The sequence below is a fragment of the Oncorhynchus gorbuscha genome, linkage group LG17 (genome assembly GCF_021184085.1).
Source record: "Oncorhynchus gorbuscha isolate QuinsamMale2020 ecotype Even-year linkage group LG17, OgorEven_v1.0, whole genome shotgun sequence".
NCBI lineage: Eukaryota > Metazoa > Chordata > Actinopteri > Salmoniformes > Salmonidae > Oncorhynchus > Oncorhynchus gorbuscha.
In genome coordinates, this window is record NC_060189.1 from 475,378 (window position 1) to 619,556 (window position 144,179).

Here is a 144,179-nt window from a genome sequence, read left to right on the forward strand (position 1 = left end):
TGACTGACCACCTGTCCTCTCAGGTGACTGACCACCTGTCCTCTCAGGTGACTGACCTCCTCTCCTCTCAGGTGACTGACCTCCTCTCCTCTCAGGTGGCTGACCTCCTCTCCTCTCAGGTGGCTGACCTCCTCTCCTCTCAGGTGGCTGACCTCCTGTCCTCTCAGGTGGCTGACCTCCTGTCCTCTCAGGTGGCTGACCTCCTGTCCTCTCAGGTGGCTGACCTCCTGTCCTCTCAGGTGGCTGACCTCCTGTCCTCTCAGGTGGCTGACCTCCTCTCCTCTCAGGTGGCTGACCTCCTGTCCTCTCAGGTGGCTGACCTCCTGTCCTCTCAGGTGGCTGACCTCCTGTCCTCTCCTCTCAGGTTACTGACCTCCTCTCCTCTCAGGTGACTGACCTCCTCTCCTCTCAGGTGACTGACCTCCTCTCCTCTCAGGTGACTGACCTCCTCTCCTCTCAGGTGGCTGACCTCCTCTCCTCTCAGGTGGCTGACCTCCTCTCCTCTCAGGTGGCTGATCTCCTGTCCTCTCAGGTGGCTGACCTCCTGTCCTCTCAGGTGGCTGGCCTCCTGTCCTCTCAGGTGGCTGACCTCCTGTCCTCTCAGGTGGCTGGCCTCCTGTCCTCTCAGGTGGCTGGCCTCCTGTCCTCTCAGGTGGCTGACCTCCTGTCCTCTCAGGTGGCTGACCTCCTCTCCTCTCAGGTGGCTGACCTCCTCTCCTCTCAGGTGGCTGACCTCCTGTCCTCTCCTCTCAGGTTACTGACCTCCTCTCCTCTCAGGTGACTGACCTCCTGTCCTCTCAGGTGACTGACCTCCTCTCCTCTCAGGTGACTGACCTCCTCTCCTCTCAGGTGACTGACCTCCTCTCCTCTCAGGTGGCTGACCTCCTGTCCTCTCAGGTGGCTGATCTCCTGTCCTCTCAGGTGGCTGACCTCCTGTCCTCTCAGGTGGCTGACCTCCTGTCCTCTCAGGTGGCTGACCTCCTGTCCTCTCAGGTGGCTGACCTCCTGTCCTCTCAGGTGGCTGGCCTCCTGTCCTCTCAGGTGGCTGACCTCCTGTCCTCTCAGGTGGCTGGCCTCCTGTCCTCTCAGGTGGCTGACCTCCTGTCCTCTCAGGTGGCTGACCTCCTCTCCTCTCAGGTGGCTGACCTCCTCTCCTCTCAGGTGACTGACCTCCTCTCCTCTCAGGTGGCTGACCTCCTCTCCTCTCAGGTGGCTGACCTCCTGTCCTCTCAGGTGGCTGACCTCCTCTCCTCTCTGGTGACTGGCCTCCTGTCCTCTCAGGTGGCTGACCTCCTGTCCTCTCAGGTGTCTGGCCTCCTCTCCTCTCAGGTGGCTGACCTCCTGTCCTCTCAGGTGGCTGACCTCCTGTCCTCTCCTCTCAGGTGGCTGACCTCCTCTCCTCTCAGGTGGCTGACCTCCTGTCCTCTCCTCTCAGGTGGCTGACCTCCTGTCCTCTCCTCTCAGGTGGCTGACCTCCTGTCCTCTCCTCTCAGGTGGCTGACCTCCTGTCCTCTCAGGTGGCTGACCTCCTGTCCTCTCAGGTGGCTGACCTCCTGTCCTCTCCTCTCAGGTGGCTGGCCTCCTGTCCCTCTCAGGTGGCTGGCCTCCTGTCCTCTCCTCTCAGGTGGCTGGCCTCCTGTCCTCTCCTCTCAGGTGGCTGGCCTCCTGTCCTCTCCTCTCAGGTGGCTGGCCTCCTGTCCTCTCCTCTCAGGTGGCTGGCCTCCTGTCCTCTCCTCTCAGGTGGCTGGCCTCCTCTCCTCTCAGGTGGCTGACCTCCTGTCCTGTCCTCTCAGGTGACTGACCTCCTCTCCTCTCAGGTGGCTGACCTCCTCTCCTCTCAGGTGGCTGACCTCCTCTCCTCTCAGGTGGCTGGCCTCCTGTCCTCTCCTCTCAGGTGACTGACCTCCTCTCCTCTCAGGTGGCTGACCTCCTCTCCTCTCAGGTGGCTGACCTCCTCTCCTCTCAGGTGGCTGACCTCCTCTCCTCTCAGGTGGCTGACCTCCTCTCCTCTCAGGTGACTGACCTCCTCTCCTCTCAGGTGGCTGACCTCCTCTCCTCTCAGGTGTCTGGCCTCCTGTCCTCTCAGGTGGCTGAACTCCTGTCCTCTCAGGTGTCTGGCCTCCTCCTCTCAGGTGGCTGGCCTCCTGTCCTCTCCTCTCAGGTGGCTGGCCTCCTGTCCTCTCCTCTGATGGGTTACTGGGAACAAGTAAGGTTTATGTAGGGTTAGTAGTTACTGGGACCAGGTAAGGACTGGTATAGTAGTTAGTAGTTACTGGGACCAGGTAAGGACTAGGTAGGGTTAGTAGCCTAGTCCTCTCCAGGTCTCAGGTGGGTGGCCTCTGTCCTCTCCTCTCAGGTGGCTGGCCTAGTCCTTCCTCTCAGGTGGCTGGCCTCCTGTCCTCTCCTCTCAGGTGTCAGTTGTTACTGGGACCTCCTAGGGTCCTAGTTAGTAGTTACTCCAGGTGGCTGGCCTTTAGTAGTCTAGTCCTCTCAGGTCTCAGGTGGGTGTTAGCCTTACTGGGACCTCTCCTCTCAGGTGTGTTAGTGGGACCAGGTAAGGACTAGCTAGAGTTAGTCTTAGTAGTTAGTGGGACCTCTCAGGTAGGGTGGTTAGTAGTTACTGGGACCAGGTGGACTAGGTAGGGTTGGTAGTTAGTAGTTACTGGGACCAGGTAAGGGCTAGGTGGGGTTAATAATTAGTAGTTACTGGGACCAGGTAAGGACAAGGTTGGTTTAATAGTTAGTAGTTACTGGGACCAGGTAAGGACTCAGGTGGGTTAATAGTTAGTCCTGGGACCAGGTAAGGACTGTTAGGGCTAGTAGTTAGGTGACTACTGGGACCAGGTCCTCTCAGGTTGGTGTTACCTACTCAGATGAGGACTCTCAGGTTAGGCTGACCCCTAAGGACTCTCAGGTTATTAGTTACTGGGACCAGGTAAGGACTAGGTAGGGTTAGTAGTTACTCTCCTAAGGACAGGTGGGTGTAGTTACTGGGACCTCTCAGGTTAGTGAGTTGCTGGGACCTCTCAGGTGGTGACCTTAGTAGTTAGTAGTTACTGGGAGCAGATAAGGACTAGGTGGGTTAGTAGTTAGTAGTTACCTCTCAGGTGGGTTAGTAGTTAGTAGTTACTCTCAGGTGGGTTAGTAGTTAGTAGTTACTCTCAGGTGGGTTATTGTAAGTAGTTACTGGGACCTCTCAGGTTAGTAGTTAGTAGTTAGTAGTTACTCCAGGTCTCTAGGTGGGTTAGTAGTCAGTAGTTACTCTCAGGTGGACTGATAGGGTTAGTAGTTAGTCTCAGGTGGACTGGTAGAGTTAGTAGTTAGTAGTTACTGGGACCAGGTCTCAGGTAGGGTTAATGAGTAGTTACTGGGACCAGGTAAGGACTAGGTGGGTTGGTAGTCTCCTACTGGGACCAGATAAGGACTAGGTAGGGTTAGTAGTCTCCTCCAGGTAAGGACTAGGTAGGGTATTAGTTAGTCCAGTAGGTAATGACTAGGTAGGGTTTATAGTGGTATTTACTGGGACCAGGTAAGGACTAGTCTCAGGTAGTTAGTAGTTACTGGGAAGAGGTAAGGACTAGTTAGGGTTAGGTTAGTAGTTACTGGGACCAGGTAAGGACTAGGCAGGGTTCTCAGTTAGTAGTTACTGGGACCAGGTAAGGACTAGGTAGGGTTAGTAGTTAGTAGTTACTGGGAGCTAAGGACTGGTAGGGTTAGTAGTTAGTATTTACTGGGACCAGGTAGGGACTATGTCCTTATCCTGGGACCAGCTAAGGACTAGGTAGTTTAGTGTTACTTGGACCAGGTAAGGACTAGGTAGGGTTAGTAGTTACTGGGACCAGGTAAGGACTAGGTAGGGTTAGTAGTTGCTGGGACCAGATAAGGACTAGGTAGGGTTAGTAGTTAGTAGTTACTGGGAGCAGATAAGGACTAGGTAGGATTAATAGTTAGTAGTTACTGGGACCAGGTAAGGACTAGGTAGGGTTAGTAGTTAGTAGTTACTGGGACCAGGTAAGGACTAGGTAGGGTTGGTAGTTAGTAGTTACTGGGACCAGGTAAGGACTAGGTAGGGTTAGTAGTTAGTAGTTACTGGGACCAGGTAAGGACTAGGTAGGGTTAATAGTTAGTAGTTACTGGGACCAGGTAAGGACTAGGTAGGGTTAGTAGTTACTGGGACCAGGTAAGGACTAGGTAGGTTAGTAGTTACTGGGACCAGGTAAGGACTAGGTAGGGTTAATAGTTAGTAGTTACTGGGACCAGGTAAGGACTAGGTAGGGTTAGTAGTTAGTAGTTACTGGGACCAGGTAAGGACTAGGCAGGGTTGGTAGTTAGTAGTTACTGGGACCAGGTAAGGACTAGGTAGGGTTAGTAGTTAGTAGTTACTGGGAGCAGATAAGGACTAGGTAGGGTTAGTAGTTACTGGGACCAGGTAAGGACTATGTAGGGTTATTAGTTACTGGGACCAGGTAAGGACTAGGTAGGTTTAGGTTACTGGGACCAGGTAAGGACTAGGTAGGGTTAGTAGTTACTGGGACCAGATAAGGACTAGGTAGGGTTAGTAGTGGGAGCAGTAGTTACTGGGACCAGGTAAGGACTAGGTAGGGTTAGTAGTTAGTAGTTACTGGGACCAGGTAAGGACTAGGTTATTAGTTAATAGTTAGTAGTTAGGGTTAGTAGTTACTGGGACCAGGTAAGGACTAGGTAGGGTTAGTAGTCAGTAGTTACTGGGACCAGGTAAGGACTAGGTAGGGTTAGTAGTTAGTAGTTACTGGGACCAGGTAAGGACTAGGTAGGGTTAGTAGTTAGTAGTTACTGGGACCAGGTAAGGACTAGGTAGGGTTAATAGTTAGTAGTTACTGGGACCAGGTAAGGAATAGGTAGGGTTAGTAGTTAGTAGTTACTGGGAGCAGATAAGGACTAGGTAGGGTTATTAGTTACTGGGACCAGGTAAGGACTAGGTAGGGTTAGTAGTTACTTGGACCAGGTAAGGACTAGGTAGGGTTAGTAGTTACTGGGACCAGGTAAGGAATAGGTAGGGTTAGTAGTTGCTGGGACCAGGTAAGGACTAGGTAGGGTTAGTAGTTAGTAGTTACTGGGAGCAGATAAGGACTGGGTAGGGTTAGTAGTTAGTAGTTACTGGGACCAGGTAAGGACTAGGTAGGGTTAGTAGTTAGTAGTTACTGGGAGCAGATAAGGACTAGGTAGGGTTAGTAGTTACTAGTTACTGGACCAGGTAAGGACTAGGTAGGGTTAGTAGTTACTGAGACATGGACTAGGTAGGGTTAGTAGTTAGTAGTTACTGGGACCAGGTAAGGACTAGGTAGGGTTAGTATGCACACAGTGTTACTGGGACTGTAAGGACTATAAAAGGGTTAGTAGTTAGTGGGACCATATATTAGGGTTAGTATACTGGGACCAGGTAAGGACTATATAGGGTTAGTAGTTAGTGGGACCAGGTAAGGACTAGGTAGAGTTAGTAGTTAGTATTTACTGGGACCAGGTAAGGACTAGGTAGGGTTAGTAGTTAGTAGTTACTGGGAGCAGATAAGGACTAGGTAGGGTTAGTAGTTAGTATTTACTGGGACCAGGTAGGGACTATGTAGGGTTATTAGTTACTGGGACCAGCTAAGGACTAGGTAGTGTTAGTAGTTACTTGGACCAGGTAAGGACTAGGTAGGGTTAGTAGTTACTGGGACCAGGTAAGGACTAGGTAGGGTTAGTAGTTCCTGGGACCAGATAAGGACTAGGTAGGGTTAGTAGTTAGTAGTTACCGGGAGCAGATAAGGACTAGGTAGGATTAATAGTTAGTAGTTACTGGGACCAGGTAAGGACTAGGTAGGGTTAGTAGTTAGTAGTTACTGGGACCAGGTAAGGACTAGGTAGGGTTATTAGTTAGTAGTTACTGGGACCAGGTAAGGACTAGGTAGGGTTAGTAGTTAGTAGTTACTGGGACCAGGTAAGGACTAGGTAGGGTTAGTAGTTAGTAGTTACTGGGACCAGGTAATGACTAGGTAGGGTTATTAGTTAGTAGTTAATGGGACCAGGTAAGGACTAGGTAGGGTTAGTAGTTAGTAGTTACTGGGACCAGGTAAGGACTAGGTAGGGTTAGTAGTTAGTAGTTACTGGGACCAGGTAATGACTAGGTAGGGTTAATAGTTAGTAGTTACTGGGACCAGTTAAGGACTAGGTAGGGTTGGTAGTCAGTAGTTACTGGGACCAGATAAGGACTAGGTACCTCTCAGGTGGCTGACCTCCTGTCCTCTCCTCTCAGGTGGCTGACCTCCTGTCCTCTCAGGTGGCTGACCTCCTCTCTCCTCTCAGGTGGCTGACCTCCTCCTCTCTCTCAGGTGGCTGACCTCCTCTCCTCTCAGGTGGCTGACCTCCTCTCCTCTCAGGTGGCTGACCTCCTCTCCTCTCAGGTGGCTGACCTCCTCTCCTCTCAGGTGGCTGACCTCCTCTCCTCTCAGGTGGCTGACCTCCTCTCCTCTCAGGTGGCTGACCTCCTCTCCTCTCAGGTGGCTGACCTCCTCTCCTCTCAGGTGGCTGACCTCCTGTCCTCTCAGGTGGCTGACCTCCTGTCCTCTCAGGTGGCTGACCTCCTGTCCTCTCAGGTGGCTGACCTCCTCTCCTCTCAGGTGGCTGACCTCCTCTCCTCTCAGGTGGCTGACCTCCTCTCCTCTCAGGTGGCTGACCTCCTGTCCTCTCAGGTGGCTGACCTCCTGTCCTCTCAGGTGGCTGACCTCCTGTCCTCTCAGGTGGCTGACCTCCTGTCCTCTCAGGTGGCTGACCTCCTGTCCTCTCAGGTGGCTGACCTCCTGTCCTCTCAGGTGGCTGGCCTCCTGTCCTCTCAGGTGGCTGGCCTCCTGTCCTCTCAGGTGGCTGACCTCCTGTCCTCTCAGGTGGCTGACCTCCTGTCCTCTCAGGTGGCTGACCTCCTGTCCTCTCAGGTGGCTGACCTCCTGTCCTCTCAGGTGGCTGACCTCCTGTCCTCTCAGGTGGCTGACCTCCTGTCCTCTCAGGTGGCTGACCTCCTGTCCTCTCAGGTGGCTGACCTCCTGTCCTCTCAGGTGGCTGACCTCCTGTCCTCTCAGGTGGCTGGCCTCCTGTCCTCTCAGGTGGCTGGCCTCCTGTCCTCTCAGGTGGCTGGCCTCCTGTCCTCTCAGGTGGCTGGCCTCCTGTCCTCTCCTCTCAGGTGGCTGGCCTCCTGTCCTCTCAGGTGGCTGACCTCCTGTCCTCTCAGGTGGCTGACCTCCTGTCTTCTCCTCTCAGGTGGCTGACCTCCTGTCCTCTCCTCTCAGGTGGCTGACCTCCTGTCCTCTCCTCTCAGGTGACTGACCTCCTGTCCTCTCAGGTGGCTGGCCTCCTGTCCTCTCCTCTCAGGTGGCTGACCTCCTGTCCTCTCCTCTCAGGTGGCTGGCCTCCTGTCCTCTCTCAGGTGGCTGGCCTCCTGTCCTCTCCTCTCAGGTGGCTGGCCTCCTGTCCTCCTCCCTCTCAGGTGGCTGACCTCCTGTCCTCTCCTCTCAGGTGGCTGACCTCCTGTCCTCTCCTCTCAGGTGGCTGACCTCCTGTCCCTCCTCCTCCTCAGGTGGCTGACCTCCTGTCCTCTCAGGTGGCTGACCTCCTGTCCTCTCAGGTGGCTGACCTCCTCTCTCTCAGGTCCTCTCCTCTCAGGTGGCTGACCTCCTCTCCTCTCCTCTCAGGTGGCTGACCTCCTGTCCTCTCAGGTGGCTGACCTCCTGTCCTCTCCTCTCAGGTGGCTGGCCTCCTGTCCTCTCCTCTCAGGTGGCTGGCCTCCTGTCCTCTCCTCTCAGGTGGCTGGCCTCCTGTCCTCTCCTCTCAGGTGGCTGGCCTCCTGTCCTCTCCTCTCAGGTGGCTGGCCTCCTGTCCTCTCCTCTCAGGTGGCTGGCCTCCTCTCCTCTCCCTCTCAGGTGGCTGGCCTCCTGTCCTCTCCTCTCAGGTGGCTGGCCTCCTGTCCTCTCCTCTCAGGTGGCTGGCCTCCTGTCCTCTCCTCTCAGGTGGCTGGCCTCCTCCTCTCCTCAGGTGGCTGGCCTCCTCTCCTCTCAGGTGGCTGACCTCCTGTCCTGTCCTCTCAGGTGACTGACCTCCTCTCCTCTCAGGTGGCTGACCTCCTCTCCTCTCAGATGGCTGACCTCCTCTCCTCTCAGGTGGCTGACCTCCTCTCCTCTCAGGTGGCTGGCCTCCTGTCCTCTCCTCTCAGGTGACTGACCTCCTCTCCTCTCAGGTGGCTGACCTCCTCTCCTCTCAGGTGGCTGACCTCCTCTCCTCTCAGGTGGCTGACCTCCTCTCCTCTCAGGTGGCTGACCTCCTCTCCTCTCAGGTGTCTGGCCTCCTGTCCTCTCAGGTGGCTGAACTCCTGTCCTCTCAGGTGTCTGGCCTCCTGTCCTCTCAGGTGGCTGGCCTTCTGTCCTCTCAGGTGGCTGGCCTCCTGTCCTCTCCTCTGATGGGTTACTGGGAACAAGTAAGGTTTATGTAGGGTTAGTAGTTACTGGGACCAGGTAAGGACTAGGTAGGGATAGTAGTTAGTAGTTACTGGGACCAGGTAAGGACTAGGTAGGGTTAGTAGCCAGTAGTCATTGGGACCAGGTAAGGACTAGGTAGGGTTAGTAGTTACTGGGACCAGGTAAGGACTAGGTAGGGTTAGTAGCCAGTAGTCATTGGGACCAGGTAAGGACTAGGTAGGGTTAGTAGTTAGTAGTTACTGGGACCAGGTAACGACTAGGTAGGGTTAGTAGTCAGTTGTTACTGGGACCAGGTAAGGACAAGGTAGGGTTAGTAGTTAGTAGTTACTGGGACCAGGTAAGGACTAGGTAGGTTTAGTAGTCAGTAGTCACTAGGACCAGGTAAGGACTAGGTAGGGTTAATAGTTAGTAGTTACTGGGACCAAGTAAGGACTAGGTAGGGATAGTAGTTAGTGGGACCAGGTAAGGACTAGCTAGAGTTAGTAGTTAGTAGTTAGTGGGACCAGGTAAGGACTAGGTAGGGTTGATAGTTAGTAGTTACTGGGACCAGGTAAGGACTAGGTAGGGTTGGTAGTTAGTAGTTACTGGGACCAGGTAAGGGCTAGGTGGGGTTAATAATTAGTAGTTACTGGGACCAGGTAAGGACAAGGTTGGTTTAATAGTTAGTAGTTACTGGGACCAGGTAAGGACTAGGTAGGGTTAATAGTTAGTAGTTACTGGGACCAGGTAAGGACTAGTTAGGGCTAGTAGTTAGTAGTTACTGGGACCAGGTAAGGACTAGGCAGGGTTGGTAGTTAGTAGCTACTGGGAGCAGATAAGGACTAGGTAGGGTTAGTAGTTAGTAGGTACTGGGACCAGGTAAGGACTATGTAGGGTTATTAGTTACTGGGACCAGGTAAGGACTAGGTAGGGTTAGTAGTTACTTGGACCAGGTAAGGACTAGGTAGGGTTAGTACTTACTGGGACCAGGTAAGGAATAGGTAGGGTTAGTAGTTGCTGGGACCAGGTAAGGACTAGGTAAGGTTAGTAGTTAGTAGTTACTGGGAGCAGATAAGGACTAGGTAGGGTTAGTAGTTAGTAGTTACTGGGACCAGGTAAGGACTAGGTAGGGTTAGTAGTTAGTAGTTACTGGGAGCAGATAAGGACTAGGTAGGGTTAGTAGTTAGTAGTTACTGGGAGCAGATAAGGACTAGGTAGGGTTATTAGTAAGTAGTTACTGGGACCAGGTAAGGACTAGGTAGGGTTAGTAGTTAGTAGTTAGTAGTTACTGGGACCAGGTAAGGACTAGGTAGGGTTAGTAGTCAGTAGTTACTGGGACCAGGTAAGGACTAGATAGGGTTAGTAGTTAGTGGGACCAGGTAAGGACTAGGTAGAGTTAGTAGTTAGTAGTTACTGGGACCAGGTAAGGACTAGGTAGGGTTAATAGTTAGTAGTTACTGGGACCAGGTAAGGACTAGGTAGGGTTGGTAGTCAGTAGTTACTGGGACCAGATAAGGACTAGGTAGGGTTAGTAGTCAGTAGTCACTGGGACCAGGTAAGGACTAGGTAGGGTTATTAGTTAGTAGTCAGTAGGTAATGACTAGGTAGGGTTTATAGTTAGTATTTACTGGGACCAGGTAAGGACTAGTTTGGGTTAATAGTTAGTAGTTACTGGGAAGAGGTAAGGACTAGTTAGGGTTAGTAGTTAGTAGTTACTGGGACCAGGTAAGGACTAGGCAGGGTTGGTAGTTAGTAGTTACTGGGACCAGGTAAGGACTAGGTAGGGTTAGTAGTTAGTAGTTACTGGGAGCAGATAAGGACTAGGTAGGGTTAGTAGTTAGTATTTACTGGGACCAGGTAAGGACTAGGTAGGGTTAGTAGTTAGTAGTTACTGGGACCAGATAAGGACTAGGTAGGGTTAGTAGTTACTGGGACCAGGTAAGGACTAGGTAGGGTTAGTAGTTACTGGGACCAGATAAGGACTAGGTAGGGTTAGTAGTTAGTTGGACCAGCAGATAAGGACTAGGTAGGATTAATAGTTAGTAGTTACTGGGACCAGGTAAGGACTAGTTAGGGTTAGTAGTTAGTAGTTACTGGGACCAGATAAGGACTAGGCAGGGTTGGTAGTTAGTAGTTACTGGGACCAGGTAAGGACTAGGTAGGGTTAGTAGTTAGTAGTTACTGGGACCAGGTAAGGACTAGGTAGGGTTAGTAGTTAGTAGTTACTGGGACCAGGTAAGGACTAGGTTAGGGTTAGTAGTTACTGGGACCAGGTAAGGACTAGGTAGAGTTAGTAGTTACTGGGACCAGGTAAGGACTAGGTAGGGTTAATAGTTAGTAGTTACTGGGACCAGGTAAGGACTAGTTAAGGTTAGTAGTTAGTAGTTACTGGGAACAGGTAAGGACTAGGCAGGGTTGGAAGTTAGTAGTTACTGGGACCAGGTAAGGACTAGGTAGGGTTAGTAGTTAGTAGTTACTGGGAGCAGATAATGACTAGGTAGGGTTAGTTAGTTTACTGGGACCAGGTAAGGACTATGTAGGGTTATTAGTTACTGGGACCAGGTAAGGACTAGGTAGGGTTAGTAGTTACTGGGACCAGGTAAGGACTAGGTAGGGTTAGTAGTTACTGGGACCAGATAAGGACTAGGTAGGGTTAGTAGTTAGTAGTTACTGGGAGCAGATTAGGATTAATAGTTAGTAGTTACTGGGACCAGGTAAGGACTAGGTAGGGTTAGTAGTTAGTAGTTACTGGGACCAGGTAAGGACTAGGTAGGGTTATTAGTTAATAGTTACTGGGACCAGATAAGGACTAGTTAGGGTTAGTAGTTACTGGGACCAGGTAAGGACTAGGTAGGGTTAGTAGTCAGTAGTTACTGGGACCAGGTAAGGACTAGGTAGGGTTAGTAGTTAGTGGGACCAGGTAAGGACTAGGTAGAGTTAGTAGTTAGTAGTTACTGGGACCAGGTAAGGACTAGGTAGGATTAATAGTTAGTAGTTACTGGGACCAGGTAAGGACTAGTTAGGGTAAGTAGTTAGTAGTTACTGGGACCAGGTAAGGACTAGGCAGGGTTGGTAGTTAGTAGTTACTGGGACCAGGTAAGGACTAGGTAGGGTTAGTAGTTAGTAGTTACTGGGAGCAGATAAGGACTAGGTAGGGTTAGTAGTTAGTAGGTACTGGGACCAGGTAAGGACTATGTAGGGTTATTAGTTACTGGGACCAGGTAATGACTAGGTAGGGTTAGTAGTTACTTGGACCAGGTAAGGACTAGGTAGGGTTAGTAGTTACTGGGACCAGGTAAGGAATAGGTAGGGTTAGTAGTTGCTGGGACCAGGTAAGGACTAGGTAGGGTTAGTAGTTAGTAGTTACTGGGAGCAGATAAGGACTGGGTAGGGTTAGTAGTTAGTAGTTACTGGGACCAGGTAAGGACTAGGTAGGGTTAGTAGTTAGTAGTTACTGGGAGCAGATAAGGACTAGGTAGGGTTAGTAGTTAGTAGTTACTGGGAGCAGATAAGGACTAGGTAGGGTTATTAGTAAGTAGTTACTGGGACCAGGTAAGGACTAGGTAGGGTTAGTAGTTAGTAGTTACTGGGACCAGGTAAGGACTAGGTAGGGTTAGTAGTCAGTAGTTACTGGGACCAGGTAAGGACTATATAGGGTTAGTAGTTAGTGGGACCAGGTAAGGACTAGGTAGAGTTAGTAGTTAGTAGTTACTGGGACCAGGTAAGGACTAGGCATGGTTGGTAGTTAGTAGTTACTGGGACCAGGTAAGGACTAGGTAGGGTTAGTAGTTAGTAGTTACTGGGAGCAGATAAGGACTAGGTAGGGTTAGTAGTTAGTAGGTACTGGGACCAGGTAAGGACTATGTAGGGTTATTAGTTACTGGGACCAGGTAAGGACTAGGTAGGGTTAGTAGTTACTTGGACCAGGTAAGGACTAGGTAGGGTTAGTAGTTAGTAGTTACTGGGACCAGGTAAGGACTAGGCAGGGTTGGTAGTTAGTAGTTACTGGGACCAGGTAAGGACTAGGTAGGGTTAGTAGTTAGTAGTTACTGGGACCAGGTAAGGGCTAGGTAGGGTTAATAGTTAGTAGTTACTGGGACCAGGTAAGGACTAGGTAGGGTTAGTAGTTACTGGGACCAGGTAAGGACTAGGTAGAGTTAGTAGTTACTGGGACCAGGTAAGGACTAGGTAGGGTTAATAGTTAGTAGTTACTGGGACCAGGTAAGGACTAGTTAAGGTTAGTAGTTAGTAGTTACTGGGAACAGGTAAGGACTAGGCAGGGTTGGAAGTTAGTAGTTACTGGGACCAGGTAAGGACTAGGTAGGGTTAGTAGTTAGTAGTTACTGGGAGCAGATAAGGACTAGGTAGGGTTAGTAGTTACTGGGACCAGGTAAGGACTATGTAGGGTTATTAGTTACTGGGACCAGGTAAGGACTAGGTAGGGTTAGTAGTTACTGGGACCAGGTAAGGACTAGGTAGGGTTAGTAGTTACTGGGACCAGATAAGGACTAGGTAGGGTTAGTAGTTAGTAGTTACTGGGAGCAGATTAGGATTAATAGTTAGTAGTTACTGGGACCAGGTAAGGACTAGGTAGGGTTAGTAGTTAGTAGTTACTGGGACCAGGTAAGGACTAGGTAGGGTTATTAGTTAATAGTTACTGGGACCAGATAAGGACTAGTTAGGGTTAGTAGTTACTGGGACCAGGTAAGGACTAGGTAGGGTTCATAGTCAGTAGTTACTGGGACCAGGTAAGGACTAGGTAGGGTTAGTAGTTAGTGGGACCAGGTAAGGACTAGGTAGAGTTAGTAGTTAGTAGTTACTGGGACCAGGTAAGGACTAGGTAGGATTAATAGTTAGTAGTTACTGGGACCAGGTAAGGACTAGTTAGGGTAAGTAGTTAGTAGTTACTGGGACCAGGTAAGGACTAGGCAGGGTTGGTAGTTAGTAGTTACTGGGACCAGGTAAGGACTAGTTAGGGTAAGTAGTTAGTAGTTACTGGGACCAGGTAAGGACTAGGTAGGGTTAGTAGTTAGTAGGTACTGGGACCAGGTAAGGACTATGTAGGGTTATTAGTTACTGGGACCAGGTAAGGACTAGGTAGGGTTAGTAGTTACTTGGACCAGGTAAGGACTAGGTAGGGTTAGTAGTTACTGGGACCAGGTAAGGAATAGGTAGGGTTAGTAGTTGCTGGGACCAGGTAAGGACTAGGTAGGGTTATTAGTAAGTAGTTACTGGGACCAGGTAAGGACTAGGTAGGGTTAGTAGTTAGTAGTTACTGGGACCAGGTAAGGACTAGGTAGGGTTAGTAGTCAGTAGTTACTGGGACCAGGTAAGGACTATATAGGGTTAGTAGTTAGTGGGACCAGGTAAGGACTAGGTAGAGTTAGTAGTTAGTAGTTACTGGGACCAGGTAAGGACTAGGTAGGGTTAGTAGTTAGTAGTTACTGGGAGCAGATAAGGACTAGGTAGGGTTAGTAGTTAGTAGTTACTGGGACCAGGTAAGGACTAGGCAGGGTTGGTAGTTAGTAGTTACTGGGACCAGGTAAGGACTAGGTAGGGTTAGTAGTTAGTAGTTACTGGGAGTAGATAAGGACTAGGTAGGGTTAGTAGTTAGTAGGTACTGGGACCAGGTAAGGACTATGTAGGGTTATTAGTTACTGGGACCAGGTAAGGACTAGGTAGGGTTAGTAGTTACTTGGACCAGGTAAGGACTAGGTAGGGTTAGTAGTTACTGGGACCAGGTAAGGACTATATAGGGTTAGTAGTTAGTGGGACCAGGTAAGGACTAGGTAGAGTTAGTAGTTAGTATTTACTGGGACCAGGTAAGGACTAGGTAGGGTTAGTAGTTAGTAGTTACTGGGAGCAGATAAGGACTAGGTAGGGTTAGTAGTTAGTATTTACTGGGACCAGGTAGGGACTATGTAGGGTTATTAGTTACTGGGACCAGCTAAGGACTAGGTAGTGTTAGTAGTTACTTGGACCAGGTAAGGACTAGGTAGGGTTAGTAGTTACTGGGACCAGGTAAGGACTAGGTAGGGTTAGTAGTTCCTGGGACCAGATAAGGACTAGGTAGGGTTAGTAGTTAGTAGTTACCGGGAGCAGATAAGGACTAGGTAGGATTAATAGTTAGTAGTTACTGGGACCAGGTAAGGACTAGGTAGGGTTAGTAGTTAGTAGTTACTGGGACCAGGTAAGGACTAGGTAGGGTTATTAGTTAGTAGTTACTGGGACCAGGTAAGGACTAGGTAGGGTTAGTAGTTAGTAGTTACTGGGACCAGGTAAGGACTAGGTAGGGTTAGTAGTTAGTAGTTACTGGGACCAGGTAATGACTAGGTAGGGTTATTAGTTAGTAGTTAATGGGACCAGGTAAGGACTAGGTAGGGTTAGTAGTTAGTAGTTACTGGGACCAGGTAAGGACTAGGTAGGGTTAGTAGTTAGTAGTTACTGGGACCAGGTAATGACTAGGTAGGGTTAATAGTTAGTAGTTACTGGGACCAGTTAAGGACTAGGTAGGGTTGGTAGTCAGTAGTTACTGGGACCAGATAAGGACTAGGTAGGGTTAGTAGTCAGTAGTCACTGGGACCAGGTAAGGACTAGGTAGGGTTAGTAGTTACTGGGACCAGGTAAGGACTAGGTGGGGTTAATAATTAGTAGTTACTGGGACCAGGTAAGGACTAGGTAGGGTTAATAGTTAGTAGTTACTGGGACCAGGTAAGGACTAGGTAAGGTTAGTAGTTAGTAGTTACTGGGACCAGGTAAGGACTAGGTAGGGTTAATAGTTAGTAGTTACTGGGACCAGTTAAGGACTAGTAGGGTTGGTAGTCAGTAGTTACTGGGACCAGATAAGGACCAGGTATGGTTAGTAGTCAGTAATTACTGGGACCAAGTAAGGACTAGGTAGGGTTAATAGTTAGTAGTCACTGGGACCAGGTAAGGACTAGGTAGTGTTAGTAGTCAGTAGTTACTGGGACCAAGTAAGGACTAGGTAGGATTAATAGTTAGTAGTTACTGGGACCAGGTAAGGACTAGGTAGTGTTAGTAGTCAGTAGTCACTGGGACCAGGTAAGGACTAGGTAGTGTTAGTAGTCAGTAGTTACTGGGACCAAGTAAGGACTAGGTAGGGTTAATAGTTAGTAGTTACTGGGACCAGGTAAGGACTAGGTAGTGTTAGTAGTCAGTAGTCACTGGGACCAGGTAAGGACTAGGTAGGGTTAGTAGTTAGTAGTTACTGGGACCAGGTAAGGACTAGGTAGGGTTAGTAGTTACTGGGACCAGGTGAGGACTAGGTAGGGTTAATAGTTAGTAGTTACTGGGACCAGGTAAGGACTAGGTAGGGTTAATAGTTAGTAGTTACTGGGACCAAGTAAGGACTAGGTAGGGTTAATAGTTAGTAGTTACTGGGACCAGGTAAGGACTAGGTAGGGTTAGTAGTTACTGGGACCAGGTAAGGACTAGGTAGGGTTAATAGTTAGTAGTTACTGGGACCAGGTAAGGACTAGGTATGGTTAGTAGTTACTGGGACAGGATAAGGACTAGGTAGGGTTAATAGTTAGTAGTTACTTGGACCAGGTAAGGACTAGGTATGGTTAGTAGTTTCTGGGACCAGATATGGACTAGGTAGGGTTAATAGTTAGTAGTTACTGGGACCAGGTAAGGACTAGGTAGGGTTAGTAGTTAGTAGTTACTGGGACCAGGTAAGGACTAGGTAGGGTTAGTAGTTAGTAGTTACTGGGACCAGGTAAGTACAATGTAGGGTTAATAGTTAGTAGTTACTGGGACCAGGTAAGGACTAGGTAGGGTTAGTAGTTAGTAGTTACTGGGACCAGGTAAGGACAATGTAGGGTTAATAGTTAGTAGTTACTGGGACCAGGTAAGTACTAGGTAGGGTTAGTAGTTAGTAGTTACTGGGACCAGGTAAGGACTAGGTAGGGTTAGTAGTTAGTAGTTACTGGGACCAGGTAAGGACTAGGTAGGGTTAGTAGTTAGTAGTTACTGGGACCAGGTAAGGACTAGATAGGGTTAGTAGTTAGTAGTTACTGGGACCAGGTAACGACTAGGTAGGGTTTGTAGTCAGTAGTCACTGGGACCAGGTAAGGACTAGGTAGGGTTAATAGTTTTACATTTACATTACATTTAAGTCATTTAGCAGACGCTCTTATCCAGAGCGACTTACAAATTGGTGCATTCACCTTATGACATCCAGTGGGACAGTCACTTAACAATAGTGCATCTAAAACTTAGGGGGGGTGGGGTGAGAGGGATTACTTAACCTATCCTAGGTATTCCTTAAAGAGGTGGGGTTTCAGGTGTCTCCGGAAGGTGGTGATTGACTCCGCTGTCCTGGCGTCGTGAGGGAGTTTGTTCCACCATTGGGGGGCCAGGGCAGCGAACAGTTTTGACTGGGCTGAGCGGGAGCTGTACTTCCTCAGTGGTAGGGAGGCGAGCAGGCCAGAGGTGGATGAACGCAGTGCCCTTGTTTGGGTGTAGGGCCTGATCAGAGCCTGGAGGTACTGAGGTGCCGTTCCCCTCACAGCTCCGTAGGCAAGCACCATGGTCTTGTAGCGGATGCGAGCTTCAACTGGAAGCCAGTGGAGAGAACGGAGGAGCGGGGTGACGTGAGAGAACTTGGGAAGGTTGAACACCAGACGGGCTGCGGCGTTCTGGATGAGTTGAAGGGGTTTAATGGCACAGGCAGGGAGCCCAGCCAACAGCGAGTTGCAGTAATCCAGACGGGAGATGACAAGTGCCTGGATTAGGACCTGCGCCGCTTCCTGTGTGAGGCAGGGTCGTACTCTGCGGATGTTGTAGAGCATGAACCTACAGGAACGGGCCACCGCCTTGATGTTAGTTGAGAACGACAGGGTGTTGTCCAGGATCACGCCAAGGTTCTTGGCGCTCTGGGAGGAGGACACAATGGAGTTGTCAACCGTGATGGCGAGATCATGGAACGGGCAGTCCTTCCCCGGGAGGAAGAGCAGCTCCGTCTTGCCGAGGTTCAGCTTGAGGTGGTGATCCGTCATCCACACTGATATGTCTGCCAGACATGCAGAGATGCGATTCGCCACCTGGTCATCAGAAGGGGGAAAGGAGAAGATTAATTGTGTGTCGTCTGCATAGCAATGATAAGAGAGACCATGTGAGGTTATGACAGAGCCAAGTGACTTGGTGTATAGCGAGAATAGGAGAGGGCCAAGAACAGAGCCCTGGGGGACACCAGTGGTGAGAGCGCGTGGTGAGGAGACAGATTCTCGCCACGCCACCTGGTAGGAGCGACCTGTCAGGTAGGACGCAATCCAAGCGTGGGCCGCGCCGGAGATGCCCAACTCGGAGAGGGTGGAGAGGAGGATCTGATGGTTCACAGTATCGAAGGCAGCCGATAGATCTAGAAGGATGAGAGCAGAGGAGAGAGAGTTAGCTTTAGCAGTGCGGAGCGCCTCCGTGATACAGAGGAGAGCAGTCTCAGTTGAATGACTAGTCTTGAAACCTGACTGATTTGGATCAAGAAGGTCATTCAGAGAGAGATAGCGGGAGAGCTGGCCAAGGACAGCACGTTCAAGAGTTTTGGAGAGAAAAGAAAGAAGGGATACTGGTCTGTAATTGTTGACATCGGAGGGATCGAGTGTAGGTTTTTTCAGAAGGGGTGCAACTCTCGCTCTCTTGAAGACGGAAGGGACGTAGCCAACGGTCAGGGATGAGTTGATGAGCGAGGTGAGGTAAGGGAGAAGGTCTCCGGAAATGGTCTGGAGAAGAGAGGAGGGGATAGGGTCAAGCGAGCAGGTTGTTGGGCGGCCGGCCGTCACAAGACGCGAGATTTCATCTGGAGAGAGAGGGGAGAAAGAGGTCAGAGCACAGGGTAGGGCAGTGTGAGCAGAACCAGCAGTGTCGTTTGACTTAGCAAACGAGGATCGGATGTCGTCGACCTTCTTTTCAAAATGGTTGACGAAGTCATCTGCAGAGAGGGAGGAGGGGGGGGGAGGGGGCGGAGGATTCAGGAGGGAGGAGAAGGTGGCAAAGAGCTTCCTAGGGTTAGAGGCAGCAGCTTGGAATTTAGCGTGGTAGAAAGTGGCTTTAGCAGCAGAGACAGAGGAGGAAAATGTAGAGAGGAGGGAGTGAAAGGATGCCAGTAAGGACTAGGTAGGGTTAATAGTTAGTAGTTACTGGGACCAGGTAAGGACTAGGTAGGGTTAATAGTTAGTAGTTACTGGGACCAGGTAAGGACTAGGTATGGTTAGTAGTTACTGAGACCAGATAAGGACTAGGTAGGGTTAATAGTTAGTAGTTACTGGGACCAGGTAAGGACTAGGTATGGTTAGTAGTTACTGGGACCAGATAAGGACTAGGTAGGGTTAATAGTTAGTAGTTACTGGGACCAGGTAAGGACTAGGTAGGGTTAGTAGTTAGTAGTTACTGGGACCAGGTAAGGACTAGGTAGGGTTAGTAGTTAGTAGTTAGTGGGACCAGGTAAGGACTAGGTAGGGTTAGTCGTTAGTAGTTACTGGGACCAGGTAAGGACTAGGTAGGGTTAGTCGTTAGTAGTTACTGGGACCAGGTAAGGACTAGTTAGGGTTAGTATTGGGTTACTCAGATGGTCACTGTCCTCTGTTTCCTGAAGCACTCATTGTCATACCAAAGATATTTACTCTGAGATAAAAAAATATATATAATAATCCTGTTTCACAGTTAAGAGGGTTGTTAGCATGTAGGTCATGAAAACAAAAGCACTTCCCTGTCAGATGTTTATCTTTACGTGTTCATTGACTGGTTCTTGCTCTAGCCTGATGTCCAGAACCCGTTTTGTGCTAGCATTCCACTCCTTGTACTCACTCTATCATGACGAGGAGTGGAATGCTAGCTAAACAGACTGGTAACCCAGGCTAAGGTTGCTCTGCTACTCCCTCTTCTCTGTTTGTTGTCCCTGGTGGGTTCCCTGTCTGCCTGCCTGCCTGCCTGCCCTGAAAGAGACTCTTTGATTGAGTCTGGCACATGACTGCTCAGTCCCTGTCTGGTATAATGGGCCTCTGTGCTGTGTGCTTAGGGGCAGGAGGAGACAGGGAACTGTTCCACTGCTATAGTGTGTTGCCCCTGGACGCTGATCTCAAGTTAGATTTGTATTTTCCCCACTGGTTAAATGTAGGATTGGGGAGTGTAAGCTGATCCTAGATCTGTACTTAGGGAAACTTCACCCTGGAGCCTGTTCCACTAGGGGAGGGCATCTTATATTCAGAGGGGTGGGTGTTCTCTTAATCATGGTGCTACTGTCTGTCAAACATAGAGGAAGTTCCTGTAGAGCAGTGGTTCCCAACTCCACACCTCCAGGACACCCAACTGCCCAACTCCAGTCCTCCTGGACCCCGACAGGCCAACTCCAGTCTTCCTGGACCCCGACCGGCCAACTCCAGTCTTCCTGGACCCCGACCGGCCAACTCCAGTCCTCCTGGACCCCGACAGGCCAACTCCAGTCCTCCTGGACCCCCGACAGACCAACTCCAGTCCTCCTGGACCCCCGACAGGCCAACTCCAGTCCTCCTGGACCCCCGACAGGCCAACTCCAGTCCTCCTGGAACCCCGACAGGCCAACTCCAGGCCTCCTGGAACCCCGACAGGCCAACACCAGTCCTCCTGGACCCCCGACAGGCCAACTCCAGTCCTCCTGGAACCCCGACAGGCCAACTCCAGTCCTCCTGGAACCCCGACAGGCCAACTCCAGTCCTCCTGGACCCCCGACAGGCCAACTCCAGTCCTCCTGGACCCCCGACAGGCCAACTCCAGTCCTCCTGGACCCCCGACAGGCCAACTCCAGTCCTCCTGGAACCCCGACAGGCCAACTCCAGTCCTCCTGGAACCCCGACAGGCCAACTCCAGTCCCTCTGGACCCCAAACTGCACACGTTATTGTTGACCCGAACAAACACACCTGGTTCAACTAATCATCAAGTGCTCAATGAGTTGAATCAGGTATGTTGTCCAGGTCTACAGGAGTTAGACTAGTGTCCTGTCCAGGAGGTGTCCTGTACATCAAGCTGTCTCACTACAGAAACAGGAGATAGACTAGTGTCCTGTCCAGGAGGTGTCCTGTACATCAAGCTGTCTCACTACAGAAACAGGAGATAGACTAGTGTCCTGTCCAGGGGGTGTCCTGTACATCATCAAGCTGTCTCACTAAGGTAACAGGAGATAGACTAGTGTCCTGTCCAGGGGGTGTCCTGTACATCAAGCTGTCTCACTAAGGTAACAGGAGATAGACTAGTGTCCTGTCCAGGGGGTGTCCTGTACATCAAGCTGTCTCACTACAGAAACAGGAGATAGACTAGTGTCCTGTCCAGGGGGTGTACTGGACATCAAGCTGTCTCACTACAGAAACAGGAGATAGACTAGTGTCCTGTCCAGGGGGTGTACTGGACATCAAGCTGTCTCACTACAGAAACAGGAGATAGACAAGTGTCCTGTCCAGGGGGTGTACTGATATAATAATATATATATATATGCCATTTAGCAGACGCTTTTATCCAAAGCGACTTACAGTCATGTGTGCATACATTCTACGTATGGGTGGTCCCGGGAATCGAACCCACTACCCTGGCGTTACAAGCGCCATGCTCTACCAACTGAGCTACAGAAGGACCACAAGCTGTCTCACTACAGAAACAGGAGATAGACAAGCCTAACTAGACACACCCCTAATAATACACACTCCCAATAAATACAAACCCTAATACGAAATACAACATATAAACCCATGTCACACCCTGGCCTACCCAAACATATAACAAAAACACAAGATACAATGACCAAGGCGTGTGTTTGGCTGTTCATGGTGGTGTATGGCTGTTCAGGGTGGTATTTGGCTGTCCAGGGTGGTGTTTGGCTGCTCAGGGTGGTGCCTGGCTGTCCAGGGTGGTGCCGGGCTGTTCAGGGTGGTGTTTGGCTGTTCAGGGTGGTGTTTGGCTGTCCAGGGTGGTGGATTGGCTGTCCAGGGTGGTGTTTGGCTGCTCAGGGTGGTGCCTGGCTGTTCAGGGTGGTGTTTGGCTGTTCAGGGTGGTGCCTGGCTGTTCAGGGTGGTGTTTGGCTGTCCAGGGTGGTGATTGGTCTGTTCAGGGCGGCCCGAGAATTGAACCCTGTGGCACCCCCATAGAGACTTCCAGAGGACCGGACAGAGGACCGTACCCAAAGACCCCCTACCCAAAGACCCCTACCCAAAGACCCCCTACCCAAAGACCACCCTACACAAAGACCAGCCTACCCAAAGACTGCTCTCACCCAAAGCCCAGCCTACCCAAAGACCAGCCTACCCAAATACCCCCCTACCCAAAGACCCCCCTACCCAAAGACCCCTACCCAAAGACCAGCCTACCCAAAGACCAGCCTACCCAAAGACCCCTTGCCCAAAAATGACTGGAAGTTTACACTTCAGTGTAATTCCATCACCAATAGTCTGATGAAATCTGCATTAGCCTTTAACCGAACCATCCAGACAGAGGATTTGAGAAGTGTCTCTCTGCCACAGCTGATTATCCAGAGTCGCTTGCCCCCGTGTCCTCACCACAAACGCCTCGTTTGCTATATTGTACATTTCACTCCGTTCCTCTTTTTTAAACATTTTTAAATCAGCATTAGTACAGGATACATGATCCCAGTTCTAGCTCCTAGACGGAGTCCATTTGAGAAAAAAAAACTAAAAAGTAGACTGTGCTGATTGACTGGCACATTGAACCATGTGGCACGCCGTAGTTTAACCACTCTGTGGGCAGGGCTCAAAACGATGACATCATATCTTCATGCACCTTCACCATGAGGCTACTCCGGGCAGGGCTCAAAACGATGACATCATATCTTCATGCACCTTCACCATGAGGCTACTCCGGGTAGGGCTCAAAACGATGACATCACATCTTCATGCACCTTCACCATGAGGCTACTCCGGGTATTAGATCAAAGCACATCTGACTGGAATTATTGTAGGCGTTGACGGGCATGAGCGGTGTTTTAGATCAAAGCGAGCACATTCATGAAAAATCAGGTGTCATTGGTCACATACACATGGTTAGCAGATGTTATTGGTCACATACACATGGTTAGCAGATGTTATTGGTCACATACACATGGTTAGCAGATGTTATTGGTCACATACACATGGTTAGCAGATGTTATTGGTCACATGGTTAGCAGATGTTATTGGTCACATACACATGGTTAGCAGATGTTATTGGTCACATACACATGGTTAGCAGATGTTATTGGTCACATACACATGGTTAGCAGATGTTATTGGTCACATGGTTAGCAGATGTTATTGGTCACATACACATGGTTAGCAGATGTTAATGGTCACATACACATGGTTAGCAGATGTTAATGGTCACATACACATGGTTAGCAGATGTTAATGGTCACATACACATGGTTAGCAGATGTTAATGGTCACATACACATGGTTAGAAGATGTTATTGGTCACATACACATGGTTATCAGATGTTATTGGTCACATACACATGGTTAGCAGATGTTATTGGTCACATACACATGGTTATCAGATGTTAATGGTCACATACACATGGTTAGCAGATGTTAATGGTCACATACACATGGTTAGCAGATGTTAATGGTCACATACACATGGCTAGCAGATGTTATTGGTCACATACACATGGTTAGCAGATGTTATTGGTCACATACACATGGTTAGCAGATGTTATTGGTCACATACACATGGTTAGCAGATGTTATTGGTCACATGGTTAGCAGATGTTATTGGTCACATACACATGGTTAGCAGATGTTATTGGTCACATACACATGGTTAGCAGATGTTATTGGTCACATGGTTAGCAGATGTTATTGGTCACATACACATGGTTAGCAGATGTTAATGGTCACATACACATGGTTAGCAGATGTTATTGGTCACATACACATGGTTAGCAGATGTTATTGGTCACATACACATGGTTAGCAGATGTTATTGGTCACATACACATGGTTAGCAGATGTTATTGGTCACATACACATGGTTAGCAGATGTTATTGGTCACATGGTCAGCAGATGTTATTGGTCACATACACATGGTTAGCAGATGTTATTGGTCACATACACATGGTTAGCAGATGTTATTGGTCACATACACATGGTTAGCAGATGTTATTGGTCACATACACATGGTTAGCAGATGTTATTGGTCACATACACATGGTTAGCAGATGTTATTGGTCACATACACATGGTTAGCAGATGTTATTGGTCACATACACATGGTTAGCAGATGTTATTGGTCACATGGTTAGCAGATGTTATTGGTCACATACACATGGTTAGCAGATGTTAATGGTCACATACACATGGTTAGCAGATGTTAATGGTCACATACACATGGTTAGCAGATGTTAATGGTCACATACACATGGTTAGCAGATGTTATTGGTCACATACACATGGTTAGCAGATGTTAATGGTCACATACACATGGTTAGCAGATGTTAATGGTCACATACACATGGTTAGCAGATGTTAATGGTCACATACACATGGCTAGCAGATGTTATTGGTCACATACACATGGTTAGCAGATGTTATTGGTCACATACACATGGTTAGCAGATGTTATTGGTCACATACACATGGTTAGCAGATGTTATTGGTCACATACACATGGTTAGCAGATGTTATTGGTCACATGGTTAGCAGATGTTATTGGTCACATACACATGGTTAGCAGATGTTATTGGTCACATACACATGGTTAGCAGATGTTAATGGTCACATACACATGGTTAGCAGATGTGAATGGTCACATACACATGGTTAGCAGATGTTAATGGTCACATACACATGGTTAGCAGATGTTATTGGTCACATACACATGGTTAGCAGATGTTATTGGTCACATACACATGGTTAGCAGATGTTATTGGTCACATACACATGGTTAGCAGATGTTATTGGTCACATACACATGGTTAGCAGATGTTATTGGTCACATGGTTAGCAGATGTTATTGGTCACATACACATGGTTAGCAGATGTTATTGGTCACATATACACATGGTTAGCAGATGTTATTGGTCACATACACATGGTTAGCAGATGTTATTGGTCACATACACATGGTTAGCAGATGTTATTGGTCACATGGTTAGCAGATGTTATTGGTCACATACACATGGTTAGCAGATGTTATTGGTCACATACACATGGTTAGCAGATGTTATTGGTCACATACACATGGTTAGCAGATGTTATTGGTCACATGGTTAGCAGATGTTATTGGTCACATACACATGGTTAGCAGATGTTAATGGTCACATACACATGGTTAGCAGATGTTAATGGTCACATACACATGGTTAGCAGATGTTAATGGTCACATACACATGGTTAGCAGATGTTAATGGTCACATACACATGGTTAGAAGATGTTATTGGTCACATACACATGGTTATCAGATGTTATTGGTCACATACACATGGTTAGCAGATGTTATTGGTCACATACACATGGTTATCAGATGTTAATGGTCACATACACATGGTTAGCAGATGTTAATGGTCACATACACATGGTTAGCAGATGTTAATGGTCACATACACATGGCTAGCAGATGTTATTGGTCACATACACATGGTTAGCAGATGTTATTGGTCACATACACATGGTTAGCAGATGTTATTGGTCACATACACATGGTTAGCAGATGTTATTGGTCACATACACATGGTTAGCAGATGTTATTGGTCACATGGTTAGCAGATGTTATTGGTCACATACACATGGTTAGCAGATGTTATTGGTCACATACACATGGTTAGCAGATGTTATTGGTCACATGCAGATGTTATTGGTCACATGGTTAGCAGATGTTATTGGTCACATACACATGGTTAGCAGATGTTAATGGTCACATACACATGGTTAGCAGATGTTAATGGTCACATACACATGGTTAGCAGATGTTAATGGTCACATACACATGGTTAGCAGATGTTAATGGTCACATACACATGGTTAGCAGATGTTATTGGTCACATACACATGGTTATCAGATGTTATTGGTCACATACACATGGTTAGCAGATGTTATTGGTCACATACACATGGTTAGCAGATGTTAATGGTCACATACACATGGTTAGCAGATGTTAATGGTCACATACACATGGTTAGCAGATGTTAATGGTCACATACACATGGCTAGCAGATGTTATTGGTCACATACACATGGCTAGCAGATGTTATTGGTCACATACACATGGTTAGCAGATGTTATTGGTCACATACACATGGTTAGCAGATGTTATTGGTCACATACACATGGTTAGCAGATGTTATTGGTCACATACACATGGTTAGCAGATGTTATTGGTCACATGGTTAGCAGATGTTATTGGTCACATACACATGGTTAGCAGATGTTATTGGTCACATACACATGGTTAGCAGATGTTATTGGTCACATGGTTAGCAGATGTTATTGGTCACATACACATGGTTAGCAGATGTTAATGGTCACATACACATGGTTAGCAGATGTTATTGGTCACATACACATGGTTAGCAGATGTTATTGGTCACATACACATGGTTAGCAGATGTTATTGGTCACATACACATGGTTAGCAGATGTTATTGGTCACATACACATGGTTAGCAGATGTTATTGGTCACATGGTTAGCAGATGTTATTGGTCACATACACATGGTTAGCAGATGTTATTGGTCACATACACATGGTTAGCAGATGTTATTGGTCACATACACATGGTTATCAGATGTTATTGGTCACATACACATGGTTAGCAGATGTTATTGGTCACATACACATGGTTAGCAGATGTTATTGGTCACATACACATGGTTAGCAGATGTTATTGGTCACATGGTTAGCAGATGTTATTGGTCACATACACATGGTTAGCAGATGTTAATGGTCACATACACATGGTTAGCAGATGTTAATGGTCACATACACATGGTTAGCAGATGTTAATGGTCACATACACATGGTTAGCAGATGTTAATGGTCACATACACATGGTTAGCAGATGTTATTGGTCACATACACATGGTTATCAGATGTTATTGGTCACATACACATGGTTAGCAGATGTTATTGGTCACATACACACGGTTAGCAGATGTTATTGGTCACACACATGACTGTAAGTCGCTTTGGATAAAAGCGTCTGCTAAATGGCATATATTATTATTATTATATTACATACACATGGTTAGCAGATGTTAATGGTCACATACACATGGTTAGCAGATGTTAATGGTCACATACACATGGTTAGCAGATGTTAATGGTCACATACACATGGTTAGCAGATGTTAATGGTCACATACACATGGTTAGCAGATGTTAATGGTCACATACACATGGTTAGCAGATGTTAATGGTCACATACACATGGTTAGCAGATGTTAATGGTCACATACACATGGTTAGCAGATGTTAATGGTCACATACACATGGTTAGCAGATGTTATTGGTCACATACACATGGTTAGCAGATGTTATTGGTCACATACACATGGTTAGCAGATGTTAATGGTCACATAAACATGGTTAGCAGATGTTAATGGTCACATACACATGGTTAGCAGATGTTAATGGTCACATACACATGGTTAGCAGATGTGAATGGTCACATACACATGGTTAGCAGATGTTAATGGTCACATACACATGGTTAGCAGATGTTAATGGTCACATACACATGGTTAGCAGATGTTATTGGTCACATACACATGGTTAGCAGATGTTAATGGTCACATACACATGGTTAGCAGATGTTAATGGTCACATACACATGGTTAGCAGATGTTATTGGTCACATACACATGGTTAGCAGATGTTAATGGTCACATACACATGGTTAGCAGATGTTATTGGTCACATACACATGGTTATCAGATGTTATTGGTCACATACACATGGTTAGCAGATGTTATTGGTCACATACACATGGTTAGCAGATGTTAATGGTCACATACACATGGTTAGCAGATGTTAATGGTCACATACACATGGTTAGCAGATGTTAATGGTCACATACACATGGCTAGCAGATGTTATTGGTCACATACACATGGCTAGCAGATGTTATTGGTCACATACACATGGTTAGCAGATGTTATTGGTCACATACACATGGTTAGCAGATGTTATTGGTCACATACACATGGTTAGCAGATGTTATTGGTCACATACACATGGTTAGCAGATGTTATTGGTCACATGGTTAGCAGATGTTATTGGTCACATACACATGGTTAGCAGATGTTATTGGTCACATACACATGGTTAGCAGATGTTATTGGTCACATGGTTAGCAGATGTTATTGGTCACATACACATGGTTAGCAGATGTTAATGGTCACATACACATGGTTAGCAGATGTTATTGGTCACATACACATGGTTAGCAGATGTTATTGGTCACATACACATGGTTAGCAGATGTTATTGGTCACATACACATGGTTAGCAGATGTTATTGGTCACATACACATGGTTAGCAGATGTTATTGGTCACATGGTTAGCAGATGTTATTGGTCACATACACATGGTTAGCAGATGTTATTGGTCACATACACATGGTTAGCAGATGTTATTGGTCACATACACATGGTTATCAGATGTTATTGGTCACATACACATGGTTAGCAGATGTTATTGGTCACATACACATGGTTAGCAGATGTTATTGGTCACATACACATGGTTAGCAGATGTTATTGGTCACATGGTTAGCAGATGTTATTGGTCACATACACATGGTTAGCAGATGTTAATGGTCACATACACATGGTTAGCAGATGTTAATGGTCACATACACATGGTTAGCAGATGTTAATGGTCACATACACATGGTTAGCAGATGTTAATGGTCACATACACATGGTTAGCAGATGTTATTGGTCACATACACATGGTTATCAGATGTTATTGGTCACATACACATGGTTAGCAGATGTTATTGGTCACATACACATGGTTAGCAGATGTTATTGGTCACACACATGACTGTAAGTCGCTTTGGATAAAAGCGTCTGCTAAATGGCATATATTATTATTATTATATTACATACACATGGTTAGCAGATGTTAATGGTCACATACACATGGTTAGCAGATGTTAATGGTCACATACACATGGTTAGCAGATGTTAATGGTCACATACACATGGTTAGCAGATGTTAATGGTCACATACACATGGTTAGCAGATGTTAATGGTCACATACACATGGTTAGCAGATGTTAATGGTCACATACACATGGTTAGCAGATGTTAATGGTCACATACACATGGTTAGCAGATGTTAATGGTCACATACACATGGTTAGCAGATGTTATTGGTCACATACACATGGTTAGCAGATGTTATTGGTCACATACACATGGTTAGCAGATGTTAATGGTCACATAAACATGGTTAGCAGATGTTAATGGTCACATACACATGGTTAGCAGATGTTAATGGTCACATACACATGGTTAGCAGATGTGAATGGTCACATACACATGGTTAGCAGATGTTAATGGTCACATACACATGGTTAGCAGATGTTAATGGTCACATACACATGGTTAGCAGATGTTATTGGTCACATACACATGGTTAGCAGATGTTAATGGTCACATACACATGGTTAGCAGATGTTAATGGTCACATACACATGGTTAGCAGATGTTATTGGTCACATACACATGGTTAGCAGATGTTATTTGTCACATACACATGGTTAGCAGATGTTAATGCGAGTGTAGCGAAATGCTTGTGCTTCTAGTTCCGACAGTGCAGTAATATGTAACAAGTAATCTAACAATTCCACAACAACTACCTAATACACACACATCTAAAGGGATGAATGAGAATATGCACATATAAATATATGGATGAGCGATGGCCGAGCTGCATAGACAGGATGCAGTAGATGGTATAAAATACAGTATATACATGTGATATGAGTAATGTAAGATATGTGAACAAGATGCAGTAGATGGTATGGAGTACAGTATATCCATATGAGATGAGTAATGTAAGATATGTAAACATTATTAAAGTGGCATTATTTAAAGTGACATTTATTAAAAGCATGTCTTGATAGGATTGTCTGTCTTTCTACAGGCTACATACCAGGATCTCAATGTTAAAAATATACCAGAGAGCTACATTTTGTGACAGAGGATCAATAGTTTAACAAAATAACAGTGTATTGAAATGCTCTCACAAGCACACACACGTAACTACCAAAATAAAGGAAACACCAACAAAGTGTCTTATTAAAAGGTTCCATGAGCATCCAGAACAACTTCAATGCTCCATGGCATAGATTCTACTAGTGGACCTAAACCATGCCAGGAAAACGCACCCCACCACACAGCATGTACTTTGTATCACTTGTTTACTCAAGTGTTTCCTTTATTTTGCGGGAACAAGGTACAGTTTGGAACGTAAATGCCTACTGCTGAAAAGAGAAGACTAGAATAAACAATTCTCAGCAACACCCAGCACACTGCATATGACTTTAACATTAATGCATGCTCACAGCTTAATAGTTAACTAGCAAAATATCTCTCTCTCCTCTGGCAACTGCCCACTGGCATACACACCACACTATGACTTTAACATTAATGCATGCTCACAGCTTAATAGTTAACTAGCAAAATAGCCAATTCAAAATATGGTGTGTAGTTTGGCTGGTTATCTAGTTTGTCTGTTGTATATCATTATAATACCTGCTGCACAAATATCTCTCTCTCCTCTGGCAACTGCCCACTGGCATACACACCACACTATGACTTTTACAGGATTTTCTGGGCTATAACTGTGCAGATAACTCAGTAACTAGCACCGCCCCCCTATCCACATCAACGGGGCAGCGGTGGAGAAGGTGAAATGTTTTAAGTTACTTGGCGTACACATCACGGACAAACTGAAATGGTCCACCCACACAGACAGCGTGGTGAAGAAGGGGCAACAGGAGGCTGAAGGGTTTTAGGCTTGTCACCTAAAACCCTCACAAACAAGGTCAGTACAGATGCACAATTGAGAGCATCCTGTCGGGCTGTATCACCGCCTGGTACGGCAACTGCACCGCCCACAACTGCAAGGCTCTCCAGAGGGTGGTGCGGTCTGCACAACGCATCACCAGGCGCAAATGACCTGTCCTCCATGACACCTACAGCACCCCATGTCACAGGAAGGCCAAAAAGATCATCAAGGACAACAACCACCCGAGCCACTGCCTGTTCACCCCGCTATCATCCAGAAGGCGAGGTCAGTACAGGTGCATCAAAGCTGGGACCGGGAGACTGAAAAACAGCTTCTATCTCAAGGCCATCAGACTGTTAAACAGCCATCACTAACACAGATAGGCTGCTGCCTACATACAGACTTGAAATCATTGGCAACTTTAAAATCAGACCCATCTTTCACTCCATAAACCAAGGTTTCCATCTTTTGGTGACATAACATGTACAATGTGCATATAGCCGTTTGTGCCTTTTTTTTATTACAGTGTTTGTAATGGATTTATTTGGTATGGAAAATAAATGATTTTATTAATGTCAGGTGGTGCTTAAACAGCCGACTTTTACGTGGAAATCCACGTGTTTTCGATTGAAAGATAGCCAAATTAAATCCGAGGAAAAATGTTTTTAGAAAGCTGTCATAACCTAAATAAAGGTAATGAAAGTCAGATTTTTCTCTATATCTTCTTGGAAATAGAAAGACATAAATATGAATTATTGTGAACATTTTTATTGATGTTATAAAAGCGTTATGAAAGTGGAAAATCTCTTACAAAATCATCCATGACAGGGGCAGTGTCTTCAGGGAAATCCGTCCCCTTTTAAAGTCGTGCAACAAATCGACGAATCAGCTCCAGCTCTCCCTCCTCTCTCTCTCTCTCTCTGCTGAGGGCTGTACAGCTGGCAATGTACAGACAGACGGGATGAAAGTCAATTGGCTAGGAGGTCCAAGCCCCGCACACTGAACGCTTCTAATAAGGTGCATAAATCAAGACGAAACCATTTCAATTTGTATTTTGTCAACGTTTGAAAACAGAGAAAATACCATTTAGTATAGAAGTCTATCCCTGGAACCATCTAAAGCCGTTATAAAACTTCCGAGGCTGGACACGTTGTAACCGGTAAGTTCAAGCTTTTTCCGTTAGGGTAAATTAAATGTCATCGGGGCATTGATGTGGTACTTGCTAAAATACATCTCCTTATTATTCCTTTCCAAATTATACATTTTACAAATGTAGACGAACTACTTGGTAACATTTGAAACGTTCAGGTTGTGGTTTGAGAAAGATGAGCATCTACAGAACCTAAATGGCTGGAAAGTTAGACAGCTGGACAGTAATTTATAGGTCCGGTGGCGTGTCTGGGATATTATCAGCACAGGTAATGATAGCTGTCTTTTCATATCTGTCCCAAAAGCAAGTCTGTCCTGTCTAACACAGAACCATCACGTTGGTGTTGTAATGCTAATGACTACAATATTGGTGTGTAGTCTGAATCTTAGTGCCTGAGGAAATACTCACGTATTAATCTGGCATTTGCCTGTAAAGTGTCCTGATTATTTATATAATAGTAGTAATCGTGTAGCGTTAATAGCCTTATTTCATCAATTGTCCTTTGGAGAGAGAGAGAGAGTCTCGGAGCATCTCGTATTATTCTGCACGTAAATCCGAGGGAGAGAGGGCTTCAAGTGGTTTCCACTAGATAACACAGCCACAAAGTCTGCATTCGCAACAATTGCTTTTTGGTCTTACTTTAGGGTTCGGTATAAGGTTATGGTTAGGTGAAAATAAGAGTTTAACAAAGATAAATTGAATAAATGGGTGGGGTTTAGCCGTAATTATGACTTTGTGTCTGTTAACTAGTGACGATCACTTCAAATTACTGATTTTCTTTCAAGCGCTATTGCCTGTCACTCAAAGGGCATTTTTTTACAAACCTATCTTCGCGCTGGCTGTAGGGTTATAGGTCCGGGGGTTTGTCTGAAATATTTTTGCTATTTTCACTGCTGGAATAATGAGCGCAATAGCTGGTGGTTGTGCGAAAAGGGGGTACCTAGTCAGTTGTCCAACTGAATGTCTTCAACTGAAATGTGTCTTCTGCTTTAACCCAACCCCTCTGAATCAGAGAGGTGTGTCTTCCACGTTTAACCCAACCCCTCTGAATCAGAGAGGCGTGTCTTCCACGTTTAACCCAACCCCTCTGAATCAGAGAGGTGTGTCTTCCACGTTTAACCCAACCCCTCTGAATCAGAGAGGCGTGTCTTCCACGTTTAACCCAACCCCTCTGAATCAGAGAGGTGTGTCTTCCACGTTTAACCCAACCCCTCTGAATCAGAGAGGTGTGTCTTCCACGTTTAACCCAACCCCTCTGAATCAGAGAGGCGTGTCTTCCACGTTTAACCCAACCCCTCTGAATCAGAGAGGTGTGTCCCCTCTGAATCAGAGAGGCGTGTCTTCCACGTTTAACCCAACCCCTCTGAATCAGAGAGGTGTGTCTTCCACGTTTAACCCCCCCTCTGAATCAGAGAGGTGTGTCTTCCACGTTTAACCCAACCCCTCTGAATCAGAGAGGTGTGTCTTCCACGTTTAACCCAACCCCTCTGAATCAGAGAGGTGTGTCTTCCACATTTAACCCAACCCCTTTGAATCAGAGGCGTGTCTTCCAAACCCAACCCCTCTGAATCAGAGAGGTGTGTCTTCCACGTTTAACCCAACCCCTCTGAATCAGAGAGGTGTGTCTTCCACGTTTAACCCAACCCCTCTGAATCAGAGAGGTGTGTCTTCCACGTTTAACCCAACCCCTCTGAATCAGAGAGGTGTGTCTTCCATGTTTAACCCAACCCCTCTGAATCAGAGAGGTGTGTCTTCCACGTTTAACCCAACCCCTCTGAATCAGAGAGGTGTGTCTTCCACGTTTAACCCAACCCCTCTGAATCAGAGAGGTGTGTCTTCCACGTTTAACCCAACCCCTCTGAATCAGAGAGGTGTGGCTTCCACGTTTAACCCAACCCCTCTGAATCAGAGAGGTGTGTCTTCCACGTTTAACCCAACCCCTCTGAATCAGAGAGGTGTGTCTTCCACGTTTAACCCAACCCCTCTGAATCAGAGAGGTGTGTCTTCCACGTTTAACCCAACCCCTCTGAATCAGAGAGGTGTGGCTTCCACGTTTAACCCAACCCCTCTGAATCAGAGAGGTGTGTCTTCCACGTTTAACCCAACCCCTCTGAATCAGAGAGGCGCGGGGGGGGCTGCCTTTAACCAACATCCACGTCTTCAGCGCCCGGGGAACAGTGGGTTAACTGCCTTGTTCAGGGGAACAGTGGGTTAACTGCCTTGTTCAGGGGAACAGTGGGTTAACTGCCTTGTTCAGGGGAACAGTGGGTTAACTGCCTTGTTCAGGGGAACAGTGGGTTAACTGCCTTGTTCAGGGGAACAGTGGGTTAACTGCCTTGTTCAGGGGAACAGTGGGTTAACTGCCTTGTTCAGGGGAACAGTGGGTTAACTGCCTTGTTCAGGGGAACAGTGGGTTAACTGCCTTGTTCAGGGGAACAGTGGGTTAACTGCCTTGTTCAGGGTGGGTTAACAGGGGAACAGTGGGTTAACTGCCTTGTTCAGGGGAACAGTGGGTTAACTGCCTTGTTCAGGGGAACAGTGGGTTAACTGCTTTGTTCAGGGGAACAGTGGGTTAACTGCCTTGTTCAGGGAACAGTGGGTTAACTGCCTTATTCAGGGGAACAGTGGGTTAACTGCCTTGTTCAGGGGAACAGTGGGTTAACTGCCTTGTTCAGGGGAACAGTGGGTTAACTGCCCTGTTCAGGGGAACAGTGGGTTAACTGCCCTGTTCAGGGGAACAGTGGGTTAACTGCCTTGTTCAGGGGAACAGTGGGTGAACTGCCTTGTTCAAGGGAACAGTGGGTTAACTGCCTTGTTCAGGGGAACAGTGGGTTAACTGCCTTGTTCAGAGGAACAGTGGGTTAACTGCCTTGTTCAGGGGAACAGTGGGTGAACTGCCTTGTTCAGGGGAACAGTGGGTTAACTGCCTTGTTCAGGGGAACAGTGGGTTAACTGCCTTGTTCAGGGGAACAGTGGGTTAACTGCCTTGTTCAGCCGGCCTTATTGGACAGAATCATTTCAATATGTTTGGAGGAGCTCGTCTTTGGTAACCAGACAACGGCTCTCTTTGGAAATGGGGATGTAGCCTGTACACTGTAGGTAGGGGATACTAGCTGAATGGAGTAGTTTATACACTGTAGGTAGGGGATACTAGCTGAATGGAGTAGCCTATACACTGTAGGTAGGGGATACTAGCTGAATGGAATAGCCTATACTATAGTCTACATAGAGAGGTTATGCTGGTTATAATAATGTAATAGTCTACATAGAGAGGTTCTGCTGGTTATAATAATGTAATAGCCTACATTTTAAATTTATTTTATTTCACCTTTATTTAACCAGGTAGGCTAGTTGAGAACAAGTTCTCATTTGCCAACTGCGACCTGGCCAAGATAAAGCATAGCAGTGTGAACAGACAACACAGAGTTACACATGGAGTAAACAATTAAGTCAATAACACAGTAGGAAAAAAGGGGTCTATATACAATGTGTGCAAAAGGCATGAGGAGGTAGGTGAATAATTACGATATTGCAGATTAACACTGGAGTGATAAATGATCAGATGGTCATGTACAGGTTGAGATTTTGGTGTGCAAAAGAGCATAAAATAAAATAAATAAAAGCCGTATGGGTTTGAGGTAGGTAGTACAGCGGCAGCGATTGGTTAGCTGCTCAGATAGCTAGATGTTTGAAGTTGGTGAGGGAGATAAGTCTCCAACTTAAGCGATTTTTGCAATTCGTTCCAGTCACAGGCAGCAGAGAACTGGAACGAAAGGCGGCCAAATGGGGTGTTGGCTTTAGGAATGATCAGTGAGATACACCTGCTGGAGCGCGTGTTACGGGTGGGTGTTGCCATCGTGACCAGTGAACTGAGATAAGGCGGAGCTTTACCTAGCATGGCCTTGTAGATGACCTGGAGCCAGTGGGTCTGGCGACGAATATGTAGCGAGGGCCAGCCGACTAGAGCATACAGGACGCAGTGGTGGGTGGTATAAGGTGCTTTAGTGACAAAACGGATGGCACTGTGATAAACTGCATCCAGTTTGCTGAGTAGAGTGTTGGAAGCAATTTTGTAGATGACATCGCCGAAGTCGAGGATCGGTAGGATAGTCAGTTTTACAAGGGTAAGTTTGGCGGCGTGAGTGAAGGAGGCTTTGTTGCGGAATAGAAAGCCGACTCTTCATTTGATTTTCGATTGGAGATGTTTGATATGAGTCTGGAAGGAGAGTTTACAATCTAGCCAGACACCTAGGTACTTATAGATGTCCACATATTCAAGGTCGGAACCATCCAGGGTGGTGATGCTGGTCAGGCGTGCGGGTGCAGGCAGCGAACGGTTGAAAAGCATGCATTTGGTTTTTACTAGCGTTTAAGAGCAGTTGGAGGCCACGGAAGGAGTGTTGTATGGCATTGAAGCTCATTTGGAGGTTAGATAGCACAGTGTCCAAGGACGGGCCGGAAGTATATAGAATGGTGTCGTCTGCGTAGAGGTGGATCAGGGAATCGCCCGCAGCAAGAGCAACATCATTGATATATACAGAAAAAAGAGCCCGCCCGAGAATTGAACCCTGTGGCACCCCCATAGAGACTGCCAGAGGACCGGACAGCATGCCCTCCTATTTGACACACTGAACTCTGTCTGCAAAGTAATTGGTGAACCAGGCAAGGCAGTCATCCGAAAAACCGAGGCTACTGAGTTTGCCGATAAGAATATGGTGATTGACAGAGTCGAAAGCCTTGGCAAGGTCGATGAAGACGGCTGCACAGTACTGTCTTTTATCGATGGCGGTTATGATATCGTTTAGTACCTTGAGCGTGGCTGAGGTGCACCCGTGACCGGCTCGGAAACCAGATTGCACAGCGGAGAAGGTACGGTGGGATTCGAGATGGTCAGTGACCTGTTTGTTGACTTGGCTTTCGAAGACCTTAGATAGGCAGGGCAGGATGGATATAGGTGTGTAACAGTTTGGGTCCAGGGTGTCTCCCCCTTTGAAGAGGGGGATGACTGCGGCAGCTTTCCAGTCCTTGGGGATCTCAGACGATATGAAAGAGAGGTTGAACAGGCTGGTAATAGGGGTTGCGACAATGGCGGCGGATGGTTTCAGAAATAGAGGGTCCAGATTGTCAAGCCCAGCTGATTTGTACGGGTCCAGGTTTTGCAGCTCTTTCAGAACATCTGCTATCTGGATTTGGGTATAGGAGAACCTGGAGAGGCTTGGGCGAGTAGCTGCGGGGGGGGCGGAGCTGTTGGCCGAGGTTGGAGTAGCCAGGCGGAAGGCATGGCCAGCCGTTGAGAAATGCTTGTTGAAGTTTTCGATAATCATGGGTTTATCGGTGGTGACCGTGTTACCTAGCCTCAGTGCAGTGGTCAGCTGGGAGGAGGTGCTCTTGTTCTCCATGCACTTCACAGTGTCCCAGAACTTTTTGGAGTTGGAGCTACAGGATGCAAACTTCTGCCTGAAGAAGCTGGCCTTAGCTTTCCTGACTGACTGCGTGTATTGGTTCCTGACTTCCCTGAACAGTTGCATATCGCGGGGACTATTCGATGCTATTGCAGTCCGCCACAGGATGTTTTTGTGCTGGTCGAGGGCAGTCAGGTCTGGAGGGAACCAAGGGCTATATCTGTTCTTAGTTCTGCATTTTTTGAACGGAGCATGCTTATCTAAAATGGTGAGGAAGTTACTTTTAAAGAATGACCAGGCATCCTCAACTGACGGGATGAGGTCAATGTCTTTCCAGGATACCCGGGCCAGGTCGATTAGAAAGGCCTGCTCACAGAAGTGTTTTAAGGAGCGTTTGACAGTGATGAGGGGTGGTCGTTTGACTGCGGCTCCGTAGCGGATACAGGCAATGAGGCAGTGATCGCTGAGATCCTGGTTGAAGACAGCGGAGGTGTATTTGGAGGGCCAGTTGGTCAGTTTGTGTTTCTGTCCTGGGTCTCTGTGGGTCTGTTTGTGTTGCTGCCCTGGGTCTCTGTGGGGTCTGTTTGTGTTGCTGTCCTGGGGCTCGGTGGGGTGTGTTTATGCCGAGGTAGGTATAGGTATGTAGGTAGGTTTAGGTATAATTTCCTGTGTGTTATAGGGCATGTATTTCTAAACTGGGGTAATGCCATCGGGGTACGCCAAGTAAAATATGCAGGGGTTGTGTTAAAACCTGTTTCAAGATTGTACCAATGGGAAACCACACACTGAGTAAAGGAATAACTAAATGAATTTCTTCATAAATAAAGCAAACACTCACAACAATAATCAGACCAGGCATGAAGGTCAGTAAATTAGAAACAGCCAAAAGGTACAGTGGCTTTATCCCACAGGTGTACCCCATCAGCACTGCCCACCCTCCCAACTCCACCCACCTCTCCTACTCCGCCCACCTCTCCTACTCCGCCCACCAATCTGCTACAGGAAGTAAGCACAGCAAAACACAGTAGACAGAGCAGGGAGGGACAACAGTGGTGTTGATGTGAGTCATTACCAGCCACACTTGACATTCACCTGTTTATCTACTTGTCCTTCAGACAAGGAGATGACTGGATGTGTGCCCTCGTTAATTCGTTGATTATATATGCTGAAGTGGGTGCGGCTCAAGCTGCATCTCTGTTTCACCCCCCCCAAGCCCTGTGGAAATGAATATGTGTGTTTTTATGCCAATTTTAACCTATTGACCTCCCCTGTCCCTCCCAGGGGACCTATTGATCTCTCCTATCCCTCCCAGGGGACCTATTGATCTCTCCTGTCCCTCCCAGGGGACCTATTGATCTCTCCTATCCCTCCCAGGGGACCTATTGATCTCTCCTGCCCCTCCCAGTGGACCTATTGATCTCTCCTGCCTCTCCCAGGGTACCTATTGATCTCTCCTGCCCCTCCCAGGGTACCTATTGATCTCTCCTGTCCCTCCCAGGGGACCTATTGATCTCTCCTGTCCCTCCCAGGGGACCTATTGATCTCTCCTGTCCCTCCCAGGGTACCTATTGATCTCTCCTGTCCCTCCCAGGGTACCTATTGATCTCTCCTGTCCCTCCCAGGGTACCTATTGATCTCTCCTGTCCCTCCCAGGGTACCTATTGATCTCTCCTGTCCCTCCCAGGGTACCTATTGATCTCTCCTGTCCCTCCCAGGGTACCTATTGATCTCTCCTGTCCCTCCCAGGGTACCTATTGATCTCTCCTGTCCCTCCCAGGGGACCTATTGATCTCTCCTGTCCCTCCCAGGGGACCTAGGTACCTATTGATCTCTCCTGTCCCTCCCAGGGTGCCTATTGATCTCTCCTGTCCCTCCCAGGGTACCTATTGATCTCTCCTGTCCCTCCCAGGGTACCTATTGATCTCTCCTGTCCCTCCCAGGGTACCTATTGATCTCTCCTGTCCCTCCCAGGTACCTATTGATCTCTCCTGTCCCTCCCAGGGTCCCAGTCCCTCCCAGGGTACCTATTGATCTCTCCTGTCCCTCCCAGGGTACCTATTGATCTCTCCTGTCCCTCCCAGGTACCTATTGATCTCTCCTGTCCCTCCCAGGGTACCTATTGATCTCTCCTGTCCCTCCCAGGGTACCTATTGATCTCTCCTGTCCCTCCCAGGGTACCTATTGATCTCCCCTGTCCCTCCCAGGGTACCTATTGATCTCTCCTGTCCCTCCCAGGGTACCTAATGATCTCTCCTGTCCCTCCCAGGGTACCTATTGATCTCTCCTATCCCTCCCAGGGGACCTATTGATCTCTCCTGCCCCTCCCAGTGGACCCATTGATCTCTCCTGCCTCTCCCAGGGTACCTATTGATCTCTCCTGTCCCTCCCAGGGGAATTATTGACCTCTCCTGTCCCTCCCAAGGGACCTATTGACCTCTCCTGCCTCTCCCAGGGTACCTATTGATCTCTCCTGTCCCTCCCAGGGGACCTATTGACCTCTCCTGTCCCTCCCAGAGGACCTATTGACCTCTCCTGTCCCTCCCAGGGGACCTATTGATCTCTCCTGTCCCTCCCAGGGGACCTATTGATCTCTCCTGTCCCTCCCAGGGGACCTATTGTCCTCTCCTGTCCCTCCCAGGGGACCTATTGATCTCTCCTGTCCCTCCCAGGGGACCTATTGATCTCTCCTGTCCCTCCCAGGGGACCTATTGTCCTCTACTGCCTCTCCCAGGGGACCTATTGTCCTCTCCTGCCCCTCCCAGGGGACCTATTGATCTCTCCTGTCCCTCCCAGGGGACCTATTGTCCTCTACTGCCTCTCCCAGGGGACCTATTGACCTCTACTGCCCCTCCCAGAGGACCTATTGACCTCTACTGCCCCTCCCAGAGGACCTATTGACCTCTACTGCCTCTCCCAGAGGACCTATTGATCTCTCCTGTCCCTCCCAGGGGACCTATTGATCTCTCCTGCCTCTCCCAGGGGACCTATTGACCTCTACTGTCCCTCCCAGAGGACCTATTGACCTCTACTGCCTCTCCCAGGGGACCTATTGTTCTCTACTGCCTCTCCCAGGGGGACCTATTGACCTCTACTGTCCCTCCCAGAGGACCTATTGACCTCTACTGCCCCTCCCAGGGGACCTATTGAGCTCTACTGTCCCTCCCAGGGGACCTATTGATCTCTCCTGCCCCTCCCAGTGGACCTATTGATCTCTCCTGCCTCTCCCAGGGTACCTATTGATCTCTCCTGCCCCTCCCAGGGTACCTATTGATCTCTCCTGTCCCTCCCAGGGGACCTATTGATCTCTCCTGTCCCTCCCAGGGGACCTATTGATCTCTCCTGTCCCTCCCAGGGTACCTATTGATCTCTCCTGTCCCTCCCAGGGTACCTATTGTCCTCTCCTGTCCCTCCCAGGGGACCTATTGATCTCTCCTGTCCCTCCCAGGGGACCTATTGATCTCTCCTGTCCCTCCCAGGGACCTATTGTCCTCTACTGCCTCTCCCAGGGGACCTATTGTCCTCTCCTGCCCCTCCCAGGGGACCTATTGATCTCTCCTGTCCCTCCCAGGGGACCTATTGTCCTCTACTGCCTCTCCCAGGGGACCTATTGACCTCTACTGCCCCTCCCAGAGGACCTATTGACCTCTACTGCCCCTCCCAGAGGACCTATTGACCTCTACTGCCTCTCCCAGAGGACCTATTGATCTCTCCTGTCCCTCCCAGGGGACCTATTGACCTCTACTGCCTCTCCCAGGGGACCTATTGTTCTCTACTGCCTCTCCCAGGGGGACCTATTGACCTCTACTGTCCCTCCCAGAGGACCTATTGACCTCTACTGCCCCTCCCAGGGGACCTATTGACCTCTACTGTCCCTCCCAGGGGACCTATTGACCTCTACTGCCCCTCCCAGGGTACCTATTGACCTATCCTGTCCCTCCCAGGGTATCTATTGATCTCTCCTGTCCCTCCCAGGGTACCTATTGATCTCTCCTGTCCCTCCCAGGGGACCTATTGTCCTCTCCTGTCCCTCCCAGGGGACCTATTGATCTCTCCTGTCCCTCCCAGGGGACCTATTGATCTCTCCTGTCCCTCCCAGGGGACCTATTGTCCTCTACTGCCTCTCCCAGGGGACCTATTGTCCTCTCCTGCCCCTCCCAGGGGACCTATTGATCTCTCCTGTCCCTCCCAGGGGACCTATTGTCCTCTACTGCCTCTCCCAGGGGACCTATTGACCTCTACTGCCCCTCCCAGAGGACCTATTGACCGCTACTGCCCCTCCCAGAGGACCTATTGACCTCTACTGCCTCTCCCAGAGGACCTATTGATCTCTCCTGTCCCTCCCAGGGGACCTATTGACCTCTACTGCCTCTCCCAGGGGACCTATTGTTCTCTACTGCCTCTCCCAGGGGGACCTATTGACCTCTACTGTCCCTCCCAGAGGACCTATTGACCTCTACTGCCCCTCCCAGGGGACCTATTGACCTCTACTGTCCCTCCCAGGGGACCTATTGACCTCTACTGCCCCTCCCAGGGTACCTATTGACCTATCCTGTCCCTCCCAGGGTATCTATTGATCTCTCCTGTCCCTCCCAGGGTACCTATTGACCTCTCCTGTCCCTCCCAGGGTACCTATTGACCTCTCCTGTCCCTCCCAGGGTACCTATTGATCTCTCCTGTCTCTCCCAGGGTACCTATTGATCTCTCATGTCCCTCCCAGGGTACCTATTGACCTCTCCTGTCCCTCCCAGGGTACCTATTGATCTCTCCTGTCTCTCACAGGGTACCTATTGATCTCTCCTGTCCCTCCCAGGGTACCTATTGACCTCTCCTGCCCCTCCCAGGGTACCTATTGACCTCTCCTGTCTCTCCCAGGGGACCTATTGACTCTCCTGTCTCTCCCAGGGGACCTATTGACCTCTCCTGTCTCTCCCAGGGGACCTATTGACCTCTCCTGTCTCTCCCAGGGGACCTATTGACCTCTCCTGTCCCTCCCAGGGTACCTATTGACCTCTCCTGCCCCTCCCAGGGTACCTATTGACCTCTCCTGTCTCTCCCAGGGGACCTATTGACCTCTCCTGTCTCTCCCAGGGGATCTATTGACCTCTCCTGCCCCTCCCAGGGGACCTATTGACCTCTCCTGTCCCTCCCAGGGTACCTATTGACCTCTCCTGTCCCTCCCAGGGTACCTATTGACCTCTCCTGTCCCTCCCAGGGTACCTATTGACCTCTCCTGTCCCTCCCAGGGTACCTATTGATCTCTCCTGTCCCTCCCAGGGGATCTATTGACCTCTCCTGTCCCTCCCAGGGTACCTATTGACCTCTCCTGTCCCTCCCAGGGTACCTATTGACCTCTCCTGTCCCTCCCAGGGGACCTATTGACCTCTCCTGTCCCTCCCAGGGTACCTATTGACCTCTCCTGTCCCTCCCAGGGGACCTATTGACCTCTCCTGCCCCTCCCAGGGGGCCTATTGACCTCTCCTGTCCCTCCCAGGGGACCTATTGACCTCTCCTGTCCCTCCCAGGGGACCTATTGACCTCTCCTGTCCCTCCCAGGGTACCTATTGACCTCTCCTGTCCCTCCCAGGGGGCCTATTGACCTCTCCTGTCCCTCCCAGGGGGCCTATTGACCTCTCCTGTCCCTCCCAGGGGACCTATTAACCTCTCCTGTCCCTCCCAGGGGACCTATTGACCTCTCCTGTCCCTCCCAGGGTACCTATTGACCTCTCCTGTCCCTCCCAGGGGACCTATTGACCTCTCCTGCCCCTCCCAGGGGGCCTATTGACCTCTCCTGTCCCTCCCAGGGTACCTATTGACCTCTCCTGTCCCTCCCAGGGTACCTATTGACCTCTCCTGTCCCTCACAGGGGACCTATTGACCTCTCCTGCCCCTCCCAGGGGGCCTATTGACCTCTCCTGTCCCTCCCAGGGTACCTATTGACCTCTCCTGTCCCTCCCAGGGGACCTATTGACCTCTACTGTCCCTCCCAGGGGACCTATTGACCTCTACTGCCCCTCCCAGGGTACCTATTGACCTCTCCTGTCCCTCCCAGGGTATCTATTGATCTCTCCTGTCCCTCCCAGGGTACCTATTGACCTCTCCTGTCCCTTCCAGGGTACCTATTGACCTCTCCTGTCCCTCCCAGGGTACCTATTGACCTCTCCTGTCCCTCCCAGGGTACCTATTGATCTCTCCTGTCTCTCCCAGGGTACCTATTGATCTCTCTTGTCCCTCCCAGGGTACCTATTGACCTCTCCTGTCCCTCCCAGGGTACCTATTGATCTCTCCTGTCTCTCACAGGGTACCTATTGATCTCTCCTGTCCCTCCCAGGGTACCTATTGACCTCTCCTGCCCCTCCCAGGGTACCTATTGACCTCTCCTGTCTCTCCCAGGGGACCTATTGACTCTCCTGTCTCTCCCAGGGGACCTATTGACCTCTCCTGTCTCTCCCAGGGGACCTATTGACCTCTCCTGTCTCTCCCAGGGGACCTATTGACCTCTCCTGTCCCTCCCAGGGTACCTATTGACCTCTCCTGCCCCTCCCAGGGTACCTATTGACCTCTCCTGTCTCTCCCAGGGGACCTATTGACCTCTCCTGTCTCTCCCAGGGGATCTATTGACCTCTCCTGCCCCTCCCAGGGGACCTATTGACCTCTCCTGTCCCTCCCAGGGTACCTATTGACCTCTCCTGTCCCTCCCAGGGGACCTATTGACCTCTCCTGCCCCTCCCAGGGGGCCTATTGACCTCTCCTGTCCCTCCCAGGGTACCTATTAACCTCTCCTGTCCCTCCCAGGGGACCTATTGACCTCTCCTGTCCCTCCCAGGGTACCTATTGACCTCTCCTGTCCCTCCCAGGGGGCCTATTGACCTCTCCTGTCCCTCCCAGGGGGCCTATTGACCTCTCCTGTCCCTCCCAGGGGACCTATTGACCTCTCCTGTCCCTCCCAGGGGACCTATTGACCTCTCCTGTCCCTCCCAGGGTACCTATTGACCTCTCCTGTCCCTCCCAGGGCACCTATTGACCTCTCTGCCCCTCCCAGGGGGCCTATTGATATATTCCTGTCCCTCCCAGGGTACCTATTGACCTCTCCTGTCCCTCCCAGGGTACCTATTGACCTCTCCTGTCCCTCACAGGGGACCTATTGACCTCTCCTGCCCCTCCCAGGGGGCCTATTGACCTCTCCTGTCCCTCCCAGGGTACCTATTGACCTCTCCTGTCCCTCCCAGGGGACCTATTGACCTCTCCTGTCCCTCCCAGGGTACCTATTGACCTCTCCTGTCCCTCCCAGGGTACCTATTGACCTCTCCTGTCCCTCCCAGGGTACCTATTGACCTCTCCTCTCCCTCCCAGGGGACCTATTGACCTCTACTGTCCCTCCCAGGGTACCTATTGACCTCTCCTGTCCCTCCCAGGGTACCTATTGACCTCTCCTGTCCCTCCCAGGGGACCTATTGACCTTCCTGCCCCTCCCAGGGGGCCTATGACCTTCCTGTCCCTCCCAGGGTTTAATATGACCTCTCTGTCCCTCCCAGGGTACCTATTGACCTCTCCTGTCCCTCCCAGGGGACCTATTGACCTCTCCTGCCCCTCCCAGGGGGCCTATTGACCTCTCCTGTCCCTCCCAGGGTTATTGACCTCTCCTGTCCCTCCCAATTGACCTCTCCTGTCCCTCCCAGGGTACCTATTGACCTCTCCTGTCCCTCCCAGGGGACCTATTGACCTTCTGTCTATCCCAGGGGATCTATTGACCTCTCCTGTCCCTCCCAGGGTACATATTGACCTCTCCTTCCCTCCCAGGGGACCTATTGACCTCTCCTGTCCCTCCCAGGGGACCTATTGACCTCTCCTGTCCCTCCCAGGGTACCTATTGACCTCTCCTGCCTCTCCCAGGGGACCTATTGACCTCTCCTGTCCCTGCCCCTACAGGTCGGAAAGATGAAGACCTCAAGATGGTGGCAGCAATGTTCAGTCATCAGCTTCCTGTTAGCTGTTTGGCTTCCAGCCTGGATCATGGCCTAAACAACGCCCCCTACCCAGGGCACCACCTCTCCCAAACCACAGAATGACCGGCTGCAGTTTCTCTGGTGGGGTACCCCGGAATATATTATTTAATATGTTCTGAGGGCGCATCGAGGTCTTCTATATAGGGAGAGTGGGGGACCATCTGTGATATATTTATTTAATGCCAACGTTCTGTATAGCTATGTTTTTGGAATATAGTTCTGTTTATACTAGGTGAGAACCTACTGCAAAATGGCATGTATCATTATGTTCTGTTTATATGTTATTATTTAATATGTTCTGTATATATTATTATTTAATATGTTCTGTTTATATATTATTATTTAATATGTTCTGTATATATTATTATTTAATATGTTCTGTTTATATGTTATTATTTAATATGTTCTGTATATATTATTATTTAATATGTTCTGTATATATTATTATTTAATATGTTCTGTTTATATATTATTTAATATGTTCTGTTTATATGTTATTATATAATATGTTCTGTATATATGTTATTATATAATATGTTCTGTTTATATTATTTAATATGTTCTGTTTATATGTTATTATATAATATGTTCTGTTTATATGTTATTATATAATATGTTCTGTTTATATATTATTATTTAATATGTTCTGTTTATATGTTATTATATAATATGTTCTGTATATATGTTATTTAATATGTTCTGTTCTGTATATATATTATTATATAATATGTTCTGTATATATATTATTTAATATGTTCTGTTTATTATTATTTAATATGTTCTGTATATATATTATATAATATGTTCTGTATATATATTATTTAATATGTTCTGTTTATTATTATTTAATATGTTCTGTTTATATATTATTATTATTTAATATGTTGTATGTCAGAGCATGGCGTCATGTTAAAGATGTTTTAAACATTTCCTGTTGAAAAGTGATAAAGTGTTATTTTAGACAACTGCAAACTAGAAGGAGCTTGGCATTCAAGGTGTTGGCCTGATGGAAACTCGTGACGTCATCAGCCTCCATCTTTAGTTCAGTAAATCAGGTGTTAAATGAGGTGAAAAGGAGAGTGGATTACCACTGTAAAGTGGTTACTATTAGTGACTGTCTGTCTGCTCTCCATGCAGGGAAGATCTGGCTGGATAATGTGCAGTGTAACGGAGGAGAGAAGAGCATTGAGCTGTGTAAATCTCGGGGTTGGGGCAACAGTGACTGCACACACGATGAGGACGCTGGAGTCGTCTGCAAGGACGAGAGGCTTCCTGGTTTTGTCGACTCCAACATCATTGATGTAAGGCACTAATTGTATTGTCATGCGCAGTAGGTGGGTTGGGGTCAATTCCATTTAAATTCCAGTCAATTCAGGAAGTACATCGAAACCCTAATTCTATTCAATGCTTTTGATTTAGGAACATTTTGAATTGGAATTTATCCATAGGTCTCTGGTCAAAAGTAGTGCAATATATAGGGATTAGTATGCTATTTGGGATGTTAACAGTGACCAGGCCTACTGATTAATATAACACTGTGTTCTTGGTGGATTAATAGGAGTCTATAGGGTTCATATGAGTCAGGGTTCATGGACTCTACATACGGTACAGTCTGTCAGGGTTCATAGACTCTACATAGTGTCCAGTCTGTCAGGGTTCATAGACTCTACATAGGGTACAGTCTGTCAGGGTTCATAGACTCTACCTAGGGTACAGTATGTCAGGGTTCATAGACTCTACATAGTGTCCAGTCTGTCAGGGTTCATAGACTCTACATAGGGTCCAGTCTGTCAGGGTTCATAGACTCTACATAGTGTCCAGTCTGTCAGGGTTCATAGACTCTACATAGGGTACAGTCTGTCAGGGTTCATAGACTCTACATAGTGTCCAGTCTGTCAGGGTTCATAGACTCTACATAGGGTACAGTCTGTCAGGGTTCATAGACTCTACATAGGGTACAGTCTGTCAGGGTTCATAGACTCTACATAGTGTCCAGTCTGTCAGGGTTCATAGACTCTACATAGGGTACAGTCTGTCAGGGTTCATAGACTCTACCTAGGGTACAGTATGTCAGGGTTCATGGACTCTACTCTACATAGTGTCCAGTCTGTCTGGGGTTCATAGACTCTACATAGGGTACAGTATGTCAGGGTTCATAGACTATACATAGTGTCCAGTCTGTCAGGGTTCATAGACTCTACATAGGGTACAGTCTGTCAGGGTTCATAGACTCTACATAGTGTCCAGTCTGTCAAGGTTCATAGACTCTACATAGGGTACAGTCTGTCAGGGTTCATAGACTCTACATAGGGTACAGTCTGTCAGGGTTCATAGACTCTACATAGGGTACAGTATGTCAGGGTTCATAGACTCTACATAGGGTACAGTATGTCAGGGTTCATAGACTCTACATAGGGTACAGTCTGTCAGGGTTCATAGACTCTACATAGTGTCCAGTCTGTCAGGGTTCATAGACTCTACATAGGGTACAGTCTGTCAGGGTTCATAGACTCTACATAGGGTACAGTCTGTCAGGGTTCATAGACTCTACATAGGGTACAGTCTGTCAGGGTTCATAGACTCTACATAGGGTACAGTCTGTCAGGGTTCATAGACTCTACATAGGGTACAGTCTGTCAGGGTTCATAGACTCTACATAGGGTACAGTATGTCAGGGTTCATAGACTCTACATAGGGTACAGTCTGTCAGGGTTCATGGACTCTACATAGGGTACAGTATGTCAGGGTTCATAGACTCTACATAGGGTACAGTCTGTCAGGGTTCATAGACTCTACATAGGGTACAGTCTGTCAGGGTTCATGGACTCTACATAGGGTACAGTATGTTAGGGTTCAAAGACTCTACATAGGGTACAGTCTGTCAGGGTTCATAGACTCTACATAGTGTCCAGTCTGTCAGGGTTCATAGACTCTACATAGTGTCCAGTCTGTCAGGGTTCATAGACTCTACATAGGGTACAGTATGTCAGGGTTCATAGACTCTAGTCTGTCAGGGTTCATAGACTCTACATAGGTCCAGTCTGTCAGTTCATAGACTCTACATAGTGTCCAGTCTGTCAGGGTTCATAGACTCTACATAGGGTACAGTATGTCAGGGTTCATAGACTCTACATAGGGTACAGTCTGTCAGGGTTCATAGACTCTACATAGGGTTCATAGACCAGTCTGTCAGGGTTCATAGACTCTACATAGTGTCCAGTTCTGTCAGGGTTCATAGACTCTACATAGGGTACAGTCTGTCAGGGTTCATAGACTCTACATAGGGTACAGTATGTCAGGGTTCATAGACTCTACATAGGGTACAGTCTGTCAGGGTTCATAGACTCTACATAGTGTCCAGTCTGTCATGGTTCATAGACTCTACATAGTGTCCAGTCTGTCAGGGTTCATAGACTCTACCTAGGGTACAGTCTGTCAGGGTTCATAGACTCTACATAGGGTACAGTATGTCAGGGTTCATAGACTCTACATAGGGTACAGTATGTCAGGGTTCATAGACTCTACATAGGGTACAGACTGTAGGATTATGCAATATTCAGTCTGCTGTCTGTCTGTAGTAAACACTACATTACATGTACTGTAAATAGTACAGTTTATTTATTTATTTAACTAGGCAAGTCAGTTAAGAACAAATTCTTATATACAATGATCTTTTACCCCGGGCAAACCCAAACCCAGACGATGCTGGGCCAATTGGGAGTCCTGTAGGGTGGTGCACAATCACGGCCGGTTGTGACACAGCCTGGAATCGAACTAGGGTCTGTAGTGAAGCCTCTTGCACTGAGATGCATTACCTTAGACCGCTGCTCCACTCGGGAGCCAATACATGCTACAGGACATACTACTGTTTCTGGTGGGCTGGAGAGGCTTGTGTTCCTGGAGAGCAACCCTCCTGTAGGTTTAAACTCCAACCCTGTTCCTGGAGAGATACCCTCCTGTAGGTTTTAACTCCAACCCTGTTCCTAGAGAGCAACCCTCCTGTAGGTTTAAACTCCAACCTTGTTCCTGGAGAGATACCCTCCTGTAGGTTTAAACTCCAACCCTGTTCCTGGAGAGATACCCTCCTGTAGGTTTTAACTCCAACCCTGTTCCTAGAGAGCTATCCTCCTGTAGGTTTTAACTCTGACCCTGTTCCTGTAGAGACACCCTCCTGTAGGTTTTAACTCCAACCCTATTCCTGGAGAGATACCTTCCTGTAGGTTTTAACTCCAACCCTGTTCCTGGAGAGATACCTTCCTGTAGGTTTTAACTCTGACCCTGTTCCTGTAGAGAAACCCTTCTTTAGATTTTAACTCCAATCCTGTTCCTGGAGAGCAACCCTCCTGTAGGTAAAAATTCCAACCCTGTTCCTTGAGAGAAACCCTCCTGTAGGTTTTTATCTCCGATCGTGTTCCTGGAGAGCTGCCCTCCTGTAGGGTTTCAATAGATTAGGGTTGGAGAGCTGCCCTCCTGTAGGGTTTCAATAGATTAGGGTTGGAGAGCTGCCCTCCTGTAGGGGTTCAATAGATTAGGGTTGGAGAGCTGCCCTCCTGTAGGTTTTTAACTCCGACCCTGTTCCTGGAGAGCTAACCTCCTGTAGGGTTTCAATAGATTAGGGTTGGAGAGCCCTATACCACAGTTTACAAGTACACTCTCCTAGACCATTCACTATGTTATAGCATGGCCGTGTCATAAGTTAACCGCTAGTGAGGGATTGTCCAACACAGTTGTAGTGTTGAACAGCACATAGGTGCCAGACTGCCAGTCTTTTTCCGTTTCCTTTTTCCTCTCTCCCTCCCCCTTATTGGACGGTAAAGAGCTCTCTAAACAAGAGCTTTCATAAGGGTTGAAGTTTTAATTTTCTTAAACATGGAATTCCTCCACTCCTCAAGCTCCTCCCCCTCCAGCTCCTCCTCCTTCCACCTCCTCCTCCTTCTTATCCTCCGGCTATTGCTTCTCCTGCTCTTCCAGCTCCTCCTCTCTGTGTTCCTGACTCCTCATCTGACCAGTCTGGCGAACAGACAACAAACCAGGAGTTCAGCCTTCTCCTCTTCCACCCACTCAGTCTGATCTGACTCAATGCAGTGCAGCCTGGGAATGAAGAAACCACAGTTACAAACCAGTTACTATTACTGCCTTTAGTCAACCAATTACTATTACTGCCTTTAATCAACCAGATACTATTACTGCCTTTAGTCAACCAGTTACTATTACTGCCTTTAGTCAACCAGTTACTATTACTGCCTTTAATCAACCAGTTACTATTACTGCCTTTAGTCACGACCAGTTACTATTACTGCCTTTAGTCACGACCAGTTACTATTACTGCCTTTAGTCAACCAGTTACTATTACTGCCTTTAGTCAACCAGTTACTATTACTGCCTTTAGTCACGACCAGTTACTATTACTGCCTTTAGTCAACCAGTTACTATTACTGCCTTTAGTCAACCAGTTACTATTACTGCCTTTAGTCAACCAGTTACTATTACTGCCTTTAGTCACGACCAGTTACTATTACTGCCTTTAGTCAACCAGTTACTATTACTGCCTTTAGTCACGACCAGTTACTATTACTGCCTTTAGTCAACCAGTTACTATTACTGCCTTTAGTCAACCAGTTACTATTACTGCCTTTAATCAACCAGTTACTATTACTGCCTTTAGTCAACCAGTTACTATTACTGCCTTTAGTCAACCAGATACTATTATTGTATCTGTCGGGCGTAACACGGTAGCCTGCCCTGATTCCAGATCAGTTTTGTATCTGTATCTGTGCTGCTGCTGTCTTGTCATAGGAGTCAGCAAGACACCCCAAAGAGACCTGGCAACATGCCACATCACGCCAGCCTCGTTGGACCATGCTATTCTTGAGAGATCCCATTCCGTTCCTTTAACAAAACAAGTCAGGATGTTGGATCAGGCGAACACACCTCAGGAGGCCTGTTTTATTGCTCTGAGGGGTCAGCGGCCTCGCCCCAGCACTCTGTGTAACCCCTGACCCCTGAAACCCATCGTTACAGGTGCAGATGGATGAGAACAAGGTGGAGAAGGTGCGTCTGCGTCCGGTGGTGCCCACCAAAAAGATGCCCGTCACCGAGGGTGTGGTAGAGATTAAGTACAGGAACGGCTGGGTCCAGATCTGTGATGTGGGATGGACCTCCACAAACACTCGGGTCATCTGTGGTATGCTGGGGTTCCCTGACGAGAAAAGGGTCAACAAGAACTTCTACAAGTAAGTTATACATTTTAAATGTACATTTTTGATATTTTTGCAGACACAGTTATCCACAGCGACTTACAGTTTGTGCATTCATCTTAAGGTAGCTAGGAAGCAGGGATTCACTCATATCAGTCATTAACGACGGGTTGGTTGTTTAGCAACAAAACAGCCGCATGCACAACTATTGGGTGAAACAGAAGGTGTTGAAATCATGTAACCTATATTTCATCACCATATGTTTATTGTAAACATAAATGCATTTGCACAATGGGCACTTGTTGTCTCTCAAATACATTGTTACATTTGTTGGTTAGCTTAGCCATATTAGCATTGACATAAAATCAATCAAAACACCTCAAAACAAGACATGGTATCAATAACAAGACAACAACGAGCTGAAACGAGCCACATACAGTTCCTCACATGGCAGCTTCTTGTCATTGTTGCTAGCTATTTGACCATTCAGAATCATAACAACGGGTGGCTTCCGGCCACAACAGTAACCATGGTAACTACTGGGCTCTGTTAGAGAGAGAGAGAACAACGGTAACCATGGTAACTATTGGGCTCTCTCAGAGAGAACAGCGGTAACCATGGTAACTACTGGGATCTGTTAGAGAGAGAACAACGTTAACCATGGTAACTACTTGGCTCTGTTAGATAGAACAACAGTAACCATGGTAACTACTTGGCTCTGTTAGATAGAACAACAGTAACCATGGTAACTACTGGGCTCTCTTAGAGAGAGAGAACAGCGGTAACCATGGTAACTACTGGGCTCGGTCAGAGAGAACAACAGTAACCATGGTAATTACTGGACTCTCTTAGAGGGAACAATGGTAACCATGGTAACTACTGGGCTCTCTCAGAGAGAGAGAACAACAGTAACCATGGTAACTACGTGGCTCTGTTAGATAGAACAACAGTAACCATGGTAACTACTGGGCTCTCTTAGAGAGATAGAACAACAGTAACCATGGTAACTACTGGGCTCTCTTAGAGAGAGAGAACAACAGTAACCATGGTAACTACGGGGCTCTGTTAGATAGAACAACAGTAACCATGGTAACTACGGGGCTCTCTTGGAGTGAACAATGGTAACCATGGTAACTACTGGGCTCTCTTAGAGAGAGAGAACAACAGTAACCATGGTAACCACGGGGCTCTCTTAGAGTGAACAACAGTAACCATGGTAACTACTGGGCTCTCTTAGAGAGAACATCCATGGAAATGCAGGAAAACTCCACTGGTAACCAGGGCTCCCATATTCAGACATTAACTCCACTGGTGACCAGGGCTCCCATATTCAGACATTAAATCCACAAACACACACACAATGAACCACAGACAGAAGAGTCCTTAAGATGTTTGTGTTTGCTTCTGGGACAGGTCTTTTTAGTGTTCTTGCTGTTTGTTTGTGTGTTCTATGCACACAGTGAAGGAAAGGAATGCTAGTTAATTGTCTGCAGAACAGAACAGAGTCGAACAAAACAGAGCATAGCAGAACAGAACAGAATAGAACAGAACAGAACAGAGCAGAACAGAATAGAACAGAGCAGAACAGAACAGAACAGAACAGAGCAGAACAGAGCAGAACAGAGCAGAACAGAGCAGAACAGAATAGAACAGAATAGAGCAGAACAGAGCAGAACAGAATAGAGCAGAACAGATCAGAACAGAACAGAATAGAGCAGAACAGAACAGAACAGAACAGAACAGAACAGAGCAGAACAGAGCAGAACAGAACAGAACAGAACAGAACAGAGCAGAACAGAACAGAACAGAACAGAACAGAGCAGAACAGAACAGAGCAGAACAGAACAGAACAGAGCAGAACAGAGCAGAACAGAGCAGAGCAGAACAGAACAGAGCAGAACAGAACAGAACAGAACAGAACAGAACAGAGCAGAACAGAACAGAACAGAGCAGAGGTTTTTCATGAAGCGGTATGATATTCTGGACAGGGAAAACAACCCAGGCTTTTCCAGATACAACAGGCGGTTATCATTTCAAGCAAATGTTTCTGACAACATAAAGGATGTATAGACTGTGTAGTATAGTAAAGTACTAAAGGGTCTTATCTTCTGCGGTGGTTTCATAACAATACGTTATGGAATATATTATATTTTACTGGCTGGCCTGGCTAAGGGAACTGGTCCAAAACCTGGTAGAAGGATTCATGATATTTTCATAGTGTCCCATAAAGCTTTTGACTGGTTTTGGTTGATTTTCCTCATACAGGTACCTCTGATTTTACACATACTTTATGTTACCTGGTAACAGACTGGGAGGCCAGTACATACTTAGGTTACTGGTATGTTGCCTGGAGACAGACTGGGGGGCCAGTACATAGTTAGGTTACTGGTATGTTGGATGGTAACAGACTGGGGGGCCAGTACATAGTTAGGTTACTGGTATGTTGGATGGTAACAGACTGGGGGGCCAGTACATAGTTAGGTTACTGGTATGTTGCCTGGAGACAGACTGGGGGGCCAGTACATAGTTAGGTTACTGGTATGTTGCCTGGAGACAGACTGGGGGGCCAGTACATAGTTAGGTTACTGGTATGTTGGATGGTAACAGACTGGGGGGCCAGTACATACTTAGGTTACTGGTATGTTGCCTGGTAACAGACTGGGGGGCCAGTACATAGTTAGGTTACTGGTATGTTGCCTAAAATAAAAAATAGTCAGACTCTTTACTGTGAGACTCGTAATTGAGGTCAGGTGCATCCTGTTTCCATTGATCATCTTTGAGATGTTTCTACAACTTGATTGGAGTCCACCTGTGGTACATTCAAGTGATTGGACATGATTTGGAAAGGCACACACCTGTCTATATAAGGTCCCACAGTTGACGGTGCCTGTCAGAGCAAAAACCAAGCCATGAGGTCGAAGGAATTGTCCATTGAGCTTCGAGACAGGATTGTGTCGAGGCACAGATCTGGGGAAGCGTACCAAAACATTTCTGCAGCATTGAAGGTCCCCAAGAACATAGTGGCTTCCATCATTCTTAAATGAAAAAGGTTTGGAACCACCAAGACTCTTCCTAGAGCTGGCATATTCTCTGGTCTGATTAAACCAAGATTGAACTGTTTGGCCTGAAAGCCAAGCGTCATGTCTGGAGGAAACTTGGCACCATCCCTACGGTGAAGCATGGTGGTGACAGCATCATACTGTGGGGATGTTTTTCAGCAGCAGGGACTGGGAAACTAGTCAAGATCGAGGGAAAAATGAACAGAGCAAAGTACAGAGAGATCCTTGATGAAAACCTGCTCCAGAGCTCTCAGGACCTCAGACTGGGGTGAAGGTTCACGTTCCAACAAGACAATCACCCTAAGCACACAGCCAAGACAACGCAGAAGTGGCAAGTCTTTGAATGTCCTTGAGAGACCCAGCCAGAGCCCAGACTTGAACACCAATTTAAAATCTCTGGCGAGACCTGAAAATAGCTGAGTAAAGGGTCTGAATACATGTAAATGTCATATTTCATTTTTAAAATATTTTTTTTATATACATTTGCAAAAATGTCTAATAGCCTGTTTTTGCTTTGTCATTATGGGGTATTGTGTGTAGATGGATGACAGAAAAAAACGATTAAATCAATTTTAGAATAAGGCTGTAACGTAACAAAATGTGGGAAAAGTCAAGGGGTCTGAATACTTTCTGAATGTAACCTTACTGCTCTCCTTTAAACCTAACAACCAAACTGGCTGTGTTATGGCTGTTATATCGTGTGTGTGTATTATTGGGTGTGTGTGTGTGTGTGTGTGTGTGTGTGTGTGTGTGTGTGTGTGTGTGTGTGTGTGTGTGTGTGTGTGTGTGTGTGTGTGTGTGTGTGTGTGTGTGTGTGTGTGTGTGTGTGTGTGTGCGTGTGTGTGTGTGTGTGTGTGTGTGTGTGTGTGTTCACCATCACTAGTGTCTCGGTGATGTTTCCGTTGCAGAAACCGTCTGCGAAAGAGAGCAGCAGAGAGCCAAGGTCAAAAGGTCAAAGCCAAGGTTCATGTTTCTGCTGGTGCCAGGTATAGTTACATCAGGGAACAACCCACTGTCCTGCCCCTCTCCCCCCCAAAGACTGGGGCTGCCGTCCAAACACCACACTATCTCTACGTAGTGCACTACTTCTAAACATGGCCCATAGGGTAGTGCACTACTTCTAAACATGGCCCATAGGGTAGTGCACTACTTCTAAACAGGGCCCATAGGGTAGTGCACTACTTCTAAACAGGGCCCATAGGGTAGTGCACTACTTCTAAACAGGGCCCATAGGGTAGTGCACTACTTCTAAACAGGGCCCATAGGGTAGTGCACTACTTCTAAACAGGGCCCATAGGGTAGTGCACTACTTCTAAACAGGGCCCATAGGGTAGTGCACTACTTCTAAACAGGGCCCATAGGGCCCATAGTGCACTACTTCTAAACAGGGCCCATAGGGTAGTGCACTACTTCTAAACAGGGCCCATAGGGTAGTGCACTACTTCTAAACAGGGCCCATAGGGTAGTGCACTACTTCTAAACAGGGCCCATAGGGTAGTGCACTACTTCTAAACATGGCCCATAGGGTAGTGCACTACTTCTAAACAGGGCTCATAGGGTAGTGCACTACGTAGGGAATAGGGTGCTGTTTGGGACGCTGACAGTGGGTTTCCTGCAGTGGTAGTAGTAGTAACCTTCTAGAACGTTGAAGAACCTTTACCCAGCTGGCTTTCATTCCCTCACCGCCTCATCTAACTAACACGGTGTGACTTCATCTAACTCTATCTTATTTAACCGTTCCTAGTCACACAAATGCACCTCAACTAATCTGGTGGGCATAGAGCTCAGGCTCACACATACAGTTGAAGTCGGAAGTTTACATACACCTTAGCCAAGTACATTTCAACTCAGTTTTTCACAATTCCTGACATTTAATACTAGTAAAAATTCCCTGTCTTAGGTCAGTTAGGATCACCACTTTATTTCAAGAATGTGAAATGTCAGAATAATAGTAGACAGAATTATTTATTTCAGCATTTATTCCTTTCATCACATTCCCAGTGGGTCAGAAGTTTACAAACACTCAATTAGTATTTGGTAGCATTGCCTTTAAATTGTTTAACTTGGGTCAAACGTTTCAGGGATCCTTCCACAAGCTTCCCACAATAAGTTGGGTGAATTTTGGCCCATTCCTCCTGACAGAGCTGGTGTAACTGAGTCAGGTTTGTAGGCCTCCTTGCTCACACACACCTTTTCAGTTCTGCCCACAAATGTTCTATGGGATTGAGGTCAGGGCTTTGTGATGGCCACTCCAGTACCTTGACTTTGATGTCCTTAAGCCATTTTGCCACAACTTTGGAAGTATGCTTGGGGTCATTGTCCATTTGGAAAACCCATTTGCGACCAAGCTTTAACTTCCTGACTGATGTCTTGAGATGTTGCTTCAATATATCCACATAATTTTCCATCCTCATGATGCCATTTATTTTGTGAAGTGCACCAGTCCCCAATGCAGCAAAGCACCTCCACAACATGATGCTGCCACCCCCGTGCTTCACAGTTGGGACGGTGTTCTTCAGCTTGCAAGCATCCCCCTTTTCCTTCAAACATAACGATGGTAATTATGGCCAAACAGTTCTATTTTTGTTTCATCAGACCAGAGGACATTTCTCCAAAAAGTACCATCTTTGTCCCCATGTGCAGTTGCAAACCATAGCCAGGCTTATTTTATGGTGGTTTTGGAGAAGTGGCTTCTTCCTTGCTGAGTGGCCGTTCAGGTTATGTCGATATAGGACTCGTTTTACTGTGGATATAGATACTTTTGTACCTGTTTCCTCCAGCATCTCGCAAGGTCCTTTGCTGTTGTTCTGGGATTGATTTGTACTTTTCACACCAAAGTACATTCAAAGTACATTCATCTCTAGGAGACAGAACGAGTCTCCTCCCTGAGCGGTATGCCCATGGTGTTTATACTTGTGTACTATTGTTTGTACAGATGAATGTGGTACCTTCAGGCGTTTGGAAATTGCTCCCAATGATGAACCAGACTTGTGGAGGTATACAATTTGTTTTCTGAGGTATTGGCTGATTTCTTTTGATTTTCCCATGATGTCAAGCAAAGAGGCACTGAGTTTGAAGGTAGTCCTTGAAATACATCCACAGATACACCTCCAATTGACTCAAATGATGTCAATGAAACTATCAGAGCTTCTAAACCTATGACATTTTCTGGAATTTTCCAAGCTGTTTAAAGGCACAGTCATCTTAGTGTATGTAAACTTCTGACCCACTGGAATTGTGATACAGTGAATTATAAGTGAAATAATCTGTCTGTAAACAATTGTTGGAAAAATGACTTGTCCTGCACAAAGTAGATGTCCTAACCGAATTGCCAAAACTATAGTTTGTTAACAAGAAATTTGTGGAGTGGTTGAAAAACTAGTTTTAATGACTCCAACTTAAGTGTATGTAAACTTTCCACGGTATGATTGAAAAATGTAAAAGCGTGTTACATTTTGAGAAGATATTCACTTTTAAAGCAGGAAGTCCTTTTGAAAAGCCCATTTTATGTGAATAATGTCAATCTTGTTTGAATGTGCATTTCATTTCCATAGTTTAACATAGTTATATTTCTATATTTCTTTAACATAGTTATATTTAGTTATATTTCTATAGTTTAACATAGTTATATTTAGTTATATTTATATAGTTTAACTTAGTTATATTTCCATAGTTTAACATAGTTATATTTAGTTATATTTCTATAGTTCGCAGTTGTAAATGAGAACCTGGTTAAATAAAGGTGAAAAAAATATATATATATATACACTGCTCAAAAAAATAAAGGGAACACTTAAACAACACAATGTAACTCCAAGTCAATCACACTTCTGTGAAATCAAACTGTCCACTTAGGAAGCAACACTGATTGACAATACATTTCACATGCTGTTGTGCAAATGGAATAGACAACAGGTGGAAATTATAGGCAATTAGCAAGACACCCCCAATAAAGGAGTGGTTCTGCAGGTGGTGACCACAGACCACTTCTCAGTTCCTATGCTTCCTGGCTGATGTTTTGGTCACTTTTGAATGCTGGCGGTGCTTTCACTCTAGTGGTAGCATGAGACGGAGTCTACAACCCACACAAGTGGCTCAGGTAGTGCAGCTCATCTAGGATGGCACATCAATGCGAGCTGTGGCAAGAAGGTTTGCTGTGTCTGTCAGTGTAGTGTCCAGAGCATGGAGGCGCTACCAGGAGACAGGCCAGTACATCAGGAGACTTGGAGGAGGCCGTAGGAGGGCAACAACCCAGCAGCAGGACCGCTACCTCCGCCTTTGTGCAAGGAGGAGCACTGCCAGAGCCCTGCAAAATGACCTTCAGCAGGCCACAAATGTGCATGGGTCTGCTCAAACGGTCAGAAACAGACTCCATGAAGGTGGTATGAGGGCCCGATGTCCACAGGTGGGGGTTGCGCTTACAGCCCAACACCGTGCAGGACGTTTGGCATTTGCCAGAGAACACCAAGATTGGCAAATTCGCCACTGGCGCCCTGTGCTCTTCACAGATGAAAGCAGGTTCACACTGAGCACATGTGACAGACGTGACAGAGTCTGGAGACGCAGTGGAGAACGTTCTGCTGCCTGCAACATCCTCCAGCATGACCGGTTTGGCAGTGGGTCAGTCATGGTGTGGGGTGGCATTTCTTTGGGGGGCCGCACAGCCCTCCATGTGCTCTCCAGAGGTAGCCTGACTGCCATTAGGTACTGAGATCCTCAAACCCCTTGTGAGACCATATGCTGGTGCGGTTGGCCCTGGGTTCCTCCTAATGCAAGACAATGCTAGACCTCATGTGGCTGGAGTGTGTCAGCAGTTCCTGCAAGAGGAAGGCATTGATGCTATGGACTGGCCCGCCCGTTCCCCAGACCTGAATCCAATTGAGCACATCTGGGACATCATGTCTCACTCCATCCACCAACCCCACGTTGCACCACAGACTGTCCAGGAGTTGGTGGATGCTTTAGTCCAGGTCTGGGAGGAGATCCCTCAGGAGACCATCCGCCACCTCATCAGGAGCATGCCCAGGCGTTGTAGGGAGGTCATACAGGCACGTGGAGGCCACACACACTACTGAGCCTCATTTTGACTTGTTTTAAGGACATTAACATCAAAGTTGGATCAGCCTGTAGTGTGGTTTTCCACTTTAATTTTGAGTGTGACTCCAAATCCAGACCTCCATGGGTTGATAAATTTGATTTCCATTGATCATTTTTGTGTGATTTTGTTGTCAGCACATTCAACTATGTAAAGAAAAAAGTATTTACTAAGAATATTTCATTCATTCAGATCTAGGATGTGTTATTTTAGTGTTCCCTTAATTTTTTTGAGCAGTGTAGTTTAGAGCGCCAGTGTCAAGACCAGAGGTGACATTCACTATTGACAAAACCATCAGTAGAGTTTAAAATGAGACCTATTCATCTTCGGACATTGGAATTTAACCGCAAAAAGTATTTAATCACACAGCCTTTTATCTGCAACAAGTCAATGTGATGGAAACAACTGTTGGGGGAAAATGTGCATTTTGTTTTTAATGCAGATTTGAGAATATTCACATGAAAATCTGTCACCGCTGATTGGATGGAAACCTAGAAGGTATTTCTGATGTTTCCAATATGACATTCTGTTGGGTGTGGAACATAATGTTTCCAATATGACATGCTGTTGGGTGTGGAACATAATGTTTCCAATCAGACATGCTGTTGGAGGTATTTCTGATGTTTCCAATAAGACATGCTGTTGGATGTGGAACATAATGTTTCCAATCAGACATGCTGTTGGGTGTGGAACATAATGTTTCCAATCAGACATGCTGTTGGGTGTGGAACATAATGTTTCCAATAAGACATGCTGTTGGGTGTGGAACATAATGTTTCCAATAAGACATGCTGTTGGGTGTGGAACATAATGTTTCCAATCAGACATGCTGTTGGGTGTGGAACATAATGTTTCCAATAAGACATGCTGTTGGGTGTGGAACATAATGTTTCCAATAAGACATGCTGTTGGAGGTATTTCTGATGTTTCCAATAAGACATGCTGTTGGGTGTGGAACATAATGTTTCCAATCAGACATGCTGTTGGGTGTGGAACATAATGTTTCCAATAAGACATGCTTTTGGGTGTGGAACATAATGTTTCCAATCAGACATGCTGTTGGAGGTATTTCTGATGTTTCCAATAAGACATGCTGTTGGGTGTGGAACATAATGTTTCCAATCAGACATGCTGTTGGAGGTATTTCTGATGTTTCCAATAAGACATGCTGTTGGGTGTGGAACATAATGTTTCCAATCAGACATGCTGTTGGAGGTATTTCTGATGTTTCCAATAAGACATGCTGTTGGATGTGGAACATAATGTTTCCAATCAGACATGCTGTTGGGTGTGGAACATAATGTTTCCAATCAGACATGCTGTTGGGTGTGGAACATAATGTTTCCAATAAGACATGCTGTTGGGTGTGGAACATAATGTTTCCAATAAGACATGCTGTTGGGTGTGGAACATAATGTTTCCAATCAGACATGCTGTTGGGTGTGGAACATAATGTTTCCAATAAGACATGCTGTTGGGTGTGGAACATAATGTTTCCAATCAGACATGCTGTTGGAGGTATTTCTGATGTTTCCAATAAGACATGCTGTTGGGTGTGGAACATAATGTTTCCAATCAGACATGCTGTTGGGTGTGGAACATAATGTTTCCAATAAGACATGCTTTTGGGTGTGGAACATAATGTTTCCAATCAGACATGCTGTTGGAGGTATTTCTGATGTTTCCAATAAGACATGCTGTTGGGTGTGGAACATAATGTTTCCAATCAGACATGCTGTTGGAGGTATTTCTGATGTTTCCAATAAGACATGCTGTTGGGTGTGGAACATAATGTTTCCAATCAGACATGCTGTTGGAGGTATTTCTGATGTTTCCAATAAGACATGCTGTTGGGTGTGGAACATAATGTTTCCAATCAGACATGCTGTTGGGTGTGGAACATAATGTTTCCAATCAGACATGCTGTTGGGTGTAGAACATAATGTTTCCAATAAGACATGCTGTTGGGTGTGGAACATAACATAACGATCACATTATAGTCTTCTAAAGTGCTGCTCTGTTACCTTCTGTTAACTTCTACAATGCTCTGTTAACTTCTACAATGCTCTGTTAACTTCTACAATGCTCTGTTAACTTCTACAATGCTCTGTTAACTTCTACAATGCTCTGTTAACTTCTGTTACCTTCTACAATGCTCTGTTAACTTCTACAATGCTCTGTTAACTTCTACAATGCTCTGTTAACTTCTGTTACCTTCTACAATGCTCTGTTACCTTCTACAATGCTCTGTTACCTTCTACAATGCTCTGTTACCTTTTACCTTCTACAATGCTCTGTTACCTTCTACAATGCTCTGTTAACTTCTGTTATCTTCTACAATGCTCTGTTACCTTCTACAATGCTCTGTTACCTTCTACAATGCTCTGTTACCTTTTACCTTCTACAATGCTCTGTTACCTTCTACAATGCTCTGTTACCTTCTACAATGCTCTGTTAACTTCTGTTACCTTCTACAATGCTCTGTTACCTTCTACAATGCTCTGTTACCTTCTACAATGCTCTGTTACCTTTTACAATGCTCTGTTAATTTCTACAATGCTCTGTTACCTTCTACAATGCTCTGTTACCTTTTACAATGCTCTGTTACCTTCTACAATGCTCTGTTACCTTTTACAATGCTCTGTTAATTTCTACAATGCTCTTTTAACTTCTGAAATTAATGGTGTATTTTCGTGTTGTACCCAAACACATAATGTAACATGTGTTACTAACTTGGTTAATATTTTCTCCTATTGCTTTTATCATAATCATCATCATAATCATCATCATCTAACCAATGTTTACTTTGCAGGCTGCCACCCAAAGCTAAAGCTAGGGCTAAACCATTCACCTCTGGGTTAAACAAAAGGTAAACTAAAACCACAAGCAGCTATTTCCCCTTAATATCCTCCTGATGAATGATGGTTGTTTTTGTGTGTCGGGATCTGTCCCAAATGGCAGCCTGTTCCATTCATAGTGCACTACTTTTGACCTGAACCATATGGGTATAACAGCAGGACTATAACTCTGTCCAGGGGGAACCAGTAGGTATGTCTCTCTGTCCAGGGGGAACCAGTAGGACTATAACTCTGTCCAGGGGGAACTAGTAGTCTCTCTGTCCAGGGGGAACCAGCAGGTATATAACTCTGTCCAGGGGGAACCAGTAGGTATGTCTCTCTGTCCAGGGGGAACCAGTAGGACTATAACTCTGTCCAGGGGGAACCAGTAGGTATGTCTCTCTGTCCAGGGGGAACCAGCAGGTATATAACTCTGTCCAGGGGGAAACCGGTAGGACTATAACTCTGTCCAGGGGGAACCAGTAGGACTATAACTCTGTCCAGGGGGAAGCAGCAGGTATATAACTCTGTCCAGGGGGAACCAGTAGGACTATAACTCTGTCCAGGGGGAACCAGTAGGACTATAACTCTGTCCAGGGGGAACAGTAGGTATATAACTCTGTCCAGGGGGAACCAGCAGGACTATAACTCTGTCCAGGTGGAACCAGTAGGTATATAACTCTGTCCAGGGGGAACCAGCAGGTATATAACTCTGTCCAGGGGGAACCAGCAGGTATGTCTCTCTGTCCAGGGGGAACCAGCAGGTATATAACTCTGTCCAAGGGGAACCAGTAGGTATGTCTCTCCGTCCAGGGGGAACCAGTAGGACTATAACTCTGTCCAGGGGGAACCAGCAGGACTATAACTCTGTCCAGGGGGAACCAGCAGGTATATAACTCTGTCCAGGGGGGTCCAGCTGTTCATGTGTGATTGAAAACATACAGGTAGATACTGCATACTAAGCCAGGTTCTTGGCTGTAGGTGCACAAATAAGGTCGTCTTTGTACCGAAGACAAAAGGTAACTTCAGGTTTTCTGTGAAAGTCTTGTTTTGACGTCCAACCATACAGCTGCAATTGTTTTGAAAATGATTTAAGAGTTCATAGTTTATCCAAGTATAAATGAAAAACATCTATGTGCATCATTGTACATTTGGCAGACAGTCAGCCAGACTCTGTGTCTGGTGCAACAATCATATGAGGAACTGAAAAGCTGAGTATCAGTGATATTGCAACTGAGAATAATAAAATCACTCACTTAGTCCAGTGTTGGGGTCAATTACATTTAAATGAGTCAATTCAGGAAGTACACCGAAATTCCAATTATTATGCTTTTTAATTAACAATCATTTGGATTTGCAATTTGGTTTACTTTCTGACTTGACTGGTACTGCAATGGAATTGACTAAACCCCCGATGCACACAGTCAAGTTCCTCAGAGCTCCAGCCGTGTGTTCAGACTACAGCCCATCTTTTCCTCAGAGCTCCATCCTTGTGTTCAGACTACAGCCAATCTTTTCCTCAGAGCTTCATCCTTGTGTTCAGACTACAGCCCATCTTTTCCTCAGAGCTTCATCCTTGTGTTCAGACTACAGCCCATCTTTTCCTCAGATCTTCAGCCTTGTGTTCAGACTGTAGACCGTCTTTTTTGCACCCTCTTCCTCCCCCCTCCTCCCCCGTTCAAACCCCTCCAGACTGAACACAGAGCGTCAGAAGAACCAGTACCACCTCCACTCTGTGGCATGTGTTGGCACTGAGGTCCACCTGGCAGCCTGCCCCCTGGAGTTCAACAAGGGTAATTATAGAGGGAGAATGATGTAAATCTATTGAGCATACCTCCCAAACAAGCACCATGATCAGACTGTATGTGTGATGTATTGGTGTGTATTTGTGAGTATTTGTGAGTTATGTTCTGTGTATTTTTGTAATTCTGTGTGTAATGTGACTCCATAGGTAATGCCACAGGTTCCTGTAAGGGCGGCATGCCAGTCGTGGTCAGCTGTGTACCTGGACCACAGTATGTACACAACAACGGACTGAAGAAGAAACTGAAAACCACGGTAAAGTACCTGGGTGGGTGGGTACACCTGTGCATTTGTATCTCACTGGCATATACTTGAAGCTTCAACTACAGTTTTTGATTCTCTCTCCCCTGTGTCTCCTCCCCTCCCATGTGTCTCCTCTCCTCTCCTCCCCTGTGTCTCCTCTCCTCCCCTCCCATGTGTCTCCTTCCCTCCCCTGTGTCTCTTCCCCTCCCTCCCCTGTGTCTCCTCTCCTCCCATGTGTCTCCTTCCCTCCCTCCCCTGTGTCTCCTCTCCTCCCCTCCATGTGTCTCCTCTCCTCCCCTCCCTGTGTCTCCTCCCCTCCCATGTGTCTCCTCTCCTCTCCTCCCCTGTGTCTCCTCTCCTCCCTCCCCTGTGTCTCCTCTCCTCTCATCCCCTGTGTCTCCTCTCCTCTCCTCCCCTGTGTCTCCTCTCCTCCCCTGTGTCTCCTCCCCTCCCTGTGTCTCCTCCCCTCCCATGTGTCTCCTTCCCTCACCTGTGTCTCCTCCCCTCTCTCCCATGTGTCTCCTCTCCCCTCTCCCCTGTGGCTCCTCCATCGCCTGTGTCTCCTCTCCTCCCCTCCCCTGTGTCTCCTCCCCTCTCTCCCATGTGTCTCCTCTCCTCCCTTGTGTCTCCTCTCCTCCCCTGTGTCTCCTTCCCTCTCCTCCCCTGTCTCCTCCCCTCCTTGTGTCTCCTCTCCTCCCATATGTCTCCTCTCCTCCCCTGTGTCTCCTCCCCTCCCTCCCCTGTGTCTCCTCTCCTCCCTCCCCTCCCCTGTGTCTCCTCCCCTCTCTCCCATGTGTCTCCTCTCTCCATGTGTCTCCTCTCCTCCCTCCCCTCCCGGTGTCTCCTCTCCTCCCCTCCCCTGTGTCTCCTCCCCTCTCTTCCCCTGTGTCTCCTCTCCTCCCTCCCCTCCCGGTGTCTCCTCTCCTCCCCTCCCCTGTCTCCTCCCCTCTCTTCCCATGTGTCTCCTCCTCTCCCCTGTGTCTCCTCCCCTCCCCTGTGTCTCCTCCCCTCCCCTGTCTCCTCCCCTCTCTTCCCATGTGTCTCCTCCCCTCCCCTGTGTCTCCTCCCCTCTCTCCCATGTGTCTCCTCTCTCCCATGTGTCTCCTCTCCTCCCTCCCCTCCCGGTGTCTCCTCCCCTCTCCTCCCCTGTGTCTCCTCCTCTCCCCTGTGTCTCCTCTCCTCCCCTGTGTCTCTTCTCCTCCCTCTCCTCCCCTGTGTCTCCTCTCCTCCCCTGTGTCTCCTCTCCTCCCTCCCGTCCCCTGTGTGTCTCTCCTCCCCTGTGTCTCCTCTCCTCCCCTGTGTCTCCTCTCCTCCCTCTCCTCCCCTGTGTCTCCTCTCCTCCCCTGTGTCTCCTCTCCTCCCTCCCGTCCCCTGTGTGTCTCTCCTCCCTCCCCTCCCCTGTGTGTCTCTCCTCCCCTGTGTCTCCTCTCCTCCCCTGTGTGTCTCTCCTCCCCTGTGTCTCCTCTCCTCCCCTGTGTCTCCTCTCCTCCCCTGTGTCTCCTCTCCTTCCTCCCCTCCCCTGTGTGTCTCTTCCCCCTCCTCTCCACTGTGTCTCCTCCCTCTCCTCCCATGTGTCTCCTCTCCTCCCCTGTGTCTCCTCTCCTCCCTTGTGTCTCCTCTCCTCCCCTGTGTCTCCTCTCCTCCCCTGTGTCTCCTCTCCTCCCCTGTGTCTCCTCTCCTCCTTCCCCTCCCCTGTGTGTCTCTCCTCCCTCCTCTCCACTCCTCCCTTGTTTCTGCTCCCTCTCCTCTCCTTCACTCATCAGAGTACGGTGAGGCTGAAGGGTGGTGCCAAGCTGGGTGAGGGCAGAGTGGAGGTACTGAGGAACAATGAGTGGGGCACGGTGTGTGACGACCGTTGGACCCTGCTGTCTGCCAGCGTAGTGTGTAGGGAGCTGGGCTTCGGATCCGCCAAGGAGGCTCTGACTGGAGCTCGCATGGGACAAGGTGAGGACTGAGCACTGTGGTTTAATCTTCTCAGTGTGGAAGAGGGGAAAAAATGACAAGACACCGGGGTCTGACAACTTGGATGGATAATTACTGAGGATGATAACAGACGATATTACCACTCATATTTGCCACATCTTCAAATTAAGGCTACTAGAGAGTGTGGCCCTCAGGCCTGGAGGGAAGCTAAAGTCATTCCTCTACCTAAGAATAGTAAAGCCTCCTTTACTAGCTCAAATAGCCGACCAATCAGCCTGTTACCAACCCTTAGTAGACTTCTGTAAAAAACTGTCTTTGACCAGATACAATGCTATTTACACATAGACCAGATACAATGCTATTTACAGATAGACCAGATACAATGCTATTTACAGATAGACCAGATACAATGCTATTTACAGATAGACCAGATACAATGCTATTTACAGATAGACCAGATACAATGCTATTTCACAGTAAACAAATTGACGACAGACTTTCAGCACGCTGATAGGAAAGGACATTCAACAAGCACAGCACTTACACAAATGACTGATGATTGGCTGAGATATATTGATGATAAAAATATTGTGGGGGCTGTTTTGATAGACTAAAGTGCTGCTTTTGACATTATCGATCAGTCTGCTGTCGGGACGTGGCTATCATTAATCTGATGACTGTTATTTATCGAATCAAACTAACTATGTTTAAATGAATCATGTAACAATTAACTTATTAGAATTTGGGGCACCACGGGAAAAGTTGTTTAACGAGTTACTATCGACTTAACAGCATGACTGCTTGGTTATTTTATTTATTAGAGCTTTGAGGCACCACGGGAAAAGTTGTTTAACGAGTTACTATCGACTTAACAGCATGACTGCTTGGTTATTTTATTTATTAGAGCTTTGAGGCGCCACGGGAAAAGTTGTTTAACGAGTTACTATCGACTTAACAGCATGACTGCTTGGTTATTTTATTTATTAGAGCTTTGAGGCGCCACGGGAAAAGTTGTTTAACGAGTTACTATCGACTTAACAGCATGACTGCTTGGTTATTTTATTTATTAGAGCTTTGAGGCACCACGGGAAAAGTTGTTTAACGAGTTACTATCGACTTAACAGCATGACTGCTTGGTTATTTTAATTTATTAGAGCTTTGGACTAGTAACCGAAAGGTTGCAAGTTCGAATCCCCGAGCTGACAAAGTACAAATCTGTTGTTCTGCCCCTGAACAGGCAGTTAACCCACCGTTCCCAGGCTGTCATTGAAAATAAGAATTTGTTCTTAACTGACTTGCCTAGTTAAATAAAGGTAAAATAAAAAATATTTAACCAGGTAGACAAGTTGAGAACAAGTTCTCATTTACAATTGCGACCTGGCCAAGATAAAGCAAAGCAGTTCGACACATACAGCAACACAGAGTTACACATGGAATAAACAAACATACAGTTTGAAAAATAAGTCTATATACAATGTGAGCAAATGAGGTGAGATAAGGGAGGCAAAAAAGGCCATGGTGGCGAAGTAAATACAATATAGCAAGTAAAACACTGGAATGGTAGATTTGCAGTGGAAGAATGTGCAAAGTAGAAGTACAAATAATGGGGTGCAAAGGAGCAAAATAAATAAATACAGTAGGGGAAGAGGTAGTTGTTTGGGCTAAGTTATAGATGGGCTATGTACAGGTGCAGTAAAAGGGTTTGAGTGTCCTATCCCACTTCGGTGTGAGACTGCTGATTTTGGAGTGTTCGTTAGAATAGACACTTCAGAGGAGGCTCCTCAGAGGAGGAAGGGGAGGACCATGCTCCTCAGAGGAGGAAGGGGAGGACCATGCTCCTCAGAGGAGGAAGGGGAGGACCATGCTCCTCAGAGGAGGAAGGGGAGGACCATGCTCCTCAGAGGAGGAAGGGGAGGACCATGCTCCTCAGGGGAGGACCAGGCTCCTCAGAGGAGGAAGGGGAGGACCATGCTCCTCAGAGGAGGAAGGGGAGGACCATGCTCCTCAGAGGAGGAAGGGGAGGACCATGCTCCTCAGAGGAGGAAGGGGAGGACCAGGCTCCTCAGAGGAGGAAGAGGAGGACCATGCTCCTCAGAGGAGGAAGGGGAGGACCATGCTCCTCAGTGAATTTCATAAAAACAAAAATAGTGAAAAATGAAAAAAGTTATCCTTTTAAGATAAAACTATACTAAATATTTTCACGTCACCAAATAATTGATAAAAATGTTGCAATGAAGGTTTACAGTAGACTCAACAGCACTCTGTAGAGTAGCACCGTGGTGTAGCCGGAGGATAGCTAGCTTCCATCCTCCTCTGGGTACATTGACTTCAATACAAAACCTAGGAGGCTCGGGGTTCTCACCCCCTTCCATAGAATGACACTCTAATTATGACAACTTCCAGAGGAGTCCTCCAACCTATCAGAGCTCTTGCAGCATGAACTGACATGTTGCCCACCCAATCAAAGGATCAGAGAATGTATCTAGTACTGAAAGCATAAGCTACAGCTAGCTAGCACTGCAGTGCATAAATGTGGTGAGTAGTTGACTGAGAGAGAGAAAGAGAGAGAGAGAGAGACACACAGAGACAGACACACACAGAGAGAGAGACACACACAGAGACAGACACACACAGAGAGAGAGACACATAGAGACAAACACACAGAGAGATAGGGAGACACACAGAGACAGACACAGAGAGAGAGAGAGAGACACACAGAGAGACACACAGAGAGAGAGAGAGACACAGAGAGAGAGAGAGAGACACAGAGAGACATACATATATATAGAGAGAGAGACACACAGAAACAGACACACAGAGAGAGAGACACACACAGAGACAGACATATATAGAGAGAGAGAGAGAGAGACACACATAGACAGACACACAGAGAGGGAGACACACAGAGACAGACACACACAGAGAGAGGGAGACACACAGAGACAGACACACAGAGAGAGAGAGAGACACACAGAGACAGACACAGAGAGAGAGAGAGACACAGAGAGAGAGAGAGACAGAGAGAGAGACACAGAGACAGAGAGAGAGAGAGAGAGATAGAGAGAGAGAGAGAGAGAGAGAGAGAGAGAGAGAGAGAGAGAGAGAGAGAGAGAGAGAGAGAGAGAGAGAGAGAGAGAGAGAGAGAGAGAGAGAGAGAGAGAGACAGAGAGAGACACAGAGAGACACAGAGAGAAAGAGAGAGACAGAGAGAGAGAGACACAGAGAGAGAGACACAGAGAGAGAGACACAGAGACAGAAGAGAGCTAGCTATATTTTGCAGTACATATATTTTTTCACCTGGTCACAGACTGCTGATGTGTTCTACACTGATGTCCACAGGCGAAGGGAAAATGTGAGAGGAGCAGAGCTCATAAATGGAATTATATATACAATGAGCTGTTTGTATGTGTCTGGTATGAAAGTGAACTGTGTTTGCGAGTGATCAGGGGTGTATTCATTGCACCGATTCTGCTAAAAAAGCAAACGGAACGAAACGGGGTTAAACATACCTGAATTTGTCCAATAGAAACTCTCGTTTGCCCCTGTTGGACTAATGATTACACCCTAGATCAGCTAGATGCAGGCCAGAGGTGATACTGTTGGACTAATGATTACACCCTAGATCAGCTAGATGCAGGCCAGAGGTGATACTGTTGGACTAATGATAACACCCCTAGATCAGCTAGATGCAGGCCAGAGGTGATACTGTTGGACTAATGATAACACCCCTAGATCAGCTAGATGCAGGCCAGAGGTGATACTGTTGGACTAATGATAACACCCTAGATCAGCTAGATGCAGGCAAGAGGTGATACTGTTGGACTAATGATTACACCCTAGATCAGCTAGATGCAGGCCAGAGGTGATACTGTTGGACTAATGATTACACCCTAGATCAGCTAGATGCAGGCCAGAGGTGATACTGTTGGACTAATGATTACACCCTAGATCAGCTAGATGCAGGCCAGAGGTGATACTGTTGGACTAATGATTACACCCTAGATCAGCTAGATGCAGGCCAGAGGTGATACTGTTGGACTAATGATAACACCCCTAGATCAGCTAGATGCAGGCCAGAGGTGATACTGTTGAACTAATGATTCCACCCTAGATCAGCTAGATGCAGGCCAGAGTGTGCAAGGTGGTACTGAACGTGTCACTGTCTGACACCTTGATTGATCTGACACCTTGATTGATCTAAATTCTCTCGACCTGTGTGCACCTACGTTGTAAACATTCATTCATAAGCTAGGTTGTAGTAACCTCATGATGGGTATAGGGAACATTAGAGTATCATGTAAACCTGTCACTGTTACATTGAACTGGGTGAATGACAGTAACCTAAACCTGTCACTGTTACATTGAACTGGGTGAATGTGAATGACAGTAACCTAAACCTATCACTGTTACATTGAACTGGGTGAATATGAATGACAGTAACCTAAACCTGTCACTGTTACATTGAACTGGGTGAATATGAATGACAGTAACCTAAACCTGTCACTGTTACATTGAACTGGGTGAATATGAATGACAGTAACCTAAACCTGTCACTGTTACATTGAACTGGGTGAATATGAATGACAGTAACCTAAACCTGTCACTGTTACATTGAACTGGGTGAATATGAATGACAGTAACCTAAACCTGTCACTGTTACATTGAACTGGGTGAATGACAGTAACCTAAACCTGTCACTGTTACATTGAACTGGGTGAATGACAGTAACCTAAACCTGTCACTGTTACATTGAACTGGGTGAATGACAGTATCCTAAACCTGTCACTGTTACATTGAACTGGGTGAATATGAATGACAGTAACCTAAACCTGTCACTGTTACATTGAACTGGGTGAATATGAATGACAGTAACCTAAACCTGTCACTGATACATTGAACTGGGTGAGTATGAATGACAGTAACCTAAACCTGTCACTGTTACATTGAACTGGGTGAATGACAGTAACCTAAACCTGTCACTGTTACATTGAACTGGGTGAATGACAGTAACCTAAACCTGTCACTGTTACATTGAACTGGGTGAATGACAGTAACCTAAACCTGTCACTGTTACATTGAACTGGGTGAATGACAGTAACCTAAACCTGTCACTGTTACATTGAACTGGGTGAATATGAATGACAGTAACCTAAACCTGTCACTGATACATTGAACTGGGTGAATGACAGTAACCTAAACCTGTCACTGTTACATTGAACTGGGTGAATGACAGTAACCTAAACCTGTCACTGTTACATTGAACTGGGTGAATGACAGTAACCTAAACCTGTCACTGATACATTGAACTGGGTGAATGACAGTAACCTAAACCTGTCACTGTTACATTGAACTGGGTGAATATGAATGACAGTAACCTAAACCTGTCACTGTTACATTGAACTGGGTGAATGACAGTAACCTAAACCTGTCACTGTTACATTGAACTGGGTGAATGACAGTATCCTAAACCTGTCACTGTTACATTGAACTGGGTGAATATGAATGACAGTAACCTAAACCTGTCACTGTTACATTGAACTGGGTGAATGACAGTAACCTAAACCTGTCACTGTTACATTGAACTGGGTGAATGACAGTAACCTAAACCTGTCACTGTTACATTGAACTGGGTGAATATGAATGACAGTAACCTAAACCTGTCACTGATACATTGAACTGGGTGAATGACAGTAACCTAAACCTGTCACTGTTACATTGAACTGGGTGAATGACAGTAACCTAAACCTGTCACTGTTACATTGAACTGGGTGAATGACAGTAACCTAAACCTGTCACTGTTACATTGAACTGGGTGAATGACAGTAACCTAAACCTGTCACTGTTACATTGAACTGGGTGAATGACAGTAACCTAAACCTGTCACTGTTACATTGAACTGGGTGAATGACAGTAACCTAAACCTGTCACTGTTACATTGAACTGGGTGAATGGAATATGAATGACAGTAACCTAAACCTATCACTGTTACATTGAGCTGGGTGAATGACAGTAACCTAAACCTGTCACTGTTACATTGAACTGGGTGAATATGAATGACAGTATCCTAAACCTGTCACTGTTACATTGAACTGGGTGAATGACAGTAACCTAAACCTGTCACTGTTACATTGAACTGGGTGAATGACAGTAACCTAAACCTGTCACTGTTACATTGAACTGGGTGAATGACAGTAACCTAAACCTGTCACTGTTACATTGAACTGGGTGAATGACAGTAACCTAAACCTATCACTGTTACATTGAACTGGGTGAATGGAATATGAATGACAGTAACCTAAACCTATCACTGTTACATTGAGCTGGGTGAATGACAGTAACCTAAACCTGTCACTGTTACATTGAACTGGGTGAATATGAAGGACAGTATCCTAAACCTGTCACTGTTACATTGAACTGGGTGAATATGAATGACAGTATCCTAAACCTGTCACTGTTACATTGAACTGGGTGAATATGAATGACAGTAACCTAAACCTGTCACTGTTACATTGAACTGGGTGAATATGAATGACAGTATCCTAAACCTGTCACTGTTACATTGAACTGGGTGAATGACAGTAACCTAAACCTGTCACTGTTACATTGAACTGGGTGAATATGAATGACAGTAACCTAAACCTGTCACTGTTACATTGAACTGGGTGAATGACAGTAACCTAAACCTGTCACTGTTACATTGAACTGGGTGAATGACAGTAACCTAAACCTGTCACTGTTACATTGAACTGGGTGAATGACAGTAACCTAAACCTGTCACTGTTACATTGAACTGGGTGAATGACAGTAACCTAAACCTGTCACTGTTACATTGAACTGGGTGAATATGAATGACAGTAACCTAAACCTGTCACTGTTACATTGAACTGGGTGAATATGAATGACAGTATCCTAAACCTGTCACTGTTACATTGAACTGGGTGAATGGCAGTAACCTAAACCTGTCACTGTTACATTGAACTGGGTGAATGACAGTAACCTAAACCTGTCACTGTTACATTGAACTGGGTGAATATGAATGACAGTAACCTAAACATGTCACTGTTACATTGAACTGGGTGAATGGAATATGAATGACAGTCATCCGATATCCTCCCTCATCTTAAACGTCGGCGACCGCCACTGGTGTGTCTGTGTGTTTCTGTGTGTGTCTTTAGGGATGGGTCCTATCCACATGAATGAGGTCCTGTGTCTGGGGACGGAGAAGTCTATGTGGAACTGCGGCTTTAAGAACATAACCTCAGAGGACTGCCAACATGTAGAAGACGCCGCTGTGAGGTGCAACACGCCATACATGGCTCTGGAGAACTCGGTCAGAGACTAACTACTTATCTCTGTTCTGTTCTATTCTGTTCTATTCTGATCTGTTCTGTTCTTTTCTATTATGTTCTATTATGTTCTGTTCTATTCTATTCTGTTATGTTCTATTCTGTTCTATTCTATTATGTTATGTTCTATTCTATTCTGTTCTGTTATGTTCTATTATGTTCTGTTCTATTCTGTTCTATTCTATTATGTTATGTTCTGTTCTATTCTGTTCTGTTATGTTCTATTATGTTCTGTTCTATTCTGTTCTATTCTATTCTATTATGTTATGTTCTATTCTATTCTGTTCTGTTATGTTCTATTATGTTCTGTTCTGTTATGTTCTATTCTGTTCTATTCTATTATGTTATGTTCTATTCTATTCTGTTCTGTTATGTTCTATTATGTTCTGTTCTATTCTGTTCTATTCTATTATGTTATGTTCTATTCTATTCTGTTCTGTTATGTTCTATTATGTTCTGTTCTGTTATGTTCTATTCTGTTCTATTCTGTTCTATTCTGTTCTGTTATGTTCTATTATGTTTTGTTCTATTCTGTTCTATTCTATTCTGTTCTGTTCTATTCTGTTCTATTCTGTTCTATTCTGTTCTGTTATGTTCTATTCTGTTCTGTTATGTTCTGTTCTATTCTGTTCTATTCTGTTCTATTCTGTTCTGTTCTGTTCTATTCTGTTCTGTTCTGTTCTATTCTGTTCTGTTCTGTTCTGTTCTATTCTGTTCTATTCTGTTCTGTTCTGTTATGTTCTATTCTGTTCTTTTCTATTATGTTCTGTTCTGTTATGTTCTATTCTGTTCTGTTATGTTCTATTTGTTCTGTTCTATTCTGTTCTGTTTTGTTCTATTCTGTTCTATTCTGTTCTATTCTGTTCTGTTCTGTTATGTTCTATTTTGTTCTGTTCTATTCTGTTCTGTTCTGTTCTATTCTGTTCTATTCTGTTCTGTTCTGTTCTGTTCTGTTCTGTTCTGTTCTATTCTATTCTGTTATGTTCTGTTCATTGCAGTCATTATCATATCCTGTTTTAGTGATAAAATTATGTTAATATGATCATAGAGAACAGACTAAGTAAAAGTTTAGTCAAGTAATTTAGTTTAGCAAAGAGGGGGATATATTGTTTACTGTGAATCTTAAAGTGTTTATTGATTAATGCCGTGTTGACATTGGTAATAGATTCCTGATCGAGCAGGAGTGTTTGCCTCAGTAATGTTCAATACAATGTTAGTAGTATTGTGATGAGAGACGTAAACCTGGACGCATCCTGACTATGTGATGTGTGTAATGACGTCCTTTACTCTCACCAAACACATGCCTTTAACCCCTAAATCAAAGTATCCGTCCCAAATGCACCCTAATCCCTACAAAGTGCACTACTGTTGATCAAAGCCCTATGGGCCCTGGTAAAAAGTAGTACATTATATAGGGAATAGGGCGCCATATGGATGCCAGAGATTCAATCAGTTCGAGCCTTAACAGATAGCTGACTCCCGCATTGCTGTGATTTTGGCAGTGACAGAGGTGGAACTGTGTTAAAGTTTACAACATTCCACTGTTCCAAATTGTATCAAGGCTATGTGGGATTATTACTAATCCAATGGCAACATCCAATGGCAACGTCCAATGGCAACATCCAATGGCAACGTCCAATGGCAACGTCCAATGGCAACGTCCAATGGCAACGTCCAATGGCAACGTCCAATGGCAACGTCCGCAATAGGGATAACGGCGGGCAGCTGCCAATGGCACCGCAATGGCCGCCCAATGGCAACGAATCGCCTAAACTGCTATGCAGTTGTCGGTTATCGAAGGGTTAAGGCAGAACTGATTGAATCAAAGTGCTGTATGTCTGGATAAACGCCCTGTGTTCAGCCAGACCGTAATCGCCCATACTAACCCCAATCCACACACTCCCCCTGCCCTCCGCTTCCTAACCCGTCTGCCCAACCACAGATCCGCCTGACAGGGGGCCGTACGCGGTATGAGGGGCGGGTGGAGGTGCTGAGCACAGAGGCTAACGGGACCAGGAGCTGGGGGCTGATCTGTGGAGGGGCCTGGGGCACCAAGGAGGCCATGGTGGCCTGCAGACAGCTGGGGCTAGGCTACGCTAACCACGGCCTGCAAGTAGGTGTATTAACCAAGCTAACGGCTTGTACAGTGCTAATAGAACATGCTTAAACCAGGTTATAACCACGGACTACAATTACCATGAATCTCCAACCTCGGATTTGTTCCGCATATCTCATGGCTAGGGACCTCATGGCTAGGGACCTCATGGCTAGGGACCTCATGGCTAGGGACCTCATGGCTAGGGACCTCGGGACCTCAGGGACCTGGGCTAGGGACCTCATGGCTAGGGACCTCATGGCTAGGGACCTCGTGGCTAGGGACCTCGTGGCTAGGGACCTCGTGGCTAGGGACCTCGTGGCTAGGGACCTCGTGGCTAGGGACCTCGTGGCTAGGGACCTCATGGCTAGGGACCTCTGGCTAGGGACCTCATGGCTAGGGACCTCATGGCTAGGGACCTCATGGCTAGGGACCTCATGGCTAGGGACCTCATGGCCAGGGATCTCATGGCTACGGACCTCATGGCTAGGCACCTCATGGCTAGGGACCTCATGGCTAGGGACCTCATGGCTAGGGACCTCATGGCTAGGGACCTCATGGCTAGGCACCTCATGGCTAGGGACCTCATGGCTAGGGACCTCATGGCTAGGGATCTCATGGCTAGGGACCTCATGGCTAAGGACCTCTGGCTAGGGACCTCATGGCTAGGGACCTCATGGCTAGGGACCTCATGGCTAGGGACCTGATGGCTAGGGACCTCATGGCTAGGCACCTCATGGCTAGGGACCTCATGGCTAGGGACCTCATGGCTATGGACCTCATGGCTAGGGACCTCATGGCTAGGGACCTCATGGCTAGGGATCTCATGGCTAGGGACCTCATGGCTAGGGACCTCATGGCTAGGGACCTCATGGCTAGGGACCTCATGGCTAGGCACCTCATGGCTAGGGACCTCATGGCTAGGCACCTCATGGCTAGGCACCTCATGGCTAGGGACCTCATGGCTAGGGACCTCATGGCTAGGGACCACATGGATAGGGACCTCATGGCTAGGGACCTCATGGCTAGGCACCTCATGGCTAGGGACCTCATGGCTAGGGACCTCATGGCTAGGGATCTCATGGCTAGGGACCTCATGGCTAGGGACCTTCATGGCTAGGGACCTCATGGCTAGGGACCTCATGGCTAGGGATCTCATGGCTAGGGATCTCATGGCTAGGGATCTCATGGCTAGGGACCTTCATGGCTAGGGACCTCTGGCTAGGGACCTCATGGCTAGGGATCTCATGGCTAGGGACCTCATGGCTAAGGACCTCGTGGCTAGGGACCTCATGACTAGGGACCTCGTGGCTAGGGACCTCATGGCTCGGGATCTCTGGCTAGGGACCTCATGGCTAGGGATCTCATGGCTAGGGATCTCATGACTAGGGACCTCATGGCTAGAGACCTCATGGCTAGGGATCTCATGGCTAGGGACCTCATGACTAGGGACCTCGTGGCTAGGGACCTCATGGCTCGGGATCTCTGGCTAGGGACCTCTAGCTAGGGACCTCATGACTAGGGACCTCGTGGCTAGGGACCTCATGGCTCGGGATCTCTGGCTAGGGACCTCATGGCTAGGGACCTCATGGCTAGGGACCTCATGGCTAGGGACCTCATGGCTAGGGACCTCATGGCTAGGGATCTCATGGCTAGGGACCTCATGGCTAGGGACCTCATGGCTAGGGATCTCATGGCTAGGGACCTCATGGCTAGGGACCTCATGGCTAGGGATCTCATGGCTAGGGACCTTCATGGCTAGGGACCTCTGGCTAGGGACCTCATGGCTAGGGACCTCATGGCTAGGGACCTCATGGCTAGGGACCTCATGGCTAGGGATCTCATGGCTAGGGATCTCATGGCTAGGGACCTTCATGGCTAGGGACCTCTGGCTAGGGACCTCATGGCTAGGGATCTCATGGCTAGGGATCTCATGGCTAGGGATCTCATGGCTAGGGACCTTCATGGCTAGGGACCTCTGGCTAGGGACCTCATGGCTAGGGATCTCATGGCTAGGGACCTCATGGCTAGGGACCTCATGACTAGGGACCTCGTGGCTAGGGACCTCATGGCTCGGGATCTCTGGCTAGGGACCTCATGGCTAGGGATCTCATGGCTAGGGATCTCATGACTAGGGACCTCATGGCTAGAGACCTCATGGCTAGGGATCTCATGGCTAGGGACCTCATGACTAGGGACCTCGTGGCTAGGGACCTCGTGGCTCGGGATCTCTGGCTAGGGACCTCTAGCTAGGGACCTCATGACTAGGGACCTCGTGGCTAGGGACCTCATGGCTCGGGATCTCTGGCTAGGGACCTCATGGCTAGGGATCTCATGGCTAGGGACCTCATGGCTAGGGACCTCATGGCTAGGGACCTCATGGCTAGGGACCTGATGACTAGGGACCTCTAGCTCAAACCTCTGTCTCAAACAGTGGTATTCAAAGTCGTCTGAGTTTTTCCCCACAAAAGGGCTTCATTATAGACAGAAATACTCCTCAGTTTCATCCACTATCCGGCTTGCTGGTCTAAGACGAACCCGCAGGTGAAGAAGCCGGATGTTGAGGTCCTGGGTGGTTACGTGTGGTCTGCGGTTGTGAGGCCGGTTGAACGTACCGCCAAATTCTCTAAAACAACGCTTGTGGTGGACATTCCTGCAGTCAGCACGCCAGTTGCACACTCCCTCAAAACTTGAGATAACTGTGACATTGTGTTGTGTGACAAAACTGCACATTTTAGAGTGACCTTTTATTGTCCCCAGCACAAGGTGCACCTCTGTAATGATCATGCTGTTCAATTAGCTTCTTGATATGCCACACCTGGTGGCTGGCTTATCTTGGCAAAGGTGAAGGGCTTACTAACAGGGATGTATACACATTTCTGCACAAAATTTGAGAGAAATAATCTTTTTTGTGCAAATATCAAATCAAATCAAAACAAATCAAATGTATTTATATAGCCCTTCGTACATCAGCTGATATCTCAAAGTGCTGTACAGAAACCCAGCCTAAAACCCCAAACAGCAAGCAATGCAGGTGTAGAAGCACGGTGGCTAGGAAAAACTCCCTAGAAAGGCCAAAACCTAGGAAGAAACCTAGAGAGGAACCAGGCTATGTGGGGTGGCCAGTCCTCTTCTGGCTGTGCCGGGTGATAACAGAACATGGCCAAGATGTTCAAATGTTCATAAATGACCAGCATGGTCAAATAATAGGAAGGCAGAACAGTTGAAACTGGAGCAGCAGCACAGTCAGGTGGACCGGGGACAGCAAGGAGTCATCATGTCAAGTAGTCCTGGGGCACGGTCCTAGGGCTCAGGTCCTCTGAGAGAGAGAAAGAAAGAGAGAATTAGAGAGAGCATATGTGGGGTGGCCAGTCCTCTTCTGGCTGTGCCGGGTGGAGATTATAACAGAACATGGCCAAGATGTTCAAATGTTCATAAATGACCAGCATGGTCGAATAATAACAAGGCAGAACAGTTAAAACATCTGACCAACACTTTACATGTTTATATTTTAGTTTAGTATATATATATATATATATATATATATATATATATATATATATATATAAAATACCTTTTATAAGAGTACATATTATTGTAAGGAACAATATACAAATGTTTTTGAGAAAGATATTTTAAAAGATACAACTTTATTGAGTAAATGTATTTATTGGTTTGTTTTTCTTTTTGATAAAAAGGTTTATTTGTCGATGTAAAAATCCAAATGTACCGATTTGAAGGTTGTTTCGGTAGATTTGGGGTGCGGAAAACGTTTGAATACCACTAGTCTTGGACCAAAACGATATCCTCATGGTTGGAGAACCGTGACATTTGAACTCCTCTCTCAGGCTACCTCATCACGAGAGAGTTAACCATAACAGCCAACCATAACATGCCAGGTTGAGACATCTCATTGGTTCCCCCAACCCACCAGGAAGGAACCAATGTGGCTCCCTGCTCCATGACTCACCTTGACATGTTCACCCTGACATGTTCACCCTGACATGTTCACCCTGACATGTTCACCCTGACATGTTCACCTTGACATGTTCACCTTGACATGTTCACCCTGACATGTTCACCCTGACATGTTCACCCTGACATGACTCACCTTGACATGTTCACCCTGACATGTTCACCCTGACATGTTCACCCTGACATGACTCACCTTGACATGTTCACCCTGACATGTTCACCTTGACATGTTCACCTTGACATGTTCACCCTGACATGACTCACCTTGACATGTTCACCCTGACATGTTCACCTTGACATGTTCACCCTGACATGTTCACCCTGACATGACTCACCTTGACATGTTCACCCTGACATGTTCACCTTGACATGTTCACCCTGACATGTTCACCTTGACATGTTCACCTTGACATGTTCACCCTGACATGACTCACCTTGACATGTTCACCCTGACATGTTCACCCTGACATGACTCACCCTGACATGTTCACCCTGACATGTTCACCCTGACATGACTCACCCTGACATGTTCACCCTGACATGTTCACCTTGACATGTTCACCCTGACATGTTCACCTTGACATGTTCACCTTGACATGTTCACCCTGACATGACTCACCCTGACATGTTCACCTTGACATGTTCACCCTGACATGTTCACCCTGACATGTTCACCCTGACATGACTCACCCTGACATGTTCACCCTGACATGTTCACCTTGACATGTTCACCCTGACATGTTCACCCTGACATGACTCACCCTGACATGTTCACCCTGACATGTTCACCTTGACATGTTCACCCTGACATGACTCACCCTGACATGTTCACCCTGACATGTTCACCTTGACATGTTCACCCTGACATGTTCACCCTGACATGACTCACCCTGACATGTTCACCCTGACATGTTCACCTTGACATGTTCACCCTGACATGTTCACCCTGACATGTTCACCCTGACATGTTCACCCTGACATGTTCACCCTGACATGTTCACCCTGACATGTTCACCCTGACATGACTCACCCTGACATGTTCACCCTGACATGACTCACCCTGACATGTTCACCCTGACATGACTCACCCTGACATGTTCACCCTGACATGACTCACCCTGACATGTTCACCCTGACATGACTCACCCTGACATGTTCACCCTGACATGACTCACCCTGACATGTTCACCTTGACATGACTCACCCTGACATGTTCACCCTGACATGTTCACCCTGACATGTTCACCCTGACATGTTCACCTTGACATGTTCACCCTGACATGTTCACCTTGACATGTTCACCCTGACATGTTCACCTTGACATGTTCACCTTGACATGTTCACCCTGACATGTTCACCTTGACATGTTCACCTTGACATGTTCACCCTGACATGTTCACCTTGACATGTTCACCCTGACATGACTCACCCTGACATGTTCACCCTGACATGTTCACCCTGACATGTTCACCCTGACATGTTCACCCTGACATGTTCACCCTGACATGTTCACCTTGACATGTTCACCCTGACATGACTCACCCTGACATGTTCACCTTGACATGTTCACCCTGACATGTTCACCTTGACATGTTCACCCTGACATGACTCACCCTGACATGTTCACCCTGACATGTTCACCCTGACATGTTCACCCTGACATGTTCACCCTGACATGTTCACCCTGACATGTTCACCTTGACATGTTCACCCTGACATGTTCACCCTGACATGTTCACCCTGACATGTTCACCTTGACATGTTCACCCTGACATGTTCACCTTGACATGACTCACCTTGACATGTTCACCCTGACATGTTCACCTTGACATGACTCACCTTGACATGTTCACCCTGACATGTTCACCCTGACATGTTCACCCTGACATGTTCACCCTGACATGTTCACCCTGACATGTTCACCCTGACATGTTATGCTGTGAGTCTATGAACCCCACAGCTGTTGCTGCATCAGCAAACCCCTGACCCATAGGACTGTGCACAGACTAGACTGTAGAGGAAGCACAGACAGGCTTCAGCAGTGTTTCTCATTTCCAGTCCTCGACTATCCCGAACAAACACCTCTGATTCAACTAGTCAAGGGCTTGATGATTAATGTACTAGTTTAATCAGGTGGTCCGCGGCTACAGCAACAACCAGTACTGTTGGGGGTATTCTAGGACTGGAGTTGAGACAGGAGGTGTCCTCTCACTGACATCCCCTAGGGCCCCTTTACAGGTGCGTATCGTGGGAGGCAGGACGTACTATGAGGGCCGTGTGGAGGTTCAGGTGGGGGCGCGGTGGGGCACGGTGTGTTCTGCCAGCTGGACCACTAAAGAGGCCATGGTAGTCTGCAGACAGCTAGGCCTGGGATACTCCATGCATGCCATCACTGTGAGTAAGACTGGGAGAAGCAGAAATCAATTCCTTCACAGTATGATGTGTGTTGGAAGTATGATACTGTACTATAGAGCTGGGACAGGTCGTATAAAGCTGGGACAGGTAGTATAGAGCTGGGACAGGTAGTATAGTGCTGGGACAGGTAGTATAGAGCTGGGACAGGTAGTATAGAGCTGGGACAGGTACTATAGAGCAGGGACAGGTAGTATAGAGCCGGGACAGGTACTATAGAGCTGGGACAGGTACTATAGAGCACGGACAGGCAGTATAGAGCTGGGACAGGTAGTATAGAGCTGGGACAGGTAGTATAGAGCAGGGACAGGTAGTATAAAGCTGGGACAGGTAGTATAGAGCTGGGACAGGTAGTATAGAGCCAGGACAGGTACTATAGAGCCGGGACAGGGAGTATAGAGCCGGGACAGGTAGTATAGAGCCGGGACAGGTAGTATAGAGCTGGGACAGGTAGTATAAAGCTGGGACAGGTAGTATAGAGCTGGGACAGGTACTATAGAGCCGGGACAGGTAGTATAGAGCTGGGACAGGTAGTATAAAGCTGGGACAGGTAGTATAGAGCTGGGACAGGTACTATAAAGCTGGGACAGGTGCTATAGAGCAGGGACAGATAGTGTAGAGCCGGGACAGGTAGTATAGAGCTGGGACAGGTAGTATAGAGCTGGGACAGGTAGTATAGAGCTGGGACAGGTAGTATAGAGCTGGGACAGGTACTATAGAGCAGGGACAGGTAGTATAGAGCTGGGACAGGTAGTATAGAGCTGGGACAGATAGTATAGAGCTGGAACAGGTAGTATAGAGCTGGGACAGGTTGTATAAAGATGGGACAGGTAGTATAAAGCTGGGACATGTAGTATAGAGCTGGGACAGGTAGTATAAAGCTGGGACAGGTAGTATAGAGCTGGGACAGGTAGTATAGAGCAGGGACAGGTCGTATAGAGCTGGGACAGGTAGTATAGAGCCGGGACAGGTAGTATAGAGCTGGGACAGGTAGTATAGAGCTGGGACAGGTAGTATAGAGCGTCAGTGATGTCATCATGTAGGTAGGCTCCCCGCACTGTGTCTGACTAGAGCGCCAGTGAAGTCATCATGTAGGTAGGCTCCCCACACTGTGTCTGACTAGAGCGCCAGTGATGTCATCATGTAGGTAGGCTCCCCGCACTGTATCTGACTAGAGCACCGGTGATGTCATCATAGACCGCCAGTGATGTCATCATGTAGGTAGACTACCAGCACTGTATCTGACTAGAGCACCGGTGATGTCATCATAGAGCGCCAGTGATGTCATCATGTAGGTTACTCCAACGTATCTGACAAGAGCGCCAGTGATGTCATCATAGAGCACAGTGATGTCATCATGTAGACTATACCCCCCTGTATCTGACTAGAGCGCCAGTGATGTCATCATGTAGACTATACCCCCCTGTATCTGACTAGAGCACCAGTGATGTCATCATAGAGCGCCAGTGATGTCATCATGTAGACTATACCCCCCTGTATCTGACTAGAGCACCAGTGATGTCATCATGTAGACTATACCCCCCTGTATCTGACTAGAGCAGCAGTGATGTCATCATAGAGCGCCAGTGTCAAGACCAGAGGTGACATTCGCTGTAGACAAAACCATCAGTAGATTTTAAAATGAGATGGAAACCTATTTAACTTGCGACATGGGAATTTAACCGCAAACAGTATTTTTATGTGCACTACGCCATCACACACAGCCTTTTATCCGCAACAAGCCAATTTGATGGAAACACAACTCTTGGGGTAAAATGAGAAAATTGTTTTCATGCAGATTTGAGAATATTCATGTGAAAATGTGTTGCCAATTGGATGGAAACCTAGCTATGCTAACCTATTTGACATATCACCCCTCACCTCTCCACCAAGATAGCTGGTGTGTGGTGATCGTTTCACCCCTCACCTCTCCACCAAGATAGCTGGTGTGTGGTGATCGTTTCACCCCTCACCTCTCCACCAAGATAGCTGGTGTGTGGTGATCGTTTCACCCTCACCTCTCCACCAAGATAGCGGGTGTGTGGTGATCGTTTCACCCCTCACCTCTCCACCAAGATAGCTGGTGTGTGGTGATCGTTTCACCCCTCACCTCTCCACCAAGATAGCGGGTGTGTGGTGATCATTTCACCCCTCACCTCTCCACCAAGATAGCTGGTGTGTGGTGATCGTTTCACCCCTCACCTCTCCACCAAGATAGCTGGTGTGTGGTGATCGTTTCACCCCTCACCTCTCCACCAAGATAGCTGGTGTGTGGTGATCGTTTCACCCCTCACCTCTCCACCAAGATAGCTGGTGTGTGGTGATCGTTTCACCCCTCACCTCTCCACCAAGATAGCTGGTGTGTGGTGATCGTTTCACCCCTCACCTCTCCACCAAGATAGCTGGTGTGTGGTGATCGTTTCACCCCTCACCTCTCCACCAAGATAGCTGGTGTGTGGTGATCGTTTCACCCCTCACCTCTCCACCAAGATAGCTGGTGTGTGGTGATCGTTTCACCTCTCACCTCTCCACCAAGATAGCTGGTGTGTGGTGATCGTTTTGGCACCTTTCAGATGGGTGCTACACATTGGTAGAGGAAGAGGTTTTCCCATTACTACATAAAGCTCTTTGAGCTACAGGAAAAGCACTCCAATCAATTATTATTATTATTATTATCATAACCTATTGCCAAGTGTCCCTTGTAAAATAGGTCTCAATGGGACTTCCTGGATAAATCAAAGTTGGTTGTTAACCTCCTGCTACTTGTTTGTGTTTCTCCTGTTGCTAAGGAAACATGGTACTGGGACAGTAGTAACGTGACAGAGATGGTGATGAGTGGAGTGAAATGTACAGGTAGGGTTGTGAAACTCCCGGTAATTTACCAAATATTAAACAAAAAAACGTATTTATATAGTTTACATGTTTTGAAAATTCCTTAAAATCCTTCAAAAATTACAAAAAAAATCAGATTAGTTTGCTGGTAAATTTCAGAAAAGTGTCTAATAACATCCCCTTCCTTTTGTATAGGAAACGAGATGTCTCTGAGCCACTGCCAGCATCACAGGACTGTCAGCTGTCAGAAGACTGCTGCCAAGTTCTCTGCTGGGGTCATCTGCTCAGAGAGTGAGTTCCTGAAGGACCCGTTGGGCTGGATATTCTTCAGGGCTTCTTAGCTCCATGTGTTCCAGGTGTTTGTAAGGGCACGGAAGACAGATTGAGGTGGTTTAATAACCACATAGAGCAGGAACGGCACAGCACAGTGAATGGGCTAAGGCACTTTAAGGTATTGCTTGGCAATTGTTTGAACCAACGAAGTCTGTGTTTAGTTCTGGAAAGTGGAAAATGAAATACAGCAGTGAATTATATAATGAATGAGTTCTAATGTCAATCAATTCATCGTAAAGCCCTATTTACATCAGCTGATATCTCAAAGTGCTGTACAGAAACACAGGCTAAAACCCCAAACAGCAAGCAATGCAGGTGTAGAAGCACGGTGGCTAGGAAAAACTCCCTAGAAAGGCAAAAAACCTAGGAAGAAACCTAGAGAGGAACCAGGCTATGACAACTGTTTTTTCTTTTTAGAGGTGCGACTGCATCTAGGGTATTACGCAAGGATCACATTTAGATCCCCTGTTAGGTGGTTAACTGATTTTTGTCCTCTGACGTCCTTGGGTAGGCGGAGGGAGTCTGGAAGGACATCTAGGAATCTTTGTGTTGTCTGAGAATTTATAGCACGGCTTTTGGTGATCCTTGGTTGGGGTCTGAGCAGATTAGTTGTTGCGATTGCAAACGTAATAAAATGGTGGTCCGATAGTCCAGGATTATGAGGAAAAACATTAAGATCCACAACATTTATTCCATGGGACAAAACTAGGTCCAGAGTATGACTGTGGCAGTGAGTAGGTCCAGAGACATGTTGGACAAAACCCACTGAGTCGATGATGGCTCCGAAAGCCTTTTGGAGTGGGCCTGTGGACTTTTCCATGTGACTACTAAAGTCACCAAAAATTTGAATATTATCTGCTATGACTACAAGGTCCGATAACTCAGTGAGAAACGCTGTATATGGCCCAGGAGGCCTGTAAACACTAGCTATAAAAAGCGATTGAGTAGGCTGCATAGATTTCATTTTTCATTTTCTTTTTTGTAAATTTAAATTTGGTATCGTAAATGTTAGCAACACCTCCACCTTTGCAGGATGCGCGGGCGATATGGTTACTAATGTAACCAGGAGAAGCCTCATTTAACACAGTAAATTCATCAGGCATGAGCCATGTTTCAGTCAGGCCAATCACATCAAGATTATGATCAGTGATTAGTTCATTGACTATAACTGCCTTGGAAGTGAGGTATCTAACATTAAGTAGCCCTATTTTGAGATGTGAGATATCACAATCTCTTTCAATAATGACAGGAATGGAGGAGGTCTTTACTCCAGTGAGATTTTAGCTAAGAGGCACAGACACACCGCCATGTTTAGTTTTTTGGCCAACTTAAACAAGTCCACAAGCTGTGACAGGAAGGATGTCACAGACACTGTCTCAATGGGGATAGCTGAGCTGACTACACTGACTGTGCTAGTTGCAGACTCCACTAAGCTGGCAGGCTGGCTAACAGCCTGCTGCCTGGCCTGCACCCTATCACATTGTGGAGCTAGAGGAGTTAGAGCCCTGTCTACATGACAGAGCAACAACATGACTGGTACTTCACTAATAAAGATCAAAGAGATCATTACTACAGGCAGCACCGTCACCTGATGTTTTATGCATCTTTCACATTGCTGTCGATGTAGGCGGCGCGTCCAATAGGAAGATAAGCTTCCCCTAAAGTAAATTTAATTCAATTAGCCAAAATTAGCTATATAATTACTTGTCCCTATACATAAATGAAATCATTCAAAATACTGTACCAGATAGCATGTTATGGTCACAGAGGATCATTTTTTTTATGTGGATTGTTTTAAGCCCGCATTTTGGGCAACGCGCACGACAAATAGCAACGCGCGCGACAAATAGCAACGAGCAAGACAAATAGCAACGAGCACGACAAATAGCAACGAGCACGACAAATAGCAACGAGCACGACAAATAGCAACGAGCAAGACAAATAGCAACGAGCAAGACAAATAGCAACGAGCACGACAAATAGCAACGAGCACGACAAATAGTAACGAGCAAGACAAATAGCAACGAGCAAGACAAATAGCAACGAGCACGACAAATAGCAACGAGCACGACAAATAGCAACGAGCACGACAAATAGCAACGAAGACAAATAGCAACATGACAAATAGCAACAAATAGCAACAGCAGACAAATAGCAACGAGCAAGACAAAATAGCAACGAGCACGACAAATAGCAACAAATAGCGCGAGCACGACAAATAGCAACACGACAAATAACGAGCAAGACAAATAGCAACGCGCACGACAAATAGTAACACGACAAATAGCAACGAGCACGACAAATAGCAACGAGCACGACAAATAGCAACGAGCAAGACAAATTGCAACGAGCACGACAAATAGCAACGCGCATGACAAATAGTAACGTGCAAGACAAATAGCAACGAGCATGACAAATAGCAACACGACAAATAGCAACGAGCACGACAAATAGTAACGAACACGACAAATAGCAACGAGCACGACAAATAGCAACACGACAAATAGCAACGAGCAAGACAAATAGCAACGAGCATGACAAATAGCAACACGACAAATAGCAACGAGCACGACAAATAGCAACGAGCACGACAAATAGCAACGAGCACGACAAATAGCAACGAGCACGACAAATAGCAACGAGCACGACAAATAGCAACGAGCATGACAAATAGCAACACGACAAATAGCAACGAGCAAGACAAATAGCAACGAGCATGACAAATAGCAACACGACAAATAGCAACGAGCACGACAAATAGCAACGAGCACGACAAATAGCAACGAGCAAGACAAATAGCAACGAGCAAGACAAATAGCAATGAGCACGACAAATAGCAACGAGCAAGACAAATAGCAATGAGCACGACAAATAGCAACATGGCAAATAGCAACGAGCAAGACAAATAGCAACGAGCAAGACAAATAGCTGATTGTTGAGTTGCAGCTGTTATTGAAAAGCAGTTAACTCTCGCAATATTTCTAAATACAATCGTAGGAAAAACATAGTTTAGAAAGCAAATGGTTATTGCTGAAAAGAGAAGACAAAGGAAAAACACTCATCTAGTTATCAAAATTCTCAACTCCCAATTGAGGGAACAGTAGCCTCTTCTTGACACCAGCGTATACCCAGCGAGAGCAGCGCATACCCAGGGAGAGCAGCGTATACCCAGGGAGAGTAGCGCATACCCAGGGAGAGCAGCGTATACCCAGCGAGAGCAGCGCATACCCTGAACGCACCCTGAACTAACCCTACTCTGACACACCCTGAACTGACCCCACTCTGCCACACCCTGAACTGACCCCACTATGACGCACCCTGAACTGACCCCACTATGACGCACCCTGAACTGACCCCACTATGACGCACCCTGAACTGACCCCACTCTGCCACACCCTGAACTGACCCCACTCTGCCACACCCTGAACTGACCCCACTATGACGCACCCTGAACTGACCCCACTATGACGCACCCTGAACTGACCCCACTATGACGCACCCTGAACTGACCCCACTATGACGCACCCTGAACTGACCCCACTCTGACGCACCCTGAACTGACCCCACTATGACGCACCCTGAACTGACCCCACTATGACGCACCCTGAACTGACCCCACTATGACGCACCCTGAACTGACCCCACTCTGACGCACCCTCCTCCTCCTCCTCTCCTCCCCCTCCTCCTCCTCTCCTCCTCCTCCTCCTCTCCTCCCCCTCCTCTCCTCCTCTCCTCCTCCTCCTCTCTCCTCCTCTCCTCCTCTCCTCCTCCTCCTCTCCTCCTCTCCTCCTCCTCTCCTCCTCTCCTCTCCTCCTCCTCTCCTCCTCTCCTCCTCCCTCACCCTCCTCCTCTCCTCCTCACCCTCCTCCTCCTCTTCTCCTCCTCTCCTCCTCCTCTCGCCCTCCTCTTCTCCTCCTCTCCTCCTCTTCTCCTCCTCCTCTCCTCCTCCCTCCTCCTCCTCCTCCTCCTCCTCCTCCTCCTCCCCTCCTCCTCTCCTCCCCCTCCTCCTCCCCCCCCCTCCTCCTCCCCCCCCCCTCCTCCTCTCCTCCTCCTCTCTCCTCCTCTCCTCCTCCTCCTCCTCTCCTCCTCCCCCACCCTCTCCTCCTCCTCTCCTCCTCCCAGCTGCGTCTGACCTGGTCCTGAATGCTCCCCTGGTCCAGCAGTCTGTGTACATTGAGGACCGCCCGCTCCACATGTTGTACTGCGCAGCGGAGGAGAACTGTCTGTCTAAGTCTGCTGCTAGTGCTAACTGGCCCTACGGACACCGCCGCCTGCTACGGTTCTCCTCTCAGATCCACAACATCGGACGGGCCGACTTCAGGCCCAAGGCCGGTCGCCACTCCTGGGTCTGGCACGCCTGTCACGGGTAACTATGGCAACCTAATCATCTAGCGCAGTGGTTTCCAACCTGTGGTCCGCAGGGGTGCTGCAGGTGGTCCGCCAATTATTTTCAATCAAATAAAATAAATTATAACAGTTGAGAGTATTTACGGTATAATAAGTAGTTTTACATTACCGTAACATTACATTACCTTTAACCATGCATTACCTTTATATATACCTTTAACAATACATTACATTATACATTACATTACCTTTAACCATGTATTACCTTTATATATACCTTTAACGATACATTACCTTATACAATACATTACCTTTAACCATGCATTACCTTTATATATACCTTTAACAATATATTACATTATACAATACATTACCTTTAACCATGCATTACCTTTATATATACCTTTAACAATACATTACCTTATACAATACTTTACCTTGCCATTAAGAATACATTACCTTTAAGAATACATTACCTTATACAATACATTACCGTAACATTACATTACCTTTAACCATGCATTACCTTTATATATACCTTTAACAATACATTACCTTATACAATACATTACCTTATACAATACATTACATTTAACCATGCATTACCTTTATATATACCTTTAACGATACATTACATTACCTTTAACCATGCATTACCTTTATATATACCTTTAACAATACATTACCTTTAACAATACATTACCTTATACATTACATTACCTTTAACCATGCATTACCTTTATATATACATTTAGCAATACATTACATTATACAATACATTACCTTTAACCATGCATTACCTTTATATATACCTTTAACAATACATTACATTATACAATACATTACCTTTAACCATGCATTACCTTTATATATACCTTTAACCATGCATTACCTTTATATATGCCATTAACAATACATTACCTTATACAATACATTACATTACATTTAACCATGCATTACCTTTATATATACCTTTAACAATACATTACATTATACAATACATTACCTTATACATTACATTACCTTTAACAGTGCATTACCTTTATATATACATTTAACAATACATTACCTTATACAATACATTACCTTACATTTAACAATACATTACCTTATACAATACATTACATTTACCTTGCCGTTAAGAATACATTACCTTTAACAATACATTACCTTTAACCATGCATTACCTTTATATATACCTTTAACAATACATTACCTTATACAATACATTACCTTTAACCGTGCATTACCTTTATATATACCTTTAACAATACATTACCTTTAACCATGCATTACCTTTATATATACCTTTAACAATACATTACCTTATACAATACATTACATTTACCTTGCTGTTAAGAATACATTACCTTTACCTTGCCATTAAGAATGCATTACCTTTAACAATACTGTACCTTACCATTAATAATACATTACCTTTAACAATACTGTACCTTACCATTAATAATACATTACCTTTAACAATACATTACCTTACATTTAACAATACATTACCTTATACAATACATTACCTTACCTTTAACAGTATATTACCTTTGACAGTACATTACCTTTAACAATACACTGCTTTTAACAATACATTACCTTTAACAATACTGTACCTTACCATTAATAATACATTACCTTTAACAATTCATTACCTTACATTTAACAATACATTACCTTATACAATACATTACATTTACCTTGCCGTTAAGAATACATTACCTTTACCTTGCCATTAAGAATACATTACCTTTACCTTGCCATTAAGAATACATTACCTTTATCTTACCTTTGACAGTACATTACCTTTAACAATACATTGCCTTTGGTGATACATTACCTTTAACAATACATTGCCTTTAACAGTGCATTGCCTATACTGTCAGATACCCCTGACCTATACTGTCAGATCAGATACCCCTGACCTATACTGTCAGATCAGATACCCCTGACCTATACTGTCAGATACCCCTGACCTATACTGTCAGATACCCCTGACCTATACTGTCAGATACCCCTGACCTATACTGTCAGATCAGATACCCCTGACCTATACTGTCAGATCAGATACCCCTGACCTATACTGTCAGATACCCCTGACCTATACTGTCAGATACCCCTGACCTATACTGTCAGATCAGATACCCCTGACCTATACTGTCAGATACCCCTGACCTATACTGTCAGATACCCCTGACCTATACTGTCAGATACCCCTGACCTATACTGTCAGATACCCTGACCTATACTGTCAGATCAGATACCCCTGACCTATACTGTCAGATACCCCTGACCTATACTGTCAGATACCCCTGACCTATACTGTCAGATACCCCTGACCTATACTGTCAGATCAGATACCCCTGACCTATACTGTCAGATACCCCTGACCTATACTGTCAGATACCCCTGACCTATACTGTCAGATACCCCTGACCTATACTGTCAGATCAGATACCCCTGACCTATACTGTCAGATCAGATAACCCTGACCTATACTGTCAGATACCCCTGACCTATACTGTCAGATACCCCTGACCTATACTGTCAGATACCCCTGACCTATACTGTCAGATACCCCTGACCTATACTGTCAGATACCCTTGACCTATACTGTCAGATACCCCTGACCTATACTGTCAGATACCCCTGACCTATACTGTCAGATACCCCTGACCTATACTGTCAGATCAGATATCCCTGACCTATACTGTCAGATACCCCTGACCTATACTGTCAGATACCCCTGACCTATACTGTCAGATCAGATACCCCTGACCTATACTGTCAGATCAGATATCCCTGACCTATACTGTCAGATCAGATACCCCTGACCTATACTGTCAGATCAGATACCCCTGACCTATACTGTCAGATACCCCTGACCTATACTGTCAGATACCCCTGACCTATACTGTCAGATACCCCTGACCTATACTGTCAGATACCCCTGACCTATACTGTCAGATCAGATACCCCTGACCTATACTGTCAGATACCCCTGACCTATACTGTCAGATACCCCTGACCTATACTGTCAGATACCCCTGACCTATACTGTCAGATCAGATACCCCTGACCTATACTGTCAGATACCCCTGACCTATACTGTCAGATACCCCTGACCTATACTGTCAGATACCCCTGACCTATACTGTCAGATATCCCTGACCTATACTGTCAGATCAGATACCCCTGACCTATACTGTCAGATCAGATACCCCTGACCTATACTGTCAGATCAGATACCCCTGACCTATACTGTCAGATACCCCTGACCTATACTGTCAGATACTCCTGACCTATACTGTCAGATACCCCTGACCTATACTGTCAGATACCCCTGACCTATACTGTCAGATACTCCTGACCTATACTGTCAGATACCCCTGACCTATACTGTCAGATACTCCTGACCTATACTGTCAGATCAGATACCCCTGACCTATACTGTCAGATACCCCTGACCTATACTGTCAGATACCCCTGACCTATACTGTCAGATACCCCTGACCCATACTGTCAGATACCCCTGACCTATACTGTCAGATCAGATACCCCTGAACTATACTGTCAGATACCCCTGAACTATACTGTCAGATACCCCTGACCTATACTGTCAGATACCCCTGACCTATACTGTCAGATCAGATACCCCTGACCTATACTGTCAGATACCCCTGACCTATACTGTCAGATACCCCTGACCTATACTGTCAGATCAGATACCCCTGACCTATACTGTCAGATACCCCTGACCTATACTGTCAGATACCCCTGACCTATACTGTCAGATACCCCTTTCCTATACTGTCAGATACCCCTGACCTATACTGTCAGATCAGATACCCCTGACCTATACTGTCAGATACCCCTGACCTATACTGTCAGATACCCCTGACCTATATTGTCAGATCAGATACCCCTGACCTATACTGTCAGATCAGATACCCCTGACCTATACTGTCAGATCAGATACCCCTGACCTATACTGTCAGATACCCCTGACCTATACTGTCAGATACCCCTGACCTATACTGTCAGATACCCCTGACCCATACTGTCAGATCAGATACCCCTGACCTATACTGTCAGATACCCCTGACCTATACTGTCAGATACCCCTGACCTATACTGTCAGATCAGATACCCCTGACCTATACTGTCAGATCAGATATCCCTGACCTATACTGTCAGATCAGATACCCCTGACCTATACTGTCAGATCAGATACCCCTGACCTATACTGTCAGATACCCCTGACCTATACTGTCAGATACCCCTGACCTATACTGTCAGATATCCCTGACCTATACTGTCAGATACCCCTGACCCATACTGTCAGATCAGATACCCCTGACCTATACTGTCAGATACCCCTGACCTATACTGTCAGATCAGATACCCCTGACCTATACTGTCAGATCAGATATCCCTGACCTATACTGTCAGATCAGATACCCCTGACCTATACTGTCAGATACCCCTGACCTATACTGTCAGATACCCCTGACCTATACTGTCAGATCAGATACCCCTGACCTATACTGTCAGATATCCCTGACCTATACTGTCAGATACCCCTGACCTATACTGTCAGATACCCCTGACCTATACTGTCAGATATCCCTGACCTATACTGTCAGATACCCCTGACCTATACTGTCAGATACCCCTGACCCATACTGTCAGATACCCCTGACCTATACTGTCAGATCAGATACCCCTGACCTATACTGTCAGATACCCTGACCTATACTGTCAGATACCCTGACCTATACTGTCAGATACCCCTGACCTATACTGTCAGATACCCCTGACCTATACTGTCAGATACCCCTGACCTATACTGTCAGATACCCCTGACCTATACTGTCAGATCAGATACCCCTGACCTATACTGTCAGATACCCCTGACCTATACTGTCAGATACCCCTGACCTATACTGTCAGATCAGATACCCCTGACCTATACTGTCAGATACCCCTGACCTATACTGTCAGATACCCCTGACCTATACTGTCAGATACCCCTGACCTATACTGTCAGATACCCCTGACCTATACTGTCAGATACCCCTGACCTATACTGTCAGATACCCCTGACCTATACTGTCAGATACCCCTGACCTATACTGTCAGATACCCCTGACCTATACTGTCAGATACCCCTGACCTATACTGTCAGATACCCCTGACCTATACTGTCAGATACCCCTGACCTATACTGTCAGATACCCCTGACCTATACTGTCAGATACCCCTGACCTATACTGTCAGATCAGATACCCCTATACTGTCAGATACCCCTGACCTATACTGTCAGATCAGATACCCCTGACCTATACTGTTAGATACCCCTGACCTATACTGTCAGATCAGATACCCCTGACCTATACTGTCAGATCAGATTCCCCTGACCTATACTGTCAGATACCCCTCACCTATACTGTCAGATACCCCTCACCTATACTGTCAGATACCCCTGACCTATACTGTCAGATCAGATACCCCTGACCTATACTGTCAGATCAGATACCCCTGACCTATACTGTCAGATCAGATACCCCTGACCTATACTGTCAGATACCCCTGACCTATACTGTCAGATCAGATACCCCTGACCTATACTGTCAGATACCCCTGACCTATACTGTCAGATACCCCTGACCTATACTGTCAGATACCCCTGACCTATACTGTCAGATACCCCTGACCTATACTGTCAGATCAGATTCCCCTGACCTATACTGTCAGATACCCCTGACCTATACTGTCAGATACCCCTGACCTATACTGTCAGATCAGATACCCCTGACCTATACTGTCAGATACCCCTGACCTATACTGTCAGATACCCCTGAGCTATACTGTCAGATACCCCTGACCTATACTGTCAGATCAGATACCCCTGACCTATACTGTCAGATACCCCTGACCTATACTGTCAGATATCCCTGACCTATACTGTCAGATCAGATACCCCTGACCTATACTGTCAGATACCCCTGACCTATACTGTCAGATACCCCTGACCTATACTGTCAGATCAGATACCCCTGACCTATACTGTCAGATCAGATACCCCTGACCTATACTGTCAGATCAGATACCCCTGACCTATACTGTCAGATCAGATACCCCTGACCTATACTGTCAGATCAGATACCCCTGACCTATACTGTCAGATACCCCTGACCTATACTGTCAGATCAGATACCCCTGACCTATACTGTGAGATATCCCTGACCTATACTGTCAGATACCCCTGACCTATACTGTCAGATACCCCTGACCTATACTGTCAGATACCCCTGACCTATACTGTCAGATCAGATACCCCTGACCTATACTGTCAGATACCCCTGACCTATACTGTCAGATACCCCTGACCTATACTGTCAGATCAGATACCCCTGACCTATACTGTGAGATATCCCTGACCTATACTGTCAGATACCCCTGACCTATACTGTCAGATCAGATATCCCTGACCTATACTGTCAGATACCCCTGACCTATACTGTCAGATACCCCTGACCTATACTGTGAGATACCCCTGACCTATACTGTCAGATCAGATACCCCTGACCTATACTGTCAGATACCCCTGACCTATACTGTCAGATACCCCTGACCCATACTGTCAGATACCCCTGACCCATACTGTCAGATACCCCTAACCTATACTGTCAGATACCCCTGACCTATACTGTCAGATACCCCTGACCTATACTGTCAGATATCCCTGACCTATACTGTCAGATACCCCTGACCTATACTGTCAGATACCCCTGACCTATACTGTCAGATACCCCTGACCTATACTGTCAGATCAGATACCCCTGACCTATACTGTCAGATACCCCTGACCTATACTGTCAGATACCCCTGACCCATACTGTCAGATACCCCTGACCCATACTGTCAGATACCCCTGACCCATACTGTCAGATACCCCTGACCTATACTGTCAGATCAGATACCCCTGACCTATACTGTCAGATACCCCTGACCTATACTGTCAGATACCCCTGACCTATACTGTCAGATACCCCTGACCTATACTGTCAGATCAGATACCCCTGACCTATACTGTCAGATACCCCTGACCTATACTGTCAGATACCCCTGACCTATACTGTCAGATCAGATACCCCTGACCTATACTGTCAGATACCCCTGACCTATACTGTCAGATACCCCTGACCTATACTGTCAGATACCCCTGACCTATACTGTCAGATCAGATACCCCTGACCTATACTGTCAGATACCCCTGACCTATACTGTCAGATACCCCTGACCTATACTGTCAGATCAGATACCCCTGACCTATACTGAGATACCCCTGACCTATACTGTCAGATACCCCTGACCTATACTGTCAGATCAGATACCCCTGACCTATACTGTCAGATACCCCTGACCTATACTGTCAGATACCCCTGACCTATACTGTCAGATACCCCTGACCTATACTGTCAGATCAGATACCCCTGACCTATACTGTCAGATACCCCTGACCTATACTGTCAGATATCCCTGACCTATACTGTCAGATCAGATACCCCTGACCTATACTGTCAGATACCCCTGACCTATACTGTCAGATCAGATACCCCTGACCTATACTGTCAGATCAGATAACCCTGACCTATACTGTCAGATCAGATACCCCTGACCTATACTGTCAGATCAGATACCCCTGACCTATACTGTCAGATCAGATACCCCTGACCTATACTGTCAGATACCCCTGACCTATACTGTCAGATCAGATACCCCTGACCTATACTGTCAGATACCCCTGACCTATACTGTCAGATACCCCTGACCTATACTGTCAGATCAGATACCCCTGACCTATACTGTCAGATACCCCTGACCTATACTGTCAGATACCCCTGACCTATACTGTGAGATATCCCTGACCTATACTGTCAGATACCCCTGACCTATACTGTCAGATACCCCTGACCTATACTGTCAGATACCCCTGACCTATACTGTCAGATCAGATACCCCTGACCTATACTGTCAGATACCCCTGACCTATACTGTCAGATACCCCTGACCCATACTGTCAGATACCCCTGACCCATACTGTCAGATACCCCTAACCTATACTGTCAGATACCCCTGACCTATACTGTCAGATACCCCTGACCTATACTGTGAGATATCCCTGACCTATACTGTCAGATACCCCTGACCTATACTGTCAGATACCCCTGACCTATACTGTGAGATACCCCTGACCTATACTGTCAGATCAGATACCCCTGACCTATACTGTCAGATACCCCTGACCTATACTGTCAGATACCCCTGACCCATACTGTCAGATACCCCTGACCCATACTGTCAGATACCCCTGACCCATACTGTCAGATACCCCTGACCTATACTGTCAGATCAGATACCCCTGACCTATACTGTCAGATACCCCTGACCTATACTGTCAGATACCCCTGACCTATACTGTCAGATACCCCTGACCTATACTGTCAGATCAGATACCCCTGACCTATACTGTCAGATACCCCTGACCTATACTGTCAGATACCCCTGACCTATACTGTCAGATCAGATACCCCTGACCTATACTGTCAGATACCCCTGACCTATACTGTCAGATACCCCTGACCTATACTGTCAGATACCCCTGACCTATACTGTCAGATCAGATACCCCTGACCTATACTGTCAGATACCCCTGACCTATACTGTCAGATACCCCTGACCTATACTGTCAGATCAGATACCCCTGACCTATACTGTCAGATCAGATACCCCTGACCTATACTGTCAGATACCCCTGACCTATACTGTCAGATACCCCTGACCTATACTGTCAGATACCCATGACCTATACTGTCAGATACCCCTGACTTATACTGTCAGATACCCCTGACCTATACTGTCAGATACCCCTGACCTATACTGTCAGATACCCCTGACCTATACTGTCAGATCAGATACCCCTGACCTATACTGTCAGATACCCCTGACCTATACTGTCAGATCAGATACCCCTGACCTATACTGTCAGATACCCCTGACCTATACTGTCAGATACCCTGACCTATACTGTCAGATACCCCTGACCTATACTGTCAGATACCCCTGACCTATACTGTCAGATACCCCTGACCTATACTGTCAGATACCCCCTATACTGAGATACCCCTGACCTATACTGTCAGATACCCCTGACCTATACTGTCAGATCAGATACCCCTGACCTATACTGTCAGATACCCCTGACTTATACTGTCAGATACCCCTGACTTATACTGTCAGATCAGATACCCCTGACCTATACTGTCAGATACCCCTGACCTATACTGTCAGATACCCCTCACCTATACTGTCAGATACCCCTGACCTATACTGTCAGATCAGATACCCCTGACCTATACTGTCAGATCAGATACCCCTGACCTATACTGTCAGATACCCCTGACCTATACTGTCAGATACCCCTGACCTATACTGTCAGATACCCCTGACCTATACTGTCAGATCAGATACCCCCTGACCTATACTGTCAGATACCCCTGACCTATACTGTCAGATACCCCTGACCTATACTGTCAGATACCCCTGACCTATACTGTCAGATACCCCTGACCTATACTGTCAGATCAGATACCCCTGACCTATACTGTCAGATACCCCTGACCTATACTGTCAGATACCCCTGACCTATACTGTCAGATCAGATACCCCTGACCTATACTGTCAGATACCCCTGACCTATACTGTCAGATACCCCTGACCTATACTGTCAGATACCCCTGACCTATACTGTCAGATACCCCTGACCTATACTGTCAGATCAGATACCCCTGACCTATACTGTCAGATACCCCTGACCTATACTGTCAGATATCCCTGACCTATACTGTCAGATACCCCTGACCTATACTGTCAGATACCCCTGACCTATACTGTCAGATATCCCTGACCTATACTGTCAGATACCCCTGACCTATACTGTCAGATATCCCTGACCTATACTGTCAGATCAGATACCCCTGACCTATACTGTCAGATCAGATACCCCTGACCTATACTGTCAGATCAGATACCCCTGACCTATACTGTCAGATCACATACCCCTGACCTATACTGTCAGATCAGATACCCCTGACCTATACTGTCAGATCAGATATCCCTGACCTATACTGTCAGATCAGATACCCCTGACCTATACTGTCAGATCAGATACCCCTGACCTATACTGTCAGATCAGATACCCCTGACCTATACTGTCAGATCAGATATCCCTGACCTATACTGTCAGATCAGATACCCCTGACCTATACTGTCAGATCAGATACCCCTGACCTATACTGTCAGATACCCCTGACCTATACTGTCAGATACCCCTGACCTATACTGTCAGATACCCCTGACCTATACTGTCAGATCAGATACCCCTGACCTATACTGTCAGATACCCCTGACCTATACTGTCAGATATCCCTGACCTATACTGTCAGATCAGATACCCCTGACCTATACTGTCAGATCAGATACCCCTGACCTATACTGTCAGATACCCCTGACCTATACTGTCAGATCAGATACCCCTGACCTATACTGTCAGATATCCCTGACCTATACTGTCAGATACCCCTGACCTATACTGTCAGATCAGATACCCCTGACCTATACTGTCAGATACCCCTGACCTATACTGTCAGATACCCCTGACCTATACTGTCAGATACCCCTGACCTATACTGTCAGATCAGATACCCCTGACCTATACTGTCAGATCAGATACCCCTGACCTATACTGTCAGATCAGATACTGTCCCCCTGACCTATACTGTCAGATACCCCTGACCTATACTGTCAGATACCCCTGACCTATACTGTCAGATACCCTGACCTATACTGTCAGATACCCCTGACCTATACTGTCAGATCAGATACCCCTGACCTATACTGTCAGATCAGATACCCCTGACCTATACTGTCAGATACCCCTGACCTATACTGTCAGATACCCCTGACCTATACTGTCCCCTGACCTATACTGTCAGATCACCCCTGACCTATACTGTCAGATACCCCTGACCTATACTGTCAGATACCCCTGACCTATACTGTCATACCCCTGACCTATACTGTCAGATAGATACCCCTGACCTATACTGTCAGATACCCCTGACCTATACTGTCAGATACCCCTGACCTATACCCCCTGACCTATACTGTCAGATAGACCTATACCCCTGACCTATACTGTCAGATACCCCTGACCTATACTGTCAGATCAGATACCCCTGACCTATACTGTCAGATCAGATACCCCTGACCTATACTGTCAGATACCTATACTGTCAGATACCCCTGACCTATACTGTCAGATCCCCTGATACTGTCCCCTGACCTATACTGTCAGATACCCCTGACCTATACTGTCAGATACCCCTGACCTATACTGTCAGATACCCCTGACCTATACTGTCAGATACCCCTGACCTATACTGTCAGATACCCCTGACCTATACTGTCAGATACCCCTGACCTATACTGTCAGATACCCTGACCTATACTGTCAGATACCCCTGACCTATACTGTCAGATACCCTGACCTATACTGTCAGATACCCCTGACCTATACTGTCAGATACCCCTGACCTATACTGTCAGATACCCCTGACCTATACTGTCAGATACCCCTGACCTATACTGTCAGATACCCCTGACCTATACTGTCAGATCAGACCTATACTGTCAGATACCCTGACCTATACTGTCAGATACCCCTGACCTATACTGTCAGATACCCCTGACCTATACTGTCAGATACCCCTGACCTATACTGTCAGATCAGATACCAGATACCTGACCTATACTGTCAGATACCCCTGACCCCCCTGACCTATACTGTCAGATACCCCTGACCTATACTGTCAGATCAGATACCCCTGACCTATACTGTCAGATACCCCTGACCTATACTGTCAGATACCCCTGACCTCTGTCAGATCAGATACCCCTGACCTATACTGTCAGATACCCCTGACCTATACTGTCAGATACCCCTGACCTATACTGTCAGATACCCCTGACCTATACTGTCAGATCAGATACCCCTGACCTATACTGTCAGATCAGATACCCCTGACCTATACTGTCAGATACCCCTGACCTATACTGTCAGATACCCCTGACCTATACTGTCAGATACCCCTGACCTATACTGTCAGATCAGATACCCCTGACCTATACTGTCAGATACCCCTGACCTATACTGTCAGATACCCCTGACCTATACTGTCAGATACCCCTGACCTATACTGTCAGATACCCCTGACCTATACTGTCAGATACCCCTGACCTATACTGTCAGATACCCCTGACCTATACTGTCAGATACCCCTGACCTATACTGTCAGATCAGATACCCCTGACCTATACTGTCAGATACCCCTGACCTATACTGTCAGATACCCCTGACCTATACTGTCAGATACCCCTGACCTATACTGTCAGATACCCCTGACCTATACTGACCTATACCTATCTGTCAGATACCCCTGACCTATACTGTCAGATATCCCTGACCTATACTGTCAGATACCCCTGACCTATACTCAGATACCCCTGACCTATACTGTCAGATATCCCCTGACCTATACTGTCAGATACCCCCTGAGATATCCTGACCTATACTGTCAGATCAGATACCCCTGACCTATACTGTCAGATCAGATACCCCCTATACTGTCAGAGATACCCCTGACCTATACTGTCAGATCAGATACCCCTGACCTACTGTCAGATCAGATACCCCTGACCTATACTGTCAGATCAGATACCCCTGACCTACTGTCAGATCAGATACCCCCTGAGATCCTACCTATACTGTCAGATCAGATACCCCTGACCTATACTGTCAGATCAGATACCCCTGACCTATACTGTCAGATCAGATACCCCTGACCTATACTGTCAGATCAGATACCCCTGACCTATACTGTCAGATCAGATACCCCCTGACCTATACTGTCAGATCAGATACCCCTGACCTATACTGTCAGATCAGATACCCCTGACCTATACTGTCAGATCCCTGACCTATACTGTCAGATACCCCTGACCTATACTGTCAGATCAGATACCCCTGACCTATACTGTCAGATGTCAGATATCCCTGACCTATACTGTCAGATCAGATACCCCTGACCTATACTGTCAGATCAGATACCCCTGACCTATACTGTCAGATACCCCTGACCTATACTGTCAGATCAGATACCCCTGACCTATACTGTCAGATATCCCTGACCTATACTGTCAGATACCCCTGACCTATACTGTCAGATCAGATACCCCTGACCTATACTATCAGATACCCCTGACCTATACTGTCAGATACCCCTGACCTATACTGTTAGATACCCCTGACCTATACTGTCAGATCAGATACCCCTGACCTATACTGTCAGATCAGATACCCCTGACCTATACTGTCAGATCAGATACCCCTGACCTATACTGTCAGATACCCCTGACCTATACTGTCAGATACCCCTGACCTATACTGTCAGATCAGATACCCCTGACCTATACTGTCAGATACCCCTGACCTATACTGTCAGATACCCCTGACCTATACTGTCAGATACCCCTGACCTATACTGTCAGATCAGATACCCCTGACCTATACTGTCAGATCAGATACCCCTGACCTATACTGTCAGATACCCCTGACCTATACTGTCAGATACCCCTGACCTATACTGTCAGATACCCCTGACCTATACTGTCAGATCAGATACCCCTGACCTATACTGTCAGATACCCCTGACCTATACTGTCAGATACCCCTGACCTATACTGTCAGATAACCCTGACCTATACTGTCAGATCAGATACCCCTGACCTATACTGTCAGATACCCCTGACCTATACTGTCAGATACCCCTGACCTATACTGTCAGATACCCCTGACCTATACTGTCAGATCAGATACCCCTGACCTATACTGTCAGATCAGATACCCCCTGACCTATACTGTCAGATACCCCCTATACTGTCAGATCAGATACCCCTGACCTATACTGTCAGATACCCCTGACCAGATATACTGTATACTGTCAGATACCCCTGACCTATACTGTCAGATACCCCTGACCTATACTGTCAGATACCCCTGACCTATACTGACCTATACTGTCAGATAGATACCCCTGACCTATACTGTCAGATACCCCTGACCTATACTGTCAGATACCCCTGACCTATACTGTCAGATACCCCTGACCTATACTGTCAGATCAGATACCCCTGACCTATACTGTCAGATACCCCTGACCTATACTGTCAGATACCCCTGACCTATACTGTCAGATACCCCTGACCTATACTGTCAGATACCCCTGACCTATACTGTCAGATACCCCTGACCTATACTGTCAGATCAGATACCCCTGACCTATACTGTCAGATCAGATACCCCTGACCTATACTGTCAGATACCCCTGACCTATACTGTCAGATACCCCTGACCTATACTGTCAGATACCCCTGACCTATACTGTCAGATACCCCTGACCTATACTGTCAGATCAGATACCCCTGACCTATACTGTCAGATCAGATACCCCTGACCTATACTGTCAGATCAGATACCCCTGACCTATACTGTCAGATACCCCTGACCTATACTGTCAGATCAGATACCCCTGACCTATACTGTCAGATCAGATACCCCTGACCTATACTGTCAGATACCCCTGACCTATACTGTCAGATACCCCTGACCTATACTGTCAGATACCCCTGACCTATACTGTCAGATACCCCTGACCTATACTGTCAGATACCCCTGACCTATACTGTCAGATATCCCTGACCTATACTGTCAGATACCCCTGACCTATACTGTCAGATACCCCTGACCTATACTGTCAGATACCCCTGACCTATACTGTCAGATACCCCTGACCTATACTGTCAGATCAGATACCCCTGACCTATACTGTCAGATACCCCTGACCTATACTGTCAGATCAGATACCCCTGACCTATACTGTCAGATCAGATACCCCTGACCTATACTGTCAGATACCCCTGACCTATACTGTCAGATACCCCTGACCTATACTGTCAGATATCCCTGACCTATACTGTCAGATACCCCTGACCTATACTGTCAGATCAGATACCCCTGACCTATACTGTTAGATACCCCTGACCTATACTGTCAGATCAGATACCCCTGACCTATACTGTTAGATACCCCTGACCTATACTGTCAGATCAGATACCCCTGACCTATACTGTCAGATCAGATACCCCTGACCTATACTGTCAGATACCCCTCACCTATACTGTCAGATACCCCTGACCTATACTGTCAGATACCCCTGACCTATACTGTCAGATCAGATACCCCTGACCTATACTGTCAGATCAGATACCCCTGACCTATACTGTCAGATTCCCCTGACCTATACTGTCAGATACCCCTGACCTATACTGTCAGATACCCCTGACCTATACTGTCAGATACCCCTGACCTATACTGTCAGATACCCCTGACCTATACTGTCAGATCAGATACCCCTCACCTATACTGTCAGATACCCCTGACCTATACTGTCAGATACCCCTGACCTATACTGTCAGATCAGATACCCCTGACCTATACTGTCAGATACCCCTGACCTATACTGTCAGATACCCCTGACCTATACTGTCAGATCAGATACCCCTGACCTATACTGTCAGATACCCCTGACCTATACTGTCAGATACCCCTGACCTATACTGTCAGATACCCCTGACCTATACTGTCAGATCAGATACCCCTGACCTATACTGTCAGATCAGATACTCCTGACCTATACTGTCAGATACCCCTGACCTATACTGTCAGATCAGATACCCCTGACCTATACTGTCAGATCAGATACCCCTGACCTATACTGTCAGATACCCCTGACCTATACTGTCAGATCAGATACCCCTGACCTATACTGTCAGATACCCCTGACCTATACTGTCAGATACCCCTGACCTATACTGTCAGATACCCCTGACCTATACTGTCAGATACCCCTGACCTATACTGTCAGATACCCCTGACCTATACTGTCAGATACCCCTGACCTATACTGTCAGATACCCCTGACCTATACTGTCAGATACCCCTGACCTATACTGTCAGATCAGATACCCCTGACCTATACTGTCAGATCAGATACCCCTGACCTATACTGTCAGATACCCCTGACCTATACTGTCAGATACCCCTGACCTATACTGTCAGATACCCCTGACCTATACTGTCAGATACCCCTGACCTATACTGTCAGATACCCCTGACCTATACTGTCAGATACCCCTGACCTATACTGTCAGATACCCCTGACCTATACTGTCAGATACCCCTGACCTATACTGTCAGATACCCCTGACCTATACTGTCAGATACCCCTGACCTATACTGTCAGATACCCCTGACCTATACTGTCAGATCAGATACCCCTGACCTATACTGTCAGATCAGATACCCCTGACCTATACTGTCAGATCAGATACCCCTGACCTATACTGTCAGATACCCCTGACCTATACTGTCAGATACCCCTGACCTATACTGTCAGATACCCCTGACCTATACTGTCAGATACCCCTGACCTATACTGTCAGATACCCCTGACCTATACTGTCAGATACCCCTGACCTATACTGTCAGATACCCCTGACCTATACTGTCAGATACCCCTGACCTATACTGTCAGATACCCCTGACCTATACTCTCAGATCTGAGGTTCAACTGTTTTCTGTTCCCTATGCAGCCACTACCACAGCATGGACATCTTCACCCACTATGACCTGCTGTCGTCCAATGGGACCAAGGTGGCTGAGGGACACAAGGCCTCCTTCTGTCTGGAGGACACGGAGTGTCATGAAGGTGAGTCTGGGAGGGAAACTTATCAGAACAGAGTCTACTGGAGGTCCAGCCAATCAGAGTAGACTACTGGAGGTCCAGCCAATCAGAGTAGACTACTGGAGGTCCAGCCAATCAAAACATACTCCACTAGAGGGCCAGCCAATCAAACCGTCTTTATTTGGGTGTTAAGATCAGGGATATCTTATCCAACATTCAAAGTGGAACATTCTGTATCCTGTTTCGGAGGATGTGTAATTGTTGGTGGTAGAAGTCTAATTGGTGTAATCTGTGTTCTCCGGGTATCTCTAAGAGGTATGAGTGCTCTGTGTTCTCCAGATGTCTCTAAGAGGTATGAGTGCTCTGTGTTCTCCAGATGTCTCTAAGAGGTATGAGTGTTCTGTGTTCTCCAGGTATCTCTAAGAGGTATGAGTGTGCTAACTTCGGAGAGCAGGGCATCACCGTGGGGTGTTGGGACCTGTATCGCCATGACATCGACTGCCAGTGGATCGACATCACCGACATCAAACCAGGAAACTACATCTTACAGGTGAACAACCTTGTCTTCTATTGCTGTTAAAACATCGTGGGGAGGCCCTGAATCAGACTAAACATCGAAAAACTGGAAACTGCGTGAGGTTATAAATATTGCAAAATACACGTATGAGTTGTCAAACAGTGCTTCCCCAAAAAGTATCAAAATCAAATTTGTGCTGCCGATATTCTGTCTGCATTTAATTGGACCCTTTGAAAAGTCAGACTAAGTGCAGACTACGGAGTGACAGAAGAACAGTGGCTTAATGATGTGAACTCAATATTATTTACGAACAGACCCACTGGCTCCAGGTCATCTACAAGTCCATGCTAGGTAAAGCTCCGCCTTATCTCAGTTCACTGGTCACAATGATGTTCCATCATTTCAGATTGTGATCAATCCAAACTTTGAAGTGGCAGAGAGTGACTTCACCAACAACGCCATGAAATGCAACTGCAAATACGACGGCCACCGGATCTGGCTTCACAACTGCCATATGGGTGAGGAGCTCTACCTCTATATTTGTCATGGAAAACTGACCTGGGTCTATATGATCATACTGACCTGGGTCTATATGATCATACTGACCTGGGTCTATATGATCATACTGACCTGGGTCTATATCGGCAGCCTGTTACTGACCTGGGTCTATATGATCATACTGACCTGGGTCTATATGATCATACTGACCTGGGTCTATATGATCATACTGACCTGGGTCTATATGATCATACTGACCTGGGTCTATATAATCATACTGACCTGGGTCTATATCGGCAGCCTGTCACTGACCTGGGTCTATATCGGCAGCCTGTTACTGACCTGGGCCTATATGATCATACTGACCTGGGTCTATATAATCATACTGACCTGGGTCTATATGATCATACTGACCTGGGTCTATATGATCATACTGACCTGGGTCTATATCGGCAGCCTGTCACTGACCTGGGTCTATATGGGCAGCCTGTTACTGACCTGGGTCTATATGATCATACTGACCTGGGTCTATATCGGCAGCCTGTCACTGACCTGGGTCTATATGGGCAGCCTGCTACTGACCTGGGTCTATATGATCATACTGACCTGGGTCTATATCGGCAGCCTGTTACTGACCTGGGTCTATATGGGCAGCCTGTTACTGACCTGGGTCTATATGATCATACTGACCTAGGTCTATATGATCATACTGACCTGGGTCTATATGATCATACTGACCTGGGTCTATATCGGCAGCCTGTTACTGACCTGGGTCTATATGGGCAGCCTGTTACTGACCTGGGTCTATATGATCATACTGACCTGGGTCTATATGATCATACTGACCTGGGTCTATATCGGCAGCCTGTTACTGACCTGGGTCTATATGATCATACTGACCTGGGTCTATATCGGCAGCCTGTTACTGACCTGGGTCTATATGGGCAGCCTGTTACTGACCTGGGTCTATATCATACTGACCTGGGTCTATATGATCATACTGACCTGGGTCTATATGATCATACTGACCTGGGTCTATATGATCATACTGACCTGGGTCTATATGATCATACTGACCTGGGTCTATATCGGCAGCCTGTTACTGACCTGGGTCTATATGGGCAGCCTGTTACTGACCTGGGTCTATATGATCATACTGACCTGGGTCTATATGATCATACTGACCTGGGTCTATATGATCATACTGACCTGGGTCTATATCGGCAGCCTGTTACTGACCTGGGTCTATAAGGGCAGCCTGATACTGACCTGGGTCTATATGATCATACTGACCTGGGTCTATATCGGCAGCCTGTTACTGACCTGGGTCTATAAGGGCAGCCTGTTACTGACCTGGGTCTATATCGGCAGCCTGTTACTGACCTGGGTCTTTATGGGCATCCTGTTACTGACCTGGGTCTATAAGGGCAGCCTGATACTGACCTGGGTCTATATGATCATACTGACCTGGGTCTATATGATCATACTGACCTGGGTCTATATCGGCAGCCTGTTACTGACCTGGGTCTATAAGGGCAGCCTGTTACTGACCTGGGTCTATATGATCATACTGACCTGGGTCTATATCGGCAGCCTGTTACTGACCTGGGTCTATATCGGCAGCCTGTTACTGACCTGGGTCTATATGATCATACTGACCTGGGTCTATATGATCATACTGACCTGGGTCTATATGATCATACTGACCTGGGTCTATATCGGCAGCCTGTCACTGACCTGGGTCTATAAGGGCAGCCTGTTACTGACCTGGGTCTATATGATCATACTGACCTGGGTCTATATCGGCAGCCTGTCACTGACCTGGGTCTATATGGGCAGCCTGTTACTGACCTGGGTCTATATGATCATACTGACCTGGGTCTATATCGGCAGCCTGTCACTGACCTGGGTCTATATGGGCAGCCTGTTACTGACCTGGGTCTATATGATCATACTGACCTGGGTCTATATCGGCAGCCTGTTACTGACCTGGGTCTATATGGGCAGCCTGTTACTGACCTGGGTCTATATGATCATACTGACCTGGGTCTATATGATCATACTGACCTGGGTCTATATGATCATACTGACCTGGGTCTATATGATCATACTGACCTGGGTCTATATGATCATACTGACCTGGGTCTATATGATCATACTGACCTGGGTCTATATCGGCAGCCTGTTACTGACCTGGGTCTATAAGGGCAGCCTGATACTGACCTGGGTCTATATGATCATACTGACCAGGGTCTATATCGGCAGCCTGTTACTGACCTGGGTCTATAAGGGCAGCCTGTTACTGACCTGGGTCTATATCGGCAGCCTGTTACTGACCTGGGTCTTTATGGGCATCCTGTTACTGACCTGGGTCTATAAGGGCAGCCTGATACTGACCTGGGTCTATATGATCATACTGACCTGGGTCTATATGATCATACTGACCTGGGTCTATATCGGCAGCCTGTTACTGACCTGGGTCTATAAGGGCAGCCTGTTACTGACCTGGGTCTATATGATCATACTGACCTGGGTCTATATCGGCAGCCTGTTACTGACCTGGGTCTATATCGGCAGCCTGTTACTGACCTGGGTCTATATGGGCAGCCTGTTACTGACCTGGGTCTATATGGGCAGCCTGTTACTGACCTGGGTCTATATGGGCATCCTGTTACTGACCTGGGTCTATATGGGCAGCCTGTTACTGACCTGGGTCTATATCATACTGACCTGGGTCTATATGATCATACTGACCTGGGTCTATATGATCATACTGACCTGGGTCTATATGATCATACTGACCTGGGTCTATATGATCATACTGACCTGGGTCTATATCGGCAGCCTGTTACTGACCTGGGTCTATATGGGCAGCCTGTTACTGACCTGGGTCTATATGATCATACTGACCTGGGTCTATATGATCATACTGACCTGGGTCTATATGATCATACTGACCTGGGTCTATATCGGCAGCCTGTTACTGACCTGGGTCTATAAGGGCAGCCTGATACTGACCTGGGTCTATATGATCATACTGACCTGGGTCTATATCGGCAGCCTGTTACTGACCTGGGTCTATAAGGGCAGCCTGTTACTGACCTGGGTCTTTATGGGCATCCTGTTACTGACCTGGGTCTTTATGGGCATCCTGTTACTGACCTGGGTCTATAAGGGCAGCCTGATACTGACCTGGGTCTATATGATCATACTGACCTGGGTCTATATGATCATACTGACCTGGGTCTAGCAGCCTGTTACTGACCTGGGTCTATAAGGGCAGCCTGTTACTGACCTGGGTCTATATGATCATACTGACCTGGGTCTATATCGGCAGCCTGTTACTGACCTGGGTCTATATCGGCAGCCTGTTACTGACCTGGGTCTATATGATCATACTGACCTGGGTCTATATGATCATACTGACCTGGGTCTATATGATCATACTGACCTGGGTCTATATCGGCAGCCTGTCACTGACCTGGGTCTATAAGGGCAGCCTGTTACTGACCTGGGTCTATATGATCATACTGACCTGGGTCTATATCGGCAGCCTGTCACTGACCTGGGTCTATATGGGCAGCCTGTTACTGACCTCGGTCTATATGATCATACTGACCTGGGTCTATATCGGCAGCCTGTCACTGACCTGGGTCTATATGGGCAGCCTGTTACTGACCTGGGTCTATATGATCATACTGACCTGGGTCTATATCGGCAGCCTGTTACTGACCTGGGTCTATATGGGCAGCCTGTTACTGACCTGGGTCTATATGATCATACTGACCTGGGTCTATATGATCATACTGACCTGGGTCTATATGATCATACTGACCTGGGTCTATATGATCATACTGACCTGGGTCTATATGATCATACTGACCTGGGTCTATATGATCATACTGACCTGGGTCTATATCGGCAGCCTGTTACTGACCTGGGTCTATAAGGGCAGCCTGATACTGACCTGGGTCTATATGATCATACTGACCAGGGTCTATATCGGCAGCCTGTTACTGACCTGGGTCTATAAGGGCAGCCTGTTACTGACCTGGGTCTATATCGGCAGCCTGTTACTGACCTGGGTCTTTATGGGCATCCTGTTACTGACCTGGGTCTATAAGGGCAGCCTGATACTGACCTGGGTCTATATGATCATACTGACCTGGGTCTATATGATCATACTGACCTGGGTCTATATCGGCAGCCTGTTACTGACCTGGGTCTATAAGGGCAGCCTGTTACTGACCTGGGTCTATATGATCATACTGACCTGGGTCTATATCGGCAGCCTGTTACTGACCTGGGTCTATATCGGCAGCCTGTTACTGACCTGGGTCTATATGGGCAGCCTGTTACTGACCTGGGTCTATATGGGCAGCCTGTTACTGACCTGGGTCTATATGGGCATCCTGTTACTGACCTGGGTCTATATGGGCAGCCTGTTACAGACCTGGGTCTATAAGGGCAGCCTGTTACTGACCTGGGTCTATATGATCATACTGACCTGGGTCTATTAGGGCAGCCTGATACTGACCTGGGTCTATTAGGGCAGCCTGTTACTGACCTGGGTCTATTAGGGCAGCCTGATACTGACCTGGGTCTATTAGGGCAGCCTGTTACTGACCTGGGTCTATTAGGGCAGCCTGATACTGACCTGGGTCTATTAGGGCAGCCTGATACTGACCTGGGTCTATAAGGGCATCCTGTTACTGACCTGGGTCTATAAGGGCAGCCTGTTACTGACCTGGCTCTATATGATCATACTGACCTGGGTCTATTAGGGCAGCCTGATACTGACCTGGGTCTATAAGGGCAGCCTGTTACTGACCTGGGTCTATATGATCATACTGACCTGGGTCTATATCGGCAGCCTGTTACTGACCTGGGTCTATATGATCATACTGACCTGGGTCTATATTGGCAGCCTGTTACTGACCTGGGTCTATATCATACTGACCTGGGTCTATATGATCATACTGACCTGGGTCTATATGATCATACTGACCTGGGTCTATATCGGCAGCCTGTCACTGACCTGGGTCTATATGGGCAGCCTGTTACTGACCTGGGTCTATATGATCATACTGACCTGGGTCTATATCGGCAGCCTGTTACTGACCTGGGTCTATATGGGCAGCCTGTTACTGACCTGGGTCTATATGATCATACTGACCTGGGTCTATATGATCATACTGACCTGGGTCTATATGATCATACTGACCTGGGTCTATATGATCATACTGACCTGGGTCTATATGATCATACTGACCTGGGTCTATATCGGCAGCCTGTTACTGACCTGGGTCTATAAGGGCAGCCTGATACTGACCTGGGTCTATATGATCATACTGACCTGGGTCTATATCGGCAGCCTGTTACTGACCTGGGTCTATAAGGGCAGCCTGTTACTGACCTGGGTCTATATCGGCAGCCTGTTACTGACCTGGGTCTATATGGGCATCCTGTTACTGACCTGGGTCTATAAGGGCAGCCTGATACTGACCTGGGTCTATATGATCATACTGACCTGGGTCTATATGATCATACTGACCTGGGTCTATATCGGCAGCCTGTTACTGACCTGGGTCTATAAGGGCAGCCTGTTACTGACCTGGGTCTATATGATCATACTGACCTGGGTCTATATCGGCAGCCTGTTACTGACCTGGGTCTATATCGGCAGCCTGTTACTGACCTGGGTCTATATGGGCAGCCTGTTACTGACCTGGGTCTATATGGGCAGCCTGTTACTGACCTGGGTCTATATGGGCATCCTGTTACTGACCTGGGTCTATATGGGCAGCCTGTTACAGACCTGGGTCTATAAGGGCAGCCTGTTACTGACCTGGGTCTATATGATCATACTGACCTGGGTCTATTAGGGCAGCCTGATACTGACCTGGGTCTATTAGGGCAGCCTGTTACTGACCTGGGTCTATTAGGGCAGCCTGATACTGACCTGGGTCTATTAGGGCAGCCTGTTACTGACCCGGGTCTATTAGGGCAGCCTGATACTGACCTGGGTCTATTAGGGCAGCCTGATACTGACCTGGGTCTATAAGGGCATCCTGTTACTGACCTGGGTCTATTAGGGCAGCCTGTTACTGACCTGGGTCTATTAGGGCAGCCTGTTACTGACCTGGGTCTATTAGGGCAGCCTGTTACTGACCTGGGTCTATTAGGGCAGCCTGTTACTGACCTGGGTCTATTAGGGCAGCCTGATACTGACCTGGGTCTATAAGGGCAGCCTGTTACTGACCTGGGTCTATTAGGGCATCCTGTTACCCTCTCCTCCAATACCCCCAGCCTGTCCTAAACTCTCCTCCAATAACCCCAGCCTGTCCTAAACTCTCCTCCATTACCCCCAGCCTATCCTAACCTCTCCTCCAGTACCCCCAGCCTGTCCTAACCTCTCCTCCAGTACCCCCAGCCTATCCTAACCTCTCCTCCAGTACCCCCAGCCTATCCTAACCTCTCCTCCAGTACCCCCAGCCAGTCCACTTCTTTGATCATTCCAGAACCCCCAGCCAGTCCACTTCTTTGATCATTCCAGAACCCCCAGCCAGTCCACTTCTTTGATCATTCCAGAACCCCCAGCCAGTCCACTTCTTTGATCATTCCAGAACCCCCAGCCAGTCCACTTCTTTGATCATTCCAGAACCCCAGCCAGTCCACTTCTTTGATCATTCCAGAACCCCCAGCCAGTCCACTTCTTTGATCATTCCAGAACCCCCAGCCAGTCCACTTCTTTGATCATTCCAGAACCCCCAGCCAGTCCACTTCTTTGATCATTCCAGAACCCCCAGCCAGTCCACTTCTTTGATCATTCCAGAACTAGCACCACTGATTCAAATGGTCACTGAATCATCAAGCCCCTCATTAGTTAAATCAGCTAGTTTCACATATGTGGACTGGCTGGGGGGTAACTCGACGGGTTTTGGAAACACTTCCCTAGTTTGTTCCAGACTCTTCCATTGCTTTCTGTCTCTTGTTCCAGACTCTTCCATTGCTTTCTGTCTCTTGTTCCAGACTCTTCCATTGCCTTTTGTCTCTTGTTCCAGACTCTTCCATTGCTTTCTGTCTCTGACTATTGTGTTCTGTTGTGTCATTGCCCCTACAGGTGATGCCTTCAGTGAGGAGGCAGAGAGGAGGTTTGAGAAGTACCCAGGGCAGTTCAACAATCAGATCTCATAATCCTCCTAGCAACACACCAAGCTGTTCCAGACCCATGTACCAACCAAAGAGGAGGGCTGATGCCTTTCATCATGTTAAACAATGGGACAACCAATCACCCTTCGTCACCTATCAGAACCAACCATTCATCATCAGATCACAAAGCAACCAACCAATCACACGCCTAAATTCCACAAGGCAGCAGTCTGATCTGAAGGATCCATGCCAAAGTCATGTTGTATTGTGAATGTGTTGGTGTGTGTCTCAGTTAGGATTATTATTATATTATACTGGAATACTCAGTGCTTTGTTTTCAAAAACAAGCTTACTTTAGATGTTTTGTTCAAATGTGAGTATATTATGTTACATTGCGTGACAGAAGAACAATTCATAAGCTTTCATACAACAAGTCTTAATGTATGATTTATTGATATGCAACCTTTTTCATTAATGTTTTGTTCAAGTTATGAATGAAGTTTTATTTTTATAGCCAGTCTAGTTTTGAAAGGTGCTCCAGGAGAAGACCTCATTGTTCTAACAGCATGAGGCATCAGTCAGAGAACCATTCTACTGCCTCTCCTCATAGACTTAGATAGACAGCTCTAGTGCCCTAAAGCCCTAAAGCACAGCAGCGCCATTGAGGACTTTCACCATACTGAAGTAGTCAACTGGGTGGGACTTCCTATTGGTTAAGGAATGATCACATGATTCCGCCCAGGTCATCAGGAGGGATCAGCCAATGAATTATACTCCTGAGCAAACATTCCGTAACTCCAGGGGGCAGTAAAATCCCCAACCATGTCTTTATACCTGTTCAGACAACACCCTCCAGGGGGCAGTAAATCCCCAACCATGTCTTTATACCTGTTCAGACAACACCCTCCAGGGGGCAGTAAATCCCCAACCATGTCTTTATACCTGTTCAGACAACACCCTCCAGGGGGCAGTAAATCCCCAACCATGTCTTTATACCTGTTCAGACAACACCCTCCAGGGGGCAGTAAATCCCCAACCATGTCTTTATACCTGTTCAGACAACACCCTCCAGGGGGCAGTAAATCCCCAACCATGTCTTTATACCTGTTCAGACAACACCCTCCAGGGGGCAGTAAATCCCCAACCATGTCTTTATACCTGTTCAGACAACACCCTCCAGAGGGCAGTAAATCCCCAACCATGTCTTTATACCTGTACAGACAACACCCTCCAGGGGGCAGTAAATCCCCAACCATGTCTTTATACCTGTTCAGACAACACCCTCCAGGGGGCAGTAAATCCCCAACCTTGTCTTTATACCTGTACAGACACAGCCTCCAGGGGGCAGTATGCATGTTTGTTAACAAACTCATAGAAGTCATAGAGAATGTCTTTAATGGTGCCGCCCATGCTGTCACAAAAGCTATTATAGCTCAGATGTAAAGACACCTCCTTTATCAACCTCTTTGATCTCCATGAAGTTCTGCTATAGATCATAGTCAATATCTAATTCTTAAGTGTTAAACCATCCACCCCTAGTCAAGTGTTAAACCATCCACCCCTAGTCAAGTGTTAAACCATCCACCACTAGTCAAGTGTTAAACCATCCACCCCTAGTCAAGTGTTAAACCATCCACCACTAGTCAAGTGTTAACCCATCCACCCCTAGTCAAGTGTTAAACCATCCACCCCTAGTCAAGTGTTAAACCATCCACCCCTAGTCAAGTGTTAAACCATCCACCCCTAGTCAAGTGTTAAACCATCCACCCCTAGTCAAGTGTTAAACCATCCACCCCTAGTCAAGTGTTAAACCATCCACCCCTAGTCAAGTGTTAAACCATCCACCCCTAGTCAAGTGTTAAACCATCCACCACTAGTCAAGTGTTAAACCATCCACCCCTAGTCAAGTGTTAAACCATCCACCACTAGTCAAGTGTTAAACCATCCACCCCTAGTCAAGTGTTAACCCATCCACCCCTAGTCAAGTGTTAAACCATCCACCCCTAGTCAAGTGTTAACCCATCCACCCCTAGTCAAGTGTTAAACCATCCACCCCTAGTCAAGTGTTAAACCATCCACCCCTAGTCAAGTGTTAAACCATCCACCTCTAGTCAAGTGATGTTCAAGGTCAGAATACACAGACAGGGTGCTATTCTCAATACACAGACAGGGTGCTATTCTCAATACACAGACAGGGTGCTATTCTCAATACACAGACAGGGTGCTATTCTCAATACACAGACAGGGTGCTATTCTCAATACACAGACAGGGTGCTATTCTCAATACACAGACAGGGTGCTATTCTCAATACACAGACAGGGTGCTATTCTCAATAAACAGACAGGGTGCTATTCTCAATACACAGACAGGGTGCTATTCTCAATACACAGACAGGGTGCTATTCTCAATACACAGACAGGGTGCTATTCTCAATACACAGACAGGGTGCTATTCTCAATAAACAGACAGGGTGCTATTCTCAATAAACAGACAGGGTGCTATTCTCAATACACAGACAGGGTGCTATTCTCAATACACAGACAGGGTACATGAAAAGGGAAAAACGTTCCATTTACGAGCTCTTACCTCGGGTCGGATTCGGCCTGATACAGCACAGACCAGAAAGTGAATCATAGTTGTGAATGTATTATTGTCCAGTGTTTCCAGGTGCTAAAGGATTGTTATGCCAGACTGAGATAAGGGATATTCATTAGGCTATTATACATTAAACAACAGACTGACTGACTGACTGTGTTGTGTGTCTGTATACCTTTGGATACATTACCTTTAAAACAACACAGGACCCTAATGCATGACCTTTAAAACAACACAGGAATATAATACATTACCTTTAAAACAACACAGGAACCTAATGCATTACCTTTAAAACAACACAGGAACCTAATGCATTACCTTTAAAACAACAGGAATCTAATACATTACCTGTCATGTTTGTCATTTATTATCATGTCTTGTCCCTGTGCTCCCCATGCTATTCGTTTCCCTCTGCTGGTCTTATTTGGTTCTTTCCCTCCTATCCCTCTCTCTCCCCCTCCCTCTCTCACTCTCTCGCTCTCTCTTCTCTCTATCGTTCCGTTCCTGCTCCCAGCTGTTCCTATTCCCCTAATCATCATTTAGTCTTCCCACACCTGTTCCCGATCCTTTCCCCTGATTAGAGTCCCTATTTATTCCTTTGTGATCCGTTCCTGTGCCGTCGGTTCCTTGTATTGTATTCACCATGCTGTGATTGCGTTTCGCCCTGTCCTGTCGTGTTTTTGCCGTGATTGTGTATCACCCTGTCCTGTCCTGTCGTGTTTTGTGCCTTCATCAGATGCTGCGTGTGAGCAGGTGTCTCAGTCGACTACGGCCTGCGCCTACCCGAAGCGACCTGCAGTCTGTGGCCGCTTCTCCAGTTGTTTTCCCTCTACAAATCTAGAGGATTTCTGTTATTCCGTTTTGGACTTTAATAAACTCTGTTTCTGTTAAGTCGCGTTTGGGTCCTCTTTCACCTGCATGACAGAAGGAACCGACCACGGAATGGACCCAGCGACTTCAGACGCTCGTTACACTGCCGTCGAGATCCAAGGAGCCATGCTCGGCAGACACGAGCAGGAATTGTCTGCTGCTCGCCATGCCGTGGAGAACCTGGCCGCTCAGGTTTCCGACCTCTCTGGACAGTTCCAGAGTCTACGTCTCGTGCCACCTGTTACTCCCTGGCCTGCCGAGCCTCCAGAACCCAGGGTTAATAACCCACCTTGCTACTCCGGGCAGCCCACTGAGTGCCGCTCCTTTCTCACGCAGTGTGAGATTGTGTTCTCTCTCCAACCCAACACATACTCTAGAGAGAGAGCTCGGGTTGCTTACGTCATTTCACTCCTTACTGGCCGGGCTCGAGAATGGGGCACAGCTATCTGGGAGGCAAGGGCTGATTGCTCTATCAAATTCCAGAACTTTAAAGAGGAGATGATTCGGGTTTTTGACCGTTCAGTTTTTGGTGGGGAGGCTTCTAGGGCCCTGGCTTCCTTATGCCAAGGTGAACGGTCCATAACGGATTATTCCATTGAGTTTCGCACTCTTGCTGCCTCTAGTGAGTGGAACGAGCCGGCGCTGCTCGCTCGTTTTCTGGAGGGACTCCACGCAGTGGTTAAGGATGAGATTCTCTCCCGGGAGGTTCCTTCAGATGTGGACTCTTTGATTGCTCTCGCCATCCGCATAGAACGACGGGTAGATCTTCGTCACCGGGCTCGTGGAAGAGAGCTCGCATCAACGGTGTTTCCCTGCTCCGCATCGCAACCATCTCCCTCCTCTGGCTTTGAGACTGAGCCCATGCAGCTGGGAGGGATTCGCATCTCGAATAAGGAGAGGGAACGGAGGATCACCAACCGCCTGTGCCTCTATTGCGGAGTTGCTGGACATTTTGTTAATTCATGTCCAGTAAGAGGCCAGAGCCCATCAGTAAGCGGAGGGCTACTGGTGAGCGCTACTACTCAGTCCTCTTCATCTAGATCTTGTACTACTATGTCGGTCCATCTACGCTGGACCGGTTCGGGTGCTACATGCAGTGCCTTGATTGACTCTGGGGCTGAGGGTTGTTTCATGGACGAAGCATGGGTTCGGAAACATAACATTCCTTTCAGACCGTTAGACAAGCCTACGCCCATGTTTGCCTTAGATGGTAGTCATCTTCCCAGTATCAAATTTGAGACACTACCTTTAACTCTCACAGTATCTGGTAACCACAGTGAGACTATTTCTTTTTTGATTTTCCGTTCACCGTTTACACCTGTTGTTTTGGGTCATCCCTGGCTAGTATGTCATAATCCTTCTATTAATTGGTCTAGTAATTCTATCCTATCCTGGAACGTTTCTTGTCATGTGAAGTGTTTAATGTCTGCCATCCCTCCCGTTTCTTCTCTCCCTACTTCTCAGGAGGAACCTGGCGATTTGACAGGAGTGCCGGAGGAATATCATGATCTGCGCACGGTCTTCAGTCGGTCCCGAGCCAACTCCCTTCCTCCTCACCGGTCGTATGATTGTAGTATTGATCTCCTTCCAGGGACCACGCCTCCTCGAGGTAGACTATACTCTCTGTCGGCTCCCGAACGTAAGGCTCTCGAGGATTATTTGTCTGTGTCTCTTGACGCCGGTACCATAGTGCCTTCTTCTTCTCCGGCCGGGGCGGGGTTCTTTTTTGTTAAGAAGAAGGACGGTACTCTGCGCCCCTGCGTGGATTATCGAGGGCTGAATGACATAACGGTTAAGAATCGTTATCCGCTTCCCCTTATGTCATCAGCCTTCGAGATTCTGCAGGGAGCCAGGTGCTTTACTAAGTTGGACCTTCGTAACGCTTACCATCTCGTGCGCATCAGAGAGGGGGACGAGTGGAAAACGGCGTTTAACACTCCGTTAGGGCATTTTGAGTACCGGGTTCTGCCGTTCGGTCTCGCCAATGCGCCAGCTGTTTTTCAGGCATTAGTTAATGATGTTCTGAGAGACATGCTGAACATTTTTGTTTTTGTCTATCTTGACGATATCCTGATTTTTTTCTCCGTCACTCGAGATTCATGTTCAGCACGTTCGACGTGTTCTACAGCGCCTTTTAGAGAATTGTCTCTACGTAAAGGCTGAGAAGTGCTCTTTTCATGTCTCCTCCGTTACTTTTCTCGGTTCCGTTATTTCCGCTGAAGGCATTCAGATGGATTCCGCTAAGGTCCAAGCTGTCAGTGATTGGCCCGTTCCAAGGTCACGTGTCGAGTTGCAGCGCTTTTTAGGTTTCGCTAATTTCTATCGGCGTTTCATTCGTAATTTCGGTCAAGTTGCTGCCCCTCTCACAGCTCTTACTTCTGTCAAGACGTGTTTTAAGTGGTCCGGTTCCGCCCAGGGAGCTTTTGATCTTCTAAAAGAACGTTTTACGTCCGCTCCTATCCTCGTTACTCCTGACGTCACTAGACAATTTATTGTCGAGGTTGACGCTTCAGAGGTAGGCGTGGGAGCCATTCTATCCCAGCGCTTCCAGTCTGACGATAAGGTTCATCCTTGCGCTTATTTTTCTCATCGCCTGTCGCCATCTGAGCGCAACTATGATGTGGGTAACCGTGAACTGCTCGCCATCCGCTTAGCCCTAGGCGAATGGCGACAGTGGTTGGAGGGGGCGACCGTTCCTTTTGTCGTTTGGACAGACCATAAGAACCTTGAGTACATCCGTTCTGCCAAACGACTTAATGCCCGTCAAGCTCGTTGGGCGTTGTTTTTCGCTCGTTTCGAGTTTGTGATTTCTTACCGTCCGGGTAGCAAGAACACCAAGCCTGATGCCTTATCCCGTCTGTTTAGTTCTTCTGTGGCTTCTACTGATCTCGAGGGGATTCTTCCTTATGGGCGTGTTGTCGGGTTGACAGTCTGGGGAATTGAAAGACAGGTTAAGCAAGCACTCACGCACACTGCGTCGCCGCGCTTGTCCTAGTAACCTCCTTTTCGTTCCTGTTTCCACTCGTCTGGCTGTTCTTCAGTGGGCTCACTCTGCCAAGTTAGCTGGTCATCCCGGTGTTCGAGGCACTCTTGCGTCTATTCGCCAGCGCTTTTGGTGGCCGACTCAGGAGCGTGACACGCGCCGTTTCGTGGCTGCGTGTTCAGACTGCGCGCAGAAGAAGTCTGGTAATTTTTTTTCTGCTTCTGCTCCTGGTCTTGCTGGGTCTCAGTCTGTTCCCTGCCATCGCATCTCTCCTGTTCTTGTCCCTGCCCTTGCTGTGTCTCAGTCTGTCCCTAGTTCTCATTTTTTTTTTAGAGTAGTACCCTAGTTTCCCTTTTTATCGTTTTTCGTTACGGTCCTGAGGAGAGGAGTTGGGTTCTTTCTCGGGACGTGCTGGACCGTTTGATCTATGATTTCCTCGGTTGCTGCCAGTGTTCCTCCTCGAGAGCGCCAGGAGGCGCTCGGTGAGTGGGGGGGTACTGTCATGTTTGTCATTTATTATCATGTCTTGTCCCTGTGCTCCCCATGCTATTCGTTTCCCTCTGCTGGTCTTATTTGGTTCTTTCCCTCCTATCCCTCTCTCTCCCCCTCCCTCTCTCACTCTCTCGCTCTCTCTTCTCTCTATCGTTCCGTTCCTGCTCCCAGCTGTTCCTATTCCCCTAATCATCATTTAGTCTTCCCACACCTGTTCCCGATCCTTTCCCCTGATTAGAGTCCCTATTTATTCCTTTGTGATCCGTTCCTGTGCCGTCGGTTCCTTGTATTGTATTCACCATGCTGTGATTGCGTTTCGCCCTGTCCTGTCGTGTTTTTGCCGTGATTGTGTATCACCCTGTCCTGTCCTGTCGTGTTTTGTGCCTTCATCAGATGCTGCGTGTGAGCAGGTGTCTCAGTCGACTACGGCCTGCGCCTACCCGAAGCGACCTGCAGTCTGTGGCCGCTTCTCCAGTTGTTTTCCCCTCTACAAATCTAGAGGATTTCTGTTATTCCGTTTTGGACTTTAATAAACTCTGTTTCTGTTAAGTCGCGTTTGGGTCCTCTTTCACCTGCATGACATTACCTTTAAAACAACACAGGAACCTAATGCATTACCTTTAAAACAACACAGGAATCTAATACATGACCTTTAAAACAACACAGGAACCTAATGCATTACCTTTAAAACAACACAGGAACCTAATGCATTACCTTTAAAACAACACAGGAACCTAATGCATTACCTTTAAAACAACACAGGAACCTAATGCATTACCTTTAAAACAACACAGAAACCTAATACATTACCTTTAAAACAACACAGAAACCTAATGCATTACTTTTCAAACAACACAGGAACCTAATACATTACCTTTAAAACAACACAGAAACCTAATACATTACCTTTAAAAGAACACAGGAACCTAATACATTACCTTTAAAACAACACAGAAACCTAATGCATTACCTTTAAAACAACACAGGAACCTAATACATTACCTTTAAAACAACACAGAAACCTAATGCATTACCTTTAAAACAACACAGGAACCTAATACATTACCTTTAAAACAACACAGGAACCTAATACATTACCTTTAAAACAACACAGGAACCTAATACATTACCTTTAAAACAACACAGGAACCTAATACATTACCTTTAAAACAACAGAGGAACCTAATGCATTACCTTTAAAACAACACAGAAACCTAATGCATTACCTTTAAAACAACACAGGAACCTAATGCATTACCTTTAAAACAACACAGAAACCTAATACATTACCTTTAAAACAACACAGGAACCTAATACATTACCTTTAAAACAACACAGAAACCTAATACATTACCTTTAAAACAACACAGAAACCTAATGCATTACCTTTAAAACAACACAGAAACCTAATACATTACCTTTAAAACAACACAGAAACCTAATACATTACCTTTAAAACAACACAGGAACCTAATGCATTACCTTTAAAACAACACAGGAACCTAATGCATTACCTTTAAAACAACACAGGAACCTAATACATTACCTTTAAAACAACACAGAAACCTAATACATTACCAAGACGCTAACATACTACCTGCATTACCAAATAAGCCAATCAGTCAAGAACAGTGAAACATGTGTTGATGTACTGTCATTTCTTGTGGATAGAAAGTAACATACCAGAGATTTTCTGTTCTGAGATGCCAAGAATACCAGAGAGTTTCTGTTCTGTGGTGCCAAGAATAGTAGAATAGTATATGTCTATCTGACTTTAAGACTTGGAAACGTCAACATCTTCAAAAAGCCTGTTGTGAAGTCAGCGTAGAAATCTTGAGCTCACAACTGATACATTATCTTATAGTGAAAAGCTTTGTATCCTTGGATTTAATCTGATCAGGCATGTTGATCATGCAGCTCTAAGGCAGTGTTACGGTGTTCGGGATGACACATTTCAGATGTCGGAAAGAAAAGAAATCAGAAAGAAATTACCTAGAGTCTAAGCCGCATTGAATAACAGATTCATACATGGAAAGACACATAGTCAACAAAATAAATAAATCAAGTTTGTTTTGAAATGTCTTTCCTATACAGTGCATTCTGAAAGAAGTTTGGAACCACCAAGCCTCTTCCTAGAGCTGGGCGTCCTGCCAAACTGAGCAATTCGGGGAGAAGGGCCCTGGCCAGGGAGGTGACCAAGAACCCGATGGTCACTCTGACAGAGCTCCAGAGTTCCTCTGTGGAGAAGGGAGAACCTTCCAGAAGGACAACCATCCCTGCAGGGCTCCACCAATCAGGCCTTTATGGTAGAGTGGCCAGACAGAAGCCACTCCTCAGTGGTTAGGGTTAGAATAGTTTCAGACAACAGCTCAGGCCTTTATGGTAGAGTGGCCAGACGGAAGCCACTCCTCAGGGGTTAGGGTTAGAATAGTTTCAGACAACAGCTCAGGCCTTTATGGTAGAGTGGCCAGACGGAAGCCACTCCTCAGTGGTTAGGGTTAGAATAGTTTCAGACAACAGCTCAGGCCTTTATGGTAGAGTGGCCAGACGGAAGCCACTCCTCAGTGGTTAGGGTTAGAATAGTTTCAGACAACAGCTCAGGCCTTTATGGTAGAGTGGCCAGACGGAAGCCACTCCTCAGTGGTTAGGGTTAGAATAGTTTCAGACAACAGCTCAGGCCTTTATGGTAGAGTGGCCAGACGGAAGCCACTCCTCAGTGGTTAGGGTTAGAATAGTTTCAGACAACAGCTCAGGCCTTTATGGTAGAGTGGCCAGACGGAAGCCACTCCTCAGTGGTTAGGGTTAGAATAGTTTCAGACAACAGCTCAGGCCTTTATGGTAGAGTGGCCAGACGGAAGCCACTCCTCAGTGGTTAGGGTTAGAATAGTTTCAGACAACAGCTCAGGCCTTTATGGTAGAGTGGCCAGACGGAAGCCACTCCTCAGTGGTTAGGGTTAGAATAGTTTCAGACAACAGCTCAGGCCTTTATGGTAGAGTGGCCAGACGGAAGCCACTCCTCAGTGGTTAGGGTTAGAATAGTTTCAGACAACAGCTCAGGCCTTTATGGTAGAGTGGCCAGACGGAAGCCACTCCTCAGTGGTTAGGGTTAGAATAGTTTCAGACAACAGCTCAGGCCTTTATGGTAGAGTGGCCAGACGGAAGCCACTCCTCAGTGGTTAGGGTTAGAATAGTTTCAGACAACAGCTCAGGCCTTTATGGTAGAGTGGCCAGACGGAAGCCACTCCTCAGTGGTTAGGGTTAGAATAGTTTCAGACAACAGCTCAGGCCTTTATGGTAGAGTGGCCAGACGGAAGCCACTCCTCAGTGGTTAGGGTTAGAATAGTTTCAGACAACAGCCATTCAAAGGAAAGGTCTATACTGTACACTAGGCTGGGGATAGCTGCTTATACAGGTATATTTAGAAACACACCAACATCTATAAAATAAACATGATGAAGCAGAAGTGTTTCAAAAAGAGGGAATATAGTCCCCTTTATTTAACCAGGTAGGCTAGTTGAGAACACCTTTATTTAACCAGGTAGGCCAGTTGAGAACACCTTTATTTAACCAGGTAGGCTAGTTGAGAACACCTTTATTTAACCAGGTAGGCTAGTTGAGAACACCTTTATTTAACCAGGTAGGCTAGTTGAGAACACCTTTATTTAACCAGGTAGGCTAGTTGAGAACACCTTTATTTAACCAGGATGGCTAGTTGAGAACACCTTTATTTAACCAGGTAGGCTAGTTGAGAACAAGTTCTCATTTACAACTGCGACCTGGCCAAGATAAAGCATAGCAGTTCGACACAGACAACAACACAGAGTTACACATGGAGTAAACAAAACATACAGTCAATAATACAGTAGAGCAAAAGAAAACAAAAAGTATATATACAGTGAGTGCAAATGAGGTAAGATAAGGAAATAAATAGGTCATGGTGGTGAAGTAATTACAATATAGCAACTAAACACTGGAATGGTAGATCGGCAGAAGATCAATGTGCAGGTAGAGAAACTGGGGTGCAAAGGAGCAAAATAAATAAATACCAGTATGGGGATGAGCTAGATAGATAGATGGGCTGTTAACAGGTGGGCTGTGTACAGGTGCAGTGATCTGTAAACTGCTCTGACAGCTGGTGCTTAAAGCTAGTGAGGGAGATGTGAGTCTCCAGCTACAGAGATTTTTGCAATTCGTTCCAGTCATTGGCAGCAGAGAACTGGAAGGAGAGGCGGCCAAAGGAGGAATTGGCTTTGGGGGTGACCAGTGAGATATACCTGCTGGAGCGCGTGCTACGAGTGGATGCTGCTATGGTGACCAGTGAGCTGAGATAAGGCGGGGCTTTTGGTTTTGGTTACTGGTGGGTTAGACTAAACAGGTTTTGGTTACTGGTGGGTTAGACTAAGCAGGTTAGGGTTACTGGTGGGTTAGACTAAGCAGGTTAGGGTTACTGGTGGGTTAGACTAAGCAGGTTAGGGTTACTGGTGGGTTAGACTAAGCAGGTTAGGGTTACTGGTGGGTTAGACTAAGCAGGTTAGGGTTACTGGTGGGTTAGACTAAGCAGGTTAGGGTTACTGGTGGGTTAGACTAAGCAGGTTTTGGTTACTGGTGGGTTAGACTAAGCAGGTTTTGGTTACTGGTGGGTTAGACTAAGCAGGTTTTGGTTACTGGTGGGTTAGACTAAGCAGGTTTTGGTTACTGGTGGGTTAGACTAAGCAGGTTTTGGTTACTGGTGGGTTAGACTAAGGTTTTGGTTACTGGTTTTGGTTACTGGTGGGTTAGACTAAGCAGGTTTTGGTTACTGGTGGGTTAGACTAAGCAGGTTTTGGTTACTGGTGGGTTAGACTAAGCAGGTTAGGGTTACTGGTGGGTTAGACTAAGCAGGTTTTGGTTACTGGTGGGTTAGACTAAGCAGGTTAGGGTTACTGGTGGGTTAGACTAAGCAGGTTTTGGTTACTGGTGGGTTAGACTAAGCAGGTTAGGGTTACTGGTGGGTTAGACTAAGCAGGTTTTGGTTACTGGTGGGTTAGACTAAGCAGGTTAGGGTTACTGGTGGGTTAGACTAAGCAGGTTTTGGTTACTGGTGGGTTAGACTAAGCAGGTTAGGGTTACTGGTGGGTTAGACTAAGCAGGTTTTGGTTACTGGTGGGTTAGACTAAGCAGGTTTTGGTTACTGGTGGGTTAGACTAAGCAGGTTTGGGTTACTGGTGGGTTAGACTAAGCAGGTTTTGGTTACTGGTGGGTTAGACTAAGCAGGTTTGGGTTACTGGTGGGTTAGACTAAGCAGGTTAGGGTTACTGGTGGGTTAGACTAAGCAGGTTTTGGTTACTGGTGGGTTAGACTAAGCAGGTTAGGGTTACTGGTGGGTTAGACTAAGCAGGTTTTGGTTACTGGTGGGTTAGACTAAGCAGGTTTTGGTTACTGGTGGGTTAGACTAAGCAGGTTTTGGTTACTGGTGGGTTAGACTGTCATGCAGGTGAAAGAGGACCCAAAAGCGACTTAACAGAAACAGAGTTTATTTAAGTCCAAACAGGGAATAACAGAAATCCTCTAGTCTGTAGAGGGGAATAACTGGAGAAGCGGCCACAGACTGCAGGTCGCTTCGGGTAGGCGCAGGCCGTAGTAGACAGAGACACCTGCTCACACGCAGCATCTGATGAAGGCAAAAAACACGACAGGACAGGGCGATACACAATCACAGCAAAAACACGACAGGACAGGGCGAAACGCAATCACAGCATGGTGAATACTAAACAAGGAACCGACGGGACAGGAACGGAACACAAAGGAATAAATAGGGACTCTAATCAGGGAAAGGATCGGGAACAGGTGTGGGAAGACTAAATGATGATTAGGGGAATAGGAACAGCTGGGAGCAGGAACGGAACGATAGAGAGAAGAGAGAGCGAGAGAGTGAGAGGGGAGGGGGAGAGAGAGGGATAGAAAGAGGGAAAGAACCCAATAAGACCAGCAGAGGGAAACGAACAGAATGGGGAGCACAGGGACAAGACATGATAATAAATGACAAACATGACAGTACCCCCCACTCACCGAGCGCCTCCTGGCGCACTCGAGGAGGAATCCTGGCGGCAACGGAGGAAATCATCGATGAGTGAACGGTCCAGCACGTCCCGAGACGGAACCCAACTCCTCTCCTCAGGACCGTAACCCTCCCAATCCACTAAGTATTGGTGACCCCGTCCCCGAGAACGCATGTCCATGATCTTATGTACCTTGTAAATAGGTGCGCTCTCGACAAGGACGGGAGGGGGGAGGGAAGACGAACGGGGTGCGAAGAAAGGGCTTAACACAGGAGACATGGAAGACAGGATGGACGCGACGAAGATGTCGCGGAAGAAGCAGTCGCACAGCGACAGGATTGACGACCTGGGAGACACGGAACGGACCAATGAACCGCGGAGTCAACTTACGAGAAGCTGTCGTAAGAGGAAGGTTGCGAGTGGAAAGCCACACTCTCTGGCCGCAACAATACCTTGGACTCTTAATCCTGCGTTTATTGGCGGCTCTCACCGTCTGTGCCCTGTAACGGCAAAGTGCAGACCTCACCCTCCTCCAGGTGCGCTCACAACGTTGGACAAACGCTTGAGCGGAGGGAACGCTGGACTCGGCAAGCTGGGATGAGAACAGAGGAGGCTGGTAACCCAGACTACTCTGAAACGGAGATAACCCGGTAGCAGACGAAGGAAGCGAATTGTGAGCGTATTCTGCCCAGGGGAGCTGTTCTGCCCAAGACGCAGGGTTTCTGAAAGAAAGGCTGCGTAGTATGCGACCAATCGTCTGATTGGCCCTCTCTGCTTGACCGTTAGACTGGGGATGAAACCCGGAAGAGAGACTGACGGACGCACCAATCAAACGACAGAACTCCCTCCAAAACTGTGACGTGAATTGCGGGCCTCTGTCTGAAACGGCGTCTAACGGGAGGCCATGAATTCTGAATACATTCTCAATAATGATTTGTGCCGTCTCCTTAGCGGAAGGAAGTTTAGCGAGGGGAATGAAATGTGCCGCCTTAGAGAACCTATCGACAACCGTCAGAATCACAGTCTTCCCCGCAGACAAAGGCAGACCGGTAATGAAGTCTAAGGCAATGTGAGACCATGGTCGAGAAGGAATGGGGAGCGGTCTGAGACGACCGGCAGGAGGAGAGTTACCCGACTTAGTCTGCGCGCAGTCCGAACAAGCAGCCACGAAACGGCGCGTGTCACGCTCCTGAGTCGGCCACCAAAAGCGCTGGCGAATAGACGCAAGAGTGCCTCGAACACCGGGATGACCAGCTAACTTGGCAGAGTGAGCCCACTGAAGAACAGCCAGACGAGTGGAAACAGGAACGAAAAGGAGGTTACTAGGACAAGCGCGCGGCGACGCAGTGTGCGTGAGTGCTTGCTTAACCTGTCTTTCAATTCCCCAGACTGTTAACCCGACAACACGCCCATAAGGAAGAATCCCCTCGGGATCAGTAGAAGCCACAGAAGAACTAAACAGACGGGATAAGGCATCAGGCTTGGTGTTCTTGCTACCCGGACGGTAAGAAATCACAAACTCGAAACGAGCGAAAAACAACGCCCAACGAGCTTGACGGGCATTAAGTCGTTTGGCAGAACGGATGTACTCAAGGTTCTTATGGTCTGTCCAAACGACAAAAGGAACGGTCGCCCCCTCCAACCACTGTCGCCATTCGCCTAGGGCTAAGCGGATGGCGAGCAGTTCACGGTTACCCACATCATAGTTGCGCTCAGATGGCGACAGGCGATGAGAAAAATAAGCGCAAGGATGAACCTTATCGTCAGACTGGAAGCGCTGGGATAGAATGGCTCCCACGCCTACCTCTGAAGCGTCAACCTCGACAATGAATTGTCTAGTGACGTCAGGAGTAACGAGGATAGGAGCGGACGTAAAACGTTCTTTTAGAAGATCAAAAGCTCCCTGGGCGGAACCGGACCACTTAAAACACGTCTTGACAGAAGTAAGAGCTGTGAGAGGGGCAGCAACTTGACCGAAATTACGAATGAAACGCCGATAGAAATTAGCGAAACCTAAAAAGCGCTGCAACTCGACACGTGACCTTGGAACGGGCCAATCACTGACAGCTTGGACCTTAGCGGAATCCATCTGAATGCCTTCAGCGGAAATAACGGAACCGAGAAAAGTAACGGAGGAGACATGAAAAGAGCACTTCTCAGGCTTTACGTAGAGACAATTCTCTAAAAGGCGCTGTAGAACACGTTGAACGTGCTGAACATGAATCTCGAGTGACGGAGAAAAAATCAGGATATCGTCAAGATAGACAAAAACAAAAATGTTCAGCATGTCTCTCAGAACATCATTAACTAATGCCTGAAAAACAGCTGGCGCATTGGCGAGACCGAACGGCAGAACCCGGTACTCAAAATGCCCTAACGGAGTGTTAAACGCCGTTTTCCACTCGTCCCCCTCTCTGATGCGCACGAGATGGTAAGCGTTACGAAGGTCCAACTTAGTAAAGCACCTGGCTCCCTGCAGAATCTCGAAGGCTGATGACATAAGGGGAAGCGGATAACGATTCTTAACCGTTATGTCATTCAGCCCTCGATAATCCACGCAGGGGCGCAGAGTACCGTCCTTCTTCTTAACAAAAAGAACCCCGCCCGGCCGGAGAAGAAGAAGGCACTATGGTACCGGCGTCAAGAGACACAGACAAATAATCCTCGAGAGCCTTACGTTCGGGAGCCGACAGAGAGTATAGTCTACCTCGAGGAGGAGTGGTCCCCGGAAGGAGATCAATACTACAATCATACGACCGGTGAGGAGGAAGGGAGTTGGCTCGGGACCGACTGAAGACCGTGCGCAGATCATGATATTCCTCCGGCACTCCTGTCAAATCGCCAGGTTCCTCCTGAGAAGTAGGGACAGAAGAAACGGGAGGGATGGCAGACATTAAACACTTCACATGACAAGAAACGTTCCAGGATAGGATAGAATTACTAGACCAATTAATAGAAGGATTATGACATACTAGCCAGGGATGACCCAAAACAACAGGTGTAAACGGTGAACGGAAAATCAAAAAAGAAATAGTCTCACTGTGGTTACCAGATACTGTGAGGGTTAAAGGTAGTGTCTCAAATCTGATACTGGGAAGATGACTACCATCTAAGGCGAACATGGGCGTAGGCTTCTCTAACTCTCTGAAAGGAATGTCTTGTTTCCGAACCCATGCTTCGTCCATGAAACAACCCTCAGCCCCAGAGTCTATCAAGGCACTACATGTAGCACCCGAACCGGTCCAGCGTAGGTGGACCGACAAAGTAGTACAGGACTTTGATGGAGAGACTTGAGTAGTTGCGCTCACCTGTAGCCCTCCGCTTACAGATGAGCTCTGGCTTTACTGGACATGAATTAACAAAATGTCCAGCAACTCCGCAATAGAGGCACAGGCGGTTGGTGATCCTCCGTTCCCTCTCCTTATTCGAGATGCGAATCCCTCCCAGCTGCATGGGCTCAGTCTCAAAGCCAGAGGAGGGAGATGGTTGCGATGCGGAGCAGGGAAACACCGTTGATGCGAGCTCTCTTCCACGAGCCCGGTGACGAAGATCTACCCGTCGTTCTATGCGGATGGCGAGAGCAATCAAAGAGTCCACATCTGAAGGAACCTCCCGGGAGAGAATCTCATCCTTAACCACTGCGTGGAGTCCCTCCAGAAAACGAGCGAGCAGCGCCGGCTCGTTCCACTCACTAGAGGCAGCAAGAGTGCGAAACTCAATAGAATAATCCGTTATGGACCGTTCACCTTGGCATAAGGAAGCCAGGGCCCTAGAAGCCTCCCCACCAAAAACTGAACGGTCAAAAACCCGAATCATCTCCTCTTTAAAGTTCTGGAATTTGTTAGAGCAATCAGCCCTTGCCTCCCAGATAGCTGTGCCCCATTCTCGAGCCCGGCCAGTAAGGAGTGAAATGACGTAAGCAACCCGAGCTCTCTCTCTAGAGTATGTGTTGGGTTGGAGAGAGAACACAATCTCACACTGCGTGAGAAAGGAGCGGCACTCAGTGGGCTGCCCGGAGTAGCAAGGTGGGTTATTAACCCTAGGTTCTGGAGGCTCGGCAGGCCAGGAAGTAACAGGTGGCACGAGACGTAGACTCTGGAACTGTCCAGAGAGGTCGGAAACCTGAGCGGCCAGGTTCTCCACGGCATGGCGAGCAGCAGACAATTCCTGCTCGTGTCTGCCGAGCATGGCTCCTTGGATCTCGACGGCAGTGTAACGAGCGTCTGAAGTCGCTGGGTCCATTCCTTGGTCGGTTCCTTCTGTCATGCAGGTGAAAGAGGACCCAAAAGCGACTTAACAGAAACAGAGTTTATTTAAGTCCAAACAGGGAATAACAGAAATCCTCTAGTCTGTAGAGGGAATAACTGGAGAAGCGGCCACAGACTGCAGGTCGCCGGGTAGGCGCAGGCCGTAGTAGACAGAGACACCTGCTCACACGCAGCATCTGATGAAGGCAAAAACACGACAGGACAGGGCGATACACAATCACAGCAAAAACACGACAGGACAGGGCGAAACGCAATCACAGCATGGTGAATACTAAACAAGGAACCGACGGGACAGGAACGGAACACAAAGGAATAAATAGGGACTCTAATCAGGGGAAAGGATCGGGAACAGGTGTGGGAAGACTAAATGATGATTAGGGGAATAGGAACAGCTGGGAGCAGGAACGGAACGATAGAGAGAAGAGAGAGCGAGAGAGTGAGAGGGGGAGGGGGAGAGAGAGGGATAGAAAGAGGGAAAGAACCCAATAAGACCAGCAGAGGGAAACGAACAGAATGGGGAGCACAGGGACAAGACATGATAATAAATGACAAACATGACATAGACTAAGCAGGTTTTGGTTACTGGTGGGTTAGACTAAGCAGGTTAGGGTTACTGGTGGGTTAGACTAAGCAGGTTTTGGTTACTGGTGGGTTAGACTAAGCAGGTTAGGGTTACTGGTGGGTTAGACTAAGCAGGTTAGGGTTACTGGTGGGTTAGACTAAGCAGGTTAGGGTTACTGGTGGGTTAGACTAAGCAGGTTAGGGTTACTGGTGGGTTAGACTAAGCAGGTTTTGGTTACTGGTGGGTTAGACTAAGCAGGTTTGGGTTACTGGTGGGTTAGACTAAGCAGGTTAGGGTTACTGGTGGGTTAGACTAAGCTAAAGCAGGTTAGGGTTACTGGTGGGTTAGACTAAGCAGGTTAGGGTTACTGGTGGGTTAGACTAAGCAGGTTTGGGTTACTGGTGGGTTAGACTAAGCAGGTTTTGGTTACTGGTGGGTTACTAAGGTTTTGGGTTACTGGTGGGTTAGACTAAGCAGGTTAGGGTTACTGGTTAGGTTACTGACTAAGCAGGTTAGGGTTACTGGTGGGTTAGACTAAGCAGGTTAGGGTTACTGGTGGGTTAGACTAAGCAGGTTAGGGTTACTGGTGGGTTAGACTAAGCAGGTTTTGGGTTTAGACTAAGCAGGTTTTGGTTTACTGGTGGGTTAGACTAAGCAGGTTAGGGTTACTGGTGGGTTAGACTAAGCAGGTTAGGGTTACTGGTGGGTTAGACTAAGCAGGTTAGGGTTACTGGTGGGTTAGACTAAGCAGGTTTTGGTTACTGGTGGGTTAGACTAAGCAGGTTTTGGTTACTGGTGGGTTAGACTAAGCAGGTTAGGGTTACTGGTGGGTTAGACTAAGCAGGTTAGGGGTTACTGGTGGGTTAGACTAAGCAGGTTAGGGTTACTGGTGGGTTAGACTAAGCAGGTTAGGGTTACTGGTGGGTTAGACTAAGCAGGTTAGGGTTACTGGTGGGTTAGACTAAGCAGGTTAGGGTTACTGGTGGGTTAGACTAAGCAGGTTTTGGTTACTGGTGGGTTAGACTAAGCAGGTTTTGGTTACTGGTGGGTTAGACTAAGCAGGTTTTGGTTACTGGTGGGTTAGACTAAGCAGGTTTTGGTTACTGGTGGGTTAGACTAAGCAGGTTTTGGTTACTGGTGGGTTAGACTAAGCAGGTTTTGGTTACTGGTGGGTTAGACTAAGCAGGTTTTGGGGTGGGTTAGACTAAGCAGGTTTTGGTTACTGGTGGGTTAGACTAAGCAGGTTAGGGTTACTGGTGGGTTAGACTAAGCAGGTTTTGGTTACTGGTGGGTTAGACTAAGCAGGTTTTGGTTACTGGTGGGTTAGACTAAGCAGGTTTTGGTTACTGGTGGGTTAGACTAAGCAGGTTTTGGTTACTGGTGGGTTAGACTAAGCAGGTTAGGGTTACTGGTGGGTTAGACTAAGCAGGTTTTGGTTACTGGTGGGTTAGACTAAGCAGGTTAGGGTTACTGGTGGGTTAGACTAAGCAGGTTAGGGTTACTGGTGGGTTAGACTAAGGTGGGTTAGACTAAGGTTAGGGTTACTGGTGGGTTAGACTAAGCAGGTTAGGGTTACTGGTGGGTTAGACTAAGCAGGTTTTGGTTACTGGTGGGTTAGACTAAGCAGGTTTTGGTTACTGGTGGGTTAGACTAAGCAGGTTTGGGTTACTGGTGGGTTAGACTAAGCAGGTTAGGGTTACTGGTGGGTTAGACTAAGCAGGTTAGGGTTACTGGTGGGTTAGACTAAGCAGGTTAGGGTTACTGGTGGGTTAGACTAAGCAGGTTTTGGTTACTGGTGGGTTAGACTAAGCAGGTTTTGGTTACTGGTGGGTTAGACTAAGCAGGTTACTGGGTTACTGGTGGGTTAGACTAAGCAGGTTAGGGTTACTGGTGGGTTAGACTAAGCAGGTTAGGGTTACTGGTGGGTTAGACTAAGCAGGTTTTGGTTACTGGTGGGTTAGACTAAGCAGGTTTGGGTTACTGGTGGGTTAGACTAAGCAGGTTAGGGTTACTGGTGGGTTAGACTAAGCAGGTTTTGGTTACTGGTGGGTTAGACTAAGCAGGTTAGGGTTACTGGTGGGTTAGACTAAGCAGGTTAGGGTTACTGGTGGGTTAGACTAAGCAGGTTAGGGTTACTGGTGGGTTAGACTAAGCAGGTTAGGGTTACTGGTGGGTTAGACTAAGCAGGTTTTGGTTACTGGTGGGTTAGACTAAGCAGGTTTTGGTTACTGGTGGGTTAGACTAAGCAGGTTAGGGTTACTGGTGGGTTAGACTAAGCAGGTTAGGGTTACTGGTGGGTTAGACTAAGCAGGTTAGGGTTACTGGTGGGTTAGACTAAGCAGGTTAGGGTTACTGGTGGGTTAGACTAAGCAGGTTAGGGTTACTGGTGGGTTAGACTAAGCAGGTTTTGGTTACTGGTGGGTTAGACTAAGCAGGTTTGGGTTACTGGTGGGTTAGACTAAGCAGGTTAGGGTTACTGGTGGGTTAGGGTTACTGGTGGGTTAGACTAGGTTAGGGTTACTGGTGGGTTAGACTAAGCAGGTTTTGGTTAGGGTTACTGGTGGGTTAGACTAAGCAGGTTTTGTACTGGTGGGTTAGACTAAGCAGGTTTTGGGTTACTGGTGGGTTAGACTAAGCAGGTTAGGGTTACTGGTGGGTTAGACTAAGCAGGTTAGGGTTACTGGTGGGTTAGACTAAGCAGGTTAGGGTTACTGGTGGGTTAGACTAAGCAGGTTTTGGTTACTGGTGGGTTAGACTAAGCAGGTTAGGGTTACTGGTGGGTTAGACTAAGCAGGTTTTGGTTACTGGTGGGTTAGACTAAGCAGGTTTTGGTTACTGGTGGGTTAGACTAAGCAGGTTTTGGGTTACTGGTGGGTTAGACTAAGCAGGTTTTTAGGTTACTGGTGGGTTAGACTAAGCAGGTTTTGGTTACTGGTGGGTTAGACTAAGCAGGTTTTGGTTACTGGGTTAGACTAAGGGTTTTGGGTTAGACTAAGCAGGTTAGGGTTACTGGTGGGTTAGACTAAGCAGGTTAGGGTTACTGGTGGGTTAGACTAAGCAGGTTAGGGTTACTGGTGGGTTAGACTAAGCAGGTTAGGGTTACTGGTGGGTTAGACTAAGCAGGTTAGGGTTACTGGTGGGTTAGACTAAGCAGGTTAGGGTTACTGGTGGGTTAGACTAAGCAGGTTAGGACTAAGCAGGTTAGGGTTACTGGTGGGTTAGACTAAGCAGGTTTTGGTTACTGGTGGGTTAGACTAAGCAGGTTTTGGTTACTGGTGGGTTAGACTAAGCAGGTTTTGGTTACTGGTGGGTTAGACTAAGCAGGTTTTGGTTACTGGTGGGTTAGACTAAGCAGGTTTTGGTTACTGGTGGGTTAGACTAAGCAGGTTTTGGTTACTGGTGGGTTAGACTAAGCAGGTTTTGGTTACTGGTGGGTTAGACTAAGCAGGTTAGGGTTACTGGTGGGTTAGACTAAGCAGGTTTTGGTTACTGGTGGGTTAGACTAAGCAGGTTTTGGTTACTGGTGGGTTAGACTAAGCAGGTTTTGGTTACTGGTGGGTTAGACTAAGCAGGTTTTGGTTACTGGTGGGTTAGACTAAGCAGGTTAGGGTTACTGGTGGGTTAGACTAAGCAGGTTTTGGTTACTGGTGGGTTAGACTAAGCAGGTTAGGGTTACTGGTTAGGGTTAGACTAAGCAGGTTAGGGTTACTGGTGGGTTAGACTAAGCAGGTTAGGGTTACTGGTGGGTTAGACTAAGCAGGTTAGGGTTACTGGTGGGTTAGACTAAGCAGGTTTTGGTTACTGGTGGGTTAGACTAAGCAGGTTTTGGTTACTAAGGTGGGTTAGACTAAGCAGGTTTGGGTTACTGGTGGGTTAGACTAAGCAGGTTAGGGTTACTGGTGGGTTAGACTAAGCAGGTTAGGGTTACTGGTGGGTTAGACTAAGCAGGTTAGGGTTACTGGTGGGTTAGACTAAGCAGGTTTTGGTTACTGGTGGGTTAGACTAAGCAGGTTTTGGTTACTGGTGGGTTAGACTAAGCAGGTTAGGGTTACTGGTGGGTTAGACTAAGCAGGTTAGGGTTACTGGTTAGACTAAGGTTAGGGTTACTAAGCAGGTTAGGGTTACTGGTGGGTTAGACTAAGCAGGTTTTGGTTACTGGTGGGTTAGACTAAGCAGGTTTGGGTTACTTTTGGTGGGTTAGACTAAGCAGGTTAGGGTTACTGGTGGGTTAGACTAAGCAGGTTTTGGTTACTGGTGGGTTAGACTAAGCAGGTTAGGGTTACTGGTGGGTTAGACTAAGCAGGTTAGGGTTACTGGTGGGTTAGACTAAGCAGGTTAGGGTTACTGGTGGGTTAGACTAAGCAGGTTAGGGTTACTGGTGGGTTAGACTAAGCAGGTTTTGGTTACTGGTGGGTTAGACTAAGCAGGTTTTGGTTACTGGTGGGTTAGACTAAGCAGGTTTTGGTTACTGGTGGGTTAGACTAAGCAGGTTAGGGTTACTGGTGGGTTAGACTAAGCAGGTTAGGGTTACTGGTGGGTTAGACTAAGCAGGTTTTGGTTACTGGTGGGTTAGACTAAGCAGGTTTTGGTTACTGGTGGGTTAGACTAAGCAGGTTTTGGGTTACTGGTGGGTTAGACTAAGCAGGTTAGGGTTACTGGTGGGTTAGACTAAGCAGGTTTAGGGTTACTGGTGGGTTAGACTAAGCAGGTTAGGGTTACTGGTGGGTTAGACTAAGCAGGTTAGGGTTACTGGTGGGTTAGACTAAGCAGGTTTTGGTTACTGGTGGGTTAGACTAAGCAGGTTTAGGGTTACTGGTGGGTTAGACTAAGCAGGTTTTGGTTACTGGTGGGTTAGACTAAGCAGGTTTTGGTTACTGGTGGGTTAGACTAAGCAGGTTTTGGTTACTGGTGGGTTAGACTAAGCAGGTTTTGGTTACTGGTGGGTTAGACTAAGCAGGTTTGGTTACTGGTGGGTTAGACTAAGCAGGTTTTGGTTACTGGTGGGTTAGACTAAGCAGGTTTTACTGGGGGTTAGACTAAGCAGGTTAGGGTTACTGGTGGGTTAGACTAAGCAGGTTAGGGTTACTGGTGGGTTAGACTAAGCAGGTTTTGGTTACTGGTGGGTTAGACTAAGCAGGTTTTGGTTACTGGTGGGTTAGACTAAGCAGGTTTTACTGGTTACTGGTGGGTTAGACTAAGCAGGTTTTGGTTACTGGTGGGTTAGACTAAGCAGGTTTTGGTTACTGGTGGGTTAGACTAAGCAGGTTAGGGTTACTGGTGGGTTAGACTAAGCAGGTTAGGGTTACTGGTGGGTTAGACTAAGCAGGTTAGGGTTACTGGTGGGTTAGACTAAGCAGGTTAGGGTTACTGGTGGGTTAGACTAAGCAGGTTTTGGTTACTGGTGGGTTAGACTAAGCAGGTTTTGGTTACTGGTGGGTTAGACTAAGCAGGTTAGGGTTACTGGTGGGTTAGACTAAGCAGGTTAGGGTTACTGGTGGGTTAGACTAAGCAGGTTAGGGTTACTGGTGGGTTAGACTAAGCAGGTTAGGGTTACTGGTGGGTTAGACTAAGCAGGTTTTGGTTACTGGTGGGTTAGACTAAGCAGGTTTTGGTTACTGGTGGGTTAGACTAAGCAGGTTAGGGTTACTGGTGGGTTAGACTAAGCAGGTTAGGGTTACTGGTTAGGGTTAGACTAAGCAGGTTAGGGTTACTGGTGGGTTAGACTAAGCAGGTTAGGTTTACTGGTGGGTTAGACTAAGCAGGTTAGGGTTACTGGTGGGTTAGACTAAGCAGGTTAGGGTTACTGATGGGTTAGACTAAGCAGGTTAGGGTTACTGGTGGGTTAGACTAAGCAGGTTAGGGTTACTGGTGGGTTAGACTAAGCAGGTTTTGGTTACTGGTGGGTTAGACTAAGCAGGTTTTGGTTACTGGTGGGTTAGACTAAGCAGGTTAGGGTTACTGGTGGGTTAGACTAAGCAGGTTAGGGTTACTGGTGGGTTAGACTAAGCAGGTTAGGGTTACTGGTGGGTTAGACTAAGCAGGTTAGGGTTACTGGTGGGTTAGACTAAGCAGGTTAGGGTTACTGGTGGGTTAGACTAAGCAGGTTAGGGTTACTGGTGGGTTAGACTAAGCAGGTTAGGGTTACTGGTGGGTTAGACTAAGCAGGTTTTGGTTACTGGTGGGTTAGACTAAGCAGGTTTTGGTTACTGGTGGGTTAGACTAAGCAGGTTTTGGTTACTGGTGGGTTAGACTAAGCAGGTTTTGGTTACTGGTGGGTTAGACTAAGCAGGTTTTGGTTACTGGTGGGTTAGACTAAGCAGGTTTTGGTTACTGGTGGGTTAGACTAAGCAGGTTAGGGTTACTGGTGGGTTAGACTAAGCAGGTTAGGGTTACTGGTGGGTTAGACTAAGCAGGTTTTGGTTACTGGTGGGTTAGACTAAGCAGGTTTTGGTTACTGGTGGGTTAGACTAAGCAGGTTTTGGTTACTGGTGGGTTAGACTAAGCAGGTTAGGGTTACTGGTGGGTTAGACTAAGCAGGTTAGGGTTACTGGTGGGTTAGACTAAGCAGGTTAGGGTTACTGGTGGGTTAGACTAAGCAGGTTAGGGTTACTGGTGGGTTAGACTAAGCTAGGTTTTGGTTACTGGTGGGTTAGACTAAGCAGGTTTTGGTTACTGGTGGGTTAGACTAAGCAGGTTAGGGTTACTGGTGGGTTAGACTAAGCAGGTTAGGGTTACTGGTGGGTTAGACTAAGCAGGTTAGGGTTACTGGTGGGTTAGACTAAGCAGGTTAGGGTTACTGGTGGGTGGTGGGTTAGACTAAGCAGGTTAGGGTTACTGGTGGGTTAGACTAAGCAGGTTAGGGTTACTGGTGGGTTAGACTAAGCAGGTTAGGGTTACTGGTGGGTTAGACTAAGCAGGTTTTGGTTACTGGTGGGTTAGACTAAGCAGGTTTTGGTTACTGGTGGGTTAGACTAAGCAGGTTTTGGTTACTGGTGGGTTAGACTAAGCAGGTTTTGGTTACTGGTGGGTTAGACTAAGCAGGTTTTGGTTACTGGTGGGTTAGACTAAGCAGGTTTTGGTTACTGGTGGGTTAGACTAAGCAGGTTTTGGTTACTGGTGGGTTAGACTAAGCAGGTTTTGGTTACTGGTGGGTTAGACTAAGCAGGTTAGGGTTACTGGTGGGTTAGACTAAGCAGGTTAGGGTTACTGGTGGGTTAGACTAAGCAGGTTTTGGTTACTGGTGGGTTAGACTAAGCAGGTTTTGGTTACTGGTGGGTTAGACTAAGCAGGTTTTGGTTACTGGTGGGTTAGACTAAGCAGGTTAGGGTTACTGGTGGGTTAGACTAAGCAGGTTAGGGTTACTGGTGGGTTAGACTAAGCAGGTTTTGGTTACTGGTGGGTTAGACTAAGCAGGTTTTGGTTACTGGTGGGTTAGACTAAGCAGGTTAGGGTTACTGGTGGGTTAGACTAAGCAGGTTAGGGTTACTGGTGGGTTAGACTAAGCAGGTTTTGGTTACTGGGTTACTGGTGGGTTAGACTAAGCAGGTTAGGGTTACTGGTGGGTTAGACTAAGCAGGTTAGGGTTACTGGTGGGTTAGACTAAGCAGGTTAGGGTTACTGGTGGGTTAGACTAAGCAGGTTAGGGTTACTGGTGGGTTAGACTAAGCAGGTTTTGGTTACTGGTGGGTTAGACTAAGCAGGTTTTGGTTACTGGTGGGTTAGACTAAGCAGGTTTTGGTTACTGATGGGTTAGACTAAGCAGGTTTTGGTTACTGGTGGGTTAGACTAAGCAGGTTTTGGTTACTGGTGGGTTAGACTAAGCAGGTTAGGGTTACTGGTGGGTTAGACTAAGCAGGTTTTGGTTACTGGTGGGTTAGACTAAGCAGGTTAGGGTTACTGGTGGGTTAGACTAAGCAGGTTAGGGTTACTGGTGGGTTAGACTAAGCAGGTTAGGGTTACTGGTGGGTTAGACTAAGCAGGTTAGGGTTACTGGTGGGTTAGACTAAGCAGGTTAGGGTTACTGGTGGGTTAGACTAAGCAGGTTAGGGTTACTGGTGGGTTAGACTAAGCAGGTTAGGGTTACTGGTGGGTTAGACTAAGCAGGTTAGGGTTACTGGTGGGTTAGACTAAGCAGGTTAGGGTTACTGGTGGGTTAGACTAAGCAGGTTAGGGTTACTGGTGGGTTAGACTAAGCAGGTTAGGGTTACTGGTGGGTTAGACTAAGCAGGTTTTGGTTACTGGTGGGTTAGACTAAGCAGGTTTTGGTTACTGGTGGGTTAGACTAAGCAGGTTTTGGTTACTGGTGGGTTAGACTAAGCAGGTTTTGGTTACTGGTGGGTTAGACTAAGCAGGTTTTGGTTACTGGTGGGTTAGACTAAGCAGGTTTTGGTTACTGGTGGGTTAGACTAAGCAGGTTTTGGTTACTGGTGGGTTAGACTAAGCAGGTTTTGGTTACTGGTGGGTTAGACTAAGCAGGTTTTGGTTACTGGTGGGTTAGACTAAGCAGGTTAGGGTTACTGGTGGGTTAGACTAAGCAGGTTTTGGTTACTGGTGGGTTAGACTAAGCAGGTTAGGGTTACTGGTGGGTTAGACTAAGCAGGTTAGGGTTACTGGTGGGTTAGACTAAGCAGGTTAGGGTTACTGGTGGGTTAGACTAAACAGGTTAGGGTTACTGGTGGGTTAGACTAAGCAGGTTTGGGTTACTGGTGGGTTAGACTAAGCAGGTTTGGGTTACTGGTGGGTTAGACTAAGCAGGTTAGGGTTACTTGTGGGTTAGGCAGGTTAGGGTTACTGGTGGGTTAGACTAAGCAGGTTAGGGTTACTGGTGGGTTAGACTAAGCAGGTTAGGGTTACTGGTGGGTTAGACTAAGCAGGTTAGGGTTACTGGTAGGTTAGACGAAGCAGGTTAGGGTTACTGGTGGGTTAGACTAAGCAGGTTAGGTTTTATATTCGGTAGGGTTAAAGTAAACTGTTTAGTTCCTGTGTGCCCTTTCAATGTCTCAATAAAATGTTCTTAACATGCAGTACCTTTAAAATGTCGCTAGGTGGAGTAATAGGATCATAAATAAAATCAAGATGATACTGCGTATTAAAAGCAGCAGGCCAGTCCTCTGGAGGGCTGAATTTTCAGGTAAGTCATAAACAAATGCATGCTCTCTAAAATCAATAAGCCTGTTGGTAAAAGGTCCTAAAAACAATAAATTCTAAGACAGAAACTCTGTGACATCACGGATGTCATGTCATCGTTTTTACCAGAGGTCCCAGCTGTCTTAAAAGCATCACTAGATCATGACCTGGGAAGAATGCTGTCACCTGGGCCTCACGACTGCGCTGTTGGCTTTCACGGGGGCAGCACTCCAGGGGGCAGTAAATCATCAACCTTGTCTTTAAACCTGTTCAGACAACACCCTCCAGGGGGCAGTAAATCACCAACCTTGTCTTTAAACCTGTTCAGACAACACACTCCAGGGGGCAGTAAATCACCAACCTTGTCTTTAAACCTGTTCAGACAACACACTCCAGAGGGCAGTGTGCACCCTTTCAGTTTATTTGCCAACTCATATAAGTAGTTCAAGAAGAAAATGTACTACTTCAAAATGGAGCTGGTCTCAATGGATCTGCCCTAGCTGCTTTTAGCAACGAGGGTGTATTTACACTACCGTAACTCCCTATTGTATTGGGTTGTACAAAAACAGTTTATGGTTGGTCTTTATGACAGGGGGAATTTTAGACAAAATATATAAAGAAACATACAGTATATATTCAAATGTATGTGGACAAATTAGTAGATTTGGCTATTTCAGCCACACCCGTTGCTAACAGGTGTATAAAATTGAGTACACAGTCATGCAATCTCCATAGACAAACACAGGCTTTACTGAAGAGTTCAGTGAGTTTCAACGTGGCACCGTCATAGGATGCCACCTTTCCAAAAAGTGGTGGGCTACACAGGCTCACAGAACAGGACCGCCGAGTGCTGAAGCACGTAAAAATCATCTGTCCTCGGTTGCAACACTCACTACTGAGTTCCAAACTGCCTCTGGAAGCAACGTCGGCATAAGAACTGTTCGCCGAGAGCTTCATGAAATGGGTTTCCATGGCCGAGCAGCCACACACAAGCCTAAGATCACCATGCGCAATGCCAAGCGTTGGCTTGTGTGGTATAAAGCTCGCCGCCATTGGACTTTGAAGCAGTGGAAACACGTTCTCTGGGGAGATGAATCACGCTTCACCATCTGGCAGTCTTATTGGTTTCCTGAGGACGTGACGCTTGGCAGTAAGGCCAAAGAGTTCAATCTTGGTTTCATCAGACCAGAGAATCTTGTTTCTCATGGTCTGAGAGTCTATAGGTGCCTTTTGGCAAACTCCAAGTGGGCTGTCATGTGCCTTTTACTGAGGAGTGGCTTCCGTCTGGTCACTCTACCATCAAGGGCTGATTGGTGGAGTGCTGCAGAAATGGTTTTGGAAGGTTCTTCCATCTCCACAGAGGAACTCTGGAGCTCTGTCAGAGTGACCATCAGGTTCTTGGTCACCTCCCTGACCAAGGCCCTTCTCACCCGACTGCTCAGTTTGGCTGGACGGCCAGCTCTAGAAAGAGGCTTGGTGGTTCCAAACTTCTTCCATTTAAGAATGATGGAGGCCACTATGTTTTTGAGGACCTTCAATGCTGCAGAAATGTTTTGGTACTCTTCCCCAGATCTCTGCCTCAACACAATCCTGGACAATTGTTTCGACCTCATGACTTTGGTTTTTACTCTGACGTGCACTGTCAACTGTGGGACCTTATATAGACAGGTGTGTGCCTTTCCAAATCATGTCCAATCAATTGAATTTACCACAGGTGGACTCCAAGGAAGTTGTAGAAACATCTCAAGGATGATCAATGGAAACAGGATGCACCTGAGCTCAATTTCGAGTCTCATAGCAAAAGGTCTGAATACTTATAATTGAAATCAGAAAAATTAAATTTAATTAATTAATTGTAAATTAGGTCTTTGTTTTATATTTTGAGTACATTTACAAACATTTCTAAAAACCTGCTTATTGCTTTGTCATTAATGGGTATTGTCTGTAGATTGCTGAGGATTTGTATTTATATAATCCATTGTAGAATAAGGCTGTAACAAAACAAAATGTGGAAACAGTCAAGGGGTCTGAATACTTTCAGAAGGGCCCTTTGTTGGAACAGTAAAACATGTTTGTTGTTTTGTACTCCAGCACTTTGGATTTTAAATTCTACTATGAGGTTAAAGTGCCGACTGTCTGCTTTAATTTGAAACACTAAAGAGTTTCAAACTGCCTCTGGAAGCAACGTCAGCACAAGAACTGTTCATCGGGAAGCTTCATCAAATGGGTTTTCATGGCCGAGCAGCCGCACACAAGCCTAACATCACCATGCGCAATGCCAAGCGTCGGCTGGAGTGGTGTAAAGCTCGCCGCCATTGGACTCTGGAGCAGGCCGACAGACGAATCGGAGATTGGCAGCTGCCAGGAGAACGCTACCTGCCCGAATGCATAGTGCCAACTGTAAAGTTTGGTGGAAGAGGAATAATGATCTGGGGCTGTTTTTCATGGTTTGGGCTAGAAATCTTAACTCTACAGCATACAATGAAATTGTAGACAATTCTGTGCTTCCAACTTTGTGGCAACAGTTTGGGGAAGGCCCTTTCCTGTTCCAACATGACAATGCCTCGGTGCACAAAGTGAGGTCCATTCAGAAATGGTTTGTCGAGATATATGTGGAAGAACTTGACTGGCCTG

The 144,179-nt window shown here is 46.9% G+C and overlaps 1 protein-coding gene across 1 annotated transcript; it reads left to right on the forward strand.

Annotated features, from left to right (window-relative positions):
* The first annotated feature begins 45,910 nt into the window (after positions 1-45,910).
* On the forward strand, positions 45,911-115,101 carry LOC124002264 (lysyl oxidase homolog 3B-like). The gene is made up of 17 exons (XM_046309639.1): positions 45,911-45,920; positions 46,150-46,313; positions 51,034-51,245; positions 55,177-55,254; positions 62,176-62,232; positions 63,893-63,993; positions 64,152-64,258; positions 66,010-66,190; positions 73,345-73,499; positions 75,458-75,628; positions 84,787-84,850; positions 85,025-85,120; positions 89,285-89,528; positions 106,352-106,467; positions 106,857-106,993; positions 107,367-107,478; positions 114,582-115,101. Exons 1-17 carry the CDS (start codon positions 45,911-45,913, stop codon positions 114,653-114,655), a joined length of 2,079 nt encoding a protein of 692 aa, XP_046165595.1. The 3' UTR covers positions 114,656-115,101.
* The last annotated feature ends 29,078 nt before the right edge of the window (positions 115,102-144,179 follow it).

Coding starts and splice junctions, on each gene's coding strand:
- LOC124002264 (XM_046309639.1), top strand. Junction 63,994..64,151: donor CCCCCTGGAGTTCAACAAGG/GTAATTATAGAG, acceptor GTGACTCCATAG/GTAATGCCACAGGTTCCTGT. Junction 64,259..66,009: donor AGAAGAAACTGAAAACCACG/GTAAAGTACCTG, acceptor TTCACTCATCAG/AGTACGGTGAGGCTGAAGGG.